This window comes from Mustela erminea, chromosome 3, assembly GCF_009829155.1.
Source record: "Mustela erminea isolate mMusErm1 chromosome 3, mMusErm1.Pri, whole genome shotgun sequence".
In the NCBI taxonomy this organism is placed as follows: domain Eukaryota; kingdom Metazoa; phylum Chordata; class Mammalia; order Carnivora; family Mustelidae; genus Mustela; species Mustela erminea.
In genome coordinates this window covers 100065365-100202008 of record NC_045616.1, presented here as the reverse complement: position 1 = coordinate 100202008, position 136644 = coordinate 100065365, and the positions used below count along the sequence as shown (strand labels likewise).

The following is a 136644-nucleotide window of genomic DNA, read 5'->3' as shown; positions in this document are numbered from 1 at the left end:
CCTTTTTGTTGGTTTTGTGTGTGAGTGTGTGTGTATTTTATTTTATTTTTTTTTTTTAAGATTTTATGTATTTGACAGCAAGAAAGGGAACACAAGCCAGGGGAGAGGGAGAGGGAGAAGAAGCAGGTTTCCTGCTGAGCAGGGAGCCTGATGCAAGGCTCAGTCACAGGACTCTGGGTCCATGACCTGAGCTGAAGACAGATGCCTAACGACTGAGCCACCCAGGCACTGCTTGTTCGTTTTTTTAAAATGTAGATCTTAAGTGTAAACTGGAATGTCTTCTGCTCAGTCTTGTAAGTCTGCAAGAAACATTGGTTCACCTTGGGTCAGAATCCACTTTTAAAAATGAACACTTTGCGGGCACGTGGGTGGCTCAGTTGGTTGAGCAACTGCTCTTGGCTCAGGTCATGATCCCAGAGTCTCAGGATCAAGTCCCATGTTGGGCTCCCAGTTCCACGGGGTGTCTGCTTCTGCCTCTGACCTTCTCCCCTCTCATGCTCTCTCTCTTCTCTTCTCAAATAAATAAATAAAAATCTTTAAAAAATAGGGGTGCCTGGCTGGCTCAGTGGGTTAAGGCCTCTGCCTTCAGCTCAGGCCATGATCCCAGGGTCCTGGGATCAAGCCCCACATCAGGCTCTCTGCTCAGCAGGGAGCCTGCCACCTCCTCTCTCTGCCTGCCTCTCTGCCTACTTCTCTGTCAAATAAATAAAAATCTTTTAAAGATGAATTAAAAAAATAAAAATAAATAAAAATGAATATTTCACAATTGATTGTGAAGGTTATGTGTAAAATTTTTGCCATCGATTGACAGATTAAAGGATGATTTGAACTCTGATGCCAGATATACTTTGTTTCAAATCCTGGTTGTGGCCATGGCTTTGGCCAAATGACCTTAGCTCTCTAGGTTTCAGTTTCATCATCGGTAAAATGGGGCCAGTTGTAGCCTTGCAGTCAGGATGAAGTGAATTGCTGCTGCAGTGACCTGGCACACAATAGGTGTTCACTAAGGAATAGCTCTGATTACTGTTTGCAGCACAGTCTGTAGCTTGCCCACTGCTAACAGTCCATCCTAGATGCAGATAAAGGAAGGAGAGCAAAAGGGGAGGGGTTAAGTTGATGCTTTGCTTATGGGTGGATAATGTCCAACACTTTTTTTCTTGCCATGCCTCCGGTGTTGTAACACCATGTATTTTTACCCTGATGGAGCCACCAGCCCCAAAGTCTCTTCCTCCTGACCGTGAGCTCTGTGCTGAGCCTTTCTTCCTTCTCATGGCTCTAACTCTCCCCTTTTCTGTCTGCCCTTCTTGGGAACTCTCAGAATGATGCCCCAAACTTCCAGGTTTTAACCCTGGTAAGCTGAAACCTGGTTTTCTCTTGAAGATACCACTTCAGAAATACCCATAATCAGGGACTGTTCATTTTCCTTCAAAACTAGAAACCAGAAAATGTGTCTGCATTTCTCTTCTGCTGCTTTGATCCACTGTTGTCTAGGATGGTGTTCCTGAAGCACATGCCATCTCCTTGGACTACTTTATACTGTTCTGGTTGCTACTGGACATTCTCCCAGATACTGGCAACTGGTACTTTCTTCTCCACCAGCAACCTAGGTGACTCTTATATATGTGAATTTCCTAAAATTTTGGTCCTTCTCCTGATTTGACTTATACAGCTGCTGAATGTAGTAGAGAGGCTTTGAGTCAAATCTGAATTTGAAACTACCCCTTGCTGAGTAATCTAGGGTGTTTCCTCATCTATAAACATCAAGGCAGTGCATCCTTGCAAAGTTTAGGTGCTCTTTAAATGGACTGCTGTGAAGTGCCTGGTGGTAGGTGGAAGAATGCTTAGTAAATGTTTGCTTTCTTCGCTCCTGTCCCAGCAGTGCTGTGCTTTGAGGTTAGCCTTCAGTGTGAACTGCTTCACCCTCAAGACCTCAGAACCAAACCCTTACTGACCATAGCCTTTAGTGCTCCAGTTCCATTGTCCCAACACTGCCCATAAGGCCTTTCTGTCCCTTTCTACACCTCTTAATTCTCCCTACCAGAATTCTGTTGGCTTCATGCCTCTCTCCACTACAATCCAGTGCTGTCACAATTCTCCGAATTAAATGAACCATTTTATTTCTCTCCTCTTGTTCCTTAAGTTGCAAAGTCCTAGCTTATATATCACAGTAAACTGAGGAGCCTTGGTGTTGGTGCCCACTTCTGTGCTCCAGCTCTGGGAAACCCCCTGTGTTTCTGCCTCATAAGTATTGCTCTAGTGTGTCCTCTTTCCCAAATCCAAGCCCTAATGCATCCTTTTCACTCTAAGTCCACTGCTAAGCAACCTACTTCCTGAGAAATTCAAGTTCTTGTCACAGAACTCCATCCTCTTTTTCACTTCCAAATGGTTCTGTGGTGTTACCTGTTTCCTCTCTTTTCTGTCTTGTAGGTCTGTTTTCTCCTGAAGGAGATAAAATCCCCGAATCTTAAATCCACAACATGATTATATTTTTCTTTATGTGTATACCAAAATCAAGGTGCAATATATTTAATCACTCTAGAAAGTTACCTTGTGTGTCTATAGCTCCTCAGAGACAACCGCTATTCTGGCTTCTTTTACCATAGAAGTTTTGCTTGTTCTTAAACTTCATATGAATGGACTCATTGTGTGTGTGTGTGTGTGTGTGTGTGTGTGTGTGTGTGATTTTATAAATTGTTTTTTTAGAGCTCATGAATTGGGGTGGGGGAGAGGAGGGAAGGGAAGAAGGAGAAAGAGAATCGTAAGCAGGCTCCACATCCAGCACAGAGCCCAACACAGGGCTTGATCTCATGATCCTGAGATCATGACCTGAGCTGAAATGAAGAGTCAGATGCTTAAGAGTCAGGTGCTCCTGTTGTGTGTGTGTGGTTTTTTTTCTTTAAATTAATAAATCTTCACACCCAACATGGGGCTTGAACTCACAACCTTGAGATCGAATCACTGAGCTGACTGAGCCAGCCAGATGCCCCATCAATTGTTTTCTTTATTCAAGTATTCCTATTCATGATAGGAAACTTAAGGAAGTACAAAGGAACAATAAAAAAAATTTATAATACCACATTGTCCAGAGGTATCTATCGTTAATATTCCAGTGTATGTCTTCCCAGACGTTACCTATTAAAAACTTTTTCTTCTACAAAAATGGGATGGCAAAAAAAAAAAAAAAAAAGGGATGGCGTTGTAAATACTGTATTATCTCAATTTCACATCTTCTATATATTTTTAAATGACTATACAGCATTTCACTGAATGGATGTGCCATAAACTATAAACTAATAAAAATCCTCTTAAGACATTTTAGGTTGTTCAACTTTTTTTTTTTTTTTTTGCTTTTCTATGTATAACTTAATAAGCATTCGTGTAGTGATAAATGTTCACATCCATGTTTGTTTTCTCAGGGGAAAAAAGAAATCGAAGCAAAATTACTGAGTCACAAAAGGATGGAATTTTGTTTTTTTAAATGATTGATTTCCAAATTGTAGTGCAGAAAAGTTATATTTCTTTCAGCACTGTGTGCTCAGTCTCCCATTTGTGTCAGCATTGCCAGAACCTTTACTAACAACTATCCCCTTTTCAATCACTTGAATCTCCTTTCATGTTCCATTTAAAAATGTTTGGCATCTCCTCCCTTGCAAAACCTTAAACTTACCCACAAGTTACCATCCTACCTCCTTTCCTGCCAAGATGGCTTGCACAACCAGCTTCCACTTCTTTCTTAACCTCCTTTTGATTGAACTTCCATCCCCACTAACCATCTCTTATGGTCAGCTATAACCTCCTAACTGATCTCTTTTTTTTTTTTTTTAAAGATTTTATTTATTTATTCGACAGAGAGATCACGAGTAGGCAGAGAGGCAGGCAGAGAGAGAGGAAGGGAAGCAGGCCCCCTGCTGAGCAGAGAGCCCGATGCAGGACTCTATCCCAGGACCCTGAGATCATGACCTGAGCCGAAGGCAGCGGCCCAACCCATTGAGCCACCCAGGCACCCGCCTAATTGATCTCTTACAAGATCTCTGTAAATGTAAAAGTTCCCCAGTTGGTACCTGATACAGACTCAAGTGTCCCCTTGTTTCTGGCCCACAGATTGGGGGTCAGATTATGTGAACTATGTAAGGGAATCACACTTTATCTTGAGGGCCATTGAGGAGCTTTAAGCAAGGGAGATGCATCAGATTTGGGTGTTAGAAAGCTGATTCTGTCACTGGGGAGACTGAATGGGAGGGAGCCAGGACTAAGAGGTGATATGATAAGAGTCCTGAATCAGAAATGATTTGGGAATGGTGGGGGTGTTAATGATGGAAATGAGAACTATTTAGGAAGCACAATGACCAGGGAGGACCTGGAGGCGATAATATATGGAGGATGATGGACTGAGAAATTGAGGGTGATGTCCAGGATCTGACAACTGCATTTAGGGACAGACAGTCACTGGTGACTTTCACAGGTGCTATTTCAGGGGAGTACAGTATCGGAAGGTAGAAATAACGAATGGGAGATGAAGTGTAGGTAGCTCTTGGGAAATTTGTAGGTGGAAGGTATTGGAGGAAATAGAACAGGCCAGAGAGGAGCTGTGAATGAGAAAAGGTCTTTTGTTTTAAGGTGGGAGAGACTTCATTAAGTGTAAATGTTAAAAGCAATGAGATTTTAGAGGAAAAGGTTGAAGATCCACAGAGAGAGGAAAACAGAAAGATGCCCCTGGGGTGGTGGAAGGGTTGGCCTTAGGAGGAAGGATGGGAACAAGTCAAGGTATTTGTAGATTTGAAGGCAAAAAGTTGAGAGTGTGTGCATGTGATGGGCTCTGTTCTGTCAGGTTGTGGGGATTGATGAGGTCAGATGTCTAAGAAGACTGAAGAAGATTTGAAGTAGACATTTTAGAGAGCAGGCCCGAGTATAGGAAGACATGTGGCTTTCTGGAAAAACAGAGCCCAGGGGAGACTCAAACCAGAATACATAGTAGAGAAAGACATGAAAAGCCAGGCCCTGTCACCAGTCTATTTCCTTCCTGCTGCCAATTTTCTTTCTGAAAATGGGTCATATGCGGCCATTCAGTTTTCCACACCTCCTTTGTCCCAGGTCAAAGTCCAGCTCCTCAACCTGGAGCTGGAGACTTCAACTCTGGGCCCTTGCAGAACTTCATAGCTTTGTTTTTCTGTTCTTCCTCATGATCACACTAACTAACCATTATGGATCTCTTGGTTGTTCCCTAAATATACCGTGCATTTCCTGCCTAAAGATAAACTAACACAACTGGCACTCAGGAGAAATGGTTTATTTTTTTTTTAAAAGATTTCATTTATTTATTTGACAGAGATCACAAGTAGGCAGAGGTGGGCAGAGAGGGGAGGGGGAAACAGGCTTCCCACTGAGCAGAGAGCCCGAAGTGGGGCTCAGTCCCAGGATCCTGAGATCATGACCCAAGCCGAAGGCAGAGGCTTAACCCACTGAGCCACCCAGGCGCCCCAAGAGAAATGGTTTAAAAGACACTCTGTCAATTCCTCAAACTCCTCTGGTGGCCAGCAGGCAGTGCCTAGACAACATGATTCTGGTCTTCCAGAATCCTGTTTATAAGACTCTGGCTTACTATAACACAGGTACTAGAAGGAGAGGAGATATAAATCATAATTAGCATGGTATACCAATTTAGGAACACAGTAATTGTATACATCTGGATCTTTTCAGGTAGCTCTTACCTTTCGGTGCCTCTATTAGAGATCTTTAGTTGCAAGTAACAAACAGGAAACCCACTGTAGCTAATTTAAGGGGAAAAACTGATGTGTTGAAAGACCATGGGGTAGGTCCCAGAACTGAAAGTCAGATCACAGAAAGGGTGAGGTCCAGGTTTCAGAAGGGGTAGGTTGGTGGAAGGGTGTTGTCAGAGGTAGAAGATACCCTTGGGAAGTCAGGACTCCCACCTTTGGGAGGGAGGAACATAATTGGCAAGTAGATTGGGGTTTCTGTGCTTAGTTTCACCCCATATATGGCAGGGCCTTTTTAAAAAATTGCAGAAAAGTATAAAAAAGAAAATAACCCTGATTCACATTCCTACTACCCCAAATTATTAATATTTTAGCATATTTGCTTCAAGCTCCCCCCCCCCCCGATATACTTTGGTTAAAATCGCATCAAATCTTTATACATTTGCTAAAATAAATCCCTTCATGCTCAGCAGATGTGGCTAATTTTTTTTTTTTTTTAAGATTTTATTTACTTGACAGAGATCACAAGTAGGCAGAGAGAGAAGGGGAAGCAGGCTCCCTGCCGAGCAGAGAGCCCGAAGCAGGGCTCCATCCCAGGACCCTGGGATCATGACCTAGGCCGAAGGCAGAGGCTTTAACCCACTGAGCCATTCAGGCGCCCCATGTGGCTAATTTCTGATAGAGCAACCTGCCATTGTGTTGGGCACTGACCAGCAGTGAGCCCTCTGTTTTTCGGAGGCCTTTCCTAGTGTGCTTGATCTGAGGTTGAAATAACAGCAGAGGCCAATGAGTTTGCCTCAGCTTGTCAGAACTGTGGAGGCCAGGGAGGGGATGGTTCGAGGAATCATCATCGTACAGAAAGATCATTGGATAGGGACAGATAACAGTTAATTTACTATGCTGGGACGATGGAAAGAAGAGAGGGCAGGGCCTGGGCAAACACCTGGGCCCTGGGGCTGGGGTCAACTTCCCACATACTTTCCCTCCTAGCAGCTTATTTGTTCACTTATTCAATCACCTGTTGAGAAAACCCTCACTGATGTCTACTGTGTCCATGCCCTTTTGCTAGGATCTGGGAACATGGTGACTGTGATGGCCCTTGGTCTAGTGAAGCAGAGACATGGGCAGCCAACTGGATTGATCATAACAGGTGAGACGTGTGGGGGAAAGCTGTCTGCATGGTGGGCTGTGGAAACAGAGTAGAAGTGTGGCCTGCTCTGGCTTGAGGGAGGGATCTGGGGAAGTTCACTTGAGGAGAGGCATTCAAACTGGACTTTGGGAAAGGAGCATGATTACCTGGAAATATTAAGGCATTTGAGGCTACATAGTGTGGTTCAAGGCAAAGGCTGCAGGGGTGGGTAGACCGACCTGGTCTTGAGCCCTTGATCCCAGCTCTGCTGTGTATTGGCTCTGGGATCTTTGCCAAGTCCTTTCCCATTCCTGGGCCTCCCTTTCCTCAGCAGGAAGTATGAGGAAGGTAGTAACAGTTTTACAGTAAAGAAAACAGAAGGACTCCGTGAAGGATAACTCAGCAGTATGGTAGGCATTCACGAAATGTGAATGGTCTTCCAAGCAGGGGGACCAGCATGCACAATATGGGTAAAAACAACATGTTGGGGAAACCATGAGAACCTGGTCTGACTTGAAGGAAGGAGGGGAGACTCAGGGGCTGACAAGAGTGAGACGAGATTGTGATAATAGTTCTTCTACTGCCTCCATTCCCTCCCACAGGGAAGCTGGAGAGGCAGGGGAAAGGAGGAAAATACAAGTATGGAACCCCATTTCTTTGACATCACCCATCTTCCAGTGAAATGACAAAGGGGGTTTATCTTCAGGGCTGCAGTCAGTTTCCCCATTCATAAAAAAAGAGGAGACAACACTCCTTCTGTGGCTGTCATCCCTACAAACCCCGTAAGGGACAGAGGACTTCCATTTTCTGTTGCATCCCAGGAGGCTGTAAGGTAGCAGTGGAGCATGGAGGAGGGGGGGGGGAAACGGACTGAAGACCTCTGTTAGGGTTTTTCAAAAGTGGGTTTTCTGACTTGGAGAATGCAGAAGTGGAAAGACTACCAGATTATCCTGATTCTTGCCATTTTCTACGTGGGCCTAGGGCTAGCCTGGGGCCTCTCTGAGCTGCAGCTCCTCCAGCGGGAAACCAAAGATGATAATGCCTCAATTCAGGGAGCTGAAGAGCAAATGAAACACTATGGTTTATAAGGCCCTCTGGGTCCTGGCCCCTGACCACCTCTTCAACTTCACCCTGTGCTCTTGCCCGAACTCTTTCTTGCCTCTGGGCCTCTGCATGTTCTGTTCCCTCCTCCTGGAATGCTTTTCTCCTGACTAGGTAGCTCCTTTTCATCATTCAGGCCTCACTGATCTCAATGTCGCCTCTGGGAGACCGCCCCATTTTCATGACCCTTGTGATAATCTGAGGTTATTCTTTACTTATATATTGTCTGTCTCTCCTGGAATGCCAGCTTCCTGGAGGCAGGAACTTTGTCTCATTCAGTGGAGTTCCCCCACTGCCTAGAACAGTGCATGACTTTGGGCAGAAACACTCAGCCAGTTCTGTTGAATGACTTTATTTAGCACAAACAACATGCAAAGCAACCCACAAGGTGCTGAGCACTCAGTGACAGTTAAACAGCCCTTATAGAGTATGTAGGCTTTTACACCTGTGCCCAGAGAAGAACCGTGAAAGTCTTTCCCATGAGCATACAGGCTGAGTTCAAATGGTGCTGAGGCACCACAGCCAAAGGGGAGAGAAAGTATCTGTTCCTGGAGCTCCACCTTCCTCTCTCTGAGGACCTGTGGTGTGCAGCCCTTGGTGAGATATTACCAATTCTACCAACCGTTATTAAAGTAAAGACACACTTGACTGCCACTTCATTCATTCTTCAAGAAATGGTTACCATGGGTCAGGCATAGTTGTAGTTACTGGCAGGAAGAGCTTCTGATAGAAGAGCGCGCTAACCAGAATGAACTTCTACCCACCTCCAACCCCGCAACACACCTTTAAGTAACAGAACTACAGCTCAAAGATGATAGGATTTTTTAAAATATTTATTTTTTTAACTCACGACCCTGAGATCCAAAGTCGCATGCTCTACCAACTGAGCCATCCAAGAGTCCCAAGATGATAGGATTTAGAAAAAAAATTTTTTAACTTATTTTCTATTTGAGTATAGTTGACATGCCATATTACATTAGTTTCAGGTGTACAGCTCAATGATTTAACAAGTTTATCCATTATGCTATGTTCACTACAAGTGTAGCTGGTGTCACCAGACAATGCTATTACAATCATCATTGACTATATTCCCTATGCTGTGCCTTCTGTTTCCATGACTTACTCATTCTATAGCTAGAAGCCTGTATCTCCCACTCACCTGCACCCATTTTGCTCATCCTCCCATGCACCTCCCCTATGGCAACCATCAGTTTGTTCTCTGTATTTATAGGTCTGATTCTGCTTTTTGTTTAATATATATTTTTTTAATATTTCACTTATGAGTGAAAACATTTGGTATTTGTCTTTCTCAGTCTGACTTATTTTACTTAGTATAATACCTTCTAGGTTTCCCACAGTTGGCTGTACACTACATTACATTCCCACCAATAGTTGCTTTTTCTCCACATCCTTGCCAATACTGTTGTTTCTTGTCATTTTGATTTTGGCCATTCTGATAGGTGTAAGGTGCTACCTCATTGTAGATTTACTCTGCCTTTCCTTGATAATTAGTGATGTTGAGTTGAGCATCTTTTCATGTGTTTGTGTCTATCTCTATGTCATCTTTGGAAAAATGTGTTCAGGTCCTTTGCCCATTTTTTAATCAGATTGGGTTTTTTGGTGATGAGTTGTATAAGTTCTTTTTTTTTTTTTAAAGATTTTATTTATTTATCAGAGGGGGTGCGGAGAGAGCGAGCACAGGCAGACAGAATGGCAGGCAGAGGCAGAGGGAGAAGCAGGCTCCCTGCTGAACAAGGAGCCCAATGTGGGACTCGATCCCAGGACGCTGGGATCATGACCTGAGCCAAAGGCAGCTGCTTAACCAACTGAGCCACCCAGGCGTCCCTATAAGTTCTTTATATATTTTGGAAATTAACCCCTTATCAGATGTATCATTTGCAGGTATCTTTTCCCATTCCGTAGGTTGTCTTTTTGTTTTGTTGAGGGTTTCTTCTGCAGTGCTAAAGCTTTTTATTTTTATGTAGTCTCAATAGTTTATTTTTGCTTTTGTTTCCCTTGCTTCAGGAGACACATCTAGAAAAGTGTTGCTACAGCTGATGTCAGAGAAATTACTGTCTGTACTCTCTTCTAGGATTTTTATGGTCTTAGGTCTCATATTTAGGCCTTGAATCCATTTCAAGTTTATTTTTGTACATAGTGTTAGTGATCTAGTTCCATTCTTTTACATGTAGCTGTCCAGTTTTCCCAACACCATTTTATTAAAGAGTGTCTTTTTCCTATTGTGTATTCTTGCCTTCTTTGTCATAGATTAACTGACCACTGACCGTATAATTGTCAGTTTATGTCTGGGATCTTTTCTCTGTTTCATGGATCTATGTGTCTATTTTTGTGCCAGTGCCATACTGTTTTCATTACTGCAGCTTCGTAGTATGTCTTGAAATCTGGTATTGGAATATCTCCAGCTTTTTTGTTCTTAATCAAGTTTTCTGTAGGTCTTCTGTAGTTTCCATACAAATTTTAGTTTTGTTCTAGTTCATTGAAAAATGCTGTTGGTATTTTGATAGGGATTGCACTGAATCTGTAGCTTGCTTTGGGTTATATGGAAATTTAAACAATATTAATTCTTCCAAACAATTAGCATGGAGCATCTTTCCATTTGTTTGTGTCATCTTCAGTTTTTTTCATTAGTGTTTTATAGTTTTCAGAGTATAGTTCTTTCACCTCTTTGGTTAATTATTCCTAGGTATTTTATTCTTTTTGGTACAACTGTAAATAGGATTTTATTTTTTTTTAATTTCTCTCTCAGCCACTTCATTATTAGTGTATGGAAACACTACCAATTTCTGGGCATTAATTTTATGTCCTGCCACTTGATTCTTTTATTACTTTTAATGGTTTTTGGTGGAGTCATTAGGATTTTCTGTGTATAGTATAAAAATAATAGGATTTTAATCTGATTCATAATGTCAGCCTTTACCCAATTTCCCAAAGGCTTTTAAAAATTTTTTTTTACTTGAAATAAATATAAATTTATAGGAACTTGTAAAAATATTACAAAAATGTCTTATGTAACCCAATGAGTACATCTTTTTATGTATGTATGTATGTATGTATGTATTTTTATTTTTAAAGATTTTATTAGTTTATTTGACAGAAATCTCAGGTAGGCAGAGAGGCAGGCATAGAGAGAGGGGGAAGCAGGCTCCCTGCTGAGCAGAAAGCCCAATGCTGGGCTCGATCCCAGGACCCCAAGATCATGACCTGAGCCAAAGGGAGACGCTTAACTGATTGAGCCACCCAGGCGCCCCACCAATAATATTTTGCATAAAACCAGAAAATTGACATTGATATAATCCAGTTTTCACCAGTTTTACATCCACCCATTTGTGTGTATTTATAGTTGTCAGTTTCGTTACTTATGTAAATTCATGTAACCCCACTATAATCAAGATACAGAACCACTGCATTGCCACAAAGATCTTATCCCTGCTACCCCTTTATAGTCACACATACACACACCCTTGTTCCACCATCCCCAACCCCTAGCAACCACTAATCTATTCTCCATCTCTCCTAATATTGAATATATATATATATATATATATATATATATATATATATATATATATCTCCTTTGTGATTGGCTTTTTCACTCACCATAATTGCCTTGCGATCCATCCAAGTTGTTGCATGTATCAATAGTTCCTTTTTTTTTAAGTGAACTGTACACCAGATATGGGGTTTGAACTCATGACCTCAAGAGTTGCATGCTCACTGAGTGAGCATGCCAGCCAGGCACCCTTAGTTTGTTCCTTTTTATTGCTAAGTAGTATTTTGTGATCTGGATGGATCACAATTCAACCATTTGCTCACTGAAGGATGTGTACATTGTTCTCTCTTTGGGGTGATTATAAGTAAAGGAGCTATAAACATTTATGTATGTGTTTTGGTGTGAACATGTTTTCATTTTTTTGGGATAAATGCCCAGGAGTGCTGGGTCATGTAATAAGTATATGTTTAGTTTTAGAGGAAACTACCAGGCTGTCGCCATGGTGAAGTTGAGCAAAGAGGCCAAGCAGAGGCTGCAGCATCCCTTCAAGGGGGGCCAGTTTGCCAGCTCCTGGAACCTTATACCTCTCATGATTTGCCTGGGATTTAGGAGGGGTGCAGATCCTGGAATGAGTAGCCAACCATTTTTAGTTTACTCAGGGGATAAAGAACTATTTGGTCATCTGGATTTGGAAGCAGTTAATAGACAGGAACAACATGGAAGGTGTGTGTGGTGGCTGGGATGAAAGATGGGACATCCTTTAGATGCTCATCAGTTGAATGGTACAGGGCTCTTCACAGATGCTTCAGTGGCAGAGTGGAACCTCTACTGACTTATTTATCATAGACTTGCCAGACTATATTCCAGAGTGGCTGTACTATTTAGTATTCCCGTCGGCAATGTAGGAGAAATCAATGTAGGAGGATGCAATGCATCCTCACCAGAATTTGATATTGACACTATTTGTTATTTTCATTGTTTTTACAGGTGTGTAATAATCTTATTGTGGTTGAATTTGCATTTCCCTAATAGCTTATGGTGGTGAACAAATGAAATATCCTCTTTGTTTAATGTGTTCATGTCTTTTGCCCATATTCTCATTGGACTATCTTTTCTTGAGTTTTGAGAGTTTTGTTATCTGACATGAGTCATTTCTCATATATGTGACTTTCAAATTAAGCATTTAATTTCTGGTGAAGTCTAGTTTATTACTTTTCTCCTTTATGGATTGCTTTCAGTGCCATGTCTAAGATCTCTTCACTTCACTGTAGGTCCTAAAGAAGATTTTCACTTGTTTTCTTCTAAATGTTTTCCACTTTTATGTTTTACCTTTTTTTTTTTTTTAAAGACTTTATTTATTTATTAGAGAGAGAGCATGCACAAGCAAGGGGAGTAGCAGGGAGAGGGAGAGGGAGAAGCAGGCTCCCCGCTGAGGCACTTGATCCCAGGACTCTCAGATCATGACCCGAGCTGAAGGCAGATGCTTACCTGAATGAGCCACCCAGGTGCCCCTATGTTTTACCTTTAAATCTTTGATCTGTTTTGAGTTCTTTTTTGTATTGTGACTTAAGTTTCTTTTTAATTTTTCTAGTGGATGTTCAGCTACTCCAGTATTATTTATTGAAAAGCCTATCTTTCATTGAATGCTCAAAAATTAGCTGGCCTTACTTGTGCGGGTCTCTTTCTGGAATCTTTTTTCTGTTCCGTTGATCTACTTGTTTGTCCCTCTGCCATGTTGTCTTAGTGCAGATCTACAGTAACTCTTAAAATCAGGTATGGTGATTCTTCTCACTTTCTTCTTGTTTTTCAAAGTTATCTTAGCTGCTTGTTTCTTTGCCTTTTCATATGAATTTTGAAGAATGTCATCTCACACACACACACACACACAAACCTGCCAGAATTTTTGATAGGAATCACATTAAATCCATAGATCAATATGGGAAGAAATCACATCTTAACCTATTGCTGAGTCTTCTAATTCTAGAACATTGACATGTTTCTCCATTTATATAGGTCTTTGATTTCTTTTATCCAGTGTTTATTTTTAACACACAAATCTTATTTTGTTAGATTTAGGTTTCACCTTTTGAGTGACTCTGTAGTTTTAAATTTTGATTTTCATGTGTTCATTGCTACTATATAGACTATAATTAATTTTTGTATATTCATCTTGTGACCTAAGACCTGATGAACTCATTTAGTTCCATTTTTTTAGATTCCTTGGGATTTTCAAAATCTCCATGGGATTTTGATAATTTATAGGTCATCAAATTTATAAATAGGGACAATTTTCTTTTCAGTATCTTATGTTTAATTTTATTTCCTTTTTTTTGCCTTATCTTATTGTGCTCGCTAGGACTTCCAATATGATATTGAAAAGGAGTGGTAAGAGTGGATATTCTTGCCTTGTCCTGATCTCAAGGGTGAGGCACCTAGTCTTTCACACCATTATATTGTTAGCCGTTGAGTTTTTTGTAGATGTTACTTACCAAGTTGAGGAAGTTATCTTATTTCTAGCTTGCTGAATTATTATCATGAATAAATGTTCAATTTTGCCAAGTTTTTTTTTTTTTAAATCAACTGATAAGATCAGCTTTCCTGTAAGTTTTTTTTTTTTTGTAAATACTGGAAAAAGCTTAGAGACTTCCCTAGACTTCAGACTAGGGCCCTGGAACTCCATCACAATCACTGGTCTAGTCCAGCACTTCCCAGTGTGCCCCCAGAGAATGCAATTTGAGCACTACATTTAGCCAGACAAGCCCAATATAGCAATTGCTGCTCACAGTATCCATTTCTAGAGGCTTGTAACACTCATCAGCATAACCATGGCTCAGAGAAGCCCTGCAGCATAGGCTCCTATTACCTTTAGTGTGGAATTTCCCAAACTTGTTTAACAGAGCCCTTCTTAACCCCCCTTATGCTCTCATAGCCCTCTCTCTGAGACACAGGGAACCACTCGACTAATTGTCCCTTATTTTGCAGTTGATCCAGAGGCTGAAAGAGAAGTGACCTGACCAAGGCTACAGACAGGGCATCACACAGACACCAGGTCCTGGGTTTCCTGACCCCAGCCCACTGCTCCTGCTCCAGACCATGTTGCTTTGACATGCTAACAATCAGCTGATATTCTTGCAGCACCATACACCATCATGGGTTAAGGGTTATATAACCGTGTCACCAACCTGGTCCCCTGGGAGGTTCTCAGGCCCCTAGTTCCCACTGAGCCTGGAGATGAGGGACTCAAGTCCAGGTAGTCTCCTGGGTGTGGGAGGGTGTGTAATGCAAGTTAGGCTGATCATGCTGGTGTAGCTCCCTGATATGGTAATGAATGGCTCAGGGATGCACCCACAATCCAAACCAGGTCTAACAAGACTCCATCCCAGAAATATCATTAGAATTCCGGGGAAAAAATGGTTTTCCCATGAATGATGCTAAACTAGAAGAAACTGAACTAGAGCTGCCAAGAACCACCACACAGAAGCAGCTCCTTCAAAACAAAATTGTAAAATGAAGGAGACAGACCTTGGTTTATAACATGCCCGAGCCCAATCCAGTCACGCCTGAGGCAGAACCTACCTCCAGAATTGAAATGAGAGACCAAAAAGTGACGGTTGCCTAAAACCTGTTTCATGGAATCCTGCCACTTGCCAACAGAATCCTGCCTAATTTGAGTGTGAAGCAGATGGCCCAGAATGTCATCACTAACCTGGCTTGGCAGACCCTCTTGATCAGGAGGTACCCCCAAGGTGCCACAGCAGAGAACAGTCTTTTCTGCCCACCTCATCCCTATCCCCTACCCACTCTCAGACTGACATTACCCCTACTTCCCACAGAAAGAACACAGGTAGCCAAAGGCAGCTTGGGCAATACTTGATATACATCATACATTTATTAGTGAATATCCCTCTGAAATCAGCAACAATATTAAAAAAAATAATGATTGCACTACTTGGTCAAGCAGAACTAGCAACTTTCATTTTAAAAAAAGTACAAATCTGTTAAAAATTTCAATCAGTATACACATATATATAATACAACATACTAGTTATGTTAAATGCTACAAACCAATGTGAATCCAATGGAATGGAAAAAACCACACATTTAAGCTTTAAGAACCATTTTTTTTTCTCTATATATTAGCATTTTCTCAAATACATACATGGGAAAAATGAGGTAACTGTAAAATGTGCAAGGAACAGGGCCCCCCAAATTACATGTATTTTTATATATATATATGTAATTTTATATATATATATATGTGTGTGTGTGTGTGTGTGTGTGTGTGTGTATACACACACACACATATACATAAAACACCTTTCTAACACAGAACACAGGTGCTGGGCCCAGCCAGGGCTGGGGGATGGTGCCCACTGTCATGCCTAGGCCAGAAGTTGGTAAATAAAAGAGTAAACAATGACAAGCCCCCACCACAGGAAATCATTGGTAACATGGCATCTATAGCAAGGTCGGCAAATCACAAACATCCTAAATAATTGTTTTATAAATCTTTTTTTTAATGATTTTTTTTTTAAATGTTGTGTTCCCCCCCAGAGCTGCTCATCGGAATGACTGCTGCAGCCAACACACAACCCGTGAGCCTGTTTCCGCCCGCCCCAGGAACCTTGAGGATCTGGAAAACCTTTTGTCGGGGTGGGAAAGGGAGGGGGGGTTTGGAGAGGGTGGTTCTCTGTAAAACACATGGGGTTTCAACACTGCTATAAATATAGAAACATCACCTGGAGTTATATACAGTAAGACTTTGGGTTCTCCATGGGGGTGGGGCCAGGCTGATGGGGCCCCATGGCAGGCTGAGGGGAGGCAGGGAGCCAGGGCCGCTGCAGGGAGAACGAGGGTGGTTGGAGCATCCCTGAGGCAGCAGGCGCCAGGGGCTGCCTGCTAGGATGTGCCGGCCCCACACGCGGTTCGTTCGGGGCAGCAACCCCAGCTGGGGGTAGGACAGGAAAGGAATGGGACTAGGGAAAGAGAAGATGGGAGCTCAGCCAGACCCTACCGGGGACCTCCTCCAGACCTTGGAGGGCAGGGCTCAGGCTGGGAGGGGGCCCCTGGAGGTGGGGTCCACGCCCTCCCTGGTCCCTGTCCTCCTGGGACTTCCTTGGAGGAGACTTGCCCCGTCAGGTGGGAGACAGGCCCTGGCTGGAGGGAGAAATGCCCTGAAAAGCGTACGGTCCCGGTAGGCTCTGGGGACATGTGCAGTACAGTGCATGGCAGTTATCAGCTGAGCACAGACCACCCCCCAACCCCAGCCCTGACTGCCAGCCGCCCAGCCCAGCCCCAGCCGCACACATGCATGCAGACCAGGCGGCACCACCAGACCATTCCCGGCCCCTGGGCGCTTGGTCCTGGTTGGTCCCTATATCCCCCATTAAACCAAAAGGAAACAAATTATTTAAAAATCCACACCCCCCAAATCCTACACGCGATTTTGGGCCAAATGAATAAACAAAAACTGCTGCTCCTCACGTTCATGCAAAACAACAGAAAGGGGAGATTGGGCGTGTGTCTGGCTGCCGTCACTGCCAGGAAGGGGTGGCCGCCAGGAACACAGGAGGTCACGTCTCCCCTGCATGGCCCAGGCCCTCTCAGGTCACAGGCCACCCCAGCTCAGGGCCTGTCTCCCATCTGCTCAGGAGGCTGGCCCTGATACCCTCCAGCCTGGGGGTGGGCTGGAATGTTGTGACTGGGGTGAGGGTCCTTGAGGGAGCCAACCCTCACAGCAGCCTGGGTAGGGCTGGCTGCCTGAGTCTGGGGTGAAGGCAGGAGGACCCAGGCCTGGGGCTCAGGAAATGGCCTCATGCTTGCTACCCTCTGTCCGCACGCAGCATACCATTTCAGTGCAAGAGACCAGGCAACCCAGGATGGAGCCCCCTATGCCCATTCTGGGGCTGAGGATCTCCCCCAGCTGCACTCGGGGTCGGGGGTGAGGGGATGGACTCCTGGCTCCCAGGGCTGGCAGGAAAAGGAGACAGACTTGAGGGCAAACAGGAGGGAGACTGAGTGAAGGAAACTCAGGCAGCTCCGTGGTGGGCAGACTGGCAGGCAGATTGGGGCAGGAGTCTTTGGAGCTTGGCAAATGCAGGGGCTTATTGCAGGGACTTCTCTTGGGGCTGACCTGGCACCAGCTCTGGAGATGCAGGCGGGAGTGACGGGGCAGGCCTGGGCCACTCCCTCCCCGTCCTCCCCAGGTCCCCCAACCCAAGCTTCCAGAGCTTCGGGCAGGGTTATCCTGGGCGGCTGTGAGCCTCACTCAGCCTCCCTGGGCACCTCGGAGGCATCGGCCCGGCAAATGGGACACGTCCGGTTAGCCTGGGGGAGCAGCCACACATCAGGCTCCACTCTTGCCTGTCCCCCACCCCAGCTGGGTCTATTCTACCTCTGGGATCTGGTCCCTGAAAAGAGCCTGAACTTCTAGATGATGACAAGGGAAACCCTCCAACGTCCACCCCCCTCCCTTACCACATAATGAACATCTGGCATCTGGCCTGGGTTGCATTACCTTTAACCACTTGTCAACACACTTGGTGTGGAACTCATGGTTGCAGGGGAGGACTCGCAGCAGCTGCCGTGCCTCGAAGTCACTGAAGCAGACAACACACCTGGGAGGGGGCACAGAGCGTCACTGATGGCAGGGGGAGGCTCATCACATAGTACAAAACCCCCTGGAGAAAGGGGTCCCCTTGTAGTCTCCCTGTGCTCACAGAGGGGCAGGAGATGGGGGCACAGCACTCACAGTGTCTGCTCTGACTGATGGCTGTCTGGGTTAAAGCGGTACGATGGGAGCTGCTCGATGTCCGCTTTGGTGAGGCCTCGGGGCTTGGCATCTCCTAGCCGCTCTGCCAGGTTCAAGAGGGCCTGTATCCGGGCGGGAAGGGAAGGTCATTAATACTCAGGGCTGGAGGTCCCCCAGGCTCCCACCTCCCAGGACAGTGTTCCACGGGACCTCATAGTTCTCCATCTCCACGTCATCCACATCGAGATCCAGGCTGATGGTGGGCCCCATTGCTGTTGGTGACATTGGCAGCATCGAGCTAGGGGAGGGGGAGACAGGTGTGGGGGGCCCAGGGTCAAGGTCAGTAGGTGTAGGGGGTGCAGAGCTGCTCCCGACTCCCTCTGTGAAACAAAGCCCAGAGCTCTGCACCGTTCACACCAGGGACTCCAGTGTTTGTCCCAGGACATTGTAGGAGGGCCAGGAACCCAGTTGGTGAGTGTTGAGAATGTATATATGGTTTGGTGGAGATGCCAGATGGCTTCAGAGGCCCCAGGCACCCCATGGGGCTTTGTTTGGGTCCAACAACTGGAGGCCCCAGGAGACCACAGCACCATGGCTCTGGGGCAGATGTACTGGTACTTACAGGAAGTAGGGCAGGAAGCTGGGGTAATACGGTGGCGGGGGTGGCGGTGGGGGTGGTGGGGGCAGCGGCTGTTGCAGGCGGTATCTCTGAGTGCTCAGTCTCCGTGGCATCACGTGGGAATATGGCTACGAGAGGGGTGCCAGGTGCAGATCAGCCCAGTGGACCTGTCTCCTGATCACTCTAGAGTCTGGCTGGGGACGGTACTTACCACACCGAAGGACAGCTCCTGGTGCAGTGGATCGTGGGGCAGGTAGTGCAGGGGCACAGATGGGGACAGGGCTGGGCCTGGGGCAGAGGTGGAGTAGGTGAAGCTCCCCAAGGGGTGCTGGTCCCCCCGCAGGTCCACATCGTTGTCAAGCCGCTGCAGAGGCTGGAAGAAGAAGGGGGGGTGGTGGGGGCGGTGGGCAGCCAGACTCACTAACAAGGGAAGCCATGGCCCCCATGCCATCCCCTAGAGCATCAAACCCATTGTCCAGACTCACCATCCGCGGGTGCTGGGCCTGCAGCGATACAAACTGCCCAAGAGGTGCCATGTGGGCAGGCTGGGGGTGTGGGGCTGGCGGTGGGGGATGCAGGATGTAGTGGTCACTGGAGATGAGGTGAGGGTAGGCCTGATAGGGCACGGGGAGCTGCTGCATGGTACACGCCTGGATCAGCTGCCAAGAGAGGGAGGGGGTAGGGGGCTGCAGAATGTTCTAGGCTCTGGGTTGCGCCTATGCCTGGGCCAAGGGCCAGGGGCCATTCTACCCATTGAGAGGTGACCTCACTGAAGCCTTCTGGCCCCTCCTACCCCTTCCAGAGGCCACCCAGGCAGGACACTACACTCTTTTAAGGCCCACAGTTACAATTCCAAACCACAAGGTAGGCACTGGGTTGGGAAGGTCCCTGAACCCTGAGGTGCTCCCTCACTATCTGCGAATGTACACGTGCCTTTCTGGGCAGGGTGGAAGCCTGGAGCTAGGCAGGCGCTCTGATAGTGTGGATGGGTGTCATAAGCTCAGTTTGCTTCTGCTGCTGGCCTTGTCTGAGGCTCTGAAGTGGGGATGGAGCAGGAGGTGGAGGCACTCACTCACCGGGGGTGGGAGGCAGCAGAGGGGGTAGTGCTGCCCGCTGAACATCACGGAGCATGCTGGGAGCTGCTGGGCACTGCAGCCAGGGATGTGTTGGCTTGTAGGCAAGGGAAAGCCTTGGGTCGTCACTGTCGTGACTGTGTAGGACAGAGGGACAGGTCCCTGGTGCACCTGTGGGCAGAGAGAAACCCGGGAAGTGTAAGGAAGAAATAGCCATGCTGCTGCCCTCAAATGAGAAAGCCCTACTGGGCCACCTCCCTTCCCTTCTCTAGCTGGGGCCTACCTAGGTACCCACCTGCCGGTACTCCTTGTCCCAAGCCCTAGAGGGCAGAGAGAACCCTCTGGGAACCTGGGAGGGGCTTCCAACTCTACCACTCACCCACTGTGTATTCCTAAGGAAGGCCCTTCCCTTCTCTGGGCCTTAATTTACCAACCTGTAAAACAGGGCTAATAACGCCTCACTGAACATGCAATGAGTAAAGCAAGGGGAAATCAGGGTTCTGCTACCTCTGGTCCTCAGACAGGCTTGCCAGAGGCTGGTGGGGAGGGGCCAGCAGGGTGGGGAAACGGAGGTGATGGGTATTCTGCCTACCTGCTCGTGGAGATCAACCATGAACGGGCTCTGTTGGGAGGCTGGGTGCAGCATTCGGGGGCTCCTGCCGGCAGGAGCCGAGGCTCGGTGCTCCTCTACAGGGAGGTGTGGTGGTCGGGGTGGAGGCTGCTGGGAGGGTAAGCGCTCATCCTGGGCAGGCAGGCTGGCCAGGGGGCCCTCGCGGCTGGGGCTGCACCACAGAGAGGAGGCCCCAGTAGGACTGAGGGGAGCCACTCATTCAGAGAGCATGGAGAGAAGCCAAGGTCACTACCCACTAGGGAAGGAAGACCACTCAGGGCCCTGTGCCCTGCCACCCCTGGCCCCTATGCCCCAACCCAAGCTGAAAGCGCTGGTACCAGGGGTTCTAAGCTCTGTAGGACTAGGAGGTTCCTTCCTACCTTCCCCGGAGCTGGCCCGGGGTAGTGCTGGGTCCTACAGAGAATCGCCGCTGACCCACAGGGGCAGAGGGTGGCCACCTAGTCACTGCCAGAGCCCATGGTCGCATCAGGGGTGGCAGAGGGGTGGAGGGGCTGGGCCAGGGCTCACAACCCTAGGAAGCAAACAGATAAACAACCTCAGGCACACAGAAGTCCAGTCACTTGCCCCATTAGGGATTGTGGAGACAGAATCAAACCTCAGCAGTCTGATTCTAAGGGCTACTATGTCCACCACGCCACTGTACTCCACTGCGCAGTGTGCACTCTGGGTCTGGCCGCCTTCATGGGCACTGGGGATCCAGGATGACAGATCAGGGACAGGGAGCCCAGGTTTCAGTTTCCTACTCTATGAAATGGAATCAAGTTCCCCTTCAGGGTTGTGGTGAGTTAAGAGGGCTGGCCAGCATGCTTCCAGGCCAGGTGGCTCCACTAAGGTTCCCTCAAGCTGGAGTCCCCAGGGCTCCCTGTTCTGGTGTGGTGGTCCATAACTTCAACCTCCAGGAAGCAGGGGGTCCTTGGGAGGGCACTCCAGCTTCCTCCATTCCATTGTGTTGGCTCTAGGGGGGCTCCAATCAGGCCTTCTCTTTCCACTATTGCCAGGTAAGAGGTTCTGACCCAGTTCCTGCCCTCAGGGGTTCTCAATTCAAAATCAGCTTTCTCTCTTTCCATAACCAGTTGCCACAGTGCCTACCCACATGTGACTTCATCTACTCTTCAAGGTCCAGTTCACAGACTAGAAAACTGAGGGTCAATGAGATTGAAAGAGACTTGGCCAAGTGTCAAAGCTGGGAGGTGAGCTGGCCACAAGCCTCTCACGGCACCCTGATGCTAGCAAGAAGGGGTCCAGCCCAAGCGCTCTGCAGGAGGTGATCAAGTGGCCACTGGTGGGTGGGTGCGTCTGGCATACAGCCAGGCCCTTGCTCTGGGGGCCTAACACAGCCCCCAAGTGGCGGTGGGGCTTGCTGAGAAAAAAGGGGAAGTGAGAACCTAAAGGAGGAAGTTGAGTGGGAATGGGGTGGGGCAGGTCTCCTCCCTTGGGTAGGAGTTGGGGGGTCCAGGTGGGATAAGCTGGGGGGACTATTTATTAACTCCAGAGGTTGGGATGAGGCCCTGGCGGAGAAAACTCTGGAACCTGTCAGGCCGTGCAAAGCTGAAGGGTGCATCAAATAGGACCAGCCCTTTGCTGTTCCTGCCACGGGGAGGCCTCCTCCAACCGGCCCTTCTCCATCTGACAGAAATCCTATGCATCTCCGACACCCAGCTTTCAGTGTTCCCTCCCTGCTGACACAGCTGGGGAGCCAGTGCATCATACCCTCAATACCTCATTCCCTCCTGCCAGCAGTGGCAAGAACACCTCCTCTGTGCTCGGCTTTACAAACCGGGGCCCTAACTCTCATAGCCAGCGTCCAGGGGAAGCTCTTCACTTGCTAGGATAGCACCTGGCCATGGCCACAGCCAGGCGTGTAAGAGCTGGAATTCACATTTCTCCTGCTTAACCTGGGTTCTGGCACTTGGCAGAAGGGAGGGCAGAGCCCAGTGACCGGCCTGTGTCCAGCAATGATGTGGTAAATACACTCGAGAGCCCATCACACAGTCTGGCAGGAGGGAAATTGGTGCCTATGATTAAAAATTGGGAGATTACATAAAAATCTGTTCCTTCCTGAGAGAAAAAAAAAGCAGAAAATCTGGTCCCACTAGGCCTTCATTTCTGCTTGGTTCCTCTCACTGGAGTGGGAGCTTTCTCTCCAGACCACCGAAAGTCCATTCTCTACATGCCCACCGTAGGTGACTAGGTCTGTAACCCCTGGGGTGAGCCGAGTGTACATCCTTCACACATGTGTACACCCACAGTCTTCCTGATTCTTGCTGACAATCCAGCCTAGCAAAAAGGCCAAGAGAGACTCCTAGTATACCGCTAAATATCTGAAATGAGAGACTCCTAGGCCACTCCAGACCTTCTGGATCAGAATCTTTGGAGGGTTGGGAAACAAAGACATTGAGATATTTTACCAAATTCCCCAGCAGTTTCTATGGCACAGCCAGGTTTGGGCACCTCTGCTCTAACTGACCTCGGAGATCCTGGGAGCCGACAGTCCTGCTGATAAAGAATAGTAACAGTAATGACTATGACACTTCTCACATGCCATCCTGAGTCCTCATAGCAACCCTCAGATGTAAGGACACTGAGGCTCAGTGAGGTGAGGTCCAGAGTCTGTCAGCCAGAGCTGGAGTACACTGGGATATGGCCCAGGCAGCATCTTCAACGGCTCCAGGTTGCCTTGCTGAAGTCTGTGGGATGTGGATGGCATAGGCGCTCAGGCACATGGGAATCTGCTCTGGTCAGCCCCTTCAAAAACACCCATTCCTCAGGAAAGGGAAGTGGCAAGGAGCTGAGAAACCAAACCAGCAGACCAAAGGGCCTCCCGCTGTAGATGATTGTGCCAAAGTTTTAAGTGTCAACCCTTGCATTCTTCTACACGATACCCCAACTCTGGCCACAGTCCTGGCTGAGGATTGGGCACATCACTTCCCCTCTCAGCCTCAGCTTCTTCACCTGTAAGATGGAACAGCCAGATAACCACCTGCAAGTGGACTGGCAAGGACTGCGCAAAGGAAAGGTGATTTCTAAAGCGCATGTGTGAGTGATCACTATTAGAAATTAAGAGAGGTTAACCTCCACTCTCACCCTCACAAAAAGAAATCAGGTGCCACTTCAAGCTCTGCAAGAGATACTGGGAAATATGCCTCCCTAGGGGAAATCCCAGCTGGCAAGGGAAGGACCCCTGGTTCTTGGAAGTCCTACTAAGAACAGAGGTTGTGCGGAAGGGACACACCCACTTCACAGTTGAGGAAACTGAGACCCAGAGAAAGGAAGTAACTTGTTCTAGCCCACAAAGCCAGAGAGACACAGAACTAGTTCTGCCTTGCTGGCCACCAAGGCCCAGATCCCCCCAACCCCTGACACTCTCATTAGCATCAGTAGCCCCCAAACCCACCTAATCCCAACTAATTTCAGTACCTAAAGGGGATCAAGAGTTTTCTGTTTTAGGCACTCACTACTAACTATTGTGGTGAATGAAGCAAGTTGAGACCCAGAGTTGGAGGAAACAACTTGCTCAAGGTCAAACTGCAAGGGTGTCCAGGTGACCACCCCCAATTTCTGTCTTTTCATAGTCCTTGGTGCTGCACTTTCAATGAGGTGTGGATAAATGGGTCTGCAGGGTCCCATCCCTAAACCCAATCTTGCCTGAAGCAGGCACCACACTTTGCAGCCACCTCTTTCCCCAGGAGGCAGCCAATTCCCTACTTCCAGTGCCCCATGCAGCTATTCCAGTCCAAGTCTAGGAAACCCCTGCCAATTCATTTGCCCTGGGGATGTCTGCCTGAGAGCCGGAGTAGATTTAAGCAGAATGAGAAGCCCCCTTCCCCGCCAGGGGCAGGCTAAGCCACTACTGCCTGGTAGGCAAGCAGAGCTCTCCGAACGTGTGCTGCCTGGAGGTAGCTGAGAGTAGGACCATCAGCCTCAGAGCTAGGAGTCCTTGGATAGCCCAAGTTCCCTAGGTGACCTTGGTCAAGGAAATCTCTCTGCTTCTGTAAGCCTCAGTTGTCACAGCTGTGAAATGGGGGTGGAAATCTCTCCTTCCTAGAACGCCTAAATAAAGCCAAAAGAAGACGCAAGAAACCAGGTGGTCACATTAGCGGGGGAGGAAACCAGTGTTCCTGAAGGACCTGCCCCTCCTCAACGCGGGCCAGGCGCAGGGGCTCCGGGGAGCTTCCTCAGCCACCCCTCCCCGGGGATGGGGGGCCAAGGTACAGACACCCGCCCGGCGAGGAGACCCCCAACGTCCCCCCTCACTCATTTGTGCCGCGCTCGCAAGGACATGGGGGGCGGGAGGCCGGACTGCGGCGTTGGGGCCAGAGCGCTGTGACTTTAAGAGCCGAGGTTCCCGGACCATGTGCTCGGCGTGAGACAAAAGCAACAACAAAGGAAGTGGCGGCGGCAGGGGGAGGGGGCGGCTCCTTCCTTTCCAACCGCAGCACTCAGCCTCCGCAGCACTCAGCCTCCAGAGAAGGGAGGCTCGACCCGGCCTTGGGGGCTGGGGGGGGTGATCCTCCTTGATTCTAGAGGTCTCTCCTTATCCCCTCTGGACCGCCCGTGATTAACCCCTGCGGAGCCAGCTAGATCACAGCCCCCAATCCCAGGGGAGAGGGACAGGAGTTCCAGGGATGCGGAAATAGGGAGTTGGGGCTCTGGCCCCTACTCACCTTGGGCCGCCAGGCCACACGTTGGCTCCTTTGTTCCCGATCTAGGACGGCCAAGCTGGACAGAGGGGAGGGGGGCTGCCTGGACCCTTTAAGAGCCCCCGCCCTGCGGAACAATGTGCTCCCCTCCCCACCCCCCCGGTCCGGGGGCAGTCCAGCTCCTTCCGGGGCTCTCTCTTTGTTGTCGGTCCGCCGGCGTCTGCCTCGCGAGGCCCACGCGCGGTCTGCCTCTCAGCCCAGGCCCTCCGGGAGCGGGAGGCGGCGCAGGACGCAGCCGGGTTTGCGCAGCTGCAGGCGGCTGGCCCTTTAAGAACTGTCCGCGGCGGCAGCGGAATGTAACAAACCCCACATTTGATTCACAACATTCGAAGCGGCGGGGTCGCGCGCCGGGCGGGAGGGGGGCTCGCGGGGGCGCGCCGGGAGGTTCCGGCAAACAGTAGCCGGCTGCTGCCCGCGGCAGCCCAGCCAAGAGCTCCGCCCCGCGGGGGCTATGAGAGCCAATCGCTCGCCGCGACTCGGCACGTGATTAATGGGACGCCATCTTGAAAGGCAGATTTTCTTAAAACCTCCTCCTTGCCCCCACCTTCGCACTTAAAGTGACCGCCCTCATCACAAGCAGGGGGCGGGGCCACATGGCCTGAGCTAAAGATGGGAGACCCCGGGGTGGGCAAGGCCAACCAGCTGCAACTCGAACTTGCTATGCAAACTCGTGAACCACTCGCGCCTCTGAGGCTCAGTTTCCCTGCCGGAGAAATGGGTCCCCCTAGAAGAGCCGCAGCCCGGACTTACTGTGTCATGGTCTTCTCTTCGGGGACGGGGCGCTTCCTGGGATACTGAAGTGCAATGGGACTGACCTTCGACGAGGCAGGAGGGGCCTCTTAAACCAGCCCAACTGGGTTAGGAAGGCTCTAACAGCCTTGGGTCGGCAACCTCCCCGGAGATGACGTCAGCCCCAAGAGCTACCGCGCCGCGATGACATCATGGCCTGGCCGCCCTGCATCTCCTTGTTTATACTACGCGGCAGCTTTAAAAAGCTGGGACACCTGGGTTGCCCAACGGACCAATAGCGGGTGACCCATACAAACGAGCTAACGCCTGCGGGGCAAGGGGATTGGTCCTGCGTGCGCCGACGCCACAGAGACACTTAACCGCCCCGCCCCCGGCGTGGCCCGGGAAAGGGGCGGGGAACAGTTTGAAGCGTGAGCTGCTCTAGTCCGGCGCTCCGGTAGCAGTCGGCGCGTGGCTGGGAGAGCTTGGTCTCTTCCATAGAGGGCTCCCTGCTTAAGGGTTTTGGAAAACTAAGCCCAAATAAGTCTTCAGTTTCCTACTGCACTCCTCCCAGCGACGATGAGAAGGAAGGATTGCTACAGGATTTTACAGATGGGTCAGGAGGGTCAAGGGGGGCGTTACCCACTCACTCCAACTCACACAGCTATGAAGGGTGGCCAAATAGGTATTTGAACTGAAACCACAGCCGAGCTCATTCTCCTCTGCCTTAATACAGGGGCAACATTATACAAAGTGGGGTATTACCTCCACATCGATTATTTAAGGAAAAAAAAATCAGTAATGCTCTAAATATCCAAGAGCTGGGCATAGGCTGAAAAGAATCATGTGCATATGATCAATAACCAGACTGCTCCGCGTGGGGCTGCACTGACATAGGGCTACCCACTAAACAAGATGCCAATGCAAAATGTTAACATTTATTAAAGCCTGTGTGTAGAGCTACTGAGGGTGGGGTGGTGTCATATTCTATGCTGCTTTGGTGTACTTCATAACCCCAAATTTAAAAATAAAAATGGAAAGCAATTTGCTTGAACAGGGTGTTACAATGTATCCATTTTCCTGAAAACTGGATATATATCTGCACAGAATACTTCTGGAAGATACAGGAAACAACTGTCCTCAGGGAGAACTGGAAGAGAGTATGGGATCCGGAGGATAAGACTTTTTATTGTATATGCTTATGTACATTTGCTCTTAAAAAACAACAACAAAAAAAAAAACTACACAGGGGTGCCTAGGTGGCACAGTCGGTTAAACCTCCAATTCTTGGTTTCAGCTCAGGTAGTGATCTCAGGGTGGTGAGACTGAGCCCTGTGTTGGGCTCGGTGCTCAGCATGGAGTTTAAGACTCTCTCCTGGCTCAGGTCATGATCCCAGGGTTCTGGGATTGAGTGACACGTCCCTTGCTTGTTCCTTCTCTCTCTCAAATAAAATCTTTTTTAAAAAATTAAATTTTTAAAAATTACTGTGAAAGAGTATTTTTTTAAAATCTTCTAAGCCATAAAAACTTCTGTTCCCTTAAAGTAAGAAATCCAGAAATCCCCCTTCAGGAAAGTTATCCAGTGGAAACAACCCAGAAGTTTGGGGAACAGAGATACTTATTCAAGTTTTGTTTAGACCAGCCACAATCTATACTTGCACAGTGGATGTGCGGCCAGTAATGCAATGACTGAAGATGGTTCCCAGGGGCACGTTGCAGATATCTAAGCACGGGAGAGTAAGTTCATGATGCAGTACTGTCGATGTTACCTGCCCAACTCTAACCATGCTTTTAATTATGTGTGCATGAGAATGAATGGGGGTGTAGAGGGGATGCCTTTCTCTAAGCAACTCCTTTTCATCAACTCTCCCTTCTCCTATGTCCCTTCTGACCTTTTATTTCTCCCCATTATGTAAAAGCAACTAGAAAATCCTCCCCTCATTGGAAGATGCCACATTGTTAAGACCACCCCCTGCTTGCCTGTGTAGGGACAGAACCTGCAATGGCTCCCTACTGTCTGCCCCTGGTGCTGTCCTTAACCAGCTTCCCCTAGCCTTTCAGGCTCACCTCTCCCCAGTTCTCCCACAGCCACGATGGAGCACCTACTGGCCTTCCCTGCCTGCTATCTTCCTGCCTGTGCTTAGCTGGACTGCCTCCCTCAGATGCCCTCTCTCCTCCTTGCTACCAATCTATTTCTCCTCTCTGTCCTTCAGGGCTCTGTTCTCATCTCACCTCTTATAGGAAGCTCTGGGGTCTCCAGCATGTACTGAACCTCCCCCATCTCTGAACTCAGGGCTAGACGTACCCCAGTCTTCACTTCATATCATCTGATTTGCACGTAGCCCTGTCACGGTCACTTCACTTCATGTCTCACTCCATAACCCCCAGCTGGCCTAAGGGAATTCATCATCTTTAAGTGCACTATCATCTAGCCTTCACCAGAAGGGCTCAGTTTATGGGTGAGGATATGAGGCTCAAGGAAAGAAGTGACTTGCCCAAGAGTGACTTGCCGGAGAGAGACTACCTTACCACTCCTGCACCCTCAGAACGCAATTCTTCAGCCACAATCAAGCCAGGTACTTTGAAGCCACCAAACCTCTGACTGTACAACTCTAATTAAAACCTCCCCACCACCTTGTAACTCCAGCAGAACCCTGCTCAGCCTTTGGGGTTCAGTTCCAAGACTGCCTCTGCGAGGCCTCCCTGACCTGTTTTCTGCAGTCAGCTGCCCTGGCTTCCTTAATGCACAGCACAGCTGTTACCACACTGCACCAGGATGGCAGAAAAACCGTCTCCATGGGCCTGCTCCCCCACCTCAGCAGGTGCTGGCTCACACTGGGCAGCAGATGCTTAAGGAAGGGGCTTGGAGTTTGACTCTCACCTCTGATGCTACAGGGCTGGGAAAACCCTGCTCTGTCCTTTCTCACGCATGACCTTCTGGCTTACTCCCCTGGGAGGCCCTAAGCAAGCACCCACAGACCCCCAGGCTGCCCCCAGGGCCAGAGGCCAGTAACACTTCTCCTCCTGATCTGAAAAACCTTCCTGGGCACATGCAGAATCACCCTGGAGCAAGTGGGCAGGAGGCTCAATTTTACCAGATTCCCAGAGAAGCCAGAAGTCTGGGCTTTCCGGTGAAATCCCCTCAGGTTCACCTACAGGTCTGCTTGGGAACCCCAACGTGGTGATACGGCCTGCACATGTACTGTGTGCCCCACTCGCATCCACCCTACTCCACCCCTACCACTTGAAGACAGGTTCTGTTTTCATCTCACATATGAGGAAAGTGGTTCAGGAAGTGCCTCTCCTTGCCTCAGATCCCGGAAGTGTGGCCCAGTGGGTTCCAGAGGCCACAGGAGGGGACGGCTGATTCTTATGCAAGCACGTGCAGTGAGGTTCTGTGGAGAAATTCGGGTTCTAGGGTTTCCTGCACAATCTAAGGAAGTCCCATCCTGATCATCTCACTGGTCCTCCCGATGACCAAAGAGTTAGGCGCCAGGATTTTGCAGATGAAGAAATGGGTGAGGAGGGGGATGACTTAGCCATCAAGGGGCAAACCTGGGATCACATTCTAATCTCACATTAAGTTTGGTTCATGCAATACAAATGTCAAAAGAGAGTCCCCAAGGGTTGCTCAATAATAAAAAGCACAGATACACCAAGGCAAAAATAGACCATGGAGGCTCAAGGACTTGTGCATGAGCAGCAGAGGATTCAAATCCCAGTCCCTCCAGGGCAAAGCCCTGGATGTTACATTCCAGCTTCCACCCACAAGCCTCCTCTTCAGATGGGAGGGATTCCACTTTGGCAGAAAGGGGGGTGGTCATGGATTCCTGCTGGGGCCCTGCCCTTCCTAAGAACTTGGACAGCTCGCTGCCTCCATTTTTCCCTCAGGGTCAGAAAGCACCCCACTCCTTTCTTCTAAGACTCCTCAACTTCTACAGATGAAGGGCCCAGTAGCCTGTGGAGCAGAGATTAAGGGATCACCCAGGGTCACACAGCACAGCCTGGTAGAGCCAGCCTGGGACAAAGACCTCCTAGCTACCACTGAGCATTGCGGACCTGAGCCCAGAGCCTCATACATCCCACATTGGGGGTTGATGGCCTCCCTGCCAAGTCCTCTCTGCTCAGGACACGCCTGAACACACCACCTTCACATCTGAGCTCCAAGCTTTGGCTCCCCTAAAAAGAAGTGGCTGTTTGTGCATATGGGGGTAGGGCAGGGCGTCCATTAAGGTGTTCACGGGCCTGGGGCTCAGGTCAGGGGTACTTTTAGTTCTAAGTTGGGTCAGTTATTTGGCTTTTCTCTACCTTAGTCTTATCTGTAAAATCAAGACAATAACACTAGTGACACATAATATTTACTGAGCACTTAGTGTGCACCACTATTATTCATCTCCTACAGGCTACTGAGGACAGGCACACACTGATGGTTAAATACAGAGCCTCTGGTCAGCCTGTCTGAGCTTGGAGCCTGGCTCTGCCCCTTATTAGCTATGTCATTTTGAGGAAGTCACCACCTTTTTACAGCTCAGTTTGGCCAGGGGTAAAACGGAGGGGACAGTACCTACCTCAGTGGGTCAACAGTTTCTCCCACTGTGTGTGCATCTTTGACCGACCTGCCCAACTTTCTGAGTCTGGGTCTGCACCTGAGTGTGTGAGTTTTGTGGGCACCGTGTTGGAAGGGGTTCCCCTTTCTGACTCCCTCCCCGCTGCAGCTCTGGCCGCTGTAACTCCCGGGGTCTGCAGAGGTGGGAGCAAGTACTATCACATCATCCAGAGATGAAAACCGGGGGCCTGCAGGAGTGCGGCACCTGGCAGACCCAAGGAAATGAGTTCAACTGGATTCCCCACTTTCTCTCCATGTAAGTTTCTCTCTTGAGGGCCAGGCTTCCTACCCCGTCCTGTTCACACCACCGCCCTGACCCCCGACAGCCCCTGAAGTTCGAGTCTAGAGATCCTTAGGCAACGGAAGCTGTGTGACCTTGCATAAGACACACACCCTCTCTGGACCGCCGCCCCCGCACCCGCCCCCGCATTCTGCCATTCTGAAAGCTGTATCGACGGCGCTGGGGTGTGGTGGCCTGTTCCTCGGACCCGCAGAGGCTCCAGGGCAAGGCTCGGGAAGCTCTGGCTCCCCAGCGGCTGGCACAAGGAGCGCTGGTAAAATGTTTGGAAGGACGTTACGAAGCCGGAGGACTGCGGCGCCACTTTAGTTCCTGTTCCCTGACAACCGGGCCCCTGCGCGAGCCGGAACCCGCGCGGGGTGGGGGTGGGGGTGGGTGCCGGTCGGGTCACGTGCGGGGCGCAGGGCACTCTGGGACTCGTAGTTCGTGGGGGGCTGTCCCCAAACGGGGGCACTAGGACCTAGCGGGCGGGCGGACGCCCTGGTGAGCGGAGCACCTCCGGCTCCCGGTCCCGGGACACGGAGCTCAGCACTGCAGACGCAGGCAGAGGCCTCGCTGGAAGTCCCTGAGCTACTCTGTCAGCCCGCGACCGCCCCCTATCGCTCCGTCCTCGCTGGCCTCGAGCCTGAGGCGCATGGCGCAGGGTCCCAGCCAGGCGTTACCTGGGACCGCGGCTGGGCTCCACCCCAACCGGGCGGCCGGCGAGTCGCTCCCGCTGCAGCCCGGGGTCCGGGTCCCGCTGCGGCCTGAGCGCCGCCTGCCGCGGCCCCCCCTCTGTTCCCGTGCAGTGGAACCGTCCGCAGACCTCACCACCCGGGCGCGCGGCCTACGGCGGCTGCGCAGCTTCACCCCCAATCTTGTGCGCGTGTGGAACTACCTGGACCGCACCAAGTGCACAAGAGCGGAGGGTGGAGGAGGCGGGGCGCCTCTAGGCCACGCCCCTCAGAGTGCGGCGGCAGAGGGCGTGCAAGGGCGAAGCATTAGGGCCTGGCATCCCAGCGGCTCACTTACTACCCGCGTGATGTTGGGCGAGCGAGTGACTCTGTCTTGTCTGTGAAATGCAGAACATAACGCGACTCCATGCCCGTTCAAAGAACCTTTGCTGCCCGGAGAGTTTGTCCCCCTCCCCGGCTTCGGATTGGGGGGGTAGGGTCAGTAATACAGAGTAAAGACTGCCGTCCGTAGATGTTCCCAGCTTTGGTCCCTTCTCTAAGCCTGTTTTCTCGTCTTCGAACTGCGAGCGCCGATCCCCTTTTCGAGAGGTTAGGAGACTCCAGTGACAATAGGACGGATATGCCCATCGCTAGAGACACCCCGGAGCAGAGCTGACCGCCCCCTCCTCTGGCCGGACATTCCCCACTCCCAGAGCGGATCCTTGATCCTGGTGGCCCCGCGTCCGTGGGCGGTTTAGCCGGGCGAGGACTACAACTACAACTCCCAGCCTGCCCCGCGCCCGCCAGGTCGATCCCGTTGTAGTCCCTGCAGGCCTCGCCTGGTAGAGGCTGCCCCACGATCCGGAGATGGGCTCCTCTGACAGATGCTTGGAGGCCGTCTTATTTTTTAAAGCTTCCATTTGTTGAGTTTCTATCACGTGTAAAGCAATGTTCTAAGTGCTTAACATGAATTAACTTCGTTATTCCTTAAAGTCTAACAACTCGGAGAGAGAAAATTATTATTATCCCTGTTCTATAGATTTGAAAACCGAGGCATTAGTGAGGTGAAGAAATGTTGCTAGGAAGTGGCAGACTCCAAGATTTCTACTCACTCCTGACACCTGGAGACTGCTTTCTGCCTTACTCCGGTTCATCCTTTAACAAACCTGTTTCTTCCTTCCCCTTTCCCTCATCAGAACTCCATCTACAGTAAGGTGTAATTTAGAATATATTTTACAGATAAACACTAAAATGCACAAGCCCTTATGTGTATAGCTTAGTGAACTTTTCATAAATGTATGCCTCCGTATAACTAAAACTCCAGTCAAGATTGAGAACATTTTCATCACCCCAGAAGGTCCCTCTTACCTACTTCAAGTCATTTCCCTCCAGACATAACTATTCCTCTGGTTCCTGTCACTATAGATTAGTTACATGGGTTTAGAACTTCAGATCAATGGAATGGCTGGCTCTGTAGATACTGCCTCCTTTCAGTGGTCCTCATGTTTTTGAGATCCTATCTATTGTGTGTATGAGTAGTCTGATACTTCCCATCACTCCTCCAGCTTTATTGAAATATATCTGACATAGGACATTGTGTAAGTTCAAGGTGTACAATTTGATGATTTGATACATGTATATACTGCAAAATGTTACCACAATAACATTGGTTGATGCATCCATTACCTCATATAATTACCATTTTGTTGTTGTTAAGATGAGAACATTAAAGCTCTACTCTTATAGCAGCTTTCAAAAATAAGATACAGTATTGTTAATTGTAGTCACCATGTTGTACATTAAATCCCTGGAACTTACTCATCTTACAACTGAAAGTTTGTACACTTTGACCAACATCACCCAATTTCCCTGATGCCCTAGCCCTTGGCACCTGGCAACCACATTCTACAATCTGTTTCTACATATTCAGTTTTGTTTTGTTTTGTTTTAAGATTCCACGTATAGGGGCACCAGGGTGGCATAGTGGGTTAAGATCCGACTCTTGGTTTCGGCTTAGGTCATGAACTTAGGGTCCTGGGATCGAGTTCTGCATCAGGCTCTGCTACGTGCATAGTTGGCTTGAGAGTCTGTCTCTCTCTCTCCCTCTCCGTCTGCACCTCCTGCTCGTGCTCTCTCTCTCTCTCTCAAATAAATAAATAAAAGCTTTAAAAAAATTAAAAGTTAGGGCGCCTGGGTGGCTCAGTGGGTTAAACCTCTGCCTTAGGCTCAGGTCATGATCCCAAGGTCCTGGGATGGAGCCCTGAATCAAGCTCTCTGCTCAGCGGGGAGCCTCCTTCCTCCTCTCTCTCTGCCTGCCTCTCTGCCTACTTGTGATCTCTGTCTGTCAAATAAATAAATAAATAAAATCTTTTAAAAAATAAAAAATTAAAAGTTAAAAAAATGATTCCACATATTAATGACATGATGCAATATTTGTCTGTCTGGCTTGTTTGACTTAGCATGATGCCATCCAGGCCCATCCATGCTGTCACAAATGGCAGGATTTCCTTCCCCCTTTTTTTTTTTTTTAAAGATTTTATTTATTTATTTGTTTGGCAGGCAGATCACAAGTAGGCAGAGAGGTAGGCAGAGAGAGAGGAGGAAGCAGGCTCCCCGCTGAGCAGAGAGCTTGATGAGGGGCTCGATCCCAGGACCTTGGGATCATGACCTGAGCCTAAGGCAGAGGTTTAACCCACTGAGCCACCCAGGCGCCCCTTAATGGCTGAATACTATTTCACTGTGTATATATCCCACATCTTCTCTATCCATTCATCTGTTGATGGACACTTAGGTTTTTCCCAAGATCTCAGCTACTGTGAATAATACTGCCGTGGACACAGAGATGTTTCTAAGTCACTGAATAGTATTCCTCTGTATAAATGTACAATCGTTTTTGAAACCCAGTCTTCTGAACAAATGGCCTCTGTGCTCCAGTCTTGGTCTTTCAGCTCCCCTCAAGGGTCAGGCTCTTTCTGGAATGGGATTTTGTACACCCTATTCTGTGTGCCTGGGCTTCCCTTTTTTCCTCTTGGCCTGGCCTACTCTGCTCTCATTCAGATTATCCCTCTGCGGGGCAGGAATACCTGGTCCCCTTCAACCAAGCACAGTGTCTGGCATAAAGCAAGTGTTCAATCCCTGTCTGTTGAAAGAACACCGAAGTGGTGAGGAGACCCGGCAGGACCATGAGGCATCAAGTCACATTCCTAGAGGGCTCAGAGGCGTTATGTTCCATCTCAGAACTCCACTAATTGAGGTTAGTGAAACTTCTGAAAGGAAATAGCCACATGATTCGTTTCCCTTATTTTCCTGATGCAGAAGCTAAATAAGCTCAGAGAAGGAGAGTGGCTTTCCTTAGGACACACAGCCAGAAAAGGGACAGAGCTGGAATGTGAACCTAGGTCTGCATGGCCGCTACGCCTGCCTCTGTTGTTAGTGGGGAGAGGCTGGAGGGGCCTGGGAAAGCTCCATAGGGAAAGCTCTGGAAGAGCTGCCTCATAGCAGAGACAGGAAGCAGGATCTGGTACTCTCAGAAGGTGGACCTGATGGAAGTGGTCAGGGAAGCTCTCAACTCAGTGAGACATGTATGGTTGGAGTCTTGGAGTGGAGGCCATGTAAGCAGGTGAGCTCCCCATCACTGGAGGCATGCAAGCATGACAAAGCAGCCACTTGGAAAGGGTACTTTAGAGGGAATGTGTGTCTGGGAAAGGGGCTCAGGGGTCTGGGGTTGGGGAGGAGCTGGTTTCTTGGGTCCTAAATTCTCTCTAGGGTTGGAGGCTGTGAGTTTCTGACACCCAGGGGCTGTTCTTGGGCTGTAGAATGGAGGAAGGAAGAAATCTTGTACTCTGCAAAGCTGTGTGCAGCGTAGAGGGATGACTGGGAAGTTGAGGAGGATTTGGACACAGCCACAGCAAATGGACACTCCCAGTTCAGGCTCTCCAGCTCAACTCCTGAGCTTATACCATGTGGCAGGGGTGGGGGGTGGGAAGGGGAGGTGTATGGTGTCTCCATGATGCAGATGAACAAGGGGAAGGTCTGAGAGGAGTGACTTGCCCAATGTCATCCAGCTAGCTGGAGGCAAGTGAGGACTTGATTTCAACTCGATCAATTTCCAGGCACATAGTGGGTGCACACAGTAGGTTGCCAACAAAGACAGGCAATGGGAAGCTTTTCTGAACAAAATTTAAAAAAAGAACCCACACACCTAGAACAGTGACTAGGACAGAGCCCTGGTGTGTGTCTGAATCACTATACCATGTGCACATCTCTATCTCTTGCTATTGTGTTAAGTGCTTCCCTGTATTCCCTGAGGGTTTTTTTTTTTTTTTCCCCCAAATAGGGGACGAGTAACACAAGTGGGAAGGTCTATGAAACCAAAAAGTACACTCTCCTGATATGAGAGTGGGTAAGCTCAAGAGAACTGCACCTACCTGATTAACCCTTAAAATAAACCTTTGTGTTGGGTTCTGCCATTACACTCATTTTACAGATGAGGACACTGAGGTTCAGGGAGATAGTCAAGGCCCCCAGCTGGTAAGTGGGTGGCAGGGTTAGGACCCAAGTCATCTGAATCCACATCCTGGCCTCTTAGCCCCACTCCTTGACTGGCAGCCTGCCTTTCCCTAAAACTGACCCTGGACTCCTACTCAGATTTTCACAGACAGGATTTTCACAGACTGGAGCTCAGTGAGCTTCTCAGTCCACACTGTGGCAGGCAGACAGGTGCTGCTTGAGATGGGCAGGGCACGAATAGGCCTCACCTGGCCCATCTAGATGCTGTCCAAAGGTCTGGCAGCCCAGGATATGCCCTCTTGGGGCAGGAGCAATGACTCAGAGCTGTTGGCCCCTGGTGTTACAGCAGGAAGAGAGACCAGGGCCTTGGGTTTGGGGCCTTCCCTACCTGGAGCCTTGATTCCCTTGGTCTGGGGCAGGTCTGGAGCCTGGAGCCCTGCAGGGAGCTGCCTGGCCTTCTTAATAGTTAGGTTACCAGAAAGCCCACCACATCACAACAGAAACATTGACATTTTACCCTGTGTTGGATACTGTGCTCAGGACTTTATTTTTTAAAAGATTTTATCTATCTATCTATCTATCTATCTATCTATCTATCTATCATCTATCTATCTATCTGTTTAGAGCATGAGTGTGGGGAGGGGCAGAGGGAGAGGGAGAGAATCTCCAGCAGATTCTGCACTGAGCACAGAGACTGACATGAGGCTCAATCCCACGATCGTGCTCGGGACTTTAAATGTAGGACTTCATTTCACCCTCCCCACCCCCTTCTGAGATGGGTCTCCTATGTTATCCACGATTTACAGGCAGCGGAGCTGAGGCTTATGGAGGTGATGGAACTTGCTCCACCACAACTGAACCTGGCTTTCTGGCCGCTGAGCCAAATCTCTAGACGACCACCTTGTTTTGTTTTGTTTTTTAAAGATTTTACTTACTTATTTGAAAGAGATAGAGAGAGTGAGCCCGAGGGTGTGGGGAGGGGTAGAGGGAGAGAATTTCCAGCAGACTAGGCACTGAGCTCAGAGCCCCATGCAGGCTTCCGTCTCATGACACCGAGATCACGATCTGATCCGAAATCAAGTTGGACGCCCAAGTGTCCGAGCCACCCAGGTGCCCCCTTGTTAAGATTTTTTTTTTTTTTTAAGATTTTATTTATTTATTTGTCAGAGAGAGAGAGTGAGTGAGAGCAAGCACAGGCAGACAGAGTGGAAGGCAGAGGCAGAGGGAGAAGCAGGCTCCCTGCGGAGCAAGGAGCCCGATGTGGGACTCGATCCCAGGACGCTGGGATCATGACCTGAGCCGAAGGCAGCTGCTTAACCAACTGAGCCACCCAGGCGTCCCAGATTTTATTATTTTTAAGTAATCCACACACCCAACGGGAGGCTTGAACTTGCAACCCCAAGATTAAGAGTCACATGCTCTACGCACTGGGCCAGCCATGTGCCCCCTCAACAGTCATCTTGTGATAGTCGTGTCAAGTGCCATCCACCTTTGGCAGCATCCGTTCCTAGGAGTCGCACAGAAGGAAGGACCTCTCGGTTACCAGAACTCCGATCGCCTTGGCTCCCAGATCCTGACATTTGCAGGTTCTCCGCCATCCCCTGCCCCCGTCCCTGCACCCCTCTGTGTGTGTGTGTGTGTGTGTGTGTGTGTGTGTGTGTGTGTGTGTGTGTGATTTAGTGGATGGATGCTGGACTTAATGGATCAGTAGATCATATTCTTCTCTTCCCTTTGCCTGCCAAGACGCTCGGAGTGCAACTCAGGACCCACCTCTGACAAGCAACCAGAACTCCAAGGCAAATATTTAAATATTTTATGGATTTCCTTCAGGCCTATATTCTCCTTGTTTCGTATACCTTTTCCCTTCATCCTGGTTTCTTCACCTTTTTAAAGCTTGTGGAAGCATATATTTTCTTTCCACTTTTTTAGTTGGGCTAAAATACTCATAACACATAATTCCCTATTTTCAAGTGTAGAGTTCAGAGGTATTCAGCACATTTATAATGCCGGGCACTCATCACAGAACTCATTTCCTCTCGCAAAACTGCAACTCTGTCCCCATTAAATAACTTCTTCCCTCTCCCCCAGCCCCTTGTGACCATCATTCTACCTTATGTCCCTGTGAATCTGACTATATACCACATGTAAGTGCAATCATACAGCATTTGTCCTTCTGTGACTGGTTTATTCCACTCAGCATAATGTTCTCAAAGCTCATCCGTGTTCGAGCATGTGTGATAATGTCCTTCCTTTTTAAGGCTGAATAAACTCCGTTGTGTGTATACACCACATGTTGTTTATCCATTCATCTGTCAATGGTCACTGGGTTGTTTCTACGTTTTAGCTGATGAGAATAAGGAGGCTGTGAACGTGAGTATACACAAAGCATGTGTACTTTGATAATCTACTTTAAATTTGGGGGGCGTGGGGGTGGGGATGGTGAGCAAACATCCCCCTGAAAGCCCCTGACCCATAGTAACATCGGGTCCGTTTCTATTGAGTCTGGAGTGGTTCCCACCCATAAGGAGAGGCCACCATAGAAGAGGCTGGTGATCTTGTACCGGGGGTCCCCTTTCTCCTGTGTCAATGCAAGGATGTTGGGGCTGTGTGGCTGGGGGGGGATGTGGGGGCTCAGACCCTGCTGAGCACCTGGATGGTATTTAAAGCCAGCCTGGGGGCACCTTGGTGGTTCAGTCATTGGGCTTCTGCCTTCAGCTCAGGCCACAATCCCTGGGTCCTGGGACTGAGCCCCGCATTGGGCTCCCTGCTCAGTGGGAAGTCTGATTCTCCCTCACCCACTCCATCTGCTTGTGTTCCCTCTCTTGCTGTCTCTCTCTCTCTCTCTGTCAAATATATAAATGAAATCTTTTTTAAAAATTAAAAAAAATAAAGCCAGCCTGGGTGTGGATGAACCCCTATTGGAAGGGAGATACCTTCTGAGGGTGTCAGGGAGGGGGAATGTTAGCAATAGGCAGGAGAGTGCTGTATCCAAGTTCAGGGCTGCTATCACGCTTCTCTGAAAACCTCACAGATGCCCTCTGGAATCTCCATATTTGATTGCTTATTAGTTCCTTCTCCTGACTTAACCACTCTCTCCCCTTCTCCACAGGCTCCCTGTCACTGAGGCCCTTTATAGCCTGGTGGGGATGGAGGGGCTAGGTGTCACTTTCCGCCTGTCAGGACTTTCCGTTGTCCCCTTCCCCACCTTCCCCACCTCCTGCCTGCTCCAGGGCTGGGCCTGGGTCCCAGGTCCTCTGGGCTCAGGTTCTGCCGGGCGCTCTCTCCTGGCGCCTGAGCATCCTGTCCTGAGAGTACTGGGGCGGGCCGCCTCCATCCCGCCCTCCTGCCCCCTCACCAGCCATGGTCAGCACCTGCTGAGGAGTTGGCCCCATACTTCCCCTCCTGGGGGGGTGTGGTCTCTGGCAGCGTTAATGATTGTTCAAGGGAGGAGGAGATGGTGCCAAAGTCTGCCGGCTGCTGCGCTGTGGCAGGCCCCAGACGGTGCCCGCCGGAGCCCATTTGCCGCATCCGCGGCCCCTTCTGGGGCCCAGGTAGGGACTGCAGAGCCTGGCTGCTGCAAGGGCTGGGGAGTCTTCTGGTCAGGAGTAGGGGCCCAGGGGAACCCAGGGGGTCCCACCCAGGTGGGTGGGTGCGCTGGTGCTGAGTTGGGCGAATCTGGAGCTGAGTTCCAGGCTGTCTGTATCTTCAGGTGGGGCTATTGATTAAAGACAGTGGGGCCGAGCTGGGGGACCTCAGAGCTCAAGGAGAAAGAATGAGGCTCTAGCCCAACTGCTTGGGTCCAGATCCCAGATCCATCCTGGCTTTGGGGGGCTCTGGAATTCTTCTGGACTTCTGTTGCCACATCTGTAGAAGCAGGCTGGTCCCAGCACAGGAAGGAAACTGGAGAACCGGGAGGCAGAGGTGGGCCAGTGGTCTACCGTGGATGGACGGCCACTTTAGCCAGCGCTAGTATGTGTCCGGTTGGCACTGAGTGTAGGCTGGCCCTCAGCTCTGGCTCATTCCAGGCCTGGTGTGCCAGGTGGAGACTCAGCTGAGAGCCAGGGGCAGGGTGGGCCTCTTCCCTGAGGCAGGCACGGCCAGGCTAGGGCACCAGACGCCCGGGCTCAGGGAACAGTGGATCATGGATGGAAACCTGTGTGTGGACTATGTAGTTCTTAATGTCACCCCATTTCTCAGTAGGGAAACTGAGGCCCAGAGGGAGTAAGGGCTCGCCTGGGGTTTGGTGGCAGGGGGCAGGGGAGGTGCACAGTGAGTAAGAAAGATTCTGGAATCTGAACCAGGGCCGTTTGACCCCAGTACCTGTCTGTCACTGAGGCAGCCAGGGTGATGGGCACTGGAGGGGTTCCATGGCAGGGAGCCCAGCGCCCTTGGGGTCCACATCTTTGCACCAGTGCTCCCTGGGTGGGCTGGCGTCTGCCTTGTGGGTTTACAGAGGGCTCCATGGAGTCCAGTGGAGCCCTGAACAAGGCTCACCCAGGGACTCCTGGAATTGGAGCTAGTCCGGGTCTAATGTTCTGTCCCTTGTTCTTGGACATCCTTCTCCAAGCTTCTCTGAGCCTCAGTTTCTCACCTGGGCCCTGGGATGATAATGCCTTCAGCAGGGGCACAGCTGTGAGAAGGAAACAGAGCGGAAGTGAAAGTATGTGGTGAGCTGGAGGCGGCAGCGGCCTTGGTGGCCAAGTTCACTCTTTGGTGGCCTGTGGATGATGAAGGCCGCTTCCCTCTCTGGTCCTCCTAGAGGCCCTGGGCACACCTGGGGTCCTCCCAGTCTGGGAGAAAGTTTGGGAGCCGCGGGCTGTTGGGGGCTGTGGCTGGTGCCTCAACCCACTGAGGTCAAGGAACCGGTGCTGCCAAAGCCCAGGGTGAGTGCGCCTGTGCCAAACCTGAGGGGCCTCCCCAGGGGTTCAGGAGCACCCGATTCACCTCTGTGTCCTTTCTTGACGCTTCTCCAAGCAGCCCTTTTTGAGAGTAAGGAGAGTAAGTGTGGGGGGAAAGAAGTTGGAATTTCTAGGATGTAGATAGTCCCAGTTTTTGGAAGGCAAACTGAGGGGTGGAGAGGAGGAACGAAGAGCCTCTGGGAGTGGCTGCATGGTATTGGGGCTGGGGTGAGTTTGCCTCCTTCCCACCCAGGCCCCCCACCTCCGGCATAGCAGAGGCCCTGGGCGGATGGCCCAGGGAAGGCCCAGGGTGGGTTGGCACTGTGGAAGCCTGGGGCAGGGGGGCTGGCCAGGGCACCGTCCAGATCTCCCCCCGTCCCAGCCCATAGGCAGCTCCATTCCTGTCTTATTCATCTGCAATTGCTCTGTCCCCTGCTCCTGCTGGGAGGCCAGGAATGTCGGGGCCAGAGGAGGGACCGTCAATGCACCTGACCTGGCCTCAGAGGATGGAGAAAATTTGCACAGATGCAGAAGGCCAGGGAAGGCATTCTGGGCAGAGGGGACGGCATATGCAAATGTCTGGAGGGAGGAAAATAGAGGGTGGGGACTGAGAAGGGAGCATTCAGTGCCTCGGGACCACAGGAGAAGGTAGAGGGGGAGGAGCTTGTGTGGGAAGAGGAGTCAGGACCTATGAGGACTTAGCCCGCCAGGCTGAGGGGCAGGAAGTGTGTCGCCCAGCCAGCCCGAGCCCTGGCAGAGGTCTGTGCTGTGCCCAGTGAGTGGGAAGGCTCACTGGTGGGGCAGGTTCATTCTTGTTCCTTCTCTAGCTCACACAGGCCCTGTGAATTTTTTTCAAATGACCAAATCCAAAGGTGACACTCTGGACCAAAGAACTTTGGCCTCATTATGATCAAATGAGTGCGTGTGTCTGTGTGTGTGTAAAAAGTCTTGAACAAGGGGCCAAGACTGTGGGAAACCGAGCTCGGAGGCATGAAGTGGGGAGGAGAGGCAGGACCACAGCAAGAAAGAGCACTGGGCTGGGAGGGACGGGAGGCGGAGGGGCAGCATCCCAGCTTTGCCCCCAGCTGGCTTGGGGGCATGGGGCAGGAGCCTTATCCACCCCCAGCTCAGGCATAAAGGGGATTGACAGCCACCTCTGCCTTCTAGGAGGATGGTCTGGACTAGATGCAGAGGAAAGACTTCAGGTCTGCCTTACTCTAATGTAGAGGGTCATCACTCTTGCCCCGAGTAAGGATTATCAGGCTTCTAGAGGCCCGTGAGAATGGGAGGGAGAAGTTGGAAGAAGCTTCCATGAGCGATGAGTGTAGCTGGCTCTAGGGAGGGGTCCTGGAGGTGGAGGCGTCAGGGACCCTGGAGGGCGAAGCTGCCTGTTAAGGCTGTTGTCCCTCTACCTTCCCCTAGGGTGTTCTTCCGTGTCTAGGGGAAGTCTGGCTGATGAGGAAGAGCAAACTGGAAGCTGGGAAAGAGAGAGCACAGACTTCCCGCTCTGGGTTCTGATCCCATTAGTGACTGGATCATGTCCCTTCTGCTCCTGGACCATGGTGTGCAGAATGCTGAATGGCTCAGGGTGTGCCAGTCACAGCACCTGGCTCATCCTGACTATTTTTTCCACTGGAGGACTGGATCCTGAGGGCAGGAGTTTCCTGTTTTCCCAATTGCACTTTGTCATAGTGAAGAGAACACTTTGCATGCCTGTGGCATCATGTTCAATGACTAATTGTCCTGTGGGACTGACTCACCTCTGAAGGAGGGGAACAAAAGAGGTGAGAGGTGAGGTCCAAGATTGCACAGAGAGGGGACGTCAGGGCTGGCTGCATCCAGCCAGGGTTAAGGTGACCTGGAGTTTGCTCACACGATGGATGCACCATCACTGGTGTCTAACATCTGTGGGCTTGCCGTGCGCTCACGCCATCATCCCACCACCATCCCACTGCAGCCTCCACCAGCTCCACCTGTCTTTCCACGTTCATCATCTAGTAGAGCCTATCTCCAGTGTTCTCTGGTTAAGTCGTGTCCAGCTCAGTGTCTGACGCAAAGTAGACATTCCTTCTATGACAGGTATTGCTGCTCCTTCGTGACCCTTAACAGCTGCCACGTATCCGCTGACACCTTGGTGACAGCTTTGTTGACCATTCTTTAGTGTTTCCACGCTTAGTTTAGTTCTGTTTTCCATGATTATAAATAACTGCTTGTGATGAACAGTTTGCCGCAGCAAGAGATTCCTTATTTTTGGTTAGCTGGATTACCAGGTCAGAGAGGACAAATCTTCTGAAGGTTTGGGGTTCACAGCTTATGTGGGGTTTTCCTCTCCTGCTGGAGCCCTGGGGGAAGGTGAGGGCTGCACCCTTCCCTCTGTGTATGGGAGAGTCCCTCTCCCTTCTAGCTGTGAGCTCCTCTGAGTTCTCTGTCTGCAAAATGGGTTCCTGGGGAGATTAAATTATGTGAATTTCAAATGTTCTGCCTCCAAATCTCTCCACATTTCTATTCCTGCCTCTTCTCTCCAGCCCTGCTGCCACCATTTCAATCCACCAGCACGTAGCAGCTAGAAAGATCTTTTAGAAAAGCAAATTAGTCTCTGTCATTCCCCTGCTTAAACCTTGAAATGACCCTCTGTTTTTCTTAGACTAAAGCAGACCGTCCTCCCCGAGTCTTATGGGGCCAGGCACGATCTGCCTCTGCCTGCCTCCCCAACCCCGCCTCTCTCCCTGCCTCTCTCTCCCTTTGCTCCAGCCATATTCCAATTTCTGGAACACACCTGGTTCTTAGTTGGCCAGGGGCCATCTCTCATATTGGCAGGGTTACCCGGAGCAACCTTGTAACAGTGCTCGCTTTAGCAGTGTAACATGGGAATGAATTTTTAAAAAAGATTTTACTTATTCATTTGAGACAGAGATACACACACACACACACAGAGAGAGAGAGAGAGAGAGAGAGAGATAGAGAGCCCATAAGCAGGGTGAGAGGCATAGGGAGAGGGAGAAGCAGACTTCCTGCTCAATGGGGGCTTGATCCCAGGACACGGAGACATGACCTGAGTCGAAAGCAAAAGGTCAACCATCTGAGTCACCCAGGTGTCTTGGGACTGAATTTTTTTTTTTTTAAGATTTTATTTTTAAGTACTCTGTACACCCATCATGGGACTCGAACTCACAACCCCCACGTTAAGAGTCGCATGCTTTACCCACTGGGCACTGAATTTTAAAAAATTTAAATAATACTACAAGATTTATAATAACAATCCACCTCTGAGTTGGCTTTTCCCACATTTTTGTTTGATTTGGTTTGGATTTTTTGGCACCTGTCCCTAGTGTTCAGGTTTCCGTGATGTGTTCTTTTTGCCTATTTCCATGGTGGGAATGCTTCCACCCGGGCTCACTTCAAGCCATTAACATAATGCCAACCAGCTTCTAAACTTCCTGAAGCTATGGCAGCTTTCAGTAGCAGCTCTAGTGTGTGATGGCACCGTCTTCCCTTCAGTGTCTGATGCTCCCTGTTCATGATAAAGAACAAGGCTCTGGGTCCAGTGATGTCCCTGGGTTGGGGGGAGCTTGTCTTTTGGAAACCACTTCATAAAGTGATCCAATGGAGAATCTGTGGGGTTTTTTCTCTTGAATGGTCCATTTTATCTGTTTTTTGTTGTTTTGTTTTGTTTTGTTTTTTCTGGTGGTTTGGGGAGGTGTCCATTTTTGTTTTTTTGTTTTTTGTTTTTTTTTAAGATTTTTTTTTTAAAAGATTTTTATTTATTTATTTGACAGAGAGAGACCACAAGCAGGCGAAGAGGCAGGCAGAGAGAGAGAGAGAGGAGGAAGCAGGCTCCCTGCTGAGCAGAGAGCCCGATGCGGGGCTCGATCCCAGGACCCTGAGATCATGACCTGAGCCGAAGGCAGCGGCTTAACTCACTGAGCCACCCAGGCGCCCCATGTTTTTTTTTAAGATTTTAAAAATTATTTATTTATTTGACAGGCAGATCACAAGTAGGCAGAGAGGCAGGCAGAGAGAGAGAGAGAGGAGGAAGCAGGCTCCCTGCTGAGCAGAGAGCCTGATGCGGGGCTTGATCCCAGGACCCTGAGATCATGACCTGAGCCGAAGGCAGCGGCTTAACTCACTGAGCCACCCAGGCGCCCCATGTTTTTTTTTTAAGATTTTAAAAATTATTTATTTATTTGACAGGCAGATCACAAGTTGGCAGAGAGGCAGGCAGAGAGAGAGAGAGAGGAGGAAGCAGGCTCCCTGCTGAGCAGAGAGCCCGATGCGGGGCTCGATCCCAGGACCCTGAGATCATGACCTGAGCTGAAGGCAGAGGCTTTAACCCACTGAGCCACCCAGGTGCCCCTACCATTTTTGTTTTTTTTAAAGATGTTATTTATTTGGCAGAAAGATAGAGATAGCAATAGAGAGAGAGAGAGAGAGAGCGAGCACAAGCTGGGAGCAGAGGGAAAAGCAGGATCCCCGCTGAGCAAGGAGCCCCACACGGATCCCAGGATCCTGGAATCTCTGTCTGTCAAATAAATAAATAAAATCTTAAAAAAATAAAATCTTCCTGAGGGAAGGCAGATGCTTCACTGACTGAGCCTCCCAGGGTGACCCAACGGGGAAATGTCCTATCATCTGTCAGTGCTTTAAGGACTGAGACAGGGAGAGGGGCTGAGAGTGTCCCCATTTGTTGTGCAGTCTTTCACATAGTCCCCTGTTTTGCTGTGGGGCCCCACCTCCACCAGTCCTACTGCCCTGGAGTCCAGAGCTCTCTGATTCAGCCTCTCCAGGAAGGAGCCTCCGGGTACATTATCTAGTGTTGGGGGGTAGGGTGTTAGCCCCTGACTGCATGGAGTGGGGAGTGGTATCTGGGAGTCTAATGACTTCACATGGATACTTTTTTTTTTTTTTTAAGATTTTATTTATTTATTTGACAGACAGAGATCACAAGTAGGCAGAGAGGCAGGCAGAGAGAAAGAGGGAAGCAGGCTCCCCGCCAAGCAGAGAGCCGATATGGGGCTCCATCCCAGGACCCTGGGATCATGACCTGAGCCGAAGGCAGAGGCTCAACCCACTGAGCCACCCAGGCACCCCACATGGATACTTTTAACCAATTTTCCTGCTTTTAGGCCACCCCACACCTTTGTTTTCAGAGGGTTCTAGAAGCTTCAATACTTCAGCCTTGCTAGGGTTTTGAGCTGGCTTCTTGTGGGTGCCATCCCTACCCTTGTTTTATTTATTTATATTTGTTTGTTTGTTTATTTAATTGTTATGAGGTGGGGGAGGAGCAGAGGGAGAGGGAGACAAGCAGATTCCGCACTGAGTGCAGAGCCCAGCACGGGGTTCAATCCCAGAACCCCGAGATCATGACCTTAGCTGAAAACAAGAGTTGGATACTTAACTGACTGAGCCACCCAGGCGCACCCCCCCCACTCTAGTTTTAACTGTCACTAGCTTTGGGGTACCTGGGTGGCTTGGTCGGTTGAAGGTCTGCCTTCGGCTTGCCATACCATGCACGGCCACATGGGGGGAGCATTCGGTCAGGAGGCAGAAGGAGAAAGGAGAAAGCATGATCTAGAGCCTTAATGCATTTTCCATGGGGAGGAAGGTGGGAAGGAAGTTGCAGGTCAACCAGTAGAGCAAGCTGAGGACCGAACAGTTGGAATAATTTGCACTGGCTGAAGGGGTCATCCTTAGTTGCCCATTGCTTAGTCCTGGGGAGACTCAGGGCAGGGAACAATTCTGACTTGGTGTGTGAGTTAAACAAAGGAGGGAGTTGGAGTGTGGGCTCTGGATTGGTTGGTTTGTATAGGAGAGGAGTGTTTGCAGGCAAGTCATTTGCCATCTCTAGGAACTAGCTCCCCTGGGAAAGGACGGTGAGGCCCCCGAGATATTAAAACCTCATAAACAGAAAAAGTAAAAACATCTCATCTCTTGCTGGGAGCAGAGTCAGAAGGTTTGTGGCCCTCTTTATCTGCCTAAAGTAGCAGCCTTCTTCAGGCTCTCACAGTAGCCTCGTTCTCTTTCTTCATAGCACGGAAGGCAGCAAGCAGTTAGACTTGTTTACCTGTTTAGGGTCTGTCTTATTCACTAAGCTGTCAGCTCGATGAAGGCATCCCCTTGGCTCTTTTCGCTCGTAATTATTCTCCCGGTGCTGGGAAAAAGGTCTAGCACATAGGGGACCATGGACATCCCTAAATAATTATTAAAAGAATGAATGAATGAATGAATGAATGAATGAATGAATGAGGGTACCCAGAACATGGTAGGTGCTCAGGAAATGTCAGCAGATATTTAAGATGCCAACCCTCCTGATACGCCTGTGGTTTTCCCAGCAGTGAAGGAAAACGGGGTGTACCTGTGGCCTGGCGAGGCATGAGGGGTGAAACGGGGCATGGTTAGAAATGGTTAGAAAAGACCCAGGGGAAGGAGGTGGCAGTCAGACAGGGAGGGTCTATGGAAGCCCTTCTATGGCGTTTGAACTCAGACGTTTGAACTCAGATGGGGGGTGCCTGGGTGGCTCAGTGGGTTAAGCACCTGCCTTTGGCTCAGGTCATGATCTCAGGGTCCTGGGATCGAGTCCCACATCGGGCTCCCTGCTGAGTGGGGAGCCTGCTTCTCCCTCTGCCTCTGCTGCTCCCCCTTCTTGTGCTCTGTCTCTCTCTCTCTCTCTCTCACTTGCTCTCATTCTATCACAAATAAATAAATAAAATCTAAAAAAAAATAAGGCTTGGAATGGGGAGGGAGGTCATCAGAGGGGTTGAGGAAGGATTACTTGAGCTGAACGGACTGGACTAGAGACTGAAGGGAGGGAGGCCTGGAGGAGGGCTGAGCCAGGCGACGGGGGAAGGTGGCTGTGAGTGTGGCCACTGTGGGATGGAGACAAATGCAGGGGTCATCAGAGATGGATAGGGGCACTCCAGAAAAGGGGAGTCAAGGGTGACCTGGGCAAATGGGTGCATTCTTGAGGCGGGAACTTGGGAGGAGGGGAGCATGGCATGAGGGAGAAGACTTCTGGGTTTTGATGCAGTTTCTTTGTCAAGGTTCAGCTGTGGCAGCCCTTCTTGCTCTGCTGTTTCTTTCTCTTCCCCTTGGAGGACCCGCATCTTTTGGAATAAGCCATAGATTGGGGTCATTTTCTCTTTGTTCTCCCATGGCTTTGGAGTCCTTCCCAAACTGACTTGACTAGGGAACCCTCCCACTGTGCGGCATCTTACAGGGCCAGGGTTGCAGGGAGCACACTTTGGGAAAGGCTGCCAAGGCGGCTATTAAATGAATCAGCAAGTAGGAGAAGGGAACTTGCCCACCCATAGAACATCTGGATTGTCCTCAATAAGTCACAGTCCCTCTTTAGGTACCTGATTTTGAAGTATGCTATTAGCTTAGACACTTGAAATAGGCAGGGTAGTTTAGTGGTTGAGGGAATGAATTCTGGAGTCCCAAACTCCTGTGTTCAGAGCAAAGTCTTGTCATTGATGCCCTGTGCGGCCTCAGGAAAGCCCCTTCCTCTCTCAGCCACCTCACAGTTGCAAGGATAGCGAGATTACACATACAATGTGCTTACAGCTGTCCCCGTTACTCAGGACGCTGAATTCTGGAGTCAAGCTCAGGGTCATTCTCAGGCTGGAATTCTGGACCAGGCTTAGCTACCCTGCCTACCCCTGTGGGTTCTCCCCCACTACCCTGGAACTTCTGGAAAAGGGCAGTGAGTGACAGGAGCCCTGGAGGTTGGGGAACTGCTGAGTTGGAGTGGGGGGTGGGCTCAGCTCAGACCCAGACAGAGGGAGGGTCCACCAAAGGGAGGGAGGCCTTGGGACAGTTGCCCCTTCCTTGTTCCCTCTTCCCTCAGGTCCTTCCAGACATGATGGCATGGCCGTGGCTGTCCTGCCTCCTGCTTCTTACCCTCGTGGTGTCTGGTGGGTACCTCCCCTCCCCCACTAGAGTAACACTAGCCTGCGGATCCTTAGCAGGACCCTCTAGAAGAAACTGACACTGCCTCGTCAACAAACTCCCAGCTCCTATGACCCAGACCCCTGCTTGGCGGCCCTGGGGAGGCCTAGGGAGGAGTCCAGGCCCAGGCGGGTGAGCTGGGCTGAAGCTGGGACTGGTGTGGTCTCCCACAGAGGGCCGGAGGGGGTCAGGCTTCACAGGGGCATCCAAGTGTTCTAAGTGCTCTCTGTTTCTACAGTGACAGCCAACACGGCCCCAGTGTTCTTAGGAAACATGTCAAGAGTGAATTTGCCCGAGGACCTACCAGTGGGTGAGTGACCATCCCTGTGCACAGACTGTGCCAAGCCCTTGCCCACAGAGGGTCCCAGGGTCTCCCTTATGGGCTTGCTTCCCATCCTGCAGCCCCGTAGCTCGTCACGGGGCGAGGGTGGCCTGGAGGGAGTTTGTTCTAGAATATGTTTTCTGCTCTTCAGCTTTTGTGTCAGGGCTCTCACATGGCGTAAAGTAACCAAGACACCCCACGAGAACATTCTTCCTGTTTCCCATCTCTGGCTGGTGTTTCCGATGCCCCAAAGAGAGAGGATCCATCTGGGACCGTTCTTTCTCTCCCACCTCTCACACTTGCTAACCTCCCTCCACTCCCTGCTTTTCTCCCCCCTAAACAGGAAGCAGGTCTCAGGCTCAAAGCCTTTCACAGACTTCTCACCGGAAGTGAATATTGTGTTTTACTTCCATTGCCTTTGTTCACAGAGCTGCTTTCTATCTATGGCAAGTGAAATGGATTTCTATTTACAGCCACAATCTAAAGCTTGCTTTTATTTTCTTTTTTGAAAAGATTTTTAAACATTTATTTGAGAGACAGAGAGAACACGCATGGGGACAGGGGCAGAGGGAGAGGGAGAGAGAATCTCAAGCAGACTCTGTACTGAGTGTGGAGCCCAAAGTGGGGCTTGGCCCCGAAACCCTGAGATCATGATCTGAGCTGAAACCAAGAGTCAGACACTTAACTGACTGAACCACCAGGGCATCCCTAAAGCTTATTTAAAATAAATGTATTTACATGAAATGCTAAGTTGATTAAAAAAAGGATCATAAAGAACGAGACACTGGATATGGTAAAGATCACGGCAGCGTACAAGAGGGAATGACATCTGGGAAGCATCGTTTTGGAAGAAGCTGCAGGGACTGAAAACCTAATTCCCAGCAGACAGGATATGGGTTGGGGAAACGGAAATGAAAGATGTCTCCTCAACTCCCCAGCCCTGGGGCTCCTGCACACTCTGCCCTCCGCAACCCTCCCACCCCTGAAACAGAAAACCAATAGCTTTATTGTTCAGAGCAGTGCACCTCCCTCCCCGAGCCAGATCAAATGAGGATCTTTGATAACCACATGGCTCTGCTCTGGGCTTTCTTAAACCAAAGGGCGATTTCCTTCCTCCTGAGATAAATTCTATGGCTCTCTTACCATGGGAAAGCACTTTCTGTGAGATTATTTTTTTCAAGTATGCCATTTAGACTTTCTGTTTTGAAGTATAATATATGTGCAGGAAAGTGCATTGAATCACATGGAATGTTGATTCATCACAACTAGAATGTTGCCAAAAGTTCCAGGTCCCCCTCTCTCGTCCCTTCGGTCACTTACTGTCCTTTCTTCCCTACACAAGTCTTCTTTTCATGACACTAACACTGTACCACAGATCTGTTTCATCAGGCAAACTTTTAAAAAATATATATAGGGGCTCCTGGACGACTCAGCAGATTGGGGCCTCTGCCTTCGGCTCAGGTCATGATCCCAGGGTCCTGGGATGGAGCCCGCCGTCGGGCTCTCTGCTCAGCAGGGAGCCTGCTTCCCCCTCTCTCTCTGCCTGCCTCTGTGCCTATTTGTGATCTCTGTCAAATTAAATAATAATAATAATAATAATAAATTAAAAAATATATAATTATGATGTTTTAAATACCAAGTTTAGTTTAGTGACAAACATACATAATTCTTATTTTTTTTTTAAGGATTTTATTTATTTATTTGATAGAGAGAGAGCACAAGTAGGCAGAGCAGCAGGCAGAGGGAGAGGGAGAAGCAGGCTCTCCAGTGGACCGGGAGCCTGATGCAGACTCAATCCCAGGACCCTTGGATCAGGACCTGAGCCGAAGACAGCTGCTTAAGTGACTGAGCCACCTGGACGCCCCAAACATATATAATTCTTAATATGCAGAGACCTAATATAGGTCTTTTATTTTTATAGATTTTATTGATATGTTACATTTAATTTTTTTTAAAGATTTTGTTTATTTAGTTGACAGAGAGAGACAGTAAGACAGGAAACACAAGCAGGAGAGGAGGGAGAGGGAGAAGGAGACTCCCCACCGAGCAGGGAGCCTGATGTGGGGCTCAATCCCAGGACCCTGAGATCATGGCCTGAGCTGAAGGCAGATGTTTAATAACTGAGCCACCCAGGCACCCCTACATTTAATTTTTTTAGGCCACTTTTTTTTTTAAAGATTTTATTTATTTTATTTGACAGATAGAGATCACAAGTAGGCAGAGAGGCAGGCAGAGAGAGAGGAGGAAGCAGGCTCCCTGCTGAGCGGAAAGCCCGATGCGGGGCTCGATCCCAGGACCCTGGGATCATGACCTGAGCCGAAGGCAGAGGCTTTAACCCACTGAGCCACCCAGGCACCCCTTTAGGCCACTTTTAAAAAAAGGATTTTATTTATTTATTTATTTAGAGAGTGTGTGAGCAGCGGGGAGGGGCAGAGGGAGAGAGAGACTCTCAGGCAGATTCCACACTCAGCACAGAGCCCAGTCCCGGGGCTTGATCCCACAACCCAGATCCCACAACCCCAAGACAACAACCCGAGCTGAAATCAAGAATTGGAGGCTTAATTGATTGACCCATCCAACTCCCCTTCAGGTCAACTTTTAAAGAGCATTTCTGGGACACTTGGGTGGTTCAGTCAGTTAAGCATCTGCCTTTGGCTCAGGTCATGATCCCGGGGTCCTGGAATTGAGTCCCAAATCAGGCTCCCTGCTCAGTGGGAAGCCTGCTTCTCCCTCTCCCACTCTCCCTGCTTGTGTTCCCTCTCTTGCGCTCTCCCTCTCTGTCAAATACATAAATAAAAATCTTAAAAAAAGAAAAAAGAGCATTTCCTCCCTGATGCATGTTTCTATTCCCCCAGTCAAATATATACACGTAAGGGTTTATGCCCATCCACACACCTCCTGGATTTCCTTCGGTATAAAGGCCACATCTTTTTGCACTTTAACTGAATCAGGATTATCTTACCGTTGAGGTAGTCATTTAACACAGAGTGACTTTTCTCCCCCCAGAAGCAGTCATTACATTGATAGTGTGTCTCATAATTGAGGAAACAAAATAGACACCGACATCATCTTTGTAGAATGTTGGTTTGGTGGTCTTCCTGGAGGAGGGGGTCTTGGTGGAGAAGGACTGTAACCAAGCTTTCTGAGGAGTTGTGGGAGGGACTGTTGGGCCAGAGAAGAGCAGCCTCGGGGGCACAGCATGGAACCTGTCGCTGAAGAGCTGTTATGGGCAGGAGGGGTGGGCTGGTCCGCTGAGGCCCTCAGGCTGAGCATGGGGCCGCAGGGTCCCATGGAATTTGTTGTGGCACTTTTGAACTTTATGGGTCCCTGACTCTATATTAAAATTATATTTTATGATATAAATGAAACATTCTTGTAGGTCTCCTAAAAGTCTCATAGGCCCTGGGTTCCATACCTCATGGACAGAACAGATGAGGCCTTTGGGCTCCCACAGCCGGGAGTTACCGGGAAACACACTTTGGGGAAATGGAGCAAGCCCTTGCTAAGGGACAGTTGTCTGACAATGGAAGGAGGTGGCTGAGAAGAGCGTAACGTTTCTCGGTGGCAGAGCAGAGGCTGGGTGGGATAATGGAGGTAAGGTCTTGGAGCAGGGCTGGATGAATCTGTAAAAAGTTTCTTTGAGATTGGAGAGTCGATGGCCTTGGGATCTCCGAGTCCCCCGATATCTCCAAGCCCCTGCCTTGCCCAGGGACATGCCCTCTGGGGCACAGTGAAAGAATGGGGGCCCCTGGCTAGCAGTGGATGCTCACCGGACCAGGTGGTGTTTCTGGCAGGCTCTGAGCAAGCTCTCTGGGTGAAGGGAGGGCTTTGAGGTGACCCAGGCATCCCCAGAGGGACTTCAGGAGTCCCCCGTCCAAGGATGTCCCCAGCAGCTGCAGCCAGACACTTCCCCTCCAGGTGTCTTTGGTCTCCTCTCAAAAAATGCCAGGCAGGGAATTCCAGGGCCAGGAGAAAGGGTGATGCCTGGATCGCAGCCCACCCTGCCATGTCCAGGGCAGAAGGGGTCATCCCCTGGAGGAAATCAGCATGTTGTTATCAAAGCCATTGTGCAGATGCCAAGCAACAAAATCAAACCTGACGTTTATGGCCACCATGGCCAGAGCCCTGGTGGCTGGGAGGTCCCAGATTTTTGCACACAGAGAAGAGAGGCTCCCTAGCCCAGCTCAGCCAGGCCAGTGCTGAAAGAGGTGACCATGGACTGTGGGCATTCCCTGTCCCACCTCCAGGTGCCGAGGCCTTCTGGTTGGTCGCTCAGGACCAGGACAATGATACACTGACCTATGGGATTAGTGGCCCAGATGCCTCCGTCTTCTCTGTCACTCCGACCACCGGGGAAGTGAAGCTGGCTAACCCTCTGGACTATGAGGTAAACGGCAGCAGCCTTGGAAGACCCCAGGAGGGGCATGGGGAGGTGGGGGCCCTCCCTGCGCCCTCACCCCGAGCAGAGGCTCACCTGGGACCTCTTCTCCCTACCTGCTGCAGACCGCCTACTTGCTCCACATCATCATCTCCGTGACCGACCATCACAACAAGCCAGTGAGTTGGAAGTGGGGAGGGGAGGGGAGGTGGCCCTGGAATCGGAGAGCAGGGCACTAGGGGCCCCTCCGGCCTGCATCCCCTACCTCAAGCAAGCAGAGAGGGCCCTAGTTAACAAAAACTGAATTCAATGTTTATTTTCATCTAAATTATACTCATCCATTTTGGGCCACACAATATTACCAAGATTTTAACATTATTATTAATTTACTTTAGTTACACAAAGATCTCACCTACATCATAAGTTTAATTGTATTAATTTATGTTAATACAAATATTAATAAAAAACAAGTGCTAAATACCTCCCTCTCTTAGCTCTTCCGAGGCAGTACTTTCAACTCTCTGGGCTAAACGTGTTGGTGTCAGCACTCAGATTTCTTTTTTTTTTTTTTTTTTTTAAAGATTTTATTTATTTATTTGACAGAGAGAAATCACAAGTAGGCAGAGAGGCAGGCAGAGAGAGAGAGAGGGAAGCAGGCTCCCTGCTGAGCAGAGAGCCCAATGCGGGACTCGATCCCAGGACCCTGAGATCATGACCTGAGCCGAAGGCAGCGGCTTAACCCACTGAGCCACCCAGGCACCCAGCACTCAGATTTCTAAATGACACACTGACACCACTGTACCTTACATCTGTGAAAGTTGAGGATTTTGTCTTTAAAATACACTCCCCAAGCCCTGTCCATTAAGAAAAATCATTTTAAATGAATATATTCTCTTTGTAAACATCTCAAAAGCTGCAGCTCAAGCTTGAGTCCCCTGGGTAGACCCTTCCCAGCCCGCTCCCAGCCAAAACGTCCAGTCACAGTTCTGCCACACCCCTCGCTATGCATTTACATATATATGCATCCCTGGAAGAAAGATTGTAGTTTTGGTGCATTTCTTGAAACCCAGATGGGCTCCTACTGAACATAGTATCTTGAACTGCCCTGTCCAATTCAACAATCAGCTTTGGAGCTCTGCCGTGTCTCCTCATGAGCTGCCCGTTTCTTGTACTATTTTCCATTTGGGGACATACCATGATGCTTTAGCTGGTCTCCTTGGACAGACACTTAGGTTGTCCGCAGCTTAAAACTATGGCAAACACATCTGAAATGAACATTCCTGTAGAAGAACAGACACATTGCAGATTTTTTCAAAATGACCTAATTATGTCTGCAACTTCCTCTGAAATGGTTCTGTAAACATGTGGAGAGAGAGATCAAACAATGGCTAAATCTGGGTGAAGAGTTTTGGGAGTTTTGTGTATATATTCTGGTGTTTGAAATTGTATCAAAAACAAGAGTACCCCAAATATTGCCAAAGTGCTTGAGAAACGAAGCCAACTTGCAGTCTCAGCCAGACACTCCTTTTGTCTTCTCAAGCTCTTGCATTTTCCAGGCTCACTTGAGGTTTCTCACCTGCAGGTGCAGAGGCCAATGCAGGTGATTGTGGAGGATAGAAATGACAATGCTCCTGTTTTCCAGAACACTGGCTTCTCCACCAGCATCAATGAGGTAACATCTGCCCTAGAGGTGTGTGTGTGTGTGTGTGTGTGTGTGTGTGTGTGTGATGCAGGCTTCCCAGAAGCTCTTCTCAGGGTGGAAAGGACCAGAGACAGCCAGCGGGGGGGTCCAGGATCGGGGAAAAGCCCCCCTCAAAAGGGGTAGCTGCAGGAACCAAATTCAGGGGAATGTAACCCCAGGGAATACTTACAGCAACATGTTACAAACAACAAGACTGGATGAGAATGATTCCAGTTATGAAAGCAAATTTTTTTGAAAAACAAAGAGAATTTATTTTTTCATGTATCTGAAAAATTTAGAGGTATACTAACTTCAAGCATGATGAATCCAGGTACTCAAGCCATGCCAGCAAGAAGAGATTTCTCTGGGCACCTGGGTGGCTCAGTGGGTTAAGCCTCTGCCTTCAGCTCAGGTCATGATCCCAGGGTCCTGGGATCGAGGTCCACGTCAGGTTCTCTGTTAAGCAGGGAGCCTGCTTCCCCTCTCTCTCTGCCTGCCTCTCTGCCTACTTGTGATCTCTGTCTGTCAAATAAATAAATAAAATCTTTTAAAAAAAGAAAAAAAGGGAAAAACAAAAAGAAGAGATTTCTCTCTACTTCTCAGCTCTGCTTATCTTGTTGCCTCCATCCTTGGGTAAGAGGGCCATTCTCTCTTGTGGTGATAAGAGAGCAGCTCCACTCTTTGCAAGTTGGACACAGACTGTCTCTTTCTCCATTGTCCTGGCCAAAACTCCAGGATTGACTATCATTGGCCCATTTGGGGTTATGTGCCTATCAACCTAGGGGTGCAGAATACTCTGTTTGGCCAGGTCTACATCATGAGCCACCCCCCTCCCCAGCAGGGGAGGGCAAGCCCACTAGAACCACCTGCATGGGGAGGAGGTTCCCCAGTGGTCCCTGAGCAGCAATCACAACACCACTCCTGGATCTTCATAACCATGTGGCTTTGAAGATGTATGAGGTGTGGGGCCCCACACTAGGTCAGACATAAGACCAGTGAGGTCCAGGCAGCCATTTGACAGACTTTGATGGAGCACCCACTGGATACCAGGCACTGTCCTTGGTGCTGAGACTACCTGGTAAATAAGGCAGACCTAGTCTTACCACCCTCAGTAGCTCGCATTCTAATGAAGAATATCGATAATAATCAATGAAACATTAAATAAGCAGGATTAGGGTGGCTGGGTGGCTCAGTGGCTTAAGCCGCTGCCTTCGGCTCAGGTCATGATCTCAGGGTCCTAGAATCGAGTCCCGCATCCGGCTCTCTGCTCAGCAGGGAGCCTGCTTCCCTCTCTCTCTCTGCCTGCCTCTCTGTCTACTTGTGATCTCTCTCTGTCAAATAAATAAATAAAATTTTAAAAATAAATAAATAAATAAGCAGGATTATTTCAGGTGGCATTAAGCTCCACGAGGAGCATAAAACAGGGTAAAATGAAAGAAAGTGACATGGAAGGGGGCTGGCTCAGGTTGAGTGACCAGGAAAGGCTTTTCTGAGTAGGTGACATCTGAACAGAGACCTACATGGCAAGAAGGCGCCAACTGTGGGATGTTCCAGGGGAAGAATGTTCCAGGCAGGGGAACAGCAGATTCAATGGCTCTGAGCTGGGAATGAATTTGGAGTGTTCTAGGCATAGCCAGGAAGCTGGTGTGAATGGAGGATAGAAGGTGAGGAGAAGGTGAGCTCAGAGAATTAGCCAGTGGCCTGACCTCAAAGGGCTATAGAAGCAGGGTGGATTGCATTCTGGGGAACCATTGCGGGGGGGTTAGCACAAGAGTAATGTGGTCTGATTCATGATTTTCAAAGATCACGTTGGCCACTGTGTGGAAATACTGAAAGTGTGGACAGGTCACAGGGGGCAAAGGCTTCCCCAGAGAACCTTCCAGCTCTGCAGAGTGCTGTCTGGAATGTACTGCTGTAGGCTGTAGAAAGCCCACAGGAAGAGCTGGGGAGTGGCACATCCTTGGTTCTGGAATGACTGTACTCTGTTCCCTGCCATCTCCCCAACAAACTGTCTCCAGAGGCCTAGCCCAGGTGGGAAAGAAAGGGGAACACTGGGTTTCAGGCTCTAGAAGGTGTTATGTTTATGGTACAACTGGGGACACAAGCTCGGGGGGTGGACATGAGTGCTCGGTCATGGAGGGGATGGATTGGAATTCCTCATTACAGACCCTGCCAGTCGGCTCCCTGGTATTCTCTGTGCTGGCCAAGGACCCAGACACGGGGTCTGCAGGAGTGGTGGTGTACTCCATAGAGAAGGTGAGCATGGGCCAGTCCTGTGGGAATATGGGCCCCACTGCCTCTCATGGCCACCAGGGGGCAGCATGTCACACACAGCCTACAGGAACCTTGAGTGTTGGGGTGAGGACAGGGTCTTAGTGGTGGCCCAGCCCCCGGCTTCCAAACCTTTTGCTGGCCCCCTCTGAACTTCAATTGGCCAAGCTACTTAAGGGTCCCTTCTGTGGACAGGACCCTTCTTCCCTTCTTCCCCACCCTTTTGCCTGGGGCACTGTCTGCATCCCTGTTGGGTTTGTGTGACATCACCAGGTGTCTGATACACAGAAGACGAAATTGAGAAGTACAGTGTCTTGTCCAAGGTCACACAGACAGCGGGGGCTGTGACCCCAGTTCTCCTGAAGACAAGTTTGCTAGCTATATTTGCTAGCTATAGCTTCTGTCTCCCAAGTGCCTATGATGAGCCTAGCACATTCATTACCCCATTTGACTTTCCTCTCAACCCGCTGCTGACATATCTGAGCTCATTTCCCAGAGGTGGAAACTGAGGCTCAGAGAGGTTATGTGACCTGGTGAGGGTGGTAGGGCTGATCAATAGCAGAGCTAGGGTTCAAGTCCCAGTCTGTCTGAAAGAGGTTCTGGCTTGACTGTGCTCTGCCCTAGGTCATCCCTAGCACTGAGGAGAGCCAGCACCTCTTCAAGATCTTACCCAATGGCTCCATCATCCTCAACGGCAGCCTCAGCTACAACAACAAGAGTGCCTTCTATCAGCTGGAGCTGAAGGCCTCTGTGAGTGGGGGTGGAGGAGCAGATGGAGGGGCCCCACAACCTGAGGCCTGGCCTTACGGAGACCTGTTTCCCCACAGGACTCAGGTGGCATATACAACAACACCTTCATCATCCGCAACTCTTCACATGTCTTCCTGTTCATCTCTGTGGTCGATGAGCCAGACCTGGACCCCCAGTTTGTCAGGGAGATTTACTCAGCCTCTGTGGCTGAGGATGCACCCCAGGTGTGCCAGAGGACCTGGGGGGGTCTGGGTGGACACAAGAGGCAGGGAAAGGGGGTGCCTGGGTGGCTCAGTGGGTTAAGGCTCTGCCTTCGGCTCGGGTCATGATCTCAGGGTCCTGGAATCGAACCCCACATTAGGCCCTCTGCTCAGCGGGGAGCCTGCTTCTTCCTCTCTCTCTGCCTACTTGTGATCTCTGTCTGTCAAATAAATAAATAAAATCTTTAAAAAAAAAAAAAGAGGCAGAAAAAGGGCCTGGGACTCTGATTCAGCTGGTTCTCTGCACAGGGAGAATCGGTGCTGAAGGTAGAGGCTGTGGATAGTGACAAAGGCATTAATGACCCGGTGACCTACAGCATTTCCAGTGAGAATGGGGGAGTTCCCAGGTGGAGGAAGGGATGGGGGCTCTGCCAGAGCTACTGGAAGCAGCAGCTCCCACTGCCTCTCTCCAGACTCCACAATGCCCGGCTGGTTTGACATCGGGCCGGATGGGGTGATCAGGGTCACCGGTTCCCTGGACCGTGAGCAGCTGCTGGAGGAGGATGAGGAGGTGAAGGTGCAGGTCACGGTGAGTGAGGGGTCCATTGCTTCTTTTGTACCCGAACTTCAACTTCTGACCTTTGATCTCTGTTCACTCTGAGCCTTGGTTCTCTGACCTCTGCTTTCTGGCTTCTGCTCGGGTCCCAGGCCACCGAGATGCGCCCCAACATCTATGGACAAAATGCCAAGGTGAGCACATGGGTCACGCTGATGGTGACAGATGTCAATGACCACAAACCTGAGTTCTACAACTGCAGCCTCCCGGCCTGCACCTTCTCCCCCCAAGAGGCCCAAGTCAACTTCACCGGCTACGTGGATGAGCATGCCTCCACCCGCATCCCCATCGACAGCCTCACCATGGTGGTCTACGACCCAGACAAGGTAGGGGCGCCCAGGCAAGGGGTGGCTGGGTGAGGGTCATGGTGGGAGATGGCTAGGGGAGATGGTGGGGAGTGACCCATAGAACAAGGTACCCAGGGGCGCCTGGGTGGCTCAGTCGTTAAGCGTCTGCCTTCGGCTCAGGTCATGATCCCAGGGTTCTGGGATCGAGCCCCGCATCAGGCTCCCTGCTCAGCGGGAAGCTTGCTTCTCCCTTTCCCACTCCCTCTGCTTGTGTTCCCTCTCTCGCTATGTCTCTTTCTATCAAATAAATAAATAAAAATCTTAAAAAAAAAAATAAAAAGAACAAGGTACCCAGATGCGAAGTGGGGAGGGAGCAGAGGGTGGGGGGTGGTGGTAATGGTCATGACCAGCGGTGGAAAATCGAAGTTGTTCAGTGACATTTGGAAATGTTGGGTGATGTTACACCGATGTGTAGTTTTGTGCTCAGGGCAGTGCTAGGTGCTGGTAAGCAGAAAGACAACACTGAGTGGGGGTTGATATTTTGCTAGGTAATGTTGAGTGGCGTCGAGGAGAGGGTGGTGATGGGTGCTTGGTGAAGTTGAGGGATGTTGAGGGATGTGGCAGTGTTGAGCATAAAGTAGCCTAAGTGGGTGTGAAGTTGGAGGTGTATTCTTTTTATTTTTTATTTTTCTTTTTATTTTTTTTAAGATTTTATTTATTTATTTGACAGACAGAGATCACAAGTAGGCAGAGAGGCAGGCAGAGAGAGAGAGAGAGGAGGAAGCAGACTCCCTGCTGAGCAGAGAGCCCGATGTGGGGCTCGATCCCAGGACCCTGGGAACATGACCTGAGCTGAAGGCAGAGGCTTTAACCCACTGAGCCACCCAGGCGCCCCTGGAGGTGTATTCTTAAGTGGACATTGATACTGAGTGGTGGGCAGTCTGGGTGGTATTGAACAATGACTACCTATAGACAATGTTTGGTAGTATTTGGTGATATTGAGTTGGTACAATATGTGGGTGGAGGAGGTGTCGGGTGGTGGTAGATGGGCAGGTGTGTTGAGTTGGTGGTTGGCGTTGAGTGGAGTGGAAAGGGTGTGGAATGGAGGGTGATGTGGGTAATGGGGTGACTTTGGATGTTGCTGGTGGTTGGTGTTGGTATGGTGGCCGACTGTGTTGAGTGGGGGTTGGTAAAGAAGACCCAGGAATGTCTTCTGGGAGTGAGGGGAATGTGCCCAGGCTCTGTCTTTCCAGCCCAAACCAGGAGCCCAGTCACCTGCAGACGTCTTCTAATGAGCCCACCTTTGCAGGGAACAGTGAGCATCCCGGCTTCCCCAGGTTCCTCTTGCCGCAGTCTCTTGAGAGCCTCCCCTCATGGGACTTCAGAGGCAGGGCCTCCTGACATAGGGACCTACAGCCAGGATTAGGGGCAAGGGGCAGGGTGGTGCATTGCAGGGGTTGGGGTCTCTACTATACCTTAAACCCATCTCCACAGGGCAGCAATGGCACCTTCCTGCTATCTGTGGGGGGACCTGATGCTGAAGCCTTCAGCGTCTCCCCAGATCGGGCAGCAGGCTCCACAGACGTGCAGGTGTTGGTGAGAGCCCCCGAGCTGGTGGACTATGAGGATAAGACAGTGATGCTGGTGCAGGTGAGGGGTGTTCTGGGCCAGCAGGGAGCCCAGCCCATGGGCCCTCTGGTCCCCACACTGCTGATTCTTCCTCTATCCTCAGGTCGTGGCTACTGACTCAGTCAGTGGGAACGCCTCCATCGCCCTGGTGACCATCCACCTTAGAGACATTAATGACCACCGGCCCACATTCCCCTACAGCTTTTACAACCTCAGTATCTGGGAGCACAGTGCAGACGGCACTGTGGTCACCGACAGCATTCATGTGAGTGAGGGTGACCCTGTGGGGCTGGCCTCGGTGAGACACGAAGAAACACGGACCTGGGGACCGTGACCCTGCCCGTGTCTATCATCTGATGTCCTAAGGCTCGAGCCAGCATGCATGCGTGTGTGTGGGGGGTGTCTATTTGTGAATCGAAGTGTGTCAGGCGTTCTCCCTTTGTGACAGGAAGCAGTACAGTCCTGTCCCCTTTGAGCGATTGGCTGGCAGCGAGTACCATCATTTCCAAACCATGTCCCATTGTCTAACTCTCTGCCCCACAGGCCTTTGACCCTGACACAGGAGAGGGGGGCCGCATCACCTACAGCCTGCTTCCAGGGAACGGGTAAGGTCTCAGGGTGGGCGGAGGGGGGCGCAGCAGGCAGATGAGCGGGGCCAGGGCCTGCCTCGCTGCCTTGCTGTGGGGCTAGGATGCAGGCAAACTCTAGGACACCCAGTTCCATTTCAATTTCAGATAAACAACAGATAATCTGTTTAGTATAAGTGGATGGCAAATATCGCAGGGGACATACTTCAATATTTTTGACAGTTTATCTGAGATTCTAACTCAAGTGGGCATCCTGTATTTTTGTTGGCTCCCTCTGGCCACGCTGCACAGGGCAGACATCTTTGAGGTGGACCAGGACTCAGGCACAGTGACAGTGAGGAATGGTGAGGCGTTGGACCGAGAGAAGCAGGCCGAGTACTACCTGACGTTGCAGGCCATGGACGGCGGGAACTTGTCAGCCTCCACTACGCTGCACATTGTCCTGCTGGACATCAACGACAACAGGCCTGTGGTCAGCGGCTCCTACAACATCTTTGTGCAGGAGGAGGAGGGTGACGTCTTTGTGACCATCCAGGTGCGGATAGGACAGGGACGGGCTCTGTGATCATGGCGGCCCTGGGTTGGAATCTGGGCTCTCCTCTGTGGTTCCTGAGAAAGTTAATCCATCTCGCGGGCCTCTGTCTCCTCTTTGGAAAATGAGGACAATCATGGTCCTTGTTCCCAGGGTCACTGGGGATCCATGAGATAATATGTGTAAAGTGTTCAGCACAAAGCCCAGCACAGAGCACGCACTCAAAAATATATTGGCCCCTTTAATTCCAGCCCCTCTCTCATTCCAGAAAGGATTTGAGGTGACTTTGATTAAAAATTCAGGTAAAAAAAATTGGAGAAATAAGGAAAAAGAGAAAATGAGAGTGGTGTTGCTAATGGGCACAAAAGTAAAGTTAGAACAGAGAACCATGCTACTGACAGGAGGGCAGCTGAACATTCAGTTCTGAGCTTTCTGATGGCCAGTGCAAAAAGGGAAATAACAGCGGCCAGGTTCACAGAGTCTATGAGATAAAAACCCATGGTTGGCTCCAAAGACATATCAGAGACACGTGTCTCCCAGAGTCATCTGAAAAGGGGGCCTTGGAAGAATTGGGAAAGAAACCAGGTGCTCAGAATGACAATCATGTGGCCTCAGAGCGCTCTCCCACTCCTGGAGCTGTGAGGTTTCCAGAGCACATTCCCATCTCTGGTGTCTTGATTGACCTGGGAAGTAGATGCTCTGATGGTCCCCAGGTCACAGAAGGGGAACCCTGAGGCTCAGAGAAGTTCAGCGACTTTTTTGGGTGGCATAGCCAATAGGTGGCAGCCCTGAAGCCAGAGCACAGAACTTTCTGCCAGGGAAACCTGGGCCTTTGCTTCTTGCTCCTCTGGTCTGTGGGTTCCTTGGGGCAGGAGCATTTCAGATCTGCTGCTGTAACTAATAGGAGCCCTGAGACGCGCTTGGTGAATTAACTGGCCTGAATTCAAAGTGCTAAGAGGGGAAAAGACAGGATCAGGCTACTGGAAAAATCATCTCTGGCTGTCTGTAGGGGAGGCATTTAATAAACAACATCCCAAAGGATCTGAGATGAAAGAATGGGGGAGGGTGTGTGTGTGGGGGGAAGAGTAGCCCAGCTCCGGATTCAAAGAATGGGGGAGGGTGTGTGTGGGTTCCAAGTCAGAGTAGCCCAGCTCCGGATTCAAAGCCACGTTTGCCGAAGAACCTGCTATGCACTAGGCTCTCTGCTGGGTCCTTGTCCTCTGAGACGAATCCACCATAATGCCCGCCACACAGGACTCTCAGTTAGGGGAAGAGCGCTGGAGAGTCACCCAAGGGTGTCACTTGTGTTGTGCTGAAGATAGCTCAGGGGACGTGGAGGCCCAGGGGAATCACCAGCCTGGCCCGGAGTCAGGCAGAGGGGCATAGAGGGGAAGGCCTATGCAAAGGCCCGGGAGCATGATGGAACCTGCTGTAGTCTTCATGCTGGGTCACCCCAAAGGCAAACCAAGCACACGTTCAGGACGCTGTCAGGACAAGAACACACACACACACACACACACAGGAGTTGGGTGAAGAATCAATCAGCTGTTTTACAGCACTAAAGTAGTCGTTGTGGGAAAATCAGAATCTTGTTGGACTTCACCCCAGTTTACACTTGTTTGCTTTTGACTTTTGAGTATCTATGATATGCTGCCCCATGCCTCCTGTCCACTAGGACCTCAGCTCCCTAAGGGCACTGTCTTGATCATGGCTCTAGTGTCTAGAACGGGGCCGGACACCTGGGATTGTGCAGTAAATGTCTGTGGGATCGAGGAACGAGCTCAGGGCTGAATACCTCAGAATCCTGCAAGCTGTTGATGTGACCCTCCTTGATGGGACACTGAGGCCGAGAGATGAGCCTGTGTCCCACCGGCTTTAGGCCTGGTTACTGTCCTTGTGGGCCGGTGCTGGAGGGGAAGGCCAGGCTGCAGGGGAGGTGCTGGGGAGCTGGGAAGCCCTGATAACTGATGCTGGATGCTGGTTCTCGCATAGGCTCGGGACGATGACCAGCCCGACAACAACAACAGCCGTCTGCATTTCAGCCTGCTGCCCGGCGCCTACAGCCATAACTTCTCGGTAGACCCCGATAAAGGGATCCTCAGGAACCTGGGGCCCCTGGACCGAGAGGCCATTGAACCTGCCCTGGGGGGCCGAATCGTGCTGACTTTGCTTGTGTCTGACTGCGGCAAGCCGGTCCTCAGCACTGAAGTCAACGTCACCATTAACGTGGAGGTGAGGCCTGGCTCAGCTGCGGGCAGGATGCCAGGATGGGTCCCGTGTTAGGGAGCTCCCAACAGGTGCCCGGCACCCCCACACCTCCAGCTGGAGTCACATTTCTGCCCTTTGTGGTAGGGTGGGCAAGAGAGTTCTGGAAGCAGGCCTCTTGGGTTAGGATTCTGGCTCTGTTGTGGGGCTTTAGGCAACCTCTCAGCCTTTCTGTGCCCTCAAGTTCCTCATCTGTAAAATGGTGACAAAAATGCCAGAAAGGGAGTTAACGAGTGGAAGGTGCTTTGCAGAGTGCCGGACCCAGGGGAGGTCCTCAGTGTTTCCATTTGCCCCCCAATTCCATGGTTTTACTCTCCCCAGTTTGGGTCACTTGCGGTCAACAGAGTTCTGGGAACAGATGATCCCCCTTATGATGTATCAGGTCATCACAAGGTCGGGAGCCTAGTGACGTCACAACACCCATGTGGTCCACCTCTCTTCATGTATGGGGGCATGTCATCATCTCACATCAGCATGACAAGTAGGATGAGTGCAGGACAATCACATATTTTGAGAGAGGAGAGAGAGAGACCACATTCACACTGACTGCTATCACAGTATATCGTTACCATTGTTCTATTTAGTATTAGTTATTGTTGATCTCTTCCTATGCCTAATTTGTAAATTAAACTTTATCACGGTATGTTTGCTCAGGAAAAAAAAAAATAGCGCGTACAGGGCTCAGTACCAGGTTCCAGGCATCTGCTGGGGAGTCTTGGAACGTTTCTCCCACAGATAAGGCAGGAACTATTTACTCTTGGTTCTAGCTATAATTCACGAAGTTCTACTGAAACTCTCCTATCGCCTCACCACCATTCACAGGCAAAGAGAAGGGGTGAAAATCAGCATTTACAGGGTTTACTACATACCTGGCCCTGCAAGATAGAGATGGTGAATACCATTTTATTGATCAAGAAACTGAGGCACGGAGGGTGAGAGTCTTGCCTAGAGCCACAGAATGGGGTTTTGAACCCGATCTGTCTGGTTCTTAGGCTGCCACCAGCTCCCAGGGCACCTTCCTCTAAAGAAGTGTTGTAACAAATGTGTGCCTCTCCAATGTCTATGATGTGGATGGTGCCCCCTAGGCCTGTGGAGTGCATAGCCTGCACCACCCCACAGGGCAGCCCTGTGTGTCACTGGGTTGGGATGTCCCCGTCTGGCCTAGCTTGACTCACCATGTCTTGGATTTATTCTGTTGGTCTCACTGTTTCCACAAAGGCCCATGGCCCAGGCTTTCCCTTGTCCCCTCTTTTTGCCTATCCTTCCTGAGCTCAGCTGACCCCAGGACCCTTGCTCTGTGCTCAGGCAGAGCTGAACTCCAGGAGCCTGCCAAGGCTCAGGCCTGGTCCTGGCCTTAGACTGTCTTCCATTCTTGCCTACCCTCTCCGGCCCTGGCCACCTACACCTACAGAGACTGACACTGTCTGGCTGGGCCAGACGGGGACGCCGATAGGAGCTCAACTCCCCTTCTGGAAAGTGGAGTCTGAGATGGCTCTGAGTCGTGGTCAGAGAAGCAGGGAGGAGTGGGGCCACCCCACAGGGGTGGTGCAGGCTGTGCCTGTGAGCTCCAGGTGTGCGCCCTGGCCTGGTTCTGTCCTCTCAGAGGCACTTTTCTCACTGGTGAAGTGCGGAGATGCTGACAGAGAGTCTGTGCCTTGGGTCAGAGGAAACACGAGCTTCTCAGACTGGCTCTGGGGAGACCGAACCGTGGGGGCTCCTGAGGTTCATGTGCTCAGAATTTCCTTTGCCTGCAGGACATTAATGACAACCTGCCCATCTTCAACCAGTCCGTCTACTCCTTCTCAGTGAAGGAGAGGGACCAAGGTAAGTCCTCTCTGGGTCAGGCCGGGCACTGGGGCAGGGGCCAGGCGAGGTGTTGAATCCCTCCCGGGGGCACTTGAGGGAGGCGAGGGCAGGGGAAGCCTCCGGTGGCTGCGCCCGGGGTCCCTGTGCAGTCTGCCCTCCTCCACAGGCGAGCTGGTGGGTGTGGTGACTGCCTGGGACGCGGATCAGACGGAAGCTAACAACCGCATCAGCTTCCTCCTGTCGGGGAGCGGCGCCAACAACTTCGTGCTGCGTGGCTTGGTGCTGGGGTCCGGGTGGGCTGAGGGCTGCCTCTGGCTGCCCTCAGATGTGAGCCTGGACTATGAGACACAGGCCTCCTACAATCTGACTGTGAGTGCTGAGAACCCAGACCCCCACGGGAGAGAGGCCACAGCAGGAGTCTCTGTGGCCGTGGAGGACGTGAACGATGAGCCCCCCACTCTGGACCCAGCCTCCCTCCAGGGCATCCGGGTCTCTGAGAATGGCTCACAGCATGGCCTGGTGGCCCAGGTGGTGGTCTGGGACGTGGATACCTTGTCCCAGCTGGAGATACAACTTGTGAACGTCGTCTGTACCAAGGCCGGGGTCAACGTGGGCAGCCTGTGCCGTGGCTGGTTCTCCGTGCTGGCCAATGGCTCAGTGTTTATCAGTCAGAGTGAGGCCATCGACTATGAGTCCTGTGACCTGGTCACGCTGGTTGTGCGGGCCTGGGACATCACCACGGACCCCCGCTTCCTGGCCCACAGTGACAACGGTGAGGTGGCCCAGCCTGCAGGGCCCAGGAGGCTGCTGCACAGGGGCCAGGCCACATGTAAAGCATTTAGCATGGTGCCTGGCCCAGAGCCACTTGTGAGGCAGGGTGAAGGGGAGGGCAGCTGTCACCGTGCTCGTAGCCCACCTCTGACTGTGGATGCTAGAGGAACCGCACTAACAGCTAGCCTACTCCGAGACCGTCCTGCCCCTGAGAGCTGTGCCAGGCACCATAAAAGTCCTCCTGTGTGTCCTTCCAACACTACTGGTAGGCTAGGTGACCCTGTTCAATTTTACAGATGAGGAAACTGAGGCACACAGTGCCAGTAACCTAGCTTACACAGCTAACGAGTAAGAGGTGGGACATTCCCCGGCCGGGCTCAGTCCTTGCCGGATGACCTTGGACAAGTGCTCCCCTCTCTGAAGTATGGGGAGGATACTTCCTGCCACAAAGGCCAGAGGAAACTGAGTGGGCATCCCTGGGCAGGAGCAGGGGAGGGGGGGTGTATGGGAGATGCGTGGGAGGGAGGCAGCAGAAAGCATGGCTGAGGCCCAGGCCTTCTGGGTCAGGCCTTGACCCAGAGGCCAGAACCAGCCAAACTTATTCCTGTAGGAAGCCTTGCCATCACCATCGAGGACATGAATGACAACGCCCCCTATTTTCTGCCTGAAAATAAGACTTTCGGTAAGCGGCCAGCCTTTCCCTCCATACTCTGCCAGGATTTCCTTCGGGCAGCTCCCATAGGCCCTCTTCCGACCCCAGGTTGGCCCGTGGAGAGAAAGGAAGGCCTCCAATCCCACCTCTCCCCCAAAGTTTCAACAAGTGGGGAGATCTGAGTTTTTAGCCCAGCTCTGCCCCAACTCATAATATCGGACCCCGGGCCAGGCCCTCCCCTCTGGGCCTCAGTTTCCTCATCTGCACAATGAGAGGTGGATGGGTTGCTAATTTGATGGCACAGAGGCTGTTGTAATGGGGATTTTGATGGTAGAGAGGTTGAAGAAAGATTTGGAGGAGGATTGTGTCCTGAGCTGGACTTAGGATCAGCCCTCAGCTGGGTGGGCACTGGCCCTGACCCCACTGACTCTTTCTCATTCACACTTGTAGTTATCATCCCAGAACTTGTGGTCCCCAACCAGCAGGTGGCTTCTGTCCAGGTAAGCCCTCGATTCCTGCCTCTGTCCATCACATTAGCCCCAGGAGACACAGGACTAAGGCCTTCAGGCCTTTTGGCCGCCCCCAGACTGTTTTAACACAAGAAAGGACATTTATTGGCTCCAACATATCAAAAGAAAACCCCAGAATGGAGATAAGCACTTGCCTAATTGGTAGGATTTAAACTCCATTAATTATCGTTTTGTTGTCATAAAAATTTCATGATCATAAAAACTATTTGCAGGCTAGATTTTTTTTCCACTATGCCACAATTCTTGAGTCATACAGACAAATCATAACAGCTGTAAATTAAATGAGTTCCTTGCAGATAAATAATTTCCAGAGTGAAATTATAAAAATACTTCTGTGTATTTTTATACACGGGATGTGGGATGTGAGTATGTTTGTTAGAGGGTGCTGGGTGTGTTACATGGGCAAGCGAGGTCTCCCACACAGGCCAGGAACTGGGGCTCTGGTGGGCCCTTTAACTGACTTGGGGAGATGCCTGCCTTTCTGGGGCTCAGTTTCCCTCCTGGAAGAAGCTGGCAGTTCCTGGCAGTGATGTGTGGGGATGAAGAGGTTGGGTGATATGTGTGTACCCCCACTTTGCTGTGGAAAGAGGCCAGCATTCCCCGCTTCAAGCTGAGTCCTCACCGCAGTTTCCTCTATAAAATAGGGATAGTAATTCTCTCTCCAGTTTCTTTCAAGCCCTAAAGAGTCTTCCAATCTTTCATTACATTCCAATGTCATGAGTGGCCGTAGCCTGGAGCCCTTTTCTTTAAATTGACTTTTTTTTTTTTTAACTTAAACACCAGCTTTGGTCTCATTCTGAACAGTAGACTCACAGGTCTGTGTGTTGGCTCTACGTATCTCTAAAAGGCACTAGAATGAATAAGAAAGTTTGTGGGGGCCCCCCCCCCGCTCCAATTATTTCATGGTCTGCTAAGGGAATTTGTATTCATGTCAGTGAACACTGAAATGAGGGATTTAAGGGAAGATGCACATAGTAGGTGTTCAGGAAATGTGTGTGTGTGTGTGTGTGTGTGTGTGTGTGCGCGCGCTTATGTGTGGCTTTGGGTTGGGGCAAAGCAGGACAGGATTTCCACATGGGACAGACTTTGGACAGCAACCTGTTGAGTTAGAGGGCCAGAAGCAGGGACTTGTCCAAACCTGGATTTGCAGAGCAAGCCCACTGTTTAAAGTGTTTGCTTAGTTGGGGTGGCCTGGAGGAGGCTGATAGAAATACTGCGACCAGCCCAGGCCATCTCACCTGCTGGTTCTCTGTGCTGGCCAATGGCTCAGTGTTCATCAGTCAGAGTGAAGCCCTTCACCTCTGCTGGGGGTGAAGGGTTGCCTGGCCTGGCCCCTAGGTGTTGTCCATTCTTTCTCCCAGGCCAGAGACAATGACTCAGGGAATAACGGGGCCATCCTCTTCTCTATCCTCCAAGTGGATTTCATCGCCAAGGATGGGGCCACGACCCCTTTCCAGGGCTACTTCCGGGTCACTACCTCCTTAGAGGCGGACATGTTCATTGGCAACATTGAGTAACTGTGGGCAGCCCCTGGATGGGCGGGAGTCAACGGGGCCTCAAGACAGTGAGTTCCAGAGGACTCCAGTTTGGGTTCCAAGACTGAGCCATGCTCATCTACCTTCAATAGGCTGGTGACCAACCTTGATTCCACTCTCCAAGGCACCTACCAAGTAACAGTCCAGGCCCAGGACAAACCTTCAGTGGGTCCTGCTCAGGAAGCTAAAATCACCCTGAATGTGAGTATTGGGTCCTGCCTCTAGCCCCCGGTACCCTCTGCCAGCTCCTGGGTCCCTTGTGCTTCATCTTCCCCATTCCTTCCTCCTGTAGCTCTTCACTGTGGACCAAAGTTATCGTGTCAGGTTGCAGTTCTCCATGAACAAGGAGGAGGTGGGCGCCAACATGGAGAAGATTATCACGTAGGTTTGGGACACCTAGAGGGGGTCTGTGGGGAAGAACAGGGCCCGAGAGTCTGATCCCTGACAAGACCTGGACAGAATGTAGGTCAAACCTGTCCCTGACCTAGACTTGATTTTGTCCTTGTCTTTGATCTGTACCTGTACCTGCACTTCCTCTCTCAATGCTCCTAGAAGCATAGGGTTGGCTGGGGAGAGAGAGGCCTAAATAGGACCGTCATGTATGGTTGTGAAGGCTGTGCGCTGCACAGGGGCATTCTGCTCACTAAGTCATAAGCCCAACCCCAGAGGAAGGGGCTACCCTGTCTAATCTGCACAGAGGTGCTACCTGAGTATCCAATGAAGCTGTCCAGAGGAGGTGTCCCTTTCTAATTCACACAATTCCTAATTCCCCTGGCAGAGTCCTGGCCACAGACCCGGTCTAAGGCTCCTACCCTATGCCTCAGTGACATCTGCCCCCTTTGCAGGGTTCTCACTCAGGCCACCAGGACTACTGTCTATGTTGTGAGCATTCAGGACATGGAATCCACAGCTCGGTGAGTGCCCACAGGCTCAGTGGTTGGAGTGAGATGAGAAGCAGCAGCATGAGGGGCCTGCTGGGTGGTTCTGGACGGTTTCCTCTTTACCCCTGCCCCATTCCAGGGCCCGGGGCCGTTCCTACCTTGATGCCTATTTTGTCTTCTCAAACGGGACAGCCCTGACTCTTGATGAGCTGAGTGTGTGAGTGGGGCTCCCCTTGGGTGGGCAGGAGGGTGAGCAAAACCCTGGGGGATGCCGACATCCCTTGGGTCTGAGTGGGACTCTGTGGCCAGGATGATCCGGAACGACCAGGACTCACTGATGCAGCTGCTGCAGCTGGGGCTGGTGGTACTGGTGAGTGTCAGCGCAGGGGAGCTGATGAGGGGAGCAGGGAGGGGGAAGGTCCACCCACAACCTCCCTCCCACCTCTTCTCCAGGGCTCCCAGGAGAGCCAGGAGTCAGACCTGCCAAAGTTGCTCGTCAGTGTCATCACAGGATTGGGAGTGGCTTTGCTGTTGGTCATCGTGATCATGACCACGGCTCTCGTGTGTATCCGGAAGAGGTATTGCTCCCATCAGCCCCCGTGTCTCCAGCCCTACGTTTCCCACCCTTTGAGACATCTGGTGGGTAGAGAAAGCTTGGCTTTAGACATCCAGTATATCTGTATTTAGTCCCCTGAAACCTGTTGTGATTACTCAGATAGGTCAACTCCCCTCCCTGAGCCTCGGTTTCCTTTGTAGAATGAGCACAACACTAGATTCCTCAAGGTGCACAAGGACGCAACGTGCATCCTGCAAGCAGCAAAATGCTAGTCTTTTCATAAATGCTGCCTCTTTTTCCTTTTGCAATATGTTTGGGGCCAGCAGCCACATCTGGATTTGACTCCAGGACTTGCCACTGGCCAGCCCTTGATGAGTCCTTTCCTTTCCCTGGCTCTCACTTGTGCCCTCGGTATTATGGTACTAACCCTCTGACCGGCCAGGGTTGTTGTGAAGCCACACTCTCAGTACCTGCACTGGGTACACAGTGGGCATGCAGGCAAAGTAGTGACTCTCCCAGCCCCTGGCTCTCCACAGCTACCACCGGAAGCTTCGGGCTGTGAAGGCTGCTAAGGAGGCCCGAAAGACAGCGGCAGGGGTAATGCCCTTGGCCTCTGCCATCCCTGGGACGAACATGTACACCACTGAGCGGTGAGCGGGGGTCAGAGAGTGGGTAAGAAGCTCCATGGGGAGTCTGAGGTTCATAACTGCTTGAATAAGCCTTCTCTCCAGGGCCAACCCTATGCTGGACCTCCCCACCAAGGACCTGAACTTCAATTCCCAATCCTCCTCCAGTGACCTAGACCACATGAGGTGAGCAGAGACCCTCACAGCCATGCTGGTCAGTGATGGCGATGGTGGTGGTGGTGGCGGCGGTGGTGATGGTGGTGGTGTTGGTGATGGTGGTGATGGTGGTGGTGATGGTGATGGTGGTGGTGATGGAGGTGATGGTGATGGAGGTGACGGAGGTGGTGGTGGCGATGGTGGAGGTGTTGGTGGTGGAGGTGATGGTGGTGCTGGTGGTGCTGGTGGTGTGGTGGTGTTGGTAGTAGAGGTGATGGTAATGGTGGAGGTGGAGGTAATGGTGGTGGAGATGGAGACGGTCATGTGGTGATGATGGTGGAGGCAATGGTGGTTCTTGGCCATGGACAGGGAAGACTGGGGCTACTGACTGAGCTCCATCATCTCTCCCACAGTCTCAATTCCCTGGATGACAACTCTGTTGACCTGGAAAAGGACAAGGAGATAATCAAGGCAAGCTGGGGGATGAGCCGGTGCCTGGGCTTCTTGACATGGGGTCCTTCTCTGAAGGGGTGGGGTGTGGGACAGAGCTGCAGGACCTGCTGCTGACATGAATGTCTCCACACCAGGCCCTGAGAAGCCCAGAGCCTTTGATGGGACCCAACCCTTGCTTTTCTACTGGTTCACTGAGACTTGAGGTGGGTGACTTCCCTCTGGTTCTCAGTTTTCTCTTCTGTAAATGGAGATTGGAACACTAAACATGCAGGGCTTTTTTAGAGTGAAGTTAGAGCAGGTATGAAAACCACCTGGTATGAAGCAAGACCTAAAAAATCTGGTTCCTTCTGTTCATACCTTTGTATGAAAGCTGGCGGGGTGCAGGGAAGAAATCCAGAGGTGGACATAGACTAGTAAAGGAGAGAAGGGAGGCTCAAATAAATAGCAGTGCTGTTATTTGTTCAGTAGGGGAGATGGTTCAATTAGATCAAGAGTTTGCACAGCCTGGGCTGCTAACTAGAATCGCATGGGGAACTCTTTAGAAATGCCAACGTGGTGTCACAGCCTGGAGATTCTGTTTCAGTGGGTGGGGATCCAACATGCTTGAGTGTGTTGTTAAAGCTCTTGAAGTTCTAATGTGCAGGATAGAGAACCAGGGAGGAGATCAGCAGGTGGGGGTGGGGGTTGTTGCACAGGGATCTGGCTGTAGCATGGAGGCCACCAAATGGGCCCCCAAAGATGGAGGTCACAGATGGCAATCCGGGTGGCCAGGCAGTGCTGAAGGTATTGGGGTGGACGGTTCATCTCTGGTTGAAGATGGTTTGGGGCCAAAACTTCAGTGAATATGTCTGGGGGGAACAGAGGAAGAAGAGAACAGTCTTGTGGGTGAGAACTCGTGGCCAGGTTGGTGGCCCCTGGTGGAGGCCAAGGCAGACCCCTATAGGGGAGTGGCATTGGAGGTTCCCGGTGGGGCTGGGCTTGTGGGCTGGGAGGGGCAGGGAGCCTGAGAGATGAGTCTAGAGAAGGGGAGGTTGGGCCACTGAGAGCCTTCAAAAGCCAGAAAAGAGTCAAGACCGTCCTAGGATGACAGAGGTTTTTATAACTCAGAGAAGCTGCCCAGACTCTACGTCTCTCCTTCAACAGTGGGTGGGCGTTGCGGTCTCTGGGTGAGGAACACAGGTGGGACCTTTTTCTGAGGATCTCTTGGTGCCCTAACTCACCCCAAACCTCCGTAAATGTTTGTGTGGAAGGTCTGAGAGACCTGAGAGGTGATCTAATGCAACCTTCACAAGCAACCAAGGCCAGAAGGCTCTGGGGGCTGACCTGCCTGAGGTCAGAAAGCTTGCAAGGCAAGGGCAGACCAGAACTCAGGTCTCCTGTCTCCAAGGACAGTTTGAATTGTCCTAGGCTGCACTGCACTAATGGCTCTCACCGGGGGTCTATGGTGAGGACTCAGGGGATCCCTGTTTAGTTCTTCCTGGGGCCTCTTGGATGTTCCCCGTTTATCAGGGACTGGAAAAGCCCTAGTCCAGAAAAAGCCCATGGAATGCCCTGGGGAGAATGGTGGCAAGGGGCTCTGCCCCCAGAGGTGTCTCTGTGTTGGCGGAGCTGAGCCTGGGGGAGGCTCCACAGGAGGGCGCCCTTGTGAGGAGGTTTGAGTTTGGGGCAAGTTGCAAGGGAAGGGGGAAGAGGAAAGGCAGGGAGATGAGCGTGTGCCGTGATGAGCTGCAGGTGGGACCCTGGGTGTGATGTGGCCCTTTGAGGGTGGTACAGGGAGATGCCAGATTCAACCAGGGGCAGCAAGGGACAGTCTTTAGGGCCAACAAGACCCAGTGATCCAAACCCTGCTCTGCCTCTTCCTGGCAATGAGAGCCCTCTGAGCCTCGGTTTCCACATCTGTAAAGTGGGGTACAGGATCCCTGCCTCAGGGGTCCCCTGTGGGTACTTCAGGTCATGGACTGCGCCCAGCACAGTGCTGGCCTTGGGGTACAGGTGGCAGGAACTGGATTGGACTGACTCCTTGGCACAGGACACTGAGCCTGCTATTATTCAGGACTGAGAACAACACCGAAGTCCTGCTGTGTCCGTGGGTCAGGCAAAGGCCAGAGGAGACTTCCCCCCTCAGGCCCACCCCTTCACCTCTTCACCTGAGCCCATCTGCACCACTAGTGACCATGGTCACCTCTGGGACACAGCCAAGAAACAGGCCCCAGGAAGAGCATGTGGGTGTGCAGTTAAGTAGCCATCTGTCATGGGTTGAAGAGTCCCTTACAGACTGGGAAAATCACCCCATCTCTACCCTTCATACCTTCCCTCCTTCTCCCCACAGAAGGAACCCCTACACAGTCCGATGGAGCTAGATACAGAGCCTCTGGGCATGGTGCTGTCAGGAAGGAAGACGGACAGAGGTGGACAGCAGGAGCTGTCCTTCACCAATGCTGGCCTGGACACCACAGACCTGTGATGTCCCTGCCACAGGACCTTTGCTGCAGAGCCCCACCTGGTGATCTACCTCGGAAGAAGTCTTGTCACCCCAAACCACATCTACCCCTCTCTGAATACATTAATATATCATGCTACTCTGTCCCCTTCTGCTTGTAGGCAATCACACCTGCCAAGAATTGGGGGACAATTTTATTACCAATGTATATTGTGACAGTTTGTAGCCAAAAACTGTGGCTGGAGGGGTGGGGACAGGGGTATTGAGTGGTCACAAGGGACTCGTGGGGCTCACAACACACAGGGACGAGGGAGAGAGGGCAGCCTTTAAAGGAGGACTGTGGTTATAAAGTGAGCTCTCTGTCCTGCCCCCAATACCCAAGACCAGCTGCCAGGCTGCCTGGGACCCAAGACCTTCCATGAACTTCTGACTGTGATTCCCAGACCTGTCTGAGACTCTCCTTTTATCTGTGCCCCCCGAGCATTCCTGCAGCTGCCTTCCCGCTGTCAGGAATTGTGAACAGTGTCCAGGGAGGGTGGATAGGGCTGGGGACTGGGCCTGATGAGGGGGAGACAGGATTTGGGGATGACTACCAGCATGCAAGACATGCCCGGGCCATGGGGGCCAGCCCACTGCATGGACACACACACTATTTCTTCCAGGGGCCCCATATTTGGAGCCTTGCACACTCAGGGGTCTCACACACCAAGCCTTGCATACTTGGAGCTTTTGTATATAGTCTCTCCAGTTCTGGGGACCTGGTGGCCACTGAAGACTTCAGCCTACCAGTCTGGAAATCTCAGGAGCCTGCCTCAGCTCTCAGGGCTGGGCCTGCTGAGCAGATCCCCGAGTTGTGACAGGGAGGGAGGGAGTGATGAGGGCTAGAAGGGAACAGGGGGGTGTCAGGGCTGAGTTCATGGTCCCATGACCATGAGGGGGCCAGGTAGAGAGGGTTCACTGGTGAGTTTGGCAGGGGAAGAAGAGGATGAGAAGGCCCTAGAGGCTGCCCATCTCTCAGGGGGGCCTCCCGCCCGTCGAGGGGGATCCCTTCTAGGATCTTGGGGTCAAGAAGGGAGCCTGAAAAGGTTGGAAACCCGGGCGTACAAAAGGGGAGCAGATCACTCGGCCGTGGGTCCGGCTCGGGAGCAGCACCTGGGCCGGCGCACACTCTGCAGCAGCGCTCGGAAGAGGCCAGGCGGGCGCTTGGCGGGACCCTCGGGGGGCGCAGCACGCACCGAGCCTGCACGGCCAGGGCCTGGGCGGGCGGCGGGCGGCGGCGCGGGCGCCCCTTGGCGCCCGTGCTCCTCGATCTGTCGCTCCAGATGTTTCTGGATGGCCATGCCCAGGACCTCCACCTCCATGGCGGCGCCGTACACCTCCCACGTCATGCCCTTTTCGTCCCAGCTCACGTCGCGCACCGGCTCGGCCGCCTCCTGGGGCGCCACGGCAGCCGCCAGCGCCGAGCCGGGCCGCACCCGCACTTCGGGAAAGGCGGGCGGCGCTGCCGGCGGCGCAGCCGCCTGCGGCGTCATGGGCCCCGTGGCCACGGAGCGCGTCTCGGCGGCGCCCAGCGACACCTGCAGGCCCGCGTCCCGGCGCGAGGGTGGCCTGGGCGCGGGGCTGGGCGCGCGAGGCGCCGCCTGGAAGCTGAAGGCCGGGCCGCCCGCGCCGTCCTGCGGAGACATGGGGCTCACGGCCACCGACACGCAGGCCTGGGCGCCCGCCTGCGTCCCCGCGTCCTCGCGCGGTGGGGCGCTAGCCTCCCACGACGGCGCCTTAGTGAAGTTGTCGCGAGTCCGCGGCCCGGGTGGGGGCCCAATGGCCTCCGGGCCGGGGCTTCTCTCGGCCCCAGCGGCCGCCAGGTCTTTCTGGCCTAGGCCGGAGGCCTCTGCGCTGGGCTCTGGCACTGGCTCCAAGAGGCCTCCACCATTCCCGGTCCCCGCGGGAGAAGGGCCTGGGCCGCAGGGTTTGCCATCTGACTGCTTGGAGGAGGAGGAGGCCTCTGCCTTCTCCACAGGCAGGGGACCCAACTTCCCGGAAGAGGGGGACTCTGCCTTTCTTGAAGGCACGGCCTCAGCCTTCCCTGGAATCAAAGGCCCCACCTTCCCAGAGGCAATAGGGTCTACGTTTCCTGAGGCTTCCGGCTCCCCTTTCTCCAAGGCCAGCGGCTTCTCCTTCTGCAGAGGTGCAGTCTCTGCCCTTCCCGATGAAGCAGGGCCCTTCTGCCCAAAGGGCTTTGTTTCTGCTTTGCCCTCAGACTTGAGATCTGCCTTCCCTGACGCCCTGGGATCCACCTTTGCGGAGTTCATAGGATTCCCCTTCTCTGGGGGCAAAGGATCCATGTTTCCCTCCGGGACAGCTTCTCCTTTTCCCAAGGGTGCCGGGGCTGTTTTTTCTAGAGACACAGGGGCCACTTTTCCAGAAGACACAGAGTCTACTTCTCCAGGGGGAACACTTTCTGCCTTCCCTCTGCTCACAGTGTCTGCCTTGCCCAAGGCCATGGCGTCAGCCTTCCCTGAGGCTGTGGGACCCACCATTCCAGAGCCCATAGGACCTGCCTTCTCTGAGGACAGCAGCTCTGTTTTCCTCTCAGTCACTGTGTCAGCTTTGACAGAGGATGAGGGTCCCACTGTTCCCAAGAATTTGGGATTCCCTGGACCTGAGGGCACAGAGTCTAACCTTCCTTTCAATTCAGGATTCGCTTTTCCAGAAGATGATGTTTTTGTATTTCCCACAGAAATGGGATCTACCTTGGTGGAGAGCACTGGGTCCTCCTTTCGTGATGAGACAGTTTCTGTCACCTGCCCAGGAGACAAGGGCTCTGGCTTTCCGGAGGACACGAGATCCATCTTTCCCAAAGACACCAGACCCACCTTGCCTGAAGACACAGGATCCACATTTTTCAAAGATGTGGGTTCCATCTTTCCTGAAAATACAGCGTCCACCTGCCCAGCAGACATGGTTTTTGTCATGCTCATCGACATGGGATCTTCCTTTCCCGAGGAGGCAGGCTCCATCTTCCCCGGGAACTGAGGGTCCTCTTTTGTCAAGGACCCAGTTTCTGCACTTCCAACAGATAGAGAATCTGTCATCCCCAAGTGAGTAGGTTCCATCCTTCCTGAAGACCCCAGAGCCACTATTCCTGGAGACGCAGGCCCAGTTTTGCCTGATGGCCCTGGAGTCAGTGTTGCCAAGGAGGCAGGATCTAGCTTTCCTGCAGTTGCAGAATCTGTGTTTTCCAAGGACCCAGGATCCATCATTTCTGAGGGCCCAGGAACTCTCTTTCCCAAGGACACAAGATCTCCCTTTCCCACAGATCCCTTTTCTGAGGCCACAGGAAGCTCCTTTCCTGAGCACCAGGGCTCCTCCTTTCTTGGGAACTCAGGATCCGATGTGGCAGAGGATAGAGGGGCCTCCTTTCCTGGGGACACTGGTTCCACCTTGTCAGAGTACACAGGATCTACCTTCCCTAAGGATCCAGGATCCTCCTTTCTTGGGGCCACAGGATCCATCCTTCCAGAAGCCACAGGATCCCCTTTCCCCAAGACTGCAGGCTCTGTCTTTACTATAAACACAGGATCTGCTGTTCTCAAGGACCCAGCAGCTTCCTTTCCTGTGGAAGTGGAATCTGCCTGCTTTGAAGACTTGGACTCCATCTTCTCCAAAAACAAAGGATTTCTGTTCTCCAAGGATGAGGGATCAGTTTTCACTGAGGACACAGGCTCTGGCTTCTCAGAGAAGTTGGCGTCTGGTGTCCCTGAGATCAAGGCTCCATGTGCCCCCAGTGTCTCTTTGCTGGCTGCCTCTTGGGGAGGGATGCAGGCCAAGCTCCCGCCAGGGCCCTCAGAACAAGAGGCCCCTTCCCCAGCCCCACTGGAGCTGCTGTGTCTAGAGTCCATGCCTGGGCTTGGGGCAGGGTTGTGCCTAGGGGGTGCAGGGCTGGCCTTCTGTTGGGAGGGGCAGCAGTCCCTCATGGCTGGGCTCCCAGCCCCCAGGCTCCCATCCTGTGGGCAGCAGAGGGCTGTGGGCTGAGGTGCTGGGGGGCTGGAGTTCTTCCAAAGAAGCTGGAGCCAGGTTGGGTCTTCAGCACTGCCCAACTGCCCTCCTAACCGTACTTGTGCCCCAGGCTTCTATCTGGTTCTGAAACACAAAGAAAACAGACTCAGACTCAGGGAAGACCCCGTGAGGAGGAGCCTCTATCTCCTCCCTCCCACCCTTCTCCTAGCAGCTGGGCCTCCTCCCTGGGTTCTCTGCCCCCATCTGGTCCTCTTCTGTCCCACCCCATCACTCCCCTGCTTCTCTGCTCCCACTGGCCCTCTAGATAAAGGTCAAACTTCCTAAAATGGCATTCAAGGCCCTTCACAACTTGGCCACAGTGTAACTTCTTTTCTTTTTAAAAAAAGTTTGCTTATTTAAGAGAGAGAGGGAGACAGAACATGGAGGGGGGCAGAGGGAGAGAGAGAGAGAGAGAGAGAGCCTCACACAGACTCTGCACTGAGCTTGGAGCCTGATGGGGGGCTCCATCCCATGACCCTGAGATCACGACCTGAGCTGACACCAAGTGTCGGACACTTAACAGACTGTTCCACCCACGGGCCCTCATGGTCTGACTTTTCAACTTCATCAATCTTTACCCCATGCAGCAGATACCCTTTGTCTTCCTTGTCAGCCCACCGCATTCGGCATGCTACTCTGCAGTTACGCTTTTGTCTTCTAGGACGCAGGTCACAAACTCTGATGCCATAGGGGCCAGGAGGGTAATTTAAGTGAGGGAACCAGGCTGGGTGGAGAACAGTAGGGAGTGGCAGGGAAAGTTTGCAAAGCAGAGAGGGTATGCCCTAAGGCGGGAGCCACTCCTCCGCTAGCCAAGCACTGTTCTGGACAGATTCATCCGGGTAGTATCAGCGAGTAGCAGGAGATCCAGAACTTCAACGTAAAATATCCTAATTCAAGATCAAAAAAGAAAAACACCACGTGGGTCAAATAAAATATATCTGTGGACTGCAGTTTTGGTCTGTGCAGGCCCTGGGAAGATGTGGATGATTTATAGTTGGGAAAGGACATAATCTGAAATGTGAGATTTCAAAGACCGCTCTGGGATGGTGTGGAGGCGGGACCAGAGGGGCTAGCCAACCATTCTTTAATCTCTCCTTCTTCCAATTCTTCCTTCATTCATCCAGCCCTTCTCTGCAATAATCTAGATGAGAGCTGGCACAGTAAAGGTCCAAGAGATGAGAGTTGGCAGAACTGAGAGATCCTGGGGAAAACCGACAGGAGCCAGCCGGCTGCAGAGGGTGGCAGTAGGGGTGGCCTGTGGGATTCTGGCCAGGGTTGGGGTGGGGGTGAGGCAGGAAATCTGGGGAAATGGGGAGCTGTGTTTTAGACAAGCTGGGTGTGCAATGTCTGGGGAACATCGGGGAGAGGGGCTGGCAGGCAGCTGGATCTGCGAGCAACTTCGTCCCCACTACACACCGGCAGCCAGAGTGAGCAGCGCGCTGGATTCCCCCCAAACCTGCTCCACCTACCCTCCTTCCCAAAGCCATCTCACTAGTGCTCAGGCCAAAAGCCCTAGAATCACCCTTGACTTTTCTTGCACACCCCACGTCCCATCCATTAACAAAACATGACAGATCTCCCTTCAAAATACAGCCGGAACCTGGTCACTCCCCTGAGCTGAACTTGGACTGTCTCCCTCCTGGCTTATCCTGGCTTCTTCCTTCAACCCGTACGGTTCAACCTCAACACAGCGGCTGGAAGGGTTTTAGTAAGACCCAAGGTAGCCCATCTCTCCTCTGCTCAGAGCCATGCAGTAGCTCCCCATGCCATGCCAAGTAAAAGTAAACTCCTTACATGTCCCTGCACCTTCTGGCCCCATCACTGATCTTGGCCTTGTCTCCCACCACTTTCTCTCGATCATGCTGCTTCAGTCACACTGGCTGCCTTGCTGATCCTTGGATGCACGCTGCCCTGGGGCTTTTGCACTGGCTCTTTCCTCTGCCTGGAATGCTTACCCTCCTAAAATCTGCATGGTCTGCTCCCTGTGGCTTTTCCTGACCCCCTCCTCCCCAGCCCTGGTTGGCACTCTCCATCCCCCCTGCCTTGCTCAGCTTTTTTTCATAGAACCCGTCACCAGTGATATATTAAATACCGTTGTTTATTACACATGGTTTGTCTCTCCCATTAGACTGTCAGCTCCAGGGGCGCCTGGGTGGCACAGTGGGTTGGGCCTCTGCCTTCCATTCAGGTCATTATCCCGGGGTCCTGGGATCGAGCCCCACATCGGGCTCTCTGCTCAGCAGGGAGCCTGCTTCCCCCTCTCTCTCTGCCTGCCTCTCTGCCTACTTGTGTCTGTCTCTCTCTCTCTGCCAAATAAATAAATAAAATCTTAAAAAAAATTTTTTTTAATTAAAAAAAAAAAAAGACTGTCAGCTCCAGCAGGATGGGAACTTTGTAGTATTTACTTATATACCCTCAGGGTTGAGAACAATGACTGGCATATAGTAAGCAAGTAGTCCCCTAGACATAATTTGTTAAATGAATGACTGAATAATCTTTTTAAGATGTTGGTCTACCATGCCCCTCTTTGTCTCCAACTCCTCCTTGCTCTTGCTAGGGAAGTAAATTAGCTGTAATCTTTTTGGAAAGACGTTGGTCAGTTCCTATAGAAGTTTACAATGCACTTGGCATTTAGATCAGCAAGCCCACCTCCAGGAACAGTCTTGAAGATGGCTGGATGGTGCACCAAGGGTGCACGAGAACATGGCTGGTGATGAGAAAAAAAACAGGAAGCCAGTTCATTAAATATGGGACTGCCTCACGGAATCCCACCCCCACAGCTGTCAGAAAGTGTGGAGTGATAAGGAATGATGTCTAAGATAAATTAAGTGAAAAAAGCCAGGACTGGTGGGATTCCATGTATGCAGACAAGAAAAAAGGACAGATACATATATATGGGTTTATTTATAAAGAGAAAATTTCTGGAAGGAAACCCATAAAACTTAGTAGCAATTGCCTCTGGGAAGTGAGACCAGGGATCTGGAGGTGGAAGAGAATTTTTTTTTTGGTATGCCCCTTTGCAATGCATGAAATTGTGGTTATGTGTGCATATATTACTTCTGTTTTTTTAAAATGGGGGTTGGGGGAGAAACCTTAAAGACTCCCTATTGCCTTTAGGGTCAAGTCCAATCCTATCATGTGCTCCCAAGCCCCCGTGTACTCACTTACCCGCTAAGCTTTATCTTTCAGGACACATTCCTCAAAGTAGGTACAAACACGCACACACGTGTGGGCACACACAGGTGTCGCATGTGTGATAACCTCTCTGGGCTCATCCCTGGCTTCACAGTTTCTCTCACCCCAGCCTCTAAACAGTTGCATGACTCCCATTAAACCTTCAGGTCCCAGTTCAAATGTCTCCTGTTCCAGTGAGCTTTCTTTGCCCACCAGCTTCCTAGGAGTTCCTATGGCCTCTTGTTCTTCCTCTAACCAGACACATGTCACTCTGTCCTTTAGACCTCCAGGTCCCTGCCATAGACCTTGAGTCACTGGATGGGGATTGAGCTGATACTATTCACTACTGTGTCCCCCAGGCTTTGGGCTTATGGGACTGGGGCGGAGGGGGGTCATCACCAATATGGGGACACTAGAGTTGGAGCAGTCTACCCCTTGCAGAGGACAATGGGGCACCTGGCTTTGGAAATTAAGCCGAGGGACTTGTGGGACTATGGGGGTGGGGAGCAGCTGACTTACACACCTGGCTGAGGAAGGCCCCTCTGAGGAGCCAGCATCTGAGGCAGCTGTGAAAAGGCCAGAGTGGCTGGAGTGAGGTTGATAAGGGGAGAGAGATGAGGCATTTCCCTACTTAGCAGTTCCATGAGCTGAGACAAGTCTCTTCTCCTCACTGGGGACCCTGAGAAAGCCGCCCCTGCTCCCACGAGGCTGCTGTGAGGATTAGAGAAGATGAGGGGTGTGTGGGGCTCTGCTCGCTTTAGGGCTGGGCTGTGTACATGGAAGGCCTGTTTTTATCTACTCAAGCCTGTCAGAGCCCAGCTGTGCTCCCCAGAGGGGGCAGGGGACGGACAGCCTGCAGCAGAGGAGCAAACTGGCAGAATCTAGCCCTCAGACCTGCTTGTTTGACCCAGAGTGCTAAAAGGAAATTTTTAAAGGCGTTAACCGTCAACATTTAAAAATTCAAAGATTTCATGTGAAAATCAGATTTCCAGATTCTCTTGGAAAACTAAAATTTGGCAATCTGAGCATGCTTCCTGCGTGGCAACAGTCAGCAGGAGCCAAGCAGTGGCTGCCTTCTTGGATGGGGGTGTACTCCCCAGTTAGCCCCAATCTCCACCCCTCCCTATGTGTCCTGGATGCCGGGGCAGATTTCACATTGCTCTCAATCACTGACTCGTTTTTCTTATAGCCAGCCCCTCCCATAGGCATCCGCCTGGCCTATAGCCCCCTGAGTTTTGACCCTTGACTTAGATGCTGAGAAGGGTGAGTGGTGACCTCACACATCAAGCCTTTAGTACGCTTACTCTATGCAGACCTCATCCACCTGCCAGGCAGGTGCTGTGTTATTTTCCAGAAGAGGAAACTGAGAGGCAGGCATGGCCCGGCTGGTAACACGTCTCCTTTGAAAACCACCCTATAAAATGTTGGCTTCTTGGTTCCCAGTGTGCAGTTCTCGGACACAGAAGGAGGTCTGGGGTAGGGATGAAGAGTCTGGCCAGGGCATAAGGAAGAGGTGGGGTCAGGCACCAGTTTGGTCATTGACTTGCTCCTTGAATTTGAGTGAGTATTTCCACGGTCTGGGCCTCAGTCTCTGAAATGGGGGAAGGGATGTAGTTATATCTAGAATTGTTGGCCCAGCCCTGGGTTTAAGATCTGCCAAGAAACCATTCTCAGACTCTGCTGCTCACAGTTCTACTGGGTGCTTCCTGGCTCTCGAGGGATCCTCAGTATCCTCAGGCCACTTCTCCAATAGGCAGCTCAGGCCTGGGGTGCCCCCTCTTTGTTCCCAGCCCTCCCACTGGAACCCAGTTCCATCACTCTTCCACTCTGGGCTCAGCCATGGGCCCAGCACTCTCAGGCTCATTTGGTCATCTGGACTCCACCATGATTTTATGGAGGGGGCATTATCATCCCATTTCACAGATGTGCACATTGAGGTCAGAGGGAGAAAAGGCCTGACAAGGATACGCAGCTGGTGCAGGAGGCTGTAGTTCAAAGCCTGCTGTGTCTGAACCCGAAGTCTGGGTTCTTCCTGCTTGTATCCACTAAGATTTTGGACACTGATGCTTGGCTCTTAAAGCTCCTTTCTGTTCTTTGGGGCCAGACCAAGGGTCTTCCCAATCCCCTGAACCCGAGGAAGCATGAATGTCCCCATTTGCACACACCCACCAAGATGAACAGATGAGCCTGCACGCTTATGTGACCTGATTGAGGTAAAAGATTGAAATGATCCCCAAGGTGTGTGGGCCAGCTCACCTGGCATGCAGAGGAGTGTGAAGACTGCTTGTCGATGTCCGTGCCAGCTTAGGCTAGCCTGGAAAACCAGGACCTGGCTCCTGCATTCTGCTGAAGAAGAACTTGGTGTGTATACATGCGACTCATATACGCAGAATATCTTGTGCATTTACATCTTGTGGGGGCCACTTAGACCCTGTGGGTGTGAGCATGAGAGACCTCAGGGTCTCTCACAGAGAGCTGACCTGGATGTACACAGAGGGCCTTGTGCCCCACTCCTAGGCAGAAGAGCCTCTGTGGATGTTTATTCTGGCCCCGGGACCTCGCCAGCCCTTTCCTTCTTCTCTAGGATTTCTTCCCAATAAGAAGCCCAGGCTGCCAGGCACCTGCAAACACCCCCTCCCATGTGACAAGACCAACAAAGGCTGGCAGTGCTTCAGCAGGTGTGAGTGTGTGCCTGTGTGTGTCTCCGACAATCCTGGTCAGCTGCCCCTCACTCTCTTGGCCCCTTGGCTCCCAGCAGCCTTGGTGCAGCAAAGCCTCCTGCCTGGGACTGGAGGGGAGAAAGAGTGTAACAAAGGGTGATAGCCATACCTTTTTCCAGAAGTGGCCCCCAGACCATCCATCCATTCATCCACAGGAGGGCAAGAGTAGACTTGCAGGGGTGTGCACACTTGAGCTAAGGGAGTGCAGGGCAGCAAGCTAAGAGATGGGGAGTATGGGAGAGGAAGTGTGTGCACAGCCTACTCCAGGGTCTAGGGCTGCAAGAGGGACACCATGAGCAAGTGTGAATAGGGAAAAGCAAGCCAGAGCAGGGTGGCTGGGAGTGTGATGTGATAAGGGAATATTGTTGAGTGTGCTGTGATAGGCAATGTCTGGTATGAATGCGTAGCTATGCCTGGGTGTATACGCAAGGCTCCTACTTGGTGTACTGGGTGGGTGTACAGGTGGCCGTGTGTATGAGTGTGATGGAATGACCAAGGGCCCGTGTGTGTGTGTGTGTGTGTGTGTGTGAAGATCGTGGCCTCATCCAGGAGAGAGATACCGGTGTGCGAACGCGGTAAGTGTGTGATGGGGTGTGTGATGGTGCCCCAGAGTGTGTGGCACACTGAGTGTGCGACAGCGAGTGTGCTCAGTGGTGCCGGTGGTTCCAGGGGAGCCACTCGAGCACAGAGCTCTCTCCGGGGCGGAGGGAATGAATCAACGCGGGCGGACCCCCTTCCCCGCGGTGGCGGGAAGCGCCCCCTCCCGCACAGCCCTGTCGAACAATGCGGCCGCACGCGGCGAGGCGGGGCGCGGGGTCCCGGTCCTACACACTGGGCGGGCCGGCCCTCAGGGCCCCTCCAGTGCCAGGCCCGCTGCTGCGGGACCCGCCCCCGCCCCGCCCCGGCTAGAAGCCTGGAAATGGACACCCGCCGCCCCCGGCCGCGCGCGCACACATACACCCCCGGCGCAAGCTGGGCACACGCCACGCATGGTGCGCGAGCCCCGCCACCCAGGTGGTTCGAGGACCCTGGACAGCGGCTCCGGGGCCGCCCGGAGCCGAGGAATGGGGTCGATGTTGCCCGCCCGTAGCGGGCAGCAGGTGCGGGCTAGGCGCTTACCCGACAGTGCTGCCGCTCCGTTTCCTTAGCGCGCTGCGCTCCGGCTCCCGCCGCTGCCGCCGCCGCCCGAGCGGCCTCGGCTGCCTCCGGCGGGGCTGGCGGGCGGACCCGCGGACTCCGCGCCGCCGTCCCCCGCGCCCGCTCCGCGCTCCGCGCTCCCGCCTCGCGCCCCGCCCCGGGCATGCGCGCTGGCCGACTGGAGGCCTCCGAAGCCGGGAGGGGGCGGTGCCGGTGAGGAAGAGGAGGCGGGAGGGGTGGATGGAGGGAGGGGCGCCCCTCGCCTGGCGCTCCTCGCCGAGGTCCGGAGACTCCTGGGTTCCCCGCCCTCCTCGACCCGGTTCCCATTTCACAGACAGGGAGACTGAGGGGCGGAGCGCCTGCCCATTTGCTGGGCGCCTGTTGCGGGCGGGGCGCGTAGCCTGTCAGATCTCACTCAATCCAGCCCCGCGAACTCCCTCTACTAGTTTCACCGAGGAGGAAATTGGGACTCAGACAAGGAAAGCCACTTGTCCAAGGGCACGCTGCGCCTGTATAGGGAGGCAGGTCGGCGCGATCTCCGAGCTCCCCCTGCAGGGAAATTTCCCGCCTCCGCCTTGGCCGCACTTCCGGCCTTCTCTCCTAGCACCCCGCCCCGCCCCCACCTCTTTGTCTCGCCACCGCCCACGCTCCCGCGAGTTGAAGGGACACTAGTAGGGTGGGAGCGAGGCTCCTTCCATTCCCGCGCTACGGGCCTCCCCAGCCAGGATGCCCGCCCACTCTCTGGCTATGAAAGCTTGGCTCTCTTCCCTCTGGGTATCCTTGAGCAAGATATTTCCCCATTTTTGAGCCTCAGTTTCCCAATCTGTAAAATGGGACTATCATTAATTACCTCGCAGTGGTCTTGGAAAGATGAAGGAGCCCAAAGTAGGTGTTCAGGGGTTTCCAGTTGAGTCTGAACTGCCAAGAACATGAGGACTTTTTACCTACCACCCTCTGGACCTTTCTTCTCAGAGAAATAGTCCCATCCTCCTTGACCTCCCAGATTTGAACAAATAATTCTGTAATTGCCAAGAGATGATATGACCTTCTCACCTGTACAGTGAAGCCACCTATTAAAAATGGTAACAACTAATATAACATTTATTTAGGGTCAGACACCGTGCTAAGTTTTTGTTACAGGTGTCACAAAATTTCATTTCCAGTTACTTAGGAGCGAATTAATATTTATTATTGCCCCATTTTTCAGGTGCGAAAACTGAGATACTGATGCGTTACTTCGTTTTCACACAGCTAGTTAACAGTGGAGCTAACTCCTGAAACCTCACGCTAAACCGTTAACTTCTATTCCTCCCACTTACCTGATGAACCATACATCACCGTGATTTTTTCAAAATCCAGGCAGCGAATGAAAATCTATCGGACCAAGTCTTCAGCCAGCATCCCAGGGAACCAGTATCCCAGGGATTCCCAGCATCCAGCATCCTCAGGATGCAGAACCAGTTTTCAGCACCATGGACAACACCAACATAAGGGATGCTTCCTAATGTTTCAGGCCCTGAAAATTCCTCAGTTGCTGCCCACAAGAGCTCTTTGCTTCACACCTATTCTACATTCATTGTTTCATTCCACTCCCCCTACAATCCTTCCAGGTAAACATTATTGGCCCCATGACACAGATGAAGACATCAAGTCTTGGGGAGGCTCACAAGACATCAAAATTGGCAAGAACCAACCTGTGATCTAAAAAGCTCCCCCTGGGTCAGGACGAGGGTGGATAAGAGTGGAACCAGGGCATGAGTTAGGGTGCCACGAAGTTGTCCAGGTGAGAGATGATGATTTCCAACATGGCAGTGTTTGTTGGGATAGAGGAAGGGCTGGGTTTGATACCTATTTAAGGGTAAAGTCAACAGGTCTTGGTCATGGGTGGTTGTGGCTGTGAAGGGAGAGAGGATTCTGTTGCCTGTCTGAAGCTCTGACTTGGAGAGCTGAGCATATGGAGGACAGGTATCTGATGAGCCCTGGAGAAAGAAGGAGCTTGTGGGATCTCCATGCTGAGACGTCTGAGTCTAAAACTGAGCTCCTGAGTGACTAGGCTGGAGACAGACAAGGGTGATGGAAGCCATGAGAGGGGTATCAGTACATGAAAGGTGAGTATAGACCAAAGAAGGTGAGACAAGAACCTTACATCCTGAGGAATGCCAACATTAAGGTACCAGGTGGGAAAAGAAGACTGCAAGGAAGAGTGAGAAACAGTAATCTGATAAACCAGGAGAAATTCGGGAGAATGATGCCTTAGAAGCCAAGGGGAGATAATGTTCCAGAAGGAAGACAGGGTCATCTGCATCAGGATGACAAGATATGGCCTGAGAGATGATCTCTGGACTTTGCAGAGAAGGTAATGGAAATTTGATGAAAACACAGTGAGCTGAGTGATGGGGGTGGAAGGCAGACTTGAGGCAGGGGAATTGATGAGTAAATTGGAGTAAAGAAGTAAAGAGAGCAAGCAGATGACTCTCAGTAGATTTGGGCTTGGAGGGAGACAGGCAATATCATAAGCTCTACCGTGGGATGGAAGGTTAAATTGAGGAGATTTGGAGGCATTTAAATTCTGATGAGAGGGGCCAGGAGTGAGGGAAAGGGAAGATGCCAGGAAGGGAGAGCACAATGGCTGGGCCCAGATGCTCAGGGTGGAAGAAGAGGATGGGATCCAGAGCCCTGGGGCAGCCTAGAGATCCTGAGATGAAGATTGAGGGAAAGTGGTTTACTTGGGAGGTGCAGAGACACCTCCCTAGGTGGTGTCAGCAGCGGACTGGGAAGGTGACCCAGGAGGGGAAGGCATCCAGTAAGAAGTGGTTGTTAAGCCAGCTATCCCAGTGGGTGGGTGAAGTGTAATCCTGCAGGAAGTTTAGAAAATGGGGTAAATGTACACCTCAGAATTCCCCTGGCTGAGGGTACGGGAGCTGGTATATTTATATCCCAGCACCTGGCGGACACTGATGAAGGGTCAGTCCGTGGAGCTATGTGTTAGTTCCCAGGCACTTATGGCACACAGTTTATGTGGGTAAAGTGGGTTCCAAAGCCCAAGGGGAGATTTTTGACATGACAAAGGTGCGGGGACCACCTGTTGGGAGTCTTGCTGGTGGGTGCAGAAATTTTAAGGGCATCTGAAGGGATGTGGTCAGAACTCTAGCTGTGTCTGCCTCACGGGCACAGTCAGGGCCTCTTTCCATCTGCGCCCTTTGTCACACTCTCCAACCATGTTTGTTTCATGGGGACTTATTGATATAAACATGTTTAAAAATGAAAATTTCCAGACAACAAAACACTTGCTAAAGCACAGTGGGAGCTCAAAAAGGGCATGGAAGTAGGCAGTGTGGGTTCAGATCCTGACTTTGCCAGCACTAGCTGTGTGACCTTGATTGAGGTCTGTCTGAGCCTCAACTTCATTCTATGTAACTCAGCTCTCAGAGCTCTGAAGAGGATAAAGGAAGAGATAAAGCCACCAAGCACCAAGCATAGCATAGCACTCATAATAGACGTTAAGGTTATGGCAAGGCCAATACTGTCCACCCTTTTTTGAGCACAGCACCTCCATTTTCCTTGGGGGCTACCTTCCCACCCCAGTCTATGTGGTGGCGTTGGATGGGCCTCACTGTCAGCTTTAGGGGTGGGCAGTGACCTAGGACTGGCTAACCACCATGCAGTGATTAGTTCTGGGGGTGGGGCTAGAGCCCAAGACCACAATCAGGGCAACTGGCTCTCACACTTTCCTGGCCCTTTAGGGGTTGCTAAATTGGTGTTGTGTCTACGTGGAGTTGCTGGGGGTTCATCTCTGTCCCCATGTGGAGCAAATATGCCCAGGCCCGGGTTGTGGCTCACCCTGGGGCTTAGGCTCATCTTGTGATAACTAACATGGTCATCACACCCGTGTGAGTGTGTGTGCGCACGTATCTCGGGTTGGTCTGCTGCTGGGAAGCCATACACACTCTTACGCACCAGAAGATAAACAAGTGCCTGCAGCTCCTTGGCTGGCACCCAGGCTGGGGGTGGAATAAACAATCCCAGTGACTTTCTGAAAAGCAAGCGTGTGTGGCAACAGGCGCCATGGAGACAAGCAGACTGTACCAGAGCAGAGATGCAGCCACCCCCCAATTCCACCCCTGTGTGCACGCGTGTGTGCATGCACACACACACATGCACACACACAGAGCTCATGCTCTCTCATGTTCATATCCACTCCAACACACACATTCCCCCTTTCACACTCATTCCAGCTTTGCTTGAGGTTAAAGGCTTTTGAGAAAGTCTGAGATTGCCAATATAGCAGCGTCCACAGTTTCTCAACTCCTTCGCCTGAGCACTGGTCCTGGTCTAGGCTGAATTTCAGCAAATCATGGCCTCTCAGGGAGGTGTGAAGTGTGTGTGTGTGTGTGTGAGTGTATGTATGTGTGTGAAAGGGTAGGGAGAGAGAGAGAAGGGGTGGGACCATATGGCAGACAGTGCCACATAAACCCACTTTCTGAAGAATTCTTATCTGTGCTTCAGAAACATACACACAGAATACATTCACCCAGTTCAAGAAACACTCATCCAGACCCTCTCCCCACTGAGGCTTGTACCCACGCCCCTGAATACAAGCACTCAGATATGTATCCATTCTCACACAAGCAATATATAATCCACTCTACCCTAGATGATGGCGGTGGTGGTAGTGGTGTTCTGTTCACTGACTGCCTAGGTCATCTTATTACATTTAATACTTAAGGAAAACCATCTGAGATTGATAATATGTTTCCCATTTCCTAAGTGAGGAAACAGATGTTCAGAGAGAGGTTAAGTAACTTGCCAGGGTCACAGAGCTAGAAAGTGACAACACATATACCTGTGACACCCCGTGCCTGTGCAGACACACACACACACACACACACACACACACACACACACACACACAAAAACCCTGCCTCCTCAGTCAGCCCAGATAACTGATGTCTGTGGGGTGACCTTCCCCACCCTGACCTCCTCGTATGCATCACTCCCAGGCCCTCCCAGCTCTGCCCTGATATTCCTGAGAGCCCCTAGACTAGGCACCTCTGAGCAAAATCTGCTGCCCACATAGGCCCCCTCCCTCCCTTGCCACACCCCCCCTCCCTCTGGCAGCTGCAGGCCCTGGCCCAGCTGGGGGCGGCCCTAGGATTTGGATGGGTGACTCAGGCTGAATCATGGCCCAGCTGCTCCTTGGCAGCCCTCTCCCCCATTCTCCCCAAAGAGGCTATTTTGAAGGCAGAGGTGGGCCATGGGGTGGGGGACAAGAAGAGGGGGTAGTAGGGGATGGGGACAGGGAATAGGGGTGCTTGAGAAAGAGGAATCAGGCACAAGAGCATGCTCTGCTCTTCAGTGGCCTGCAGGTGCTCTCAGGCAGTCCCTACCCTTGGCCTTTATTCTGCCAGGGAAGGAGATATTTCTTTCCCCAACACAGGGCATGGGCTCCTTCTCTGATCTGAGGGCCCACTTTGGTTGCCCTGCCCCATCTCTTGGCCCTGATGATGACAACAATAACAACATTTACTATTCTAATTGATCACTCACATGGTACAGCCCTCTATAGTTTGCAAAACACCTTTTCATCAGTATCTTATTTAATTCTCTTATCAGTGCTATGGGGTGAAAATTCATATCCTTACTTTTGAGCTGAGCAAACTGAAGTTCAGAGAGGTTACATGAACTATTCGAGGTCACCCAGTTGGTGAAATGACAGAGCCAGGAACCAAGCTCAGGATTCCCTGTCCAGCCTGTGGAAGATAAGCATCAGGGCTAGAGAAGAGCTACAACTGGACATGGTGGGGTATAGGGGCAACATGGTAGGGGGACTGCAGTGTGGCATGGTGAAGGCCTGGTTGGGGCATCAAAAGGGGCATGGTAGGGGTGCCAGGGTGGGTCAGTCGGCTAAGCCTCCGACTCTTGATTTTGGCTGAAGCCATGATCTCAGCCTTGTGAGATCGAGCCCCACATCAGGCACCCATGCTGGGTGTGGAGCTCGCTTAAGAGTCTCTCTCTGCCCCTCCCCCCTCTAAAGAAAAGGGGGTGCTGGTGGACCCGCATGAAGGGGCACCGTGGAGGGCATGGCAGAGGCATTCTCGGTTCCTTAGTGTGCAGAAGGATCGCGACAAAATGTTTCTCTTTACCCTCTGCAACTCACGGGTTATGGAATTTTTTATACTGTTAAATCTTCCTTTTCAGTGTCTCAGGCCAATATCCCAAAGCTAACAATTCAGAGCTGTGGTGTTGCTATTGAGAAGACCTCAGCTGTGGGGCCTTTGCTTCCTGAAACCTCAGTTTTCTTATCTGAGAAAATGGGTCCAAGCCTCTAGGGGGTAGGCCACTGAGAAGCCCAAGTGAAATCACAGGCAGCCTGCCCTTTAGAGGCTGTGAAGGGCTTTACCATAGCTGCTGTTTTTCACATATTGTTTTATCTTTTAAAAAACACCCATGGGTGCTGGGCAGAGGGCGGGGTGGGCTTCTGGGAGCCTGGGAGTGGTGCTGAGGGTGGGGTGTGGGTGACAGCTCTTCCTTCCCCCCTGCCTGGGCTCGGCCTGGCCTTCCCCCACCCTCAGCCCAGAGCCAGTTTCTAGGCAACGGGATGGATGCAGGGATGGTTCGGAGGGGAGAGAGCTATAAATAGGGAAGGGAGAAAACAAAAATAAAGTTCCAGAGAAAGCTGTGGAGCCAGATTACTAGGGGTGGGGGTGGGGAGACTGGGAGGGAGACAGGCAAATGGGAGGAACACCAGGACAGCCCTCAGCCCTTCGTCAGGGGAAGAGGACAATTTTCAGATGAGCCAGCCAGCAAAGGCCCGCCAGGGCTGACATGGGGGCGGTGCAGGGGTGGGGGGTGGGGCCTTGAGTGCCCAGCTGAGCAGAATGGGGTGATAAGAAATCACTTGTGGTTGGAGAATGAGGGGAAGATCAGTGGAGGAAAGGATTTCGACAGGCACAGTTGAGGGCAGCTACCCAGGTGGAAGAAAGAACACAGGCGCAAGAAGGGAAGGTGAGGTGGGGCTGGACTTGGGAGGCTGGGCCGGGCTCAGCCTCACTGACTGTCCGCCCGCCATGGACACAGACACAGAGAGGTGGGCCCTTCCTCTGCTGCAGTGCTCTTCTCCCCAGATCTTCCCATGCGATCCCCCTTTTTGTTCATGTTTCTGCTCCAACCTCACCTCCTCAGATACCTGACCTGACCACCCCAATTTAATACTGGTCACCACCCTCTCCTTGTCATCGTCTCTCACATCACTGTTTTCTGTTGGTCGTGGAACTCCAGATTATCTTGTTCCAAGTATTTGCTGACCCGTGGGATGTGAGTCCTGTCACAGCTGTTGCCTGCAGCCCCTCGTGTCTCAGACATGGCAGGTATCATCAAAGGACTAAATAATAGCACACAACACACTCGGGCAACATCCACAGACACGCGTGGACACAGATACACCTGCATCACCCCCAGCTCATCCCTCCCCTCCTCGCTTGCAACGCCCGTGAAATTGCGTGTCTGTGATTTCTGTGCTGCAACCGCTTCCAAGTTTCCCTATGGTAGGTGTTCTTTGTCTCTCTCAGAGCAAGTCCGTTTTGGAAAATTCCGAAGGAGGTGAGCTTCAGACTCAGAGATGCGACTGAAATGTGGTCTTTGCCACTTCCCCAGCAATGTGACCCCAAACAGGCAGCTTCGCCCCTCTGGCCTCCATTCACTCCTCCATAAATTGGGGAGTTAGAATAACAAGGAATCCCTGAGGATGGTTTCAAATAAAATTAATGGAGTCAAGTGTTGGATGCTGGGGACCTACTGGGCACTTGAGAAATGGCTTCATCCTTTCATAAGAGAGAAACCCATGAGCTGTGTCTTCTCACACGTGTACCCAGAGTCAGGAGTGCCCTGTGACACAGGGCTGGCTGGCATCTTCTGAGGATGCGTCTGGGATGCCTGGAATGCATTTAAAGTGACCCTGGCAGATGAGAACATTGGTCTCTGAGCAGGAAACCAGGTGCATGGCTTGGCACCCAGAAAGGAAGAATAAACCTCCCCACAAGCCAGATGGTGAACCTGGTTTCAGCATCCAAAAATGGAAATCAGGTGCTGGTAGCGGGAGGGGAGGTGGCAAACTCAAATTCTTTACCAGCCAGGTAGTTCATAAAAATGAGGAAAGTGGATGAGATGAAGACCAGAGGGAGGGAAAGGGGTTGTCGCTAACTGGAATCAAATTAGAAAAATTTAAACTTTGGACTAGCATAAACATCCTTACAGGCCAAATTTAACACGAGGGCCACGACTTTGCAATCCCCGCGATGAATGGGTTTGTAAATAGGGTCTTAATTCAGTCAAAAGGGATCTGAGATCCAGGCACCTGCATGCTGAATCAGAGGATCTGAGCCCACCGGTTTGTTCTCTACACGCACGTCTGCCAGCTGCCTCCTACTTCCGGAAATAATGGCTTGCACACTGCAGGCCAAGGTGACCCGAGTGGACCGGCCTCCTGCAGGGTTCAAGGCCTACCCAGGCCTGGCACCATCTCTCGCCCCCAACGACTCAGGGAAGGACGAAACGCTAACACCCGGGGGTTGATTAAATGGAGCAAGCTCCTTCCGGCCCTGGGGCTGAAGGGCGAAACAGGGCTAAAGTCGGAAAGGAGGTCGCACCCGGGAGAAAAAGGATGACGTCTTGCACAGACTTGGTGGGGGCCCTTGCGGCAAAGCAGAGCGGGGCTTCCGCATGAGCGGGGGTGGGGCCTCGTACAAGCCTGGTTAGAGAGCCGCTGCGGCAAACAAGGCCGGAGCGCCGCACCGATGGGGGCGGGGCTTGTCACTAGCGGGGGCGGAGCTTCGGCGTGGGCCGCCTCAAAGCAGAGCAGAGTAGAGCCTTCGCCTCGCCGGAGGCGGGGCCTTTGCGCCTCTCCGCGGCGTCTCCGCCCCCTTTTTCCGCACACCTAGGCGGTGTTGGGGGCCCTCTAGTGCTGATCCTTATCTGCTCAGGGCTTCGGACCGGCTTCCCAGCTTTCTGAGGACCCTTGCCCACCTTTGCGGAGGCCGCAAGCCTCCGAACGCTTTTCCGAGAGGGATGGGGCGCCGGTTGCCCGCGCTCTGCCTCCTTCTGGGGCAACTGTCCATTCCCCTTGCCCTTGGACGGGTCTTTCTGCGTTAGTCAGTTGTGCGCAGGGCTGAGCGCCTGTAAACGTTCTGCCTGAGCGTAAAAGGCTCTTTCAGTGCCCGTGCTCCTGGTTTCCGAGGGCTCCTGGGCGGCGCGCGTAACTGAGTGCGCACGCGAGTCCGCACGTGCTGGTCAGCAAGCGTGCATGCGTGTCTGCACGTGTGCCCCTGCCAGGGTGCGTACACTCAGGCGGGCGCGCCAGGACCAGTGTACGCACACACATGTCTGCGTGTGCGTTGTCATCCGTGACCCTGCTTTGCGTGTACAGAGACGTGAGCCCGTCCACCCTGCGCTGCGGTGGCGAGGGGCTTCCTTTGGCCTTGCACCCCCAGCGGGCGCTTTACAGTCCAGCAGGTGGCGCCCGAGGCCACCTTCACGCCTCCCTGCCAACCGCGATTCCCAGTCTGGGTAGACCCTCTCCCCTGAGTCATCCCGGGCGGGGTGGGGGAAACTGAGGCCGGAAGTGGTCAGTCTTGTACCTGGGCTGAAGGTGCCAGGCACCAAAGAGCGGCGTGGAGTAGTCTGGGGCGTGGAAGCCCGCCGGCCGCCCCCACCCACCGCCCAACCCTGCCTTGCCCGAGCGGCGGCGGCTACAGACAGATTGGCTTTATTCGTGGACACGCGGAGCGGGGAGGCACCCGGGCCCGCCCACCCAGGACACGCTCACACGGGGGTTGGGGAACTCTCCATGCCACAATCACGACACACGACGCCCGCGTTCGGACTGGGCTGGCTGAGGGAGGGGGCATGGCACAGCCTGGCTCCTGGTTTGGCTAAAAAAAAAAGGTTCTTGGGGTCGTTGTGGAAGTGGGGTGGGAGACTCTGGGGCTGCCCAGAGGACCCTCAGAGAGCCTCTGTTGGGAGTGTGTGGGGGAGCCGTTGCTTTCTGATCTTCTTTTAAAAATACATAGAACATGCTACATCCGCGCAGACATTGGACGGGGAAGGGTGGGGAGGAGGCAATATAGGTGGGGCGAAGCTACCAGCCACGGCTGCAGCCCCGGCCCTGTCCAGGCCCCAGGGATCCACGCGGGCGGGTAGGACAGACAGATGGACAGACACCAACACAGGCTCCAAGGGGGCCCCTTGGAGCAAAGGAAGATCTTGTGTTTGGGGGGAAGGGGTAGAAGGACAGCCCTGGTTCTGGGGGATGGGGCAGGGGACAGGGAAGGGATTGTGCTGCTGGTGGGGGGCCGTCCTGGGCCCTTACGCCTCTGGCTCATACTCCTGATACTCCTCCTGCATCAGAGGGATGGGGGTGGAGTGGGGAAGAGCAAAAGAGGAAGGGGTTGGAGACCAAGTGGCCATGTTCTGGCCCCGAGGCTCCTCCCCCTCAAGGAGGAACAGTGCATGCCCCTCTCCCTGGGCAGGGGAAGAACCTGGAAGTTGGGACAGCTGGGACTTCCCTGGGCAGGGGTGCCTGGGCCCCAGTGCTTGGCCCCATCTGTCCTCCCTCTCTGCTGCCACCTCCTAGGGCCTGGGTTCTAGAAAAGGGGGTGTGAAGTTTCTTGGCCCAACCCTATCCTCTCAGGGACTTCCCACCCCAGCTGGGAATGGTGGCAATCTTCTGGGATGCCCAAAGCCCCACCCAGCCCTGCCACCACTCACCTGGGGCGGTTCCTCATAACTCTCGCCTTCTGGCTCCATCAGGGGCTCGATCAGTGGCTCCTCAGCAGCTTCCTGGGCCACTTCCTCTGGCTGCCGGCAGAGAAGGGACAGGGCCATGAGGGCAGCTGGGAGATGCTCCCCTAAATTCCTACCCTGGGAACCTTTTTTGGCTGATTGGGGGAAGGCTAGGCTTCGTTGGCTGTATAACCAGAATTCCATTGTCTATTTGGAGTGCCTTGGAAGTGGACTAAGGCACGAGGGGTGAAATCCCCCTAGATCACCATGAAGCTGGGAGTGGTGAGAAGAGGGGCTGTCCATACGCCTCTCCCCAGAGCCTGGTAGCCTACTGCTCTTCCATCATTTGGACTGGATGGGATGGGGAGATAGACAGTATACTCCATCACCGACTTATCCTTACCTGTCTTGTGTTAGGCTCTGCTGAGCCTCGGGACCCCAGAGAGAACCCTGGAGGCTCCTCTGGGCTGGAGGGAGATGGAAGCTCTGAGACAGGGCCAGGCAGGAGCTTGGAGCCATTCCCCTGCCACCTTCCATCCATCCCTCCCCCAGGGTCCTGTGTGGCCTGGTTTCTTCAGCTGTTGCTATTTTAAGATAAGCTGGAAGCAACAGCTCATGGTGTTGCTTGGATGTGTGAGCTAAGACTCTCCCCTCCCCCCTGCATCTGCTGCCCAGACGGGTGCAGACCAGCAGGCACACAAGCAGGGGGGCTGCCAGACACATGGCCAGCCACCTGTGTGTGAGCACACGTGTGTGCACACATATGAGACAGAGCTGGCTGCACACGCCCACCCACAATCACCTGGGGTCCATGCACGGCTGCACACGGCCACATGTGGGTGGCACATTCCTGGGCCCCTGGAGGTAGGAGGTTATACCACCTCCCCGTTCCCCACATATAACCACTGTCCCTCCCTATTGGGCAGAGATAAGAATCCTGGGAGCCTGGAGGGCTGGCCTAGAGAAGGCCTGCCTGACTCCCATCCAGGTAGCTTCGGTTCCCTCACGTGGCCAGTGGAGGTGGGCTCCATGGGCACCCGAGTTTACAGCTACTGCCCTGGCTCATTTTCCGCAGTGTACAGATGGGTATATCAAGGCCTAGGAGGTGGGTGAATTGGAAGTTTGCCCCAAGTCACCCAGTATTAAAAATTCCAGCTGGAACTCATTGCTTGGCAACAACCCACACGTCCAGCAGTAGGAGAATGGAGGTGGGCAGTATGGCCCATCAGGGATGGATGGCGCACAGCGAGAGGGGAGAAGGGCCGCACCTATCACGCCCAGCTGAATTGCCGCACAGTTGAGCACGAGCAGCCAGGAGAAGAGTGTGTGCTTTGTGGTAACAAGGAAATGGGGTTAAACATACCCAACTCATCTGTGCTGATGGAAGTCAAGGAGCAATGACCCTTGGTGAGGGAGGCAGGGCAAGGACCAAGGGAAGGTGAATAAGGCACTTAGGGTACACATTTAAGAAGGCCCCCACTCGTAGGGCCAAGCACATGAGACCCCAGAGTGGGTGTCCCCCTCAAATTTTGGGCCCCAGTATCCTCCCTCATCTTACCCTTGTCTTGGTTCCGGGGGTCAGGGACTGGAAGAAGGCCTAAGGCAGGCTTCTGAGGGGCTGATGTCCTGTGTCTTAATGTGAGTGCTGGTTACACAGGGGGCTCGCTCTGTGAAAATTTATTGGGGCTGTGTGCTTTTTGTATGTATGTTGTACTTCAATAAAAAGTTTACTTTAAAAACATCCTAGCCCGGCCACTCATTAGCTTAGGTCAGTCACTTCACCTCTGGACTCAGCTGCCTTAGATGGGAAATGCGATGGTGCTGTCTGCTCTGTAGGGGGACAGGGAGGGTCGCATGGTAAGGCACCGAAGCAGAATGGGAGGTGGGGACACTTGGAAATGTGCACCCTGGGCTTGCGTGGGTTCTGCATACCTCGCAGCCTCAAAGGGCTGCTGTTTAAATAGTAAGTCCATGATCCTGAGCTCCCTTGTGAGCAGAAGCTTGGGGTGTCAGAAGTGCTGGTAGGAAGAGGAGGCCTGAGAGAAATGGTTCTGGGCAAAGGCCCCTCGAGGTTGAGAGCTCAGCTTCAGATCTGGCTTTCTCTGCACCCCAGCTCCCAGCACGGACCCTGGCCCTGAGGCGGCTACCAGCAACTTCACTGCCGTAAACCTGAGCTTCTCCTCCCAAGTACCTTCTTAGAGAGGCAGGCAAGTCACTTTACCTCTCTGGGCCTCGGCTCCTTCATCTGTAAAATGGACATGCTGTAGTACCTTTTTCCCAGAGAATATAAAGATTCAGTGAGTTACTCCAGGTACTGAGTCTAGAACCCTGCCTGCCCACATAAGAGATCAGTGAACAGGAAGGATCCTTGGAACAATAATACATGGGGAGTCACACAGCTGGTAAAACGCATACACGGGACCTAAGCCAGAACTTCCAAGTCTGGTCCCAGACTAGTGACAGGCGAAAGGGTCAATGTGTAAAGGCCTGTGATGAAGGGTGGTCCTTGGACCTGTAGTACCAGCATCACTCTGGCATCTGTTTGAAATGCAAACTCTCAGGTCCCACCTCAGACCTACTGAATCAGAAATTCTAGGGAGGCGGCAGACGGTCTGTATTTTAACCTGGCCTCCTGCTGATTTGGATGGACACAGAAGTTTTGAGAACCTCTGATAAATACCTAATGTGTGTAAAAGCCCTCTTGCATTCATCTTCTGTCTTATAGGCAAAGAAGCCGGCTCAGAGAGGTGATGGACTCTGCCCAGGGTCACGGAGTCAGGACGTAGTGGAGGTGGCACTTGGATCCAACTCTGGCGTTTCAGAGTTCACAGGTCATATGCTATAGTGGGTCCCAATGAAGGTGTCTTCCTTCATGCACGTGGGGGTACTGTTCTCCTGTCTGCACAAGTATGCGATGGACAACACAGCCCTCCCCCGTGGCCCACACTTGCTGATGCCTGCCTCAGGGCCTTTGCCAATGCTGTTCTATTGCCTGAAATACAATTCTCACAAGGCTCACCTCATCCCTTGGGGGTCAGCTCAAATGTCACCTCAACAGAGAAGCCCTCCCAACTACAGCTGTCTCTTTACGCCTTGACTCTCTACCATATCATCTTTGTCTTTTCTTCACAGCACTTAGCCCCGTCTAAAACCATCTCATTCATTGGTTATCTATCTTCTTCCACTATAGCATCGGCTCCCTGAACATAGGAACTTATTCGCCATGGCAACTTCTAGAATAATTCCTCTCTGGCATGGATACTTGTTGAAGACAAGAAAGAACAAACAATCCGTGACATGCGGACGTGGCCCAAAGTGGTCCGGGTCACACTCAGAAGCAGGATACAAGTATACAGCCAGAACTGGGGGCACAGTCACAGGGACTACCACACCCCTACCTACCCTGCGAACTCATTCTGAGCCGAGTCTCGCAGAGCTCCGTAGAACGTGAGGCCAGGTGTGCCTCCGGCTGACTGGGGCATGTTTATGTTGTGCCTGCCATGTGTGTGCATACACGCGTGGGTGTGTGCATGTGCGTGTGTATGGCGAGAGGACAGCTCACCTTCAGATCAGCGGGGAATTCCTCCTTCTTCACCAGGCCCGTGGCTGCGGCAATGTTCCCAGCCCCGGAGAACACAGCTCCTCCCAGATGGGACGCCTGCTCCTTGGTTTTTTCAGCCACTGGAGCAGGGAGACGATTGGGGAAGGGGGTTGGGGGCCCAGGTAAAGCAGAAAGAAATGCGTCTCTCTCCCACATGGTGTTCCAGCTGGCCTCCCTCATGGAGCACACTCTCAGGAATCCTTGGGGATGCCCTCTTCCACTGCCACCCCCCTCCAGATCCCGGCCAGATCCCAGGCCCGAGGTGAGGGAAGGGAGCTGTGCCAGGGCTGGGCTGGTACCTGAAGCCACTCCTTGAACCACCCCCTCTCGAGTCTTGCTTCCTGTAGAGACAAAAAGGAGCACGCATCAGGACTCTGAGCTGAGGGAACAGAGCCTCTGGCAAGCATGGTGGTTATGGAGTGGGCAGAGGGACCAAGTCAGCAGTGGGCATCCTGGCGCCATCACAAATCCCACAGATGTCCCCCCCCCATCACAGCACTGAGCCCTCCACACCTACTTCCTGAGGACTTGGAGTTTTCCCTCACCGCCGGCCCCTCCTTCACCTGAAAGGAGCTCCATGCCTTCTGGGGGGATGCTTGCTGCCTGGGAGCCAACACTGCTCAAAGCGCATTCCTTTACCTCAGCCTCTGTGAGCAGGTGAGGGTAGGAGTGGGGGTGAAGCGGGGGGCGGGGGCGGTAGTAGTGGTGTGTATTTGGAAAGGTTCCTCTGGTGCCCTTGATGCCTGACTGCCCACATCCCACCTATCGACCCTCACACCCACCAGCCCCCACTCCATTTCTTCTAAAGTCTCTTCTAACTGGGGTGTGAGTTCCTTCTTCTGGCCAGAGTGAGGAGCTTCTCAAGTATGTGATGGGTCTGGGTCCGAGGGTGCCTGACACCCATGGCACTGGCTGGGTCTTCTTCTCGGGAGGGTAACTGCTGGGAGACCGAGGTGGGCAGGGAGGTAGGCAGGAGGCTTCAGAGTAGTGGGGAGTCTCCTATTCTGGGGATGTAGCCACACAGACAACAGCTGGTAGACCCTGAAATGGGTAATGGGTGTCTGGGAGGGCTGAGGCTAGTGGAAGCAGAGGACGGCATGGGAAGGCAGGAATGCCCCAGGCTCTGGCCAGCCAGCCAGAGACAGTGGGGGGTGGTGGTGTGCTGCATTACACCCCGTCATTCCTCCCACAAACATTTGTTGGCACCTGCTCTGTGCCAGGTCCTAGGCCAAAGGCTCACCATCAGATGGGGTAAGAGAAGAGCAGATTTGGTACCCTAGACCTCAAGTAGTGGGGCAAGGACTTCCATCCAGCCTCCAAGGGGTACATGGTAGGGGAGGGGCAGTGCCTGGGCCTTGACAAATGGGGAGCAGGGGGATATGCAGAAAGGAGACTGGGGAGGGTATCTCAGGCACAGGAAACCACCCATAAGGCACAGAGAGGTGTCTGCACAGAGACAGACCTGGGCTGCACAGAGCCCAGCAGTGCTATCTGTGCGCCTGGAGAGATGGACACACGGACTGAGGCAGGACCGAGAAAGGCGTTGAGTTACAGGCTGCAGGAAGCTGAGGCTTTAATATGTAGGAACTGGGGGCCATTGCAGGTTCCTGGGCAGGCAGGTTCCTGAGCAGGAGGTGCCAAACTAAGGGGAAGGGGGTGCTTCAAGTCTGTTAGCAGGGAGACCGAGCTGGGTGCCAAGGATACATAGGAGCGAAAGGGCGGCAAGATACATAGGAGGAGGGCGGCCAGAGCTGGGGCCTGGCAGGTGTGGGCTCAAGCCTCCAACTTATCTCCATCACCTGTGCTCTAGTTCCAGCCACCCTCATCGGCTGGCTACACTACCCTTCACCAGGCCTCCCTGCATTTGGTCTCTCCGCAGAGACCCAAGGAAACTTTCTACGCTGAAGTCAGATCATGTCAGTCCCTAGCTTACAATCTCTCCTGGCAGGTCATAATGATCCTTTGGCCTGGGCATCAAGGCCCCCTTGTGAGCTGTCACTCCCCGGTTTTTCTGATCTCAACCCCCACCACTGCTTCCGCCCTCTGCTCTCTAGCCCTGTCTCCTTCAGCCCTTTTCTGCTTCCTCCAACTCCCCTTCTCCAGCCAGCTTCTTATTCTTTGGGGTTCAGCTCAAATGCTAGCCTCTATGATTACGCTACTGCAGTGGTCCCCATCCCAGCTGCTGGATGTCAGATCCCACGACTGGAGTGCTCTGTATCACTATCAGGAGAGTCGGCACCTACTAGCGTGTAGTAAGAAGTCGGTATTTTTCAAATTGCCACAATCCCAAATCTGCCACAACCACGGGCAAATTAACCAGCCCTCTTCCGCCCACACAAAGGATCATTCTGCCTACTACACACCGGTAAGCCCTGAATCACCACGGAAATTCGCTAATGGTCAGTTTGGGGCCTTGCATCCCCTTATGCAAATGCCCCTGCGGGCTCCCTCTCCTCTCACACTTAGGATGAGAGATTTTAATCACTCGGCCTTTCTCTTCACACAGCTGGAAGCGGCAAAGAGGAGGGACCCAGAGGCAATGATGGAGCTCCTGGCATCGGGAGGCGGGAAGACCCTAACAGCGGCTCTGAGGTGGACCTCGCAGGAGAGGAGGGCTAAGGGGCAGTCCCAATAACACAGGGGCTCTGGAGTCTATGAGGCTTGGCTCCAACTCCAGCTTCAGGTTTCAGCAGCTGTGTGACCTTGAGCACTGTAGTTAAACCTCTGGGAAGCCCACTTTTCTTGGTCTGTGGAATGGGTGAGGGGCACGACGTGAGGTAATGGATGTTATGGCATTTCCCAGGGTACTCGGCAGAGAATAAGGGCTAAACACCAGGAACTAGTAATCATGTGAGTAAGAACAAGGCTGTCTGCTTTGACCCATGCATCTGTCCCCGGCCTTTGAGCTGAGCCCCACTCTCCCCAACTCTTCCCTCCATTTTCCTCTCCCCATAGGTCTCATCACTGACCCAGGCTTCCTTCCTTCCGCTGGCTGTGTCCCCAGTGACCCCTACTGACCCCGCCCCATCTGCTGACTCATATTCTCCCACCCAGACCCCTCCGTGGACAACTCCCTCCCTCCAAGGACCCTGGCCCCATTCCCTCGAAGGACCCCCAAACCCCACAGAGCCCCGGAAGCCTTGCCCCTTGCCCACCGACGTAGAGGACGCCCTCCTTGGTCTTCTCCGCGGCCTCGGTGACCCCCTGCTTGGTTTTCTCCGCGGCGGCCACGACGCCCTCCTTGGCCATGGACAGGCCCTTCATGAACACGTCCATCCTGGCGGCCTGGGGAGGGCAAACACACCGGCACGGGTGCGCTGGCCCCGCACCCTCACCCCAGTCCTTCCCCTGGGACGCTGGTTACCCACCCTCCCTTCGCTCTTGAGACCCCGGCGCCCTTCCAGGCCGGGCCCCCTCCTTGTCATACCCCCTTCCCAGAGGGAGGCCACAGGGCCGCGACAAGTCCCGCGTCCTTGAAACCCGGGGACGCGGGAGGAGCCACTGCCTCGGTTATTCGGGGCATTGCAACCTGCAGCCCCGCGCAATCGGGGTGCTGGGCTCGGCGCGAAGTCCGGGGGCCTGCCTGTATACACGACAGAGTCACACGACCATACACACAAACATTCTCCACCGACACGCTCACGTGCACATACAGGACACGCAGACGTTCAAACGCGCACGGACGCCCTGACACACGGAACACACGGGCCTGGAAGCACGACCACACGGCCACCCAGCCAGTTGCGGGCACAGGGCAGCAGTCACACAAACACCCCAGGGCGCACACCGACATGCACCTACTGGAACCCTCTCTGCGTTCTCGCGCGGGTTCCCCGTCTCCGCTCCCAGCCGCTTCCCCATCCCGCCCAGTCCCCTCTCCTTCCCCAGCCCCTTCCCGGACCCCGGCGTCCGGAGCGCGGCGGCCTCACCTGCAAGCTGGGCCCGGGCTGGGGATGGAGGAGTGGCTGCGGCTGCGGCGAGCGGACGCAGGGGCTCGGCTAGGCCGGGCTGGGGTGGGCTTGGGGCGGATGGGGGAATCGGGGCCTCGCCAAGTGCCCAGGTCGGTCGGCAGCAGGCGGGGCGCGGGCCCTGAGCCGGGGCGCAGCGATGTCCGGGCCTTCGGTGCGTCGCCAGCCGCGGATCGCGCCCTGCGCCCTGCGGGACCGCACGCTCCGGCTCCGGTTCCGGCTCGGGCTCCCGCTCGGGCGCTGCGGCAGTTCTGAGCTCAGCGCCCCCTCTGGCGGCCGCACCGCCCCCTCAGCCTGACTGACAGGGGGCGGGGAGGGTGACATCTCCGCGGAACCCGCTAGCCTCCCGGGGCCGGCCCCCGACGCGCCGCTGGGGACCTCTGGGCGTCAGACCCGCATTCAGCCCCCGAGAGTCTAATCGGGGAGGGGAGACAATGCAGAGCGCCAAGAGTAGGGAAGACATACTGTCTGCAGTTGGCTTTGGGGTTCAAATGGGTTTGAATCTCAGGGGTGCTTATTAACTGTGGGACCTTGGGCTACTCAGCCTTCCTATCTGAACGCCAGTTTCTTTTTCGGCAAAATAATAGATGACTCGCTCAACGAATGTTGATTGAACGTTTAGACAGATGCTAGGCAGGTTTGAGGCTGGGGACAGTGGAAAAGGAAACCAAGGTCCCTGCCCTTGGGGAGTTTACAATGATGTGTTTGTGTGTGTGCAGAGATGGGAAAACAAACGTGTCAGCACTTAAACCTAACAAGGTTGTTTCAGCTTGTGAGCAATGTTATGAAGATAATGGAATGGTGATGTAACAGAATGACTAGAGGAGGGTGCTTGAGACAGAGTGGCCAGGGAAGGCCAGTGGGAGCAGAGACCCCAGAGAGGCATCCTGGCCAATATGGGGAAGATCCATAGGGAGGCAGCTGCACATACAAAGGTCCTGAGACAGGACTGTGCTTAGGAACAAATAAAAGGAAGTACAGCTGGATAGCCAGGTGTGAATGAGGATTAGACAAGACCATTTTTTGGTGTGTGGTTATGGTGGAGATTGTCAAATGGCCATAGAATGCCAGGCACAGATAGGTGCTCAGTTGGAGCAGCGACAGAATTATGCCCAAGAAATTATGGGATCTCAGAGGAAGAGGACTACAGCAGATCAGGGGAATCAGGAAAGTCTGAACAGAGGAGGTGACCTCTGTGCTACGTTTCATGGGAGAGATAAGTTTTTACTTGGAAGACAGGCTGGAACGGCATTTTAGGCTATGGGTAGAGCAAAGGCACTGTGGCTGGAAATGCAGGGTGGGTAAATGACAGGGGATGAGGTGAGGAGGCAGCCAGACAGTGCAAGGTCCTGGGAGGGAAAGTGTTCATAGGCCACTGATGAATAGCTGCAAACTGGTGCATGGTTTTTGGAAGGCAGTCTGCCAATGTTTACCAAAAACATAAATGCATGCTCCTTTTGAGCCAACAGTTCCCCTTCCAGGAATTCATTCCTTGGATCTGCTCACACAGGCGCACAAAGCTGTTTGTACAAGGATGTTCACTACAGCACTGAAAATAATGCAAATGTCCATCTGTAGGGGACTGGCTAGTTAATTGTGGGACATCTGTCCGGTGAATGGATGAGCAGGACCCATGTGTACTGACATGGCAGTGTATGGAGAAATGGTGTGAAGTGAGAGAGGGAGGTACTAAACTGCAGTGTGGGGAACTAGTCAGTTTTGATACATAGACTCACACAGTTACATAAGACCCCTTATACACACATATATACATACTTACATCTAGATATACAAAGATCATGCCAACAAGGACTTCCAAAATAGGGTTATAGCAGTTGCCCCTGGCAAATGGGGCTGAGAGCACTCAAGGAGGGAAGTTTTTTACATTTTATCACCTTCCTTCTTATGCTGTTTGGTTATTTTACTTTGAATAGTATTTTATTTTTATTTATTTATTTTTAAAGATTTTATTTATTTATTTGACAGACAGAGATCACAAGTAGGCAGAGAGGCAGGCAGAGAGAGAGAGAGGGGAAGCAGGCTAAAAGCTATCATGGGTGATGTCTCATTATTTTTGGCCTCTCAGCATTGGAACTGTCTCCTTCTTATGTTTGGGGAGGTCCCCCACATTCTGAGGCAGGGCCCACCTCCCCCTCTGGGAGCTGACAAGTGCTTTCCTAGCCTTCCTCGAAGCCTAGACTTGTGACCTCAGCCCCAGACACCTCAGCCCCAGCCTTGAACATGAATTAGCAGGGAAGGAGGACTCTTAGCTCTGGCGAGGGCTGGTGGTGTTGGTGGTGGCAGGTCCTACTAGGGACCACGGACAGCAGTGATACTGCTTCTGGGTGCATCCAGCACCAACAGCGCAACCACGTTGTCCATGCCCAGCTGTAGCATCGGGGGAACCTTCTAGAGTGTGCTTGGCAGTGTGATTTGGAGCATTAATCCCGGATGCGCTGTCTTCAAGGGGGACTCTCTGGCCTTCCTGGAGAGTTTCTGAGCTGCCCAGTATTGGATAATAAAAACCTTATCTGCTTAAATTAGCCAGAAACGATTTTTGTGACTCTCAACTAAGAACCCCAGAATGTCAAAATAGATGATGAAGAAGCAAAGAGGAGGGAGGGGGGAAGAGAGAAAGACCACACGAAGGGTGTTGTATTTCTGTCGTAGGAACTGGGAGGTCACTGAAGGATTTTAAGCACCAGAGAGACTGAAATGAGATTTGCATTTTGTGGGACCACATGGAGGTGAACGGTTGGAGGGTCTGGGACACATGAGAAATCTGGGGCAGAATCCATCAGGACTGATGGTGGAGCCTGAACCAGAAAAGCCTCAGTGAGGCTGGAACAGGTTTGGAGGGACAGTTGGGTGTTGTTTAGGAGGTAACCTATTATGTGTTGGGGAAGAGGCAGAGGGATGAGATGAGAGAAGATTCCCAGGTTCCTGGCTAGGACAGCAGGTGAGAGATGCTGTTGCAAAATGAATTAGACATTGAGGTGGCTCAAGACCTGGGTGGCTCAGTCGGTTAAGTGTTTGCCTTCAGCTCAGGTCATGATCCCAGGGTCCTGGGATCTCAGCCCTGCGTCGGGATCCCTGCTTGGCAGGAAGCCTGCTTCTCCCTCTCCCTCTGCCTGCTGTTCCCCATGCTTGTGTTTTCCCCTGTCAAATAAATAAATAAAATCTGAAAGAAAGAGAAAGAAAGAAAGAAAGAAAGAAAGAAAGAAAGAAAGAAAGAAAGAAAGAAAGAAAGAAAGAAAGAAACATAGAGGAGATAAGGCAGCTTCCAGGATTGGGGTTGGGTGGATGGGATGGAGAGTGTGTTTGAGGCTTAATAAAGCTCATTGTGCAGTGCCTGATAGACAAACTGAAGGAGGTATCCAGCAGATGGACATCTGAGCTGGTGCTGAGGGCATCACTTGGGGCTGGCTGCAGGTATCTATTTGGGCCACTGTGTACTTGGAATTCTTTAACGTGTGGATTTCTTAAGCAGGGAGATACCTTGATTTGTAGAAGTTCCCCACATCCATGGTGTGAATTCTCTCTTTGTGATTGATTTCACTGTCAGTGTGATGTCACAGAGCGAGAACTGGAAAGAGATGGGCCACAGTATGGCCTTTTACAGTATTTTCATCATACAGATAAATTTAATAAGAACAATCTTAAAAGCACTGATAATAATAAAATAACTAGAAAGCTATTTTTTGAGCATTTATCATCTGTTTTAAACATAATCTATATAACCATAAGCTTATATAACTTAATTTTTAATAATGACCTTAATACCTGGCTCACAAACTCCTGAAACTGTAATAATTGCTCTCATGAGCTGGTCTAAGGCAGCCCAATATCCCACTGGATTTGGAGTCATTAGCATGCAGGTGGTGGTTAGAGTCATGGGGGGCTGGGGGGATGCGGTTGCCCAGGAGAACATGGAGAGTGACAAGGAGAGGGTCCAGAACAGAATCCTGAGGCACTGCAAACTTCATGTGTGGCCAGGGGCAGAGGACCTGGCTAAGAGACTGAGAAGGAGCAGCACAGGGAAGACGAGAAGCTGGACAGATTGGTAGCTGGGAAACCAAGGGGATGAGAGGACAGCTGGTTAAATGCTGCAGAGGGGCCAAAAGCAACAAGGAGTAATGAGCCCTCAGATTCACAGCAAGTGGGCCGTCAGGGACATTAACAGTAGCACAGGGGTTATGGGAGCCTAGGAGGGAAGGGGCACCTCCAGAAAGCCTCCAGGAGAAAGTGATATTCAGGCTGGGTTTTGAAAGATGAGAAGAACCTCACAAGTGATGGTGAACATTCTTGGCAGAAGATTCAACAGGTGAAAAAGTCCAGGGTGCAAAGGGAGCAGAAGACAGGGCTACATTGTGAATCAGGCAGACAGTTCATCTGGCTGCTAATACAGAAGCTTAGGCAAAGCAGGTTTTTATTCCTTCACTTAAAGAATCCTAGTGGTAGGCAGGCCACAGCTGGTTTGACAACTGCACATTCCTCAGGAATCTAGACTCCTACCTTCCTGTGCCACCATTCTTTTTTTTTTTTTTTTTTAAGATTTTATTTATTTATTTGACAGAGATCATAAGTAAGCAGAGAGGCAGGGAGAGTCAGAGGAGGAAGCAGGCTCCCTGCCCAGCAGAGAGCCCGATGTGGGACCTGTGCCATCATTCTTAGTACACAAATTCTACCTTCAAGGTCATCTCATGGTCCAAAACAGCTGCTGCAGCTCCAGCCATCATATCTATGCAGAAGGCAGGAAGAGAGGAAGTAGGGTAAAAGGGCAGCTGCCAGTTGTCTGTCTCTTTCCCAAGGAGTTTTCAGAAGCTAACAACTTCTGCATGTCTCCAGGCTATGCCTTGCTTTAGGGAGGCTGGAAATGTGTGGCAATCTAACTGGGCCTATGACTTCCCAGAATCAAAGTATGAGATGGGGAGCATGGTTACTGAGAAGGCCACTAGCATCGCTGTCGCTATTTCTTTTTGCACCCAGCTTTTTTATTTTGAAAAACTTCAAACCTAGAGAAAATTTGCGAGGACCACACTACAGCGAATAAAATCTCTGGAAGAGTTGCAATTGTAATGTAATGAATACCAGAATATTCTCCAGCTAGATTCACCAGGTGTTAACATCTGCTACATCTTTCTTTGACTCTCTATGTACTGTCCTCTCTATGTACTGTCTCCAGAAAGAAGGCTGCGTGGCCACTGGGCCGCCACTTACCAGCACAAGAGATTCTTCACCCTGTGTCACACTGCGGCCCACCTCCTCCCCCTCTCCCCTTTAGGGTACAGGATGGCAGAGCCCAGGCCCCTCTGGGCCTCCTTCTGACTAGGCCCTGATCCTGTGAATTCTCCGGGACCTCTCCTCGGTTCCATTTTCTCTCCCCAAGGAAAATGGGGCTCTCCATTCCCCTCTTCCCAAGAACATACTGAGAATGGTTGCGGGAGCTTGGGAGGGGGGGAGGGGGGGAGAATGTGGGGAGGGGTTGGGAGAAAATCCCCAGCGGAGCAGCTGGAGGGGCTGGAGCAGCTGGAGGGGCTGGAGCAGCTGGGGCGGCTGGAGCGGCGGGTATTCTCTTAAGAGGATCACGGAGATCCTGGTGATCCCAGCCCTGCCTGGGTTTTTTGAAAATCCAGCTGGGTCTTTGTAACTCTGTGTGTGGTGCCTGACAGCGTGATTAAACATTTATCAACATTCCTGCTGTCCGGAGGCCTCAGGTTGGGGAGGAAGGCCGGCAGGCAGGGTGGGAGCTGAAAACAGAGAGAGGAGTGAACGATGCTCACCTCACGCCTACCACATCACAGGCATGGCCTCCGTTGTATTAATTGTATTAATCCCTAAAACCAAGCCTGGAAAACAGGCATTTTCAGTCCCCTTCCCCGCTTACAGATGAGGGAGCCAACACCCAAAGAGGGGAAGTCATATAACCCGCCATTGGCATCTATTCTTTCCAGTCAGTTTCTCCTGAGTATCTACCAGGTGCCAGGCCCTGTTCTAGTACCAGAGATACAGCAGAAAACAAAACCATGAAGTCCTTGCTCTTCTAAAACTGAAATTCTAGTAGGAAGCAATAGACAGCCAATGAACCAGTGACCAGATGAGATGTTTTAGATGGTGCTGCTCGTGTCCAAATCAGTGATGTCCACCTGCTAAATCTAAAGGTCAACCCTCCCTCCTCGTTTAGCCCTCCGAGTCCTTGCTAAGAGCTACAGGTACTAGAGAGCTCAGCTGTGAATGGTTCTTCTGTTCTAGTAGAGGAAGGCAGATGAGTAAAATAAATAAGGGAAATACATGGTGTGTTAGGAGGGGCTACACTGGGAAGGCCTCTTTGAGAAGGCAACATTTGAGCCCAGTCCGGAAGGACAAGAAGTCAGTCCCGCAAAGAGTTGGAGAGCAAATGGCAAGTGCAAAGGCCCTGAGGCAAGAGCCAGTCTGGCCTGTTGGAGGCTCGGTGTGCTTGGAGCACTGTGAGCCTGGATCATGCAGAAACCTGCAGGCCCACAACCTGGACTTTGGGTCACAATCTGGGTGTCCTGGAGGGTTTTAAATAGAGGACTTAAGTGGTCAGATTAATATTTTAAACGAGCCCTCTGAGGCAAGTGGAGAATGTTCTGTAAGGAGGAGGAAGTAGAAGTAAGGAGAGTGTTAGGAGAGACCTGGGCAGTGGCCCAGGCCAGAGATGGCAGGCTTGCCTAGAGTGGGGGCAGTGGGGAGTCAGAGGAATGGGCAGATTCAAGATATTTTCGGAATAGTATGGTAGGATTGGGGTGCAGGAGCCCACTGTGCAAAAGTCCTCCACAGAGTGACACCTGGGTGGCTCAGTTGGTTGAACGATGACTGCCTTTGGCTCAGGTCATGATCCGGGAGTCTCGGGATCGAGTCCCGCATCGGGCTCCCAGCTCCACGGGGAGTCTGCTTCTCCCTCTGACCTTCTCCTTGCTCATGCTCTCTCTCACTGTCTCTCTCTCAAATAAATAAATAAAATCTTTAAAAAAAATAAATAGAAGTCCTCCATAGATAGACCTGGGAGGGCTTTGAGTAGGGACCAGGACCCCATAGGTCAGAGGTTTATTCCTAGGGTCTTTCCTTAGTGATCTAACTCCAGAATCCACACGCTGTCCCATGCAGGAAGGTGTGGAAGAAGGTGGGAAGGGGCGCTGCGGCTGGCAGGGGCGTTCCATGCCAGGCTCTGGGCCAGGACTCTCAGGCAGCTAAGACCAAGCCTGGCTGGTCTCAGGGAAGGTCCTTTTTCCTTTTTTCTCCATCAAATATAGATTCATGATCTCTCCCCAACCCTGGCCCTCCTCCAGTGCTTCCTCTGTCCAAAATTCTTGGACACTCTTCCAATCAGGGGGTGGGATTATGTCCCTGTCTTTGAATGTGGGCCCTGGGACACTAATAGAATACAGTGGACACAATGCTGTGCCAGGTTTTGGGCCCAGGCCTTAAGAAGCTGGCAGCTCTTGCTTCCTGTCTCTTGGGATGCTGCTTCTGGGAACCTAGCCACCATGCTGTGAGGAGGCCAAGCAGCCACATGGAGAGGTACATAGAGCTGTCTCAGCCTACACTGCCAGCTGAGGGTCCAGCTGACTGCTGGTATCAACTGTCCCAGGGAGGGACCGTATGACTCTAGCCCCAGCCCATATACCACTCTGACTGGCAGCACTTTGGAGCAAAGCTGAGCCATCCCTAGTGAGCACAACCTGAACTGTAGATTGGTGAGCAAAACAGAGGACTGTTGGTGTTTTAAGCCATTAAGGTTGGGGTGGCTTGTGATGTGGCAACAGGTAGTTGGGACACTGTAGCCCACCTCTCCAGAGCTGATCCATCACCAGAGGCTAGACAGTCTTCCTTCCAAACACTTCTGACATCCGTCATGTTCTCTTCTCCTTCCCTGTCACCAGATCTGCCACCTGGACAACTATATTAGCAAATGAATAGATCTCTTCCTCTCGATACCACAGAGTCTGTTTCCTGCAGAGAAGCCCAAAGAACTTGCTGGAAAGCCCATCTGATTACCTCCCCAGCCCATCTGTATCCACGTGAAGTCCTCAGTGGCTCTCCATTTTCCTAAGATCAAGACCTACCAGACTTTCCTCCTTTGGGCATCAGCCACACCGGTGTTTCTTTTTTTCCTCCAGTACCCCATGTTCCCTTTGCCCCTGGGCCTTTGCACATGCTGCTCCCAGCCCCTGAGATGCCCTTTTCCACCCACCTAGTTAACTCTTATTCATGCCTTAGGTCTCAGCGCCAACATCACCTCATCCATGAACTGCCTCCAAGCTAGTGGTTCTCGAAATGGGCTTCTTGACCAGCAACCTCAGGGAGCTTGTTAGAAATACCAGTTCTATCAGATTCTGAGGGCAGCGCCCAGCAGCCTGTTTAACAAGGCCTGCAGGTGGTTCTGATCTGTGCACTGGAGAATTGCCACTCGAAAGTCCCCAGTTCAGGTCATGTACTTATCTTTCTCCATCTGCGAACTCCGTTCCTTCCGAGGTCTGAATCTGTGACTACACAGGTGTTTGTGAGAGTCCCTGCTCTCTGGCTTCCCCTGATAGAGCAGAGCACAGGAGTACTCAGTGTTGACCCCTCAGTGCTTCCCGGCACCCAGTCCCATGCCTGGCCGGTACCTGGAGTTTAGGGCATGTGGGTTGGAGACAGATTGATTGTCAGCCTCCAGGTGGTCAAGGGCTTCCCTGGGTGTAGGCGGAGGAGACTAGTCTCTTTATAGATCTCAGACCCTAGATGTAGCCAAGAGGAGGGTGAGAAATTTGGGGAGCCCTCAGCTCTTGCAGAAAAGAGTGTTGTTGGGAAGGAAGGGGAAGGGTAGCCAGAGCCAGAGCTTTTCCTTCTCCCACCCCACCCCCTCCCTACTGCTCCCATTCTAGGCCCATCCTCCAGGGGTTGTGATTGTACAAAGGGCAGATCCCTAATATTGACCCTTACCTTCTGTGACCCAGCCAGCCCATGGCCATGTGTGCGGTGGCTGGGTTTGTCTGGTCACACCTGTCCCCCTCCCACCTGCCTGCATGCAAAGGTGCTCACTAAATGCTTGCTGATGAAACGCATAGTGCAAGCCCTTTCCCCTCTGAGGGCCAGCCACACTACTCTGGCTCCTCCCCATCCCGTGCTCTGGGGGAGGGGTGGGGCAGCGCTGGTGGGTTAAAAGTGGGCAGCTGGGGGCCAACTGGAATGAAGCTCAGGTTGCCTTATGGCCGCCACCAGCCCTGTAAGTCCAGCTCCCGGCCCCTCATGCAGCAGGGACTGGGATGGGGGGGACGGGGCTTGCTGCTCACCCTGATTTCTTTCTTCGGTCAGGCCAGAGAGGCTGAGGGTGAAATCCGAAAGTGCGGGGAGAAGGAGGAGAAAAAGGAAGAGAAAGAGGGGTCAGCAGGGCCGGTCTTGATGGCAGAGGGGGCTCTGAATCCCTCCGGGGCCCTGCTGTCCCAGAGGAGGAAGGCCCAGGATGGGGGCCCCCAGGGGGTCAAGTTGGAGTTACACCCACTGCTGAACAGGTAAGGCAGGTCTTGTGGCCTCGAACTAGACCTTCCTCTCTTAGCCCTGGTTCCTCATCCAAGAAAGGTCAGAGTGGGCATAAGGCTTGGGCCCTATTGGCCCTTCTGGCCTTAACCCAACTGAAATTCTGTGTTAAATTTCCCCATCCTGCCCAGCCTTTCAGGATAACTAACCCCAGTCACCGTGGCGGGGTTGGGGGGGGGGTGTCCTGTGCCCAAATCCCATCTCATCATTTGTCCCTGAAGGAGCATGACTTCCCCGCCAGCACAGGTGCTGCTGGTGATGGGCCCAAGAGGGCTGGCTCTCTGCTTCCCCCTGGCCTCCCCTCCCCACAGGTGGGCTCTGTGGTTCTTCAAGAATGACCGCAGCCGAGCCTGGCAGGATAACCTGCATCTGGTCACCAAGTTTGACACTGTGGAGGACTTCTGGGCGTGAGTGTTTGCTCCTGGCTGGGGAGGCCAGAGCCAGGGGACTGTGAGCGGGCGATCCTTCCCAGACCCCACCCCTCCACGGAGCTCTTTCCTCCCAGCTCTCCCTGGGACCTCTCGAAATTTGCTGAGGGCTGGGGCTTGGTGGGTTCCGCTTGGGGGTGGGGACCCTGGGGGCTGGGACACGGCCCCCCCTGAAACCTTCTCGGGGCTTCGGGAGAGAGGCTACGAGGTGGGAGAAGCCAGGAGTTGCCCCAGACTCTGCAGCTCCAAGGCTTTGCAGCTCTGGGGAGGTTCTTTTCCCTCTCTGAGCTTTGTCTCAGCCACAAAGGAAGGATTAGGCTGCCCGGTTGCTTCTGACCATCTGGTCTGACCGTGGGTGATCAAGGGAAGGAATCTGAAAGGTGTGACACAAACCTGAGGGGCAGGTGAGAGTCTGGGGCTCAGCTGGGGAGGGGTGCCTGTTCCCCCTCTCCCACCCAGCCCTGGGAGCTCTAAAAGCCTCCCCAGGTGGTTGGATGATTAGGGAAGGTTCCAGGGAGAAGGTGGCATTTGTGGGTCTGGGTAAGTAGAGATGGGATTCCAGGCAGGGGGTGGGAGGGTGTGAGCAAAGTCTTGGAGGCCTGAAGAGCGGATGGAAAGTAGTGGAGTCTGGTGAGAAGTTGGGGGGGACAAGGCAAGTTGGAACCAGGCCGTAAAAAGTCTGGACTTTCAGCCTGGGGGTGGGGTGGGGTGGGGGTTCTCTCCAGAATGTACAGTCACATCCAGCTGGCCAGTAAGCTCTCTTCCGGCTGTGACTACGCCCTGTTCAAGGTAAGCTCTGCCTCTCCCTTCCCCACTTGGGGACCCTTCAGGCCCCAAGAGGGCTGATCCTTCTCAGCTTCTGCTGCCTTCCTCCCTCATGGAGGGTTTGGGGATGGGGGTGGCCACAGACAGCCTTCCTTAGCTGAGATGTGACTTCCAGTCCAAGGAAATGCTAAACAGAAGCTTGGACAGCGTGTCAGGCTGGAGCTGTGCCTTGTAGGACCTTGAAGTGTCCGAAAGGGGATGGGGGATAAGGGAGAATTTGGAAGAAGCCCAGGTTTCTGGCCCGGCTCCTTAACTAGGGCCATGCCTCAAAATTGTCCGGGAACACTCTGCATCAATATCCAAGCCCTCATCAGTGTTCATCTCTGGAGGTCTTGACCCAGCAGGTGTGCATGGTGGGACCCTCCCCTCCGTGTTTAAAGACCTCCCCAGATGATTTATGTACATACTATGGTGTGGTGGCCCCTGAGGCTTCCTTAATACCCCCCGCCCCCGGCATTTGAACCCTGGCCTCAAGGAACTCAGTTTGGTAAAGGAGACAAACATATATGTATATCTACAAGGTTGTAAAAGGTGACAAGTGTCGAGTATCAGCGACCTGGGGAGCCCATAGGAGGGTCTGGGGGGCTGAGTGGCTGGTGGTGGAACCTGCTTGTTCACAGGGATTGGAGGCAAAAGGGACCCTCGCCTATGGAGGCTGATTTAGGGGCCAGAGCAGGGCCTGGGAAGGTGGTTGGGCCCATCTTTCCCTTTGACCAAAGGGAGGCTATTGACTGATTATCCCACCTCTTAGGATGGCATTGAGCCCATGTGGGAGGACAGTAGGAATAAGAGGGGTGGCCGCTGGCTGGTCAGTCTCGCCAAGCAGCAGCGCCACAGCGAGCTGGACCGCCTGTGGCTGGAGACTGTGAGTGGCCATGGGGAGATGGAGGGAGGGCTGGGGAGTGTCCCCCACTAGAAGAGGCTGGGCTGATGTGGTGTCAGTGGTCTCCAGGATAGTGGGAGCACTCCCTGTGACTCAGGTAGAGGTCTCACCATCCTCCCTTTTGGGCCCCAGCTGCTGTGCCTGATCGGGGAGAGCTTCGAGGAGCACAGCCGGGAGGTGTGTGGGGCTGTCATCAACATCCGAACCAAGGGGGACAAGATCGCCGTGTGGACGAGGGAGGCAGAGAACCAGGCGGGCGTGCTGCACATTGGGTGAGGGGTAGCTCTGGCACAGGGTCTGTTCCAGGGGAGAAGGTGAGTGTGTGTGATGGGTGGTGGCTTGGCCTGTGAGGGAGACCTCTGGAACTTTCTGTGTCATCTCCTTCTTCCTTACCTACCTGTTATGGGGGTTTGGAATCCATATTTCAAGCTATTTCTAACAGGACTCTTCTTTTGCATTAAAGAGTCCTATCTGGGGTTTCCACGTAGGTAAGATGCAGAGAGAGTAATGGTGACTGGAACCAGGGTGGGAGCTCTGGGCAGAGGACCCGGGGTCCCAGGTTATCTCCACAACCCACTTGCTGGTGACTCTGTCTCATTTTCTCTTCTGCTCATCATCCAGGCAGGTCTACAAAGAGCGTCTGGGCCTCTCCACAAAGATCGTCATTGGGTATCAAGCCCACGCAGACACAGCCACCAAGAGCAACTCCCTAACTAAGAATAAGTTTGTGGTGTGATGAGACCTCCATTCCCCTCCTCTCCATTCAACTGTCCCTGAGCCTCCCTGCTCTCTCGCGCGCGCTCTCTCTCTCTCTCTCTCTCTGTGTGTGTGTGTGTGTGTGTGTGTGTGTAAGTGTTGCTGGGCTACAGTGCTGATGCTGGCCAGGACTGGGAGGTAGACAACTGGGTTTTCCCATGTCCTGGAGTGAATATGATCATTCTTTGAACTCCCATGTCCTGGAGTGAATAGGAGCATGTCCCTAGGCCTGAGTTGGGGCTCAGGCCTAGGGGACAGCTCTGTGGTCAGGGAGCCAGCCTGAGGACGCAGGAAAGGTGGAGGAAAGCCATGAGTGTTCTTGTTTCATCAGAGGGCTGGTTGGGGTGAGTCACTGGGGGAAGCAGAACTCAACTGAGGGTGGAAAGATGACAAGAGAATCCCACAGTCCAGCACTTACTTTGGGTACTCCTGGGAAAAGGGCTGGGTGGCCTGAGGGTGAATCTTCTGTTTTGGGGGAGAGGGCCCAAGGCCCCAGACACTGAGAGCTGGGGCTCAAGAACAGGGCCTGGGGTTGGGCTCTCGTCTTTGTAATCACTCTACTTCAAGCCTTTATGCGTTTGCCTTCTCATGAGATTTGTACTGTATGTTGCGCCTTACCTTGACCAGATGTGGGTGGGTCCCTGGAGCAGGGCTATATGGGAGGTCACAAGTGTTAGAGGCTTGGAGGCAGAACCCCACTATCTCACAGAGAGACAAGTGTGCCCTCTTGCCCTGTCCTCAGCTGTGTCCGGGGTGTCTGGGCCTTGTCTGCCTCAGGGCCAGGCTGAAGCAGAGGTGGGTAGGCAGACCAGGTCCTCGCCCAGGAAAGGAGGACAGCGGTGGTTAGGTCCCCTCATGGTTCTGCTTGAGGTGGATTAGCTGAAAGGTGATGAAGTTTAAGCCCTTTTTCTGTTCCTGTTCTAAATAAACACTTTTGAATAAAATTAGAATTATTTTCGAGAGTTCTAAAATGGAGTAAGATTTGCCCTCCCCCCCCCCCCCCCCCCCCGCAAACCCTAATCACCTGTCCGGCCTTAAGCAGGCTCATGTGAGACCCCCGGGGCCCAATCAGGTTCAAGCTAGTACGGGGAGAGGGGGGGAAGATGGGAAGAGTCAGGGACAGGTTTTCATGTTTGAGGGGTTAGAGACCAGGAGTCGGGTATATATATGCCCCTGGCAATGCCAGAGTGTCAGGGAGCAGCAGGCGCGGCCTTCACAAGACCCAACTGCCCTCTGGCCTGAGTCTGAGCCAGGAGAGGTCGAGATGAATTTCCATTGAGTGAAAAGCGCATCTGATTCGACTGCACTGTAATAAAGCAGACGGCACGTGTTTTAAAAACACCGTATCACCGTCCCCATCTGCTCATTAGAGCAGCAGTTACTCCTCTCTTGGACTGGACTCCGACAGCAAGGTTGGGGACTGGGGTGGCTCTGGTACTGAGCCTTGTAGGGTAGGAGTGACTGGGGGTGCTTCGTGCCTGTGACTTGCGGGGCCATCATCAGGCTTTGCAAGCAGGTCCGCAGGACGCTGGGGAGCTCTACGCAGCTGCCACCCACTCGGAGTGGGTCAGGCTTGGAGGCGGGGCTCCGAGTCGGGGGCGGAGCCTGCCTGGGGGCGGGGCTAGGAGGGGACGGAGCAGGGCAGGGGCGGAGTCAGGCCTAGAGGCTGCGGGGCTCCGACGAGACTGTGTGGGCGGGGAGAGCAGGGCGGGCGGGTAGCCGTGGGCGGTCCCTGCGGGGGGGGCGGGGCCGGATCGGCGCTCTGTGTGGCCCTGGGCATGAAGCCGCAGCCGCCGGGCTAGGCCCCGGGCGGCTCTAGCCCAGGGCGGCCCGTGGAGGGCCGATCCCGGCCCCGGCTCCGGTTCCCGGGCCGGCGGGCGGCTGCTCACCATGCCGGGCAAGCACCAGCACTTCCAGGAACCCGAGGTCGGCTGCTGCGGGAAATACTTCCTGTTTGGCTTCAACATTGTTTTCTGGGTGAGAGCGGGGTGGGTTCCGGGCCCCGTGTTGGGGGCGGCGGGAGAAGGAGGTTCAGTTCCCTACTTGGTGGTGATGGTGGAGGGACCACTCCCTGCCTTAAGGGCTGGGGACCGTCACCCCCCCACCTTCTTCCCACTCCCACCTTCACGCCCACTCTCAGGACCACCCCAGGGAACCCCGGGGAGGCCCGGATTGCTGGAGGCGGGGCCCCAGGCGCCGCGGGGGTAGGGTATGGAGGTGGAGTCTCCCTGTATCTTCTCTAGCCCTGGTGGAGAAAGGGGAGGTGTTTCCTTGAAGGTCCCACGGACCTGTCTCCTGCCCAGCTAGCTCCTTTGCTACCCTGGAGTGTGGAGTGTGGTTGTGCGCTGAGCTCCGCGCCTGGTTTCGTCCACAGGGAGGAGTGTCTCAGTGAAGGGAAGGGCCGGATCCCCTCGTCTAGCCTTAAGCTCCTGCAAGGCGGATGGGAGGGTGGCGGGTAGGTCAGCCTGCCCCATACTGAGAGCTTGCGGGCTGGGAGGGCCAGTAGCTCTAGTTTACTCTGCTGGGGACAGGAGATCTCCCCTGTTGAGACGTCCGGAGCTGACCCTGGAGGAACAGAATTCAACATTCCGCAGCTGACAAAACCCAGCCTTTGGGGCGGTGCTGCCCCTGCCAGAAAAGGGAGCTGCTAGTGGAGCCCTCCCAGGGTAGCACCTGCCCCAGGGCTCTGCCAAGTCATCTTTCCCTTCTCCCTCCCGCATCCCATCTCTATGGCTCCTTGCTGCCTCTACAGTCTCTGTTCCTGCTGCCTTCAGTCAAAATGCCAGGCCCATTCAGTTTTGTTCAGCAAGACTCTGGCCTCCTTACCTGGGAGGGGTGATACTAAAGCCTGCCCCTTGGGGTTTTAGACAGATTAAATGAATTCTAACTTGTATTCACACAGCTACTTTGTTATTTATTATCTACATTTTATGGATGAGGGAATAGGAACAGACAGGTTAAGTCGTTTAACGGAGAGTCACAAGGCTAGTTAAGTGTACAGCCAAGGTACAAACCGGGGGCAGTGGGTGGGGTAAGGCAGAGCATGGAGAAGAGTGAGTCCCCGGATGCCAAGGGGGACAGGTGAGAGAAGCCCAGGATTGTTCCAGGCACACCCACTTTTGCAGGGGAGTGCGGTTGGGGAGCCAGAGCAGGAAAGGCCCCAGGTCTGGGACGGCGTTAGAGTTTCACGTTGAGCACAGTGTAAAGCAGTGAGGGCTTCATTGCTAGGTGATGGGTCTGTTTTGGCTTTTGTATTGGAGGCAGATCTGTCTGCCTTCTTTGGGGGGAGGGGGGACATACAGAGGGCCTGGAAGTTGGGAGACCAGGGAGGAGGGCTGGGGGGAAGCTGGGGGGTGGGGAGTGGGAAGTGAGGAAGTCTCCAGGGGAAGTTATGAGGCTGAATTGACAGGACCAGGCCCCTTAGGGAAGCCACGAGAAGGTTTCAGGTTTGGGTCCAGGTGGCCGGAGGGAGGTGCCAGAGATTTTTGTTTCTTCTAATGGAACATGGACCCTGGTGTTACGCTGTTAAGAACCTTTCAGCGATTAATACAGTCCAGATTCCTCCAGCAATCTCTAGTCCCCTCTGGGGTCTGGCCGTGCTGCCCTTCAGTCTGTCCCTTGCACCGCCACACTGGATCTTACCCCTGGGCTTCCAGCAGTCCCTCCACCTGAAATTTTCTTCTCCTGGATACACTTCCTCATCATTCAGAGCTCAGCTAAAATGTCCCCATTTTCCCTAACGAAAGCACACCTCCACCGCGCCCAGTCACTCCTCACCACATTACTGTTTGCTTTTCTTTAAAGGATCCATTGGTATCTGTAATTCGTTGTTTGCTCACTGTGGATTTTCCCCACTGGAGTGTAAACTCCTTGAGGGCAGAGAGCTCATTTGTCCTGTTTGCTGATGTAGTTCCCACACATGGAACCAAGCCTGGGACACAGAGGTGTTTGCCTCAGGCAGGTGTGCCCTAGCGCAAGGCCATGCCGTGGGATGAGGTGGGAGCAGTGATGTTTGGTTTCACATCCCAGATCTAGTGTGGGGGGAGGGAAGGAAAGACATTTTTCGAGAAGAGTACTGCAGCGAGAAGAGTCTTCAGAGAGAGGAAAGCATTAAAAGTGGGTGGTCATGGTGGAATGGACTGGAATTGGTGGGGAAAGGGGAAGGAGCCTGGGAAAGTGGGGGGGTGGGGAAGATGTGAAGAGGCGGGGTCATGGCCTTGTGCTGGGGCAGAAGGGCCACTCTCCATGTGAGACTGGATATCTGGGGACCTGCTCAGGCTCAAGCATATGGCCTGGACATCCAGGACTCTGCACAGTAAGGAACTGAGGCAGGATGGTGGGAGGTGCTTAGAAGGTCCAGGCAGAACTGTGGCCAAATGTTTTCAAGGTCATAGCCTCTGCCAGATGGGGGTCCCTCCACTGGATCCTGCTCACATCAGGATTCCTTGTCATTCGTGGGTCTTTGCTTGTGAGGGTTGAAAACAGAGCAGAGCAGGGCGGCCTTCACAGAGTTGCCGGGCAGCAGGATGGCCAGATTGGGAGGAGGCAGGAAGGAGGCTAGCAGCCCGGAAGCTAGAACAGGCTTGGTGGGAGGAGAGGCTCAGCACATCACAGTTGCTGCTGCTTGGCAGGAGTGTCCCGGCTACCCTCTGCCGCAGTGCTGAGTTCCAGAAAGCGCTAGGGTGAGGACTGACATGTGTTCTTGGGGAGGTAGAAAAGACCCGGGACCCCATTTATAGTCCAGTTCCCTTACCCCTCCCCTTTCCCAAGACCCCGACTACTAGACAGTGAGGGACTCTCCTGGGGGTGGGGAAGGATGCTGACACTCCAATGCTTAGCTCTTCGCTGCTGCTTCTGCAGGTGCTGGGAGCCCTGTTCCTGGCCATCGGCCTGTGGGCCTGGGGTGAGAAGGTAAGGCAGTGGAGCCGGGTATGGAGCTGCCCTAGATTGAGAGGATGGGACCATCAGCCCGACTACTTGCCTCTGCTCCCCTGGCACAGGGTGTTCTCTCCAACATCTCTGCGCTGACCGATCTGGGAGGCCTCGACCCTGTGTGGCTGTTTGTAGTGGTTGGAGGCGTCATGTCGGTGCTGGGCTTTGCTGGCTGCATCGGGGCCCTCCGGGAGAACACTTTCCTGCTCAAGTTTGTGAGTGTACCCCCCACCTAGATCCGCTGGGGATCCCAGCCTCCTCCCACTGACTTCTTCATATAGTTCATACTTAATAATGGCCATTTTATTACTGTTGTGTTATTATAACAAAAAATCATCAGAATTGTATTATCTGTATTTATAGGATCCTTTCTGTTATGCCTGAAACCGTGTGGCCCAAGCATAAAAGGGTATTTATGGGCTCACCAAGGAAAGGCCAGGGGTATGCTGGGTGCCCACACATTTGGATCCAGGGGCCATCACAGTGTCACTTGGCCTGGTGTCTCTGTTTCTCTAGTGTGTCCTTCCAGTAGGCTCCATTCCCCATGGGACGGAAGGATGCCCACGAATGGGTGGGGGCTCCTACTGGAGGCTGAGGCTCTCTCTTCCCAACCAGTGGGCAGGGCCTTTAATTGCATCTCTTTGGTTCAGATCGGCTATTTCTGGATCAATCCCTGTGGCCCCGGGAGAGGTAGTGCTCTGATTGGTGGGCTTCTGGCGCATGCCCAGTCCTCTATCAGGAATGGGAAAGGAGGTGGCGATGGCTCAGGCTGGGCCTGAGGAGCTGAATGTGTATGTGGGGGGGGTGGTTTCTCAAAGAAACCAGGGTGATTACCTGGGGAAGCAGAACGAGTGGGTAGGTGAGAGCCGCGATGTCATTCGCCGTCATAAAACAATACTAATAGGAGAGAAGGTGGGGACTCTCTCGGCTGTCTTGGGGTGGTGGTGCGGGGTGGGGGGAGCTCTGCCACGTGCTCCCCACCAAGGCCCTGCATCTCTGAGCCAACCGTCTGTGTGTCCCCCACCCCAGTTCTCAGTGTTCCTTGGCCTCATCTTCTTCCTGGAGCTGGCAACAGGGATCCTGGCCTTTGTATTCAAGGACTGGATTCGAGACCAGCTCAATTTCTTCATTAACAACAACGTCAAGGCCTATCGGGATGACATTGACCTCCAGAACCTCATTGACTTTGCTCAGGAATATGTGAGTCCTGCGGCCAGCCGGCTCCACCTGCGGGAGTCGGCTGCTGGGCAGATGTGGGAGAGAGCGAGCTTCCTGTGTTCTGGGGCCATTCCCCTGTCCACGCCCCAGGGGAAAGGGCCAGACCCCTTGTCTGAGGTGAAGCCAGCTTCTGTGATCCTTGTAGGTCCTCAGTGTGCCTAGTTCTGTGGGAACACGGTGTTGGGGTACAGAAGCCGGAGGCTCCAAACTGGCAGCTCCAAGGCTGGGGTTTACAACACACTTAAAGGAAGAAATTTGATAGAAAAATACAGATTTCCCCTTCTAAGAAACTCTGGACTGCTCATATTGGCCGGGGTTACAATGCTGCTGTCCACTTTGCTGGTACAGGGGCTCTCTGTTTGCCATCGTCTCTGCCATTCTGTATCTTTATACCTGTCGGCCCTCTTCTCTCCTTTATGTTCTTTTTTTGGCCTCTGAATATGTTCGAGTTCAAGACCTCCCCTCTCCACAGAAGCCCCCTGCCTAGTGGCCTCCTGACCCCCATCACAGCCTGGCCCTATGCTGTCTCCAGCAGCCCAGGCTCCCAGCCAGATGGGGCTCCTGGGGTGGGCCTGGCTCACCTGTGGCTCTCCTCTCGCCCCTTAGTGGTCTTGCTGCGGAGCCCGAGGGCCTAATGACTGGAACCTCAATATCTATTTCAACTGCACTGACTTGAACCCGAGCCGAGAGCGCTGCGGGGTGCCCTTCTCCTGCTGTGTCAGGGATCCTGCGGTGAGTGGGGCCTGGTGGGGACGGGCGGGGACATCGCAGTGCACGGGCCACATGTGGGGAAAAATCCCCCACAGGGCTCGCTGGGCTTGGCCCGCTCTGGGGGCCTTGGGTGCTGGGGGAAGTCCTCCTAGTAGACACAAAGTAGACTTTGTGTCAGTGGGCAGCAGTGAGGCCTGCTGGGGGAGGGGCTGCACCCTTCAGCCAAACCTGTCTTTTCAATGGTGGTGAGCCAGCTGCCACACCACTGGGCCACCATTCTGGAGTGGCAGGGCGTGGGGATTCTGACCCCTTTATGGCTTTCTTCAGAGCAGAAACTTCTCCCCGTGACATCTCTCCCGTCATAGTTCACCTGGGACACTGAGGGCCAGGACTCTTCCCATTCTTACAATACACGAGCAGACAGGAGTTCTAAATAGGAGGCAGCTCAGGCTGACATTGTCCTGGCACCTGGGAAAGAGGTGCGTGGGCCTCAGTGAGCCTCATGTAGCAGTGCTGGGCATGGACAGAGTCCGTGGTTCCATCTCCTTCCCCTGAGAAGCAGGAACCGTTGCAGCGCTGGGCGCCTTGGGCCCCTGTGGGGTACCCCATCACCAAGTCACTCATTGGCCTGTTTTTTTTCTCAGGAAGATGTCCTCAACACCCAGTGTGGCTATGATGTCCGGCTCAAACTGGTGAGAGGGTTGGGGACAGAATTGGGGGCACTGAGAAGGGAAGGTTAGCCTCTCATAGGCTCCTCTGAAAGGCCTCAGGGATTCTGTGGTTGGGGGCAGGGCTGCTAAGTCCTAGAAACCATCCAGGCACCTTGGGCTTGGTACTGCTAGTCATGGGGACAGTGGACTGGTGGGCACAGACACATCAGTGTTTGCTCATTTCAGTTCTTTGTCAAGCACGCACTGGTGCTCACACTTGGCAGCCCTGGATGCTGGGAATTCCTGCTTAGGAGATAGGCAGACAGAGCCCCTGCTCTCAAGGTGCTCCCACTCCAGTAGAGGGAGAAAGACAGTGAGCTCCCAAATAAACACACATGAACAGTAATGTGACATTTTCAACCAAGAACTTGGAAGAATATAAAGTAAGGGAGGTGATAGGATTGGGGCTGGGTGGTCAGGGAAGGCCTCTTGGAGGAGGGGACATCCGTTCTGAGACCCTGATGACCGGCAGGAGCCTGTCATGCAAAGGCCCTGTGGTAGAGCTCCATCTAGGCAGCAGGTGCTAAGATGTCAGGCCCTGGGGCAGGGATGAGCCTAGCAAGCTGGACTGAGAGGAGGCCTATGGGAGTGGGTGGGCCAAGCCCCTTGCCTGTTTGTCCCCAGGAGCTGGAGCAGCAAGGCTCCATACACACCAAAGGCTGTGTGGGCCAGTTTGAGAAGTGGCTGCAGGACAACCTGATCGTTGTGGCTGGGGTCTTTGTGGGCATCGCTCTCCTCCAGGTACTGCCTCAGCCCAGCATGCCTCCTACACCCCTGCCCTGCCAGCAGACCTTCCCTCACTTTGCCCCTTTGTCCCTACAGATCTTTGGTATCTGCCTGGCCCAGAACCTTGTGAGTGACATCAAGGCAGTGAAGGCCAACTGGTGAGGCTGCCACACTGGCCATGGCTACCTGCCTGGCCTACCCAGGGACCCTCACTTCCCCTGCCACCATACCCATGATGGGCAAGGCTGCAGGTGTTTCTGCTTGGACCCGACCAAGGGGTCCAAGGGGCTTGAGTGTGCGTGCGCTGTACGTCCATGGGGACAGCTGTGTGCCTCTGCTCATGCTTCCTGTCCTGGAGCTGTGTGCACAGAGGGTGGGTGTATCTGTGAATGTGCACAGGGAGCACCATCTTGGCTGCCGTGGGGTGGCGGGCTCTCCAGGAAACTAGGAATGGCACAGCTAAGCAGCTAAGAGGGTGCTGGCTGGGTGGGGTGGGAGGGGCCTGCCCTGTCCCTGCCCAGGCTGGGACACACTGCTTTGTGCTTGGCTATTAGGGCAGGCTTGGCGGGCTGTTGCCTGGGACACAGCCTCACTCAGCTTCAGAGCTGTCTTCTCTACTGGCTGGGACCTTGACCCTGCCAGAAGCCCCCTTTGGCCTCAATGTGTCAGACTTTAGAATGGGTCTAAGAATTTTTTCTCCTTTGTTTGCCTCTCAGGATCAAACATGATGATGGCTACAAACTACTCAAATAAACAAAACCTTGAAAACCACTGGCTTACGCCCATCATCTCAGAGGTTCCATGGGCCGCAGGGCCTCAGCCGTGCCGTCCGCCTGGGGCCCCAACCCGGACCCACCCTGCCAACATGTTTTCTTGGCCTGGGTAGTACATACGATGAGCCAGCCTTTAAAACTTGGCATATTTCATGTAAAAGTCCAGATCCCCAGCATCTTGTGAAGAATGGCCATCTGGCCACAGCGGCTCTTCTATAGCTTCGTCTCCTGGGACGTGCGCTTCCTGTTCTCTGAGGGACCCACCTGGCTTGTTCTTCTCACCCAAGTGTCCTGCCTGCCTGACCCTGGAGGCCAGGAGTTGGCCTCCTCCACTTCTGCAAGTTTTTCCCCTGCAATTGCTGCAAGGCTGCTGTGGGCCAAGCCCGGATCGAAGCCTGGAGGGTGAAGAATTGGGGAGGCTGGAGCCTTGCCCCGAAGAGGCCGCAGCCTGGGAAGGGTCTGGCCCTCCTGGGGGCCAAGATGGGTGCCACCGTGCCCAGGAGAGTGGCCGGAGGGTGGGATGGAGATCAGGAAGGTTTTGGACAGGACATAGCTGGAAGCCTGAGCTTGTCACCCATGGGGATGGGGAGAGCCCTGTTTCAGGGCCACCGATGGTAGGACTCCTAGCCTCGCTTGGAATTCAGTTCAAAATCTTCCCAGTGGCCTGTAGAGTTGCCTCCTGACCACTAGAGGGCGCGCCCACACAGCATTACCTGGGTCTGGCTTTCCTAGGACAACCCCACCCAGTACAGCCCCGTGCCTGGTGTGTCCACCCTGCTTACTAGTTCTTTGGGTTTCAGGGAATTTACAAGCTTCTAAAGGAGCAGAGTGGCTCAGATTGGGGAAGCCTGGCTGCTGTTCTCAGATCTGCACAAAGCGGTATGTGTGGAGTATTTGTGAATCAAAGGAGAGGTTTGGCCTAGTGCCCAGTCTCTTAACTTAGATGCCCTCAGGGCCGGGTGGGTTATAAAAATAAAGTAGGCCTTTGAGTTGTGAGGTCTTTGGGACTTTAATTTTTCCCACTATTCCTGGAGATGGGACATAGAGAGACATTGCTTTGTGCTGAGAAATACTTGCATGATTGAGTCTGAGTCGCTAAGGGCAACTGGCCTTGAGTGACATCAAGGGGTGGTGGGGACTGTGGCAAACCACAGATTCCCACCTGAAATTGGTGGCTGTCCTTCCGTTGGAGCTAATGGCTGTACAGCGAGAATGTAGGTAGGTCTGTCTAATGGGAGAAGTCTGGGGAAGCCAAGAAGCTAGATTTTTCATGTGAATTATCCCGAGTTTTAAGTTGTTTGCAGCTAATGAGAAAAACCTCTTAAACCCTGATAGTCAAAAGGTGTGGGGGCCATCTTTGGCACCCACCCCCCACCATAGGTCCCTCAGGGACAGTGCCCCATGGGGGCCCTGGTGAGTCTGCGGTTCAGGAATGCTGGGAGCTGCTGCAGGTGGGCCAGCACCCATCATGGCTCCGAGGTGTGGGCTGGGCGGTGTCCTGGGGTCTCTGGGACACATAGGCTATGGGTGGGCTCTACATGCTACAATAAATGGGGCTCATGATATTGTGCACGTGTCTTGTGGTTTCTGATTGTAAACACTTCTGCCTTTCACTTTACCTCAAACCTCACAGCACCTCCCGAGGTGGCTGAGTCTTTTCCCAATGAGGAAACCCTCTGGGGGAAGGGGTTCCCTGGAGCACACAGTTGGAGGGCCGCACCCCGCCCCCATCTGACCCCTCTTGCTGGCTTGCAAGGCACCAGTCCTGCCTTTCTGCAGCATCCAGGTGGAACCTGCACACTTGAAGTCTCAGCTCATGAGGGGCAGGAATATGTCTCAGCCCAGATGTCCGACCGCCTGCTTAGGTGTGTGGAGCGGGGGAAAGGTCAAGCTCCTCGCCCCTGTGCAGGAGACAAAAATGGGTAGGGGCAGAAGCATCTGTGTTAGTAATACATGCTCTCAAGAAAGGAAGAGGGATGGCTAGACCATGACAGTTGGGGTGCCTGGGAGAAGGGGCCCCTTGATGAAGAGATAGAAGGGCTGCCATCTCTGGGAAGCTCCAGGGGAACAGTGTTCTTTAGGTTTGAGTCCCAGTTGCCTTAGAGACCCTGCTGCTGGCATGGGTTTGGCATGAAGGAACCTGGGGTACCGAAGAGGTGGGAGTGGTGAGAGGGGCAGAGGGAAATGGGAGAGCCAGAATATATTTGGAAATGGGAATGATGAGATGGGATGGGTCTGACTGGTGGGAGTGATTGTGACCCTGGCTAGGGACCCAGGATTCTCCAAAGCTCAGTTCTGCTATAGGATATCCATCTGTCTATCTTTCATTCACACGCTCATCCATCCACCTATGCACCCATCCACCCACCCATCCGTCTACCCACCCACCGATCCAACCATCTCATCCAACCATCCATCCATCCATCCATCCACTCCTCCCCATCCGCCATCATCCACTCAGGTACTCCCTGGATGGAGGCTGGAGTTACCGAGGCAGCTCAAACTCGCCCTTGTCCTGGAACCCACGGTCTCTTGGCAGAGGCAGTTGGAATAGTTGTAATGTGTATATCATGACAAACTCCTGATGGTCACTGCTAGGTGGCATCTCATGCTGGTTAGATACGTCTCCTATCCCCAAAGTGGAACCCAGAGCAGTTCTTTCTCTTGTGCTAAGGAATCCTTACCCAGAAGGGGATCTCTCCAGATGTGTAGAAAATACAAGGAAGCTTTATTTATCCTCTCCCAGCCCACCCCTCTAGGTAGGTCCCTAGGCCATGGGGACTGAGGTCATTCTCCCACCCTCTGTCAGGGAGGAGCGTACCCTGGTTATGACAGAGGTGGCCACTGTCAGCCTGGGAGCCTCCCAGAGTCCTGGGCCTGCAGAGTCTAACCAGAGGAGAGCTGCTGTCAGTGTCTGACATTGGTTTAGAGGGAGGGGGTCCTGTGACATCAGGCTACTCCAGATAGGGGAACTGGAAAGGAAAGAGATCCTGGGCTGGTGGGCCCTTGGATCTCTGGATGAGGAGGTCAGACAGGCTCAGGAGGCCAGGTTAGGGTTTCCTCCAGAAGATGGACAGTGAGGTTAATCAAGGTGGTGCAGACCTTGGAGGGAGCCACTCCCAGTGATCACCAGAGGGCACCAAAGCACAGCCCATGCAGTGTAGCCGCCTCCGCTGCGGACAGCGGGTGGCTCTGGATGTGCCCATCACTGCGGAGGAGGAAGGGTGTGGTGGTGCTGGGGCTGAGCAAGGCCATAGCTACAGTTCCACAGACCTGGGGGCCCACCTTATTGGTGCCAAATCCAGGTCTTGCCATCCTCTGGCCTCTCTTCAAGGACTCAGAGCCAATGACGCTGCCTGAGTCCACCTTCAGGCCCCCACAGATGGTGGGAAGGGGGTCCAGGCAACAGGCTCCAACACATACACCTTCACTCATTCAACCGGATTTGCTGAGCACCTACTATGTGTCAGACACTTGTAGTATAAAGATACATAGGAAGAGGGGCACCTGGGTGCCTCAGTCGTTAAGGTCATGATCCCAGGGTCCTTTGATTGAACCCCACTTCAGGCTCCCTGCTTGGCGGGAAGCCTGCTTCTCCCTCTGCCCACTCCCCCTGCTTGTATTACCTCTCTCACTGTCTCTCCCTCTGTCAAATAAATAAATAAAATCTTCAAAAATATATATATATATACATAAGGAACAAAACGAAGTCCCCCACCCCTGTGGCACTCACAGACCAGACGGAGTCTGGTCAGAGGGGGGTGGGTCAGCGGTCTTTGTCCACAAAGGGCCAAATAGTAAACATTTTAGGCTTTCAGGCCATACAACCACTCAGCTCTGCTTTTTGATGATCAACCGTCAAAAAACATGAACCCATTCTTAGCTAAGGAGCTACATGGAAACAGGCAGTGGGCAGGACTCCTCCTGGGCTAGAGCTGCAGACCAGCCAAGGAAGGAAATCCCGCCCAGTGAGCGTCACAGTGAGTCACTCCACTGCTGAAGCCTGAGCGCCATGGGAACGTCAGAGAGAACAGGGGCCTTGGGAGTGTGCGGGGTGGTCAGTGAGTGGTCTTGCTCTCTATGAAAAAGCAACATGAAATAAAGTCTTTAATTTTAATTGTTTTGTTTATTTTTTAAAAGATTTATTTATTTTAGAGAGGGAGGGGGGTGAAGGGAGAGAGAGATTCTCCCCGAGCACAGAGCCCGATGCAGGGCTTGATCCCACCACCCTGAGATCATGACCTGAGCTGACTCTCAACCGACTGAACCGCCCAGATACCCCTGATTTTAATTTTAAATTATTTTGATCGCACAGGTAAACTAGGAACCCAATTGCCTTAAGAAATGGATGAAACTAAAGTTCCCTAACTCCCATTCTACTCCCCTCTCCTGCCTTCCTCCCCTGTCACCACCGCTGTGAGGCATAAATCCTTCCAGACATTCTGTATTTTTAAAACTTCGCACTCATGGGGCCTCTGGGTGGCTCAGTTGGTTAAGTGTCTGCCTTCGGCTCAGGTCACGATCCCAGGGCCCTGGGATTGAGCCCCCACATCAGGCTCCTTGCTCAGCAGAGAGTCTGCTTCTCTTTCTCCCTCTGCCTGCTGTTCCCCCTGCTTGTGCTCTCTCTCTGTCTAATAAATAAATAAAATCTTCAAAAAAAAATTTGCGCTCATGTTACACACACATAGAAGATATTGGTATCATTTTGTGTGTGTGTGTGTGTGTGTGTGTGTGTGTGTGTGTTTGACGTGCCAGGACACCACTCCTGTCTTGCTGTATCTTGCTTTTCCAAACCCCACAATGTGTTTTGAAGACCTGGTCATGTCTGTGCATGTTGAGCTGCTTTGTTTCGTGCGACTGCTGGGTTGTTTCCCTGCAGGGACAAGCCACGTTTTGCCTCTCTGTCCCTTACCTGATAGGTGGTCGAGAGTCCAGCTGTTCCCACTTGGGCTCCACTCCAAGGCTCTGGTGAGAGGCACAGGCATCCCTTGCTCCTGGGGTTTAGACTGGAGCAGCTACCCCTTCACTGGACAAGAGGGTGAGGGCTACGGAGAAGGGTGGCCTCAAGTCAGGGCTGATGGCAGCGTTGGCCCTGGCAGGTCCCTTCCTGGGCCTGGGGCCTCATTTCTGCTCCTCAGCCCAAGCATTGGCCTGATAGACAGCAGTTACTGCTTCTGGGGGCCTGGAGCTCAGCCCATCAGAGATGTGAAAGCCGCACAATTAGCCCCTTGGCATTGCCAAGGCCGTTGCCGTGGTGATACCTACCTGGTCCCCTGTGCAGCTACGCAGACAGATGGGGACATCGGTAACCTGTGTACAGAGGGGCCACCGCTGTGGCCCGATGTTCTAGTTCTTGGCAGAGCCTTAGACACCTGGAGGCTTGGACACATCTGGATACCTGGGTCCTGCTTCCAGGTATGATCCTCTGGAAATTAGCTCTCAGGCCTGCCTCCTGATCAGGCCAGACCGTCCCCAGGCTGTTCCAGTACTGGCCTGCCCCCATCTGGGAGAGTCTCCTGGAATCGTGCCTGGGGAGAGGGGGTTCCAGGCAGAGGGTCACATGGAATTCCAGGTGGCTTGCCTGCCAGCCAACATTTGCAAAGTATCTGTGTCAGCCAGGCCATGCTGGGTGCCCCGAGCTTGGCAGCAGCTCTGACACGGTTTCTGTCCTCAGGGGGCTCCGGGGCTGATGGGAGATTCAGGCAGGTGAGTCCCCAGGCTTGACAAGTGATTTATTTGTTTGAATAGGCGGTGCAGGCATGTGGTTAAAAACCACAAGCTGCAGGGAAGGATATGTGCAAATCCCTTCTCGCCCCGTCTCCTGGTCACCTTCTCCTCCCCAGAGCAACCACTATTGTTAGTCCTGGCCGTGTCCTCCCGGAGATGGTCTGTGCATCCAAAAGCAGATCTCCTCAAGAAACAAAGCAAGCCAGAACCCAGTCCACGCACTGTGCGACTGGCGCCTCCAACAGAATCTTCTGTCTGCATTTTTCACTGACCAGCATTTCTGGGAGATAATTACATATCAGTATGGAATGGATAGACCCACCCTGTTCTTTTCAACAATAGCAAAGCGATAATAATAGCAGGAACTTGTACTTTCTATGTGCCGATGCTCCTCTAAGCACTTCATTTTTAAAAATATTTTATTTATTTATTTATTTGACAGAGAGAGAGATCACAAGTAGGCAAAGAGGCAGGCAGAGAGAGGAGGAAGCAGGGTCCCTGCTGAGCAGAGAGCCTGATGTGGGGCTCAATTCCAGGACCCTGAGATCATGACCTGAGCCGGAGGCAGAGGCTTAACCCACTGAGCCACCTAGGCGCCCTTAAGCACTTGGTTTATATGAACTGATCTCTTTCCCCAAACAGCTTGGAGACGGGCACCCCACTTAACTCGCTGCACAGGAGAGGAGGCCGGGGAAAGGCCCCATGGTGTGATGAGTCCTCCTGGACTTCCATGGCCGCTCCTGATGGACATGTGGGATGTTTCCGGGCAATGAACACTCTTGTACTTTTACCACTGGGCACTCGTATCTCAGAGGATAAACGCACGGAAGTGAATGGTTGGGTTAAAGGGCGTGCACATTTTTAATTAAAATAGCTACTGCCAAATCGTCCTCTGAAGTGATCACACCCATTTACGCAGAGCTGCCCCTGCCCCGCCTGCTCCCGGCAGCACGACCAGCTCTGCCTTTGTCCGCCTTCTCTCTCTTTGCCAATCTGTTAGAAGGAAACGATTTCCTCGCGGTTTTCCTTTGCATGGCTCTTACAAGAGAGGTCAAGCGTCTTTTCATACAGAACAGCACCATCTGGCATAGTCAGAATCCAGCAGGGCAAGGTCTAAGGAGGTCTGGGAGCAGGAGGCCGTTGGGGTGAGGGTGGAGGCAGACACTCTGAGCCGGCTGTTGGAGCGTGGGGCACGCAGGGAGGACACCTTTGGCAGGGGGAAGGGCCTGAGCCAGGGCCTGATTAGTCCAGACCTGAGGACGACCCTCTTCTTAGCAGGGTCACCCCTGCTTCCTGAGACCTTACTCCCCAGCCAGGCTGTTTCCTCTTCTTCCTAACACAGCTTGAGCTGAACCTTGGTTCCTGAGGTCCCTGCCCCACAGGAGGCTCCTTCCAGCGTCCCCAGAGGGAGCCTTCCTCCCGGATGCCTTTAGTGAGGTAGTGCACATTGGCTGCTTCCCCTACCCCTTCCCACCCACCCCTGCCTCCAGCTGGGCGAGCGTTCATCCTCATTAGCACGGTTCAGTGACCAGCACTGGTAATTGATCTCCCTCCGGCCCAGTGTGGACAGCGGCTAATGGGGATGAATGGGGCGGGAGGTGCCGCCAAGGGACGCTCACCCGGAGGTCCCTGCAGGAGTGGAGAGGAGGGCAGGAGATGGAGATGCATTGAGCAGGCCCATGACTCATACGGGGAGCCTGTAGTTGCTTCTGCCCAGCAACCAAGGCTGCCATCTGGCTCTCAACCCAGGACCTGGGGCAGCATGAGCACACAGGTGGGCAGAAGGGCTCTGGAATTCAGCTGTCTGCTGGGGTAAGGGCAGGGGCTGTCTAGGGGGCAGGACTGGAGTTCTGGGATGGCATCCCAGGAAAGCATCAGGGCCCTAAAGTAGGGCAGGCAATGTCCTCAATTAGTCATGTGTGGGGGAGAGAGAAAGACATTTCAAAGCAGGACCAAGTAGTCATGGGAGCGACCAGCAATAAGGATTCCATTGCATAATCAACTGACAAGTATTTATTAAGTGCTTCCTGTGTGCCAGGCACTGGGTAGCTACCAGGTGACCAAAACAATCAGGACCTTCTTCGTGATAGAGAGGAACTAGGAAAACAAACACTGAAGACGGTAATAAACGGTTAGTGGTCAGAAGGCAGGAAACAGGGTTGTGTGTTAGGGTGATGGGATAGAGGTGGCACATTTGGAAGGAACCTGGGGAGGCCTCTCTGAGGAGGCAACATGTGAGCTGAGACCTGAACAAGGAGAAGGAAAAGCAGTTCAGGCAAAGGGAACAGGAAGTGCGAAGGTCCTAAGGAGGAGGTGAACTTGGGGTGTTTGAGGAACAAGAAGGGGCCACTGTGGAGCCTGGCTGGTCAGTCAGAAGAGCGTACGACTCTTAGGGGTGGTGAGTTTGAGCTCCACGTGGGAATAGAGATTACATTAAAAAATTAAAAAAATAAAGTCTTAAAAATAATAAGAAGAAGGGGATGACGAAGAGACCACTGTGCTAGAGTGTGGCCCATGAAGAGGAGATGAGCTGAGGAATTGGTGGCAATAAAGCAAGGAGAGTCATGGTCAAGGCCAGAAGCCCCATTACCAGGTCTGTGGGGTCATGGTGGATGGGACCCCTTTCCTGAGATGGTCTTGGCCATACACCAGTCCTGCCTGGGTTGGCTGGGCTGGAAGGTCCTGGGGAAGCCAGGCTTGGGAAGACCCTTGCCACTCCCTTGTCACTGTGCCTGCAGACTTCAGTGGGACCAGGGGGACTCCCAGGGGTGTCTGGGCCAAACTCAGCCTGTTTTAGAGGAGACACAGAGACCTTCTTGGCCATCCAGGAGAAGGCGATCAGTGCCTGCTACCTGCACATCACAGTGACATCCTGTTAACTTCTGGATGACTTGAGATGAAACTCAAGTAATCCTCCCAGAACCAAACAAATCTACTAATGAACATTAACTTCACAGGATAAAGCTTAAATGTGAGTGGGGGCGACGGGGTGGCTCAGTCGTTAAGGGTCCGTCTTTGCTCAGGTCATGGTCCCAGGGTCCTCGAATAGAGCCCCACATCAGGCTCCTTGCTCAGCAGAAAGCCTGCTTCTCCCTCTCCCACTCCTTCTTCTTGTGTTCCTTCTCTTGATGTGTGTCTCTCTGTCAAATAAATAAATAAATAATTCTTAAATTTAAAAAAAAAAAAAAAAAAGCTTAACACAGAAGCATGTTGGAGTTAGCCTGGCAGGTAAGCAGGAACACTCTAGAATTCTTACAGGGTTTTAGACATTAAACTCATGTATGTGTTTTATGGACAATTTAAGCAATTTCCAAGGGTAATCTTGACTGTTCTCTTGATTTTTGCCGTCTGTGCTGACTTCACTATCAAGTGCCCAAGTGGCCATTTCTGCAGGGCTAAGGTGTGTCCTGGACCCACAGCAGGCCAGCATTTGCCAACCAGCAGAGGTGTCTCACATGAAAGGACCACTTCAGACGAGTCCCCATTCTCTGACGGCTTGTCAGAGAATTCCCTGCATTGATGCTGGTCAGTTTCTTCACATCCTTGAAGGACCTACTCAGATGTTCCTTTGTTTCCCTGGTTGTCCCTGGTCCTTCTCACCCCCTCCTATGGGTTCCTGTCTACTGTTTATTAAAGTTCAGAATAGTAAAGCTTTTAGATTACACTTCCCAGTAAAAAGTGATCTAGAAAGAGTATTGGATAAATTTCAACATCAATTTATAACTTATTTCCTTATTTTTAGGAAAATATCTTATTTAGTTATATGTCAGGGAGAGAGAGAGAGAGAGCACAAGAAGGCAGAGTGGCAGGCAGAGGCAAAGGGAGAAGCAGGCTTCCTGCTGAGCAAGTAGCCTGATGTGGGACTCGATCCCAGGACCCTGGGATCATGACCTGAGCCAAAGGCAACCACATAACCGACTGAGTCACCAAGGCGCCCCTCAATTTATAATTTAAAAAGATCACAATTTCAGGGTGACTGGGTGTCTCAGTTGGTTATGTGTCCCAACTATTTTTTTTTAAGATTTTATTTATTTATTTGACAGACAGAGATCACAAGTAGGCAGAGAGGCAGGCAGAGAGAGAGGTGGAAGCAGGCTCTCCACTGAGCATAGAGCCCGATGTGGGACTCGATCCCAGGACCCTAGGATCACGACCTGAGCCAAAGGCAGAAGCTTAACCCACTGAGCCACCCAGGCGCCCCTAAGTGTCCAACTGTTGATCTCAGCTTAGGTTTTGATCTCAGGGGCCCAGAGTTCAAGCTCTTCATTGGGCTCCATGCTGGGGGTGGAGCCTACTTAGAAAAAATTAAATTAAATTAAAAAAATCACAATTTAACAACTAGAAATTTTATAAAATTTATTTATCCCAATAAAGGGCATCTATCAGATATACAGAGCAAACGTCATACTTAATGTTGAAATATTTAGCAGGAATAGGGCAAAGATGCTATTAGTACTACCATTCAGTATTATAGTGGAATCTTAACCAATGCACTAACACAAGAAAATAAATAAGTATAAAGATTAGAAAGGAAGAGAGAAGGGCTGGGACCATCTCCTTCATATTGTTTCCAATTAAGTGGATGCTTAATAAATGTTTGTTAAATTGAAGAAAAATTCAGTGTGTTCTCAAAGATGTTTCTTGAAAAAGTCAGGGACAGAGCTGATCCTCCATTACCAAAAGTCTAAGAAAATTCACTGATGCTCAGGTGGTTTCATGATCATGTCCAGCTAAAAAGATAGAAGCCAGAACTGAATGACAGAACTCTTGGCATGCAGGAAAGGACTTAGTCTTCCAAAATGATTGGCGTTGGTCTCAAAATAGGGACAAGATTTTTAGGTCACTGGAATTTCTGTAGCAAGAGAAGAAGATGGTACCTGGATTCTGCATCAGGAGTGGGGAGCTGGGGCAGCAAAGGCAGGCAATTACTTCTAGATAAGATCTTTCTCCTGGGGCAGTTATGCAGTTATTCTGCCTTTTTTTTCCATCGGGTTTTAGAATACTGAGTTTAATTCCAATTTCCCATCCGTTCCCTGCCAGGTCCAGGTTCTTGATGTATTTATGATATCAGCCCAGGAAAAGGAGCTCTGGCTCAAAGAAAACTGGCTGTTAGGCACATGGCCCCTGTCTCTTGTCCCATATTTTGGATTTTCTTTTGGGAAGACTCTTCCCCTACCCTCGGTCCATATTCTT

General features: G+C 52.3%; 7 protein-coding genes across 21 annotated transcripts; 3 read left to right on the top strand and 4 right to left on the bottom strand.

The window, feature by feature from the left end:
- Nucleotides 1-15314: 15314 nt before the first annotated feature.
- RNF44 (ring finger protein 44) lies at nucleotides 15315-31614 on the bottom strand. 11 transcript variants are annotated; one of them, XM_032336946.1, is made up of 12 exons: nucleotides 25980-26326; nucleotides 25194-25248; nucleotides 20889-21040; nucleotides 20491-20710; nucleotides 19902-20069; nucleotides 19311-19484; nucleotides 19037-19198; nucleotides 18829-18953; nucleotides 18417-18504; nucleotides 18207-18328; nucleotides 17973-18072; nucleotides 15315-17782 (listed from the first exon to the last, which is right to left on the bottom strand). In XM_032336946.1, the coding sequence occupies exons 1-12, from the start codon at nucleotides 25985-25987 to the stop codon at nucleotides 17720-17722; spliced, it is 1437 nt and encodes a 478-aa protein (XP_032192837.1). In that variant the 5' UTR covers nucleotides 25988-26326; the 3' UTR covers nucleotides 15315-17719. The 11 variants fall into 11 exon arrangements, with proteins under 11 accessions (XP_032192837.1, XP_032192842.1, XP_032192841.1 ...); XM_032336951.1 differs by lacking the exons at nucleotides 25194-25248; nucleotides 25980-26326 and adding exons at nucleotides 22938-23025; nucleotides 31525-31614 and having other exon boundaries at nucleotides 17720-17782; XM_032336950.1 differs by lacking the exon at nucleotides 25194-25248 and adding an exon at nucleotides 22938-23025 and having other exon boundaries at nucleotides 17720-17782; nucleotides 25980-26338.
- A 7885-nt stretch (nucleotides 31615-39499) lies between these two features.
- Nucleotides 39500-74938, top strand: CDHR2 (cadherin related family member 2). 4 transcript variants are annotated; one of them, XM_032336942.1, is made up of 34 exons: nucleotides 39500-39575; nucleotides 48500-48579; nucleotides 48766-48832; nucleotides 49105-49176; nucleotides 53436-53575; nucleotides 53692-53745; nucleotides 55149-55238; nucleotides 57414-57503; nucleotides 58143-58268; nucleotides 58346-58492; nucleotides 58778-58853; nucleotides 58942-59057; nucleotides 59177-59410; nucleotides 60866-61021; nucleotides 61104-61265; nucleotides 61544-61605; nucleotides 61879-62122; nucleotides 64112-64351; nucleotides 66139-66208; nucleotides 66357-66962; nucleotides 67572-67643; nucleotides 68064-68113; nucleotides 69505-69656; nucleotides 69771-69879; nucleotides 69971-70059; nucleotides 70524-70592; nucleotides 70699-70776; nucleotides 70869-70929; nucleotides 71013-71137; nucleotides 71652-71765; nucleotides 71847-71927; nucleotides 72311-72368; nucleotides 72485-72553; nucleotides 74680-74938. In XM_032336942.1, the coding sequence occupies exons 3-34, from the start codon at nucleotides 48778-48780 to the stop codon at nucleotides 74812-74814; spliced, it is 4002 nt and encodes a 1333-aa protein (XP_032192833.1). In that variant the 5' UTR covers nucleotides 39500-39575; nucleotides 48500-48579; nucleotides 48766-48777; the 3' UTR covers nucleotides 74815-74938. The 4 variants fall into 4 exon arrangements, with proteins under 4 accessions (XP_032192833.1, XP_032192832.1, XP_032192831.1 ...); XM_032336941.1 differs by having other exon boundaries at nucleotides 48500-48621; XM_032336940.1 differs by lacking the exon at nucleotides 48500-48579.
- A 30-nt stretch (nucleotides 74939-74968) lies between these two features.
- On the bottom strand, nucleotides 74969-78920 carry GPRIN1 (G protein regulated inducer of neurite outgrowth 1; the record flags this gene model as incomplete). Its single annotated transcript, XM_032336944.1, has 1 exon — nucleotides 74969-78920. A coding segment is annotated over one exon (3012 nt), but the record flags the coding sequence as incomplete, so codon positions are not given.
- Nucleotides 78835-86490, bottom strand: LOC116586673 (atherin-like). Its single transcript, XM_032336945.1, has 4 exons — nucleotides 85860-86490; nucleotides 84850-84934; nucleotides 81496-81553; nucleotides 78835-78930 (listed from the first exon to the last, which is right to left on the bottom strand). Exons 1-4 carry the CDS (start codon nucleotides 86202-86204, stop codon nucleotides 78921-78923), a joined length of 498 nt encoding a protein of 165 aa, XP_032192836.1. The 5' UTR covers nucleotides 86205-86490; the 3' UTR covers nucleotides 78835-78920.
- A 9131-nt stretch (nucleotides 86491-95621) lies between these two features.
- On the bottom strand, nucleotides 95622-104507 carry SNCB (synuclein beta). 2 transcript variants are annotated; one of them, XM_032336937.1, is made up of 6 exons: nucleotides 104184-104507; nucleotides 103410-103539; nucleotides 100554-100595; nucleotides 100216-100334; nucleotides 96639-96731; nucleotides 95622-96269 (listed from the first exon to the last, which is right to left on the bottom strand). In XM_032336937.1, exons 2-6 carry the CDS (start codon nucleotides 103528-103530, stop codon nucleotides 96237-96239), a joined length of 408 nt encoding a protein of 135 aa, XP_032192828.1. In that variant the 5' UTR covers nucleotides 103531-103539; nucleotides 104184-104507; the 3' UTR covers nucleotides 95622-96236. The 2 variants fall into 2 exon arrangements, with proteins under 2 accessions (XP_032192828.1, XP_032192829.1); XM_032336938.1 differs by having other exon boundaries at nucleotides 96639-96728.
- Nucleotides 104508-113393: 8886 nt separating this feature from the next.
- Nucleotides 113394-117003, top strand: EIF4E1B (eukaryotic translation initiation factor 4E family member 1B). The gene is made up of 7 exons (XM_032334956.1): nucleotides 113394-113451; nucleotides 113541-113737; nucleotides 114074-114169; nucleotides 114916-114979; nucleotides 115767-115880; nucleotides 116031-116170; nucleotides 116520-117003. Exons 1-7 carry the CDS (start codon nucleotides 113434-113436, stop codon nucleotides 116632-116634), a joined length of 744 nt encoding a protein of 247 aa, XP_032190847.1. The 5' UTR covers nucleotides 113394-113433; the 3' UTR covers nucleotides 116635-117003.
- Nucleotides 117004-118301: 1298 nt separating this feature from the next.
- TSPAN17 (tetraspanin 17) lies at nucleotides 118302-127296 on the top strand. The gene is made up of 9 exons (XM_032336936.1): nucleotides 118302-118631; nucleotides 121515-121565; nucleotides 121655-121801; nucleotides 122616-122786; nucleotides 123411-123536; nucleotides 124160-124207; nucleotides 124850-124966; nucleotides 125048-125109; nucleotides 125668-127296. Exons 1-9 carry the CDS (start codon nucleotides 118545-118547, stop codon nucleotides 125702-125704), a joined length of 846 nt encoding a protein of 281 aa, XP_032192827.1. The 5' UTR covers nucleotides 118302-118544; the 3' UTR covers nucleotides 125705-127296.
- The last annotated feature ends 9348 nt before the right edge of the window (nucleotides 127297-136644 follow it).

Excerpts from the sequence above, each read along its gene's own strand:
- SNCB (XM_032336937.1), bottom strand. The coding sequence starts at position 103,530 with ATGGACGTGTTCATGAAGGGCCTGTCCATGGCCAAGGAGGGCGTCGTG. Across the intron at positions 100,596-103,409 it reads GGAGGGCGTCCTCTACGTCG|GAAGCAAGACTCGAGAGGGG; the intron begins GTGGGCAAGGGG and ends TTGTCTCTACAG. Across the intron at positions 96,732-100,215 it reads AATTCCCCGCTGATCTGAAG|CAGCCAGAGGAAGTGGCCCA; the intron begins GTGAGCTGTCCT and ends CTTCTCTGCCGG.
- RNF44 (XM_032336946.1), bottom strand. Across the intron at positions 21,041-25,193 it reads GTGTGGCCTGGCGGCCCAAG|GGTTGTGAGCCCTGGCCCAG; the intron begins GTGAGTAGGGGC and ends TTTGCTTCCTAG. Across the intron at positions 19,199-19,310 it reads AGGCCCAGCACCCGCGGATG|CCTCTGCAGCGGCTTGACAA; the intron begins GTGAGTCTGGAC and ends TTCTTCTTCCAG.
- CDHR2 (XM_032336940.1), top strand. The coding sequence starts at position 48,778 with ATGATGGCATGGCCGTGGCTGTCCTGCCTCCTGCTTCTTACCCTCGTG. Across the intron at positions 55,239-57,413 it reads TCTCCACCAGCATCAATGAG|ACCCTGCCAGTCGGCTCCCT; the intron begins GTAACATCTGCC and ends TCCTCATTACAG. Across the intron at positions 71,928-72,310 it reads AGTGACCTAGACCACATGAG|TCTCAATTCCCTGGATGACA; the intron begins GTGAGCAGAGAC and ends TCTCTCCCACAG.
- LOC116586673 (XM_032336945.1), bottom strand. The coding sequence starts at position 86,204 with ATGGGAACCGGGTCGAGGAGGGCGGGGAACCCAGGAGTCTCCGGACCT. Across the intron at positions 84,935-85,859 it reads CGGAGCGGCAGCACTGTCGG|CTCAAGTGTGCACACCCCTG; the intron begins GTAAGCGCCTAG and ends GCACTCCCTTAG. Across the intron at positions 81,554-84,849 it reads GGGGCCACTTCTGGAAAAAG|CCATGTTCTCGTGCACCCTT; the intron begins GTATGGCTATCA and ends TCTCATCACCAG.
- TSPAN17 (XM_032336936.1), top strand. The coding sequence starts at position 118,545 with ATGCCGGGCAAGCACCAGCACTTCCAGGAACCCGAGGTCGGCTGCTGC. Across the intron at positions 121,566-121,654 it reads TGTGGGCCTGGGGTGAGAAG|GGTGTTCTCTCCAACATCTC; the intron begins GTAAGGCAGTGG and ends CCCCTGGCACAG. Across the intron at positions 125,110-125,667 it reads AAGGCAGTGAAGGCCAACTG|GATCAAACATGATGATGGCT; the intron begins GTGAGGCTGCCA and ends TTTGCCTCTCAG.
- EIF4E1B (XM_032334956.1), top strand. Across the intron at positions 114,980-115,766 it reads GTGACTACGCCCTGTTCAAG|GATGGCATTGAGCCCATGTG; the intron begins GTAAGCTCTGCC and ends CCCACCTCTTAG. Across the intron at positions 115,881-116,030 it reads ACCGCCTGTGGCTGGAGACT|CTGCTGTGCCTGATCGGGGA; the intron begins GTGAGTGGCCAT and ends TTTGGGCCCCAG.